The 144,179-nt window shown below is 36.6% G+C and overlaps 5 protein-coding genes and 1 long non-coding RNA gene across 17 annotated transcripts; 1 reads left to right on the top strand and 5 right to left on the bottom strand.

Moving 5' to 3' along the window:
* Positions 1 to 32,442: 32,442 nt before the first annotated feature.
* Positions 32,443 to 36,036, bottom strand: LOC134805266 (E3 ubiquitin-protein ligase LRSAM1-like). Its single transcript, XM_063778581.1, has 2 exons — positions 33,707 to 36,036; positions 32,443 to 32,730 (listed from the first exon to the last, which is right to left on the bottom strand). The coding sequence occupies exon 1, from the start codon at positions 35,847 to 35,849 to the stop codon at positions 33,714 to 33,716; it is 2,136 nt and encodes a 711-aa protein (XP_063634651.1). The 5' UTR covers positions 35,850 to 36,036; the 3' UTR covers positions 32,443 to 32,730; positions 33,707 to 33,713.
* A 6,752-nt stretch (positions 36,037 to 42,788) lies between these two features.
* LOC134805321 (seminal metalloprotease 1-like) lies at positions 42,789 to 49,045 on the bottom strand. 2 transcript variants are annotated; one of them, XM_063778642.1, is made up of 7 exons: positions 48,870 to 49,045; positions 48,539 to 48,754; positions 47,848 to 47,957; positions 46,933 to 47,140; positions 45,309 to 45,445; positions 44,189 to 44,375; positions 43,897 to 44,103 (listed from the first exon to the last, which is right to left on the bottom strand). In XM_063778642.1, exons 1-7 carry the CDS (start codon positions 49,000 to 49,002, stop codon positions 44,042 to 44,044), a joined length of 1,053 nt encoding a protein of 350 aa, XP_063634712.1. In that variant the 5' UTR covers positions 49,003 to 49,045; the 3' UTR covers positions 43,897 to 44,041. The 2 variants fall into 2 exon arrangements, with proteins under 2 accessions (XP_063634711.1, XP_063634712.1); XM_063778641.1 differs by having other exon boundaries at positions 42,789 to 44,375.
* A 1,494-nt stretch (positions 49,046 to 50,539) lies between these two features.
* LOC134804258 (seminal metalloprotease 1-like) lies at positions 50,540 to 54,390 on the bottom strand. The gene is made up of 6 exons (XM_063777230.1): positions 53,977 to 54,390; positions 52,990 to 53,145; positions 52,559 to 52,668; positions 52,236 to 52,443; positions 51,319 to 51,455; positions 50,540 to 50,753 (listed from the first exon to the last, which is right to left on the bottom strand). Exons 1-6 carry the CDS (start codon positions 54,053 to 54,055, stop codon positions 50,640 to 50,642), a joined length of 804 nt encoding a protein of 267 aa, XP_063633300.1. The 5' UTR covers positions 54,056 to 54,390; the 3' UTR covers positions 50,540 to 50,639.
* A 1,044-nt stretch (positions 54,391 to 55,434) lies between these two features.
* On the bottom strand, positions 55,435 to 55,988 carry LOC134805254 (uncharacterized). Its single transcript, XR_010146259.1, has 2 exons — positions 55,804 to 55,988; positions 55,435 to 55,554 (listed from the first exon to the last, which is right to left on the bottom strand). It is a non-coding gene; the product is annotated as an uncharacterized LOC134805254 (long non-coding RNA).
* Positions 55,989 to 66,384: 10,396 nt separating this feature from the next.
* Positions 66,385 to 120,698, bottom strand: LOC134804505 (guanine nucleotide-releasing factor 2). 11 transcript variants are annotated; one of them, XM_063777576.1, is made up of 27 exons: positions 120,504 to 120,698; positions 96,759 to 96,927; positions 92,800 to 92,908; positions 92,115 to 92,223; positions 91,273 to 91,581; positions 90,853 to 90,994; positions 88,640 to 88,720; positions 88,125 to 88,258; positions 84,873 to 84,987; positions 84,011 to 84,118; positions 83,778 to 83,891; positions 83,325 to 83,435; positions 82,015 to 82,115; positions 78,911 to 78,934; positions 77,840 to 77,945; positions 77,249 to 77,356; positions 75,501 to 75,588; positions 74,010 to 74,111; positions 73,446 to 73,553; positions 73,017 to 73,215; positions 71,919 to 71,930; positions 69,118 to 69,277; positions 68,779 to 68,920; positions 68,305 to 68,562; positions 67,872 to 68,125; positions 66,987 to 67,118; positions 66,385 to 66,592 (listed from the first exon to the last, which is right to left on the bottom strand). In XM_063777576.1, the coding sequence occupies exons 1-27, from the start codon at positions 120,538 to 120,540 to the stop codon at positions 66,424 to 66,426; spliced, it is 3,501 nt and encodes a 1,166-aa protein (XP_063633646.1). In that variant the 5' UTR covers positions 120,541 to 120,698; the 3' UTR covers positions 66,385 to 66,423. The 11 variants fall into 11 exon arrangements, with proteins under 11 accessions (XP_063633646.1, XP_063633638.1, XP_063633639.1 ...); XM_063777568.1 differs by lacking the exon at positions 120,504 to 120,698 and adding an exon at positions 106,053 to 106,898; XM_063777569.1 differs by lacking the exon at positions 120,504 to 120,698 and adding an exon at positions 106,053 to 106,898 and having other exon boundaries at positions 66,385 to 66,589.
* A 477-nt stretch (positions 120,699 to 121,175) lies between these two features.
* On the top strand, positions 121,176 to 132,697 carry LOC134804515 (parafibromin). Its single transcript, XM_063777598.1, has 13 exons — positions 121,176 to 121,294; positions 121,515 to 121,662; positions 121,756 to 121,861; positions 121,939 to 122,058; positions 122,374 to 122,519; positions 122,692 to 122,908; positions 123,654 to 123,825; positions 124,138 to 124,269; positions 127,312 to 127,486; positions 128,291 to 128,402; positions 129,119 to 129,260; positions 131,162 to 131,303; positions 131,522 to 132,697. The coding sequence occupies exons 2-13, from the start codon at positions 121,532 to 121,534 to the stop codon at positions 131,556 to 131,558; spliced, it is 1,632 nt and encodes a 543-aa protein (XP_063633668.1). The 5' UTR covers positions 121,176 to 121,294; positions 121,515 to 121,531; the 3' UTR covers positions 131,559 to 132,697.
* The last annotated feature ends 11,482 nt before the right edge of the window (positions 132,698 to 144,179 follow it).

Below are 144,179 nucleotides of genomic sequence, written 5' to 3'. Positions count from 1 at the left end.
ACAGAACTCTTCAACGACGCAAAGTTCACGTTTGGCGATTTTTCCTCTTCGTTGTTTGTTAAGCAAGTTAAGTTTTTAAGCCACATTTTTGTCAAGCTCGAGTTCTGATGATGGGATCCATAAGGAATAGAGGGAACTCCTCAAATCTTAAAGGCATACATATAGTGATTTTTGTGTTTTTAATAACAAATCAAACATATACATTCAAAAAAGTGACATTTGAGGAAGTGGAACTGCTGATGATGACCAGAACGGAACTCTTTAACGACGCATAGTTCGCGTTTGGCGATTTTTCCTCTTCGTTATGTTTGTTAAGCAAGTTAGGTTTATAAGCCACATTTATGTCAAGCTCAAGTTCTGAACATGGGATCCATAAGGAAGCGAGGGAACTCCTCAAATCTTAAAGGCATACGTATAGATTTTTTTGTATTTTCATCATAAAATCAAGCATTTACATTAAAAACTGTCGCATTTGATGAAGTGCAACTGCTGATGATGATCAGAACAGAACTCTTCAACGACGCATAGTACACGTTTGGTGATTCCGAATTTCGATTTTGACTTGGACTGGGACCCGGAGTCGAACCCAGAACCGGACTCATACCCGGATCCGGTTCGGACTCGGACCCGGATTTGGACCCGGACTCGGACTCGGACTCTGACCCGGACCTTCACCCGGAAAACCACTATGATACCTAAACTAAATAAACCACTATGATTACCTACCATAAAATGTAGGATGATGCTAATATTACTAGCCCCTCCCGCTCAAACCCCGTACACCGCACCGCATGAGCCGTTAAGTGGGTTAGGTTAGGTTTGAACTGCGATCCTCACAGAACCGAACAAAAGTGGGTTAGGTTAGATTAGAACTGCGATCCTCACAGAACCGAACTGCTATCAGAGAAGTGGGTTAGGTTAGGTTAGAACTACGACCCTTACAGAAACGAAATGCTACTAGAAAAGTGGGTGGTTTTACCTCCTTTTCTACATAGTGCACCATCTACAATAATCTTTCACCGGCCCCCATAGAAATCGTTTTTTTTTCTTAAAAATTATATTATACATAGTGAGTCCTTAGAACCCTTAGATCATTTTAGGAAGGAGAGCCACCTTGATTTTTGGTACGGTCGAGATGAAAGGTGGGGTGATTTGTCCCATACAATCATAAATTTATGCAAGCACCTGTTTAGGTTTGTGCAATAAGTTTGGTGACATTTTCGAGTAAATCAAAAGAAAGAAATCATTTAGGTAATTAAATCTTCAAAATACTAATTAATAATGTACATATTGACTAATATTTAAATTATTTTCCTTCGTATAGCTACGTCCCTTACATCGGATTACGTTGTGCACCGAGCATAAGCAATGTTAAAGAGTGTTTACAAATATATAGGTAATAAAATCTTTAAAATACGAAATAATGTAATTATTAGTCCATTTTCCTTTTTTTTTTTTAATTTACTCGATAATGACACCAAATTTAATGCAGAAACCTAAACAGATGCTTTCATAAATTTATGATTGTATGGGACAAATCATCCCCACCCTTTCATCCACACCGCACCAAAAGTCAAGGTGGCTCCCGTTCCTAAAATGATCTAAGGGTTCTAAGGACTCACTATGCTAAAGGGTATCTCATCATCATCAAACGCCGTAATTCTCATAGCTGTAACTCATATCTTTGTATAGGTACTATTCAGTGAGCTGGCGGTCGAAAGTAGGTCTGCATTTCATTTTTTTCTCTCTACACTTTTAGAGATAAATATGCCATGTGTATACTTTTTGTAACGAGAAATAGTAGAGCTTTTTCATGAATTTTTTATTTTTCGTGTATATATAAAAATAAGAAAAATTTTGGCATTTATTCGGAAAAATATAAAATGGCAAATTTTAATTTTTAAATTTTTTTAATTATTTATATGAAACCGTATAAATTAAATATCAGAAATGAATTTAGCATCCTTGATTTACCCGAAAATGATACCAATCTTGAGCACATAGCAAAACTTATTTTTTTACAAATTTTTGCATCAAAAATTCGGTTGGCTCCCCTTCCTAAATCAATCTGTGAGTCAAAAGGAGCGACTATGCAAAAGGAAATTCCATCATCATCAATTACCGTATACCTCATTTTTTTGTCGTGAGCGCCACGGATGTATGTTTATACTTTAACCCAGGGACCGTATAACCGGTTTTATTAAATACCTGTATAAAAACTGTCAAACGAATACCGGTTAAAATGTTATACCTATATTCGCATTAGAGGTATTGCTGTCATTCCGTTTTTGTCTTTATCGCTATTTGTACACTAATTGACATAATGAAATACCGGTATTCATTAATACCTCAATAATAACAGGTATTCAGTATACCGGTAATGGTTTTCGTATTTAATACCGGTATTCATTGCACTTGATCAAAGAGTAACCAAAAACTTTGCGACAAGAGGTTAAAGTTGTTGTTAAGTCCTCATAATAAATCTATTTATTCTTTTTGCTCATGCTTATAAATTGATCGCTGTACAAGCGAAAGATTTCATGATTTAACCACGAGCGTAGCCAGTAACCACTTCTACTCTGTAAAATTGAGCGTTGCGACCGTTTCAAGGCACGAGGTTAATGAATGAATTAATGAAAATAATTAATCCCAGACAACATTTCCATATGAAATATGAGCGCCGCGCCGCCAAAATTTTCGCGCCGCCGCCGCCGCCAAAATTCTGCGCTATCGGTGTGGCATCGGCGTGACCTTGTTAGATACTAGAGTCTGTCTAAGCTAACTTTGCACCGATTTGAACAGAACAAAGTGAGGGAGTGTTATTATAATATAAACGTCATATTTTCATAGAACTTTGACATTAACGATGATATTTACACACGTTGTCGTTGCAAATGCTATGCAGATTAGTTTGATCGGGAATTTATTGCTTTTATATAACGTGCTAACAAATTAGGTACCGATATTTTAAGAGATGGTACTTTATATAAAAACAATTAACTTTAAATAGAAATCAAGAAAACTTTTCTTATCATATGTTTGTTTTATTTACCGAACAAAAATATAAATTAAAATTATATCTAAAAATAATCATTACGTGCATTTAACCACATAAAGAAAAAATACATAGAGTGCTCACTCAGAAAAGTCTAATGCTCAACAACTTTCAGCGAATATTAAACAAGGATTAACTGGAACTTTATTTTCAACTCCTTCTGCTTTAATATAGTAGTAGTAGTAGTAAAACACTTTATTGTACAAAAATCAAAACAAAACAGGAAAAATAACATTCGTCATTAGTACAAAGGCGAACTTATGCCTTTAAGGGATCTCTTCCAGTTAACCTTTGAGCAATATTAGTTGTAAATAGTTGTTCAATACAATTTTTGAGACATTTTTGAAATTAATATTCTTTTTAGGGTTCCGTATTTCGTACCAATATCAAGTTGATATCAACTGCAAAAAAGTTTCTTGAAGGGGTTTTTATAGGCTTTTAATATCGTACATTTAAGTCACATTCACTCATTGATTCATTCATACTATTTTTGCGATTAGTAGGTGGTCTGTGCGAGCAGTGTGTGTAATCATTCACCTCTCCTGGCGATACGTACATATAATAACTATTATATTTGACTATAGCTACCCGCACTGACTTCGCACGGATTACACAAAACCTTAACAAATTGTACACCTAAACTAAAGCTTCCTCAAAAATCTTTCTATTGATAGCTGAAATCCGCATGAAAATCAGTTGAGTAGGTTTTGATTTGAGTTCATCGTGAACATACATTCATATAGTTACAGACAGACGCGGCGGGGGACTTTGTTTTATAAAGTGTAGTGAATTAGTGATAGATTCAATTAACAGTAACCTCACAATATAAAGAGATGTTCATTATGCTGCTTATCTACAGTTAATGCCATGAAAAACTTTTTTCCTACCATAATTCAATAAATTAAATGAAATGAAATGAAATTAATTAAGGTTTGAATTCTCTTCGCATAAACCAAGTTTTCAAGGCTACCAATTTTGACCGGCGAACCGCCGCCGGCTAAATGCCTATTGGGCGGCGCTAGACGTGCGCGCCGGTCGAAAAAAATTGGGTGGCGGCGCGCCACAAAAAAATCCACGGCGGCGGCGTGGAATTTTTCAACTTTTCAATATTAAGACGTATAATGAAAAGCCATGCTTAACCCTTAAATCGACAAGGGAAAAAAATCTCAAAAAACTGTGTTAGTATCATTTTTTTGGTGTTATTATCTTATTATGTGGTTGTTTATTGTAGAAAAATCATGAAAAAAATATATTTATAATAGTTTCGAAAAAAACATAGGTATGTCAAATATGTTGGATGTTCCCAGGTTTGGTGTAAATAAAAAGATACGCCGCATAATGAAAAGACGTCTAGTATTTTGGACGTTGCCTAGTTAGTATACAGTACTTTATATGCATAAGGTTTTTTTTGTCAAATTCATGTTTTTTTTTTTAATAAATATAGAATAATTGCATTTTTAATTACAAATACACTTACTGATAATGTCAACTTATGTTATGAACTAAAGTAAAACCTATTATTTTTATATTTTTCCAAAAGCTTTATAGCTCGTAGGTGGTAAAATTTTACCAGTCATTGGCGTCATTTTATTAACATTAAATCAAACTTAGCGGGGTATCGTAGGATGCAGCAACATCTGAGCAATGGTATACAACAATGCATGCATTTTATCAATATTTTCGTAAGAAATTTCTCAAATGAAATCGGGTCTGTCTCTTGATGTCTTGATGAACGCACAGGAAAAAAAAACCGTAATAATATTTTTTTATCTATTTGGTTCACGTTGCAATACGACAAGTAATGACTTTTTAAAAGGTTTTGAAACACCTAAAATCCCTCTGTTTAATTCATATTCATATTCATAAAAACTACCAGAAAACGTGATAATTTTACTCTTCGCATACTTGGCACAAGTGCCCTGTAATCGACAACGGTTAAAACACTGGACATTATACTTTGTAAATTTGTTTTACCCATAGGTACATGGTACATACAACACATTTTTATGTAAATCGTACTCCCACATAATAAATAGTTAGTATGGTGTTGGTGCGACATAAAATAGTAGAAATTAAATTATATGACCAAATAATTTCCGTAAGTAAGTACGTAATTATTGCCATGTTTAAGTAAGTATTTTACGTCAAAAATGTGAGAGTTACGTAGGAAGTGGCGCCTATTTCAACTATTTCTTATCGGACTATAACCTATTACATATTTTAACGCTGCATAATACTGTCTTATAAAAAATATTCGGCGCGAATTTTAATCTACCGGCGGCGGCGGCGGCGCGCGGACTCCTTATAGCGGCGGCGCGCACGTCTAATCGGCGCTCATATATTTGAGATTATAAACTACATACATAATAAAATACAATTAAATCAACAAAAAAAACAATGAAATGAATCAAATGAACGCTATTAAATATTTATCATTCAAAATCATCACCTAACAGCTAATTTTACCAGCCAACATGAAAACGGGCATTCTAAGATCCGGATCTTAAGTATTTACAACTTTACAAGCGGGCCGGACAACGTCCTTGACGAGTAGCGAAGGAACGAATCGTGGTACTACTACAACCGGTATTGGCACTTACTTATTACCGGTAATAGCTTTAGGAGTAAACTATCAAATAGTGGTATTTGTTGTCAATTGGCTAAACCGATAACACTATTGAATACCGGTATTCGAATACCTCTATTCGGAGCTTAAGTGATATAAATACCCAAATTCAAATTACACCGGTTATACCTCAATAGTAACCTGTAGTCAGAATACCGGTAACGGTCCCTGCTTTAACCTTTTGAACGCCACAGACGGCAATTGACGTCAACGCAAAATCGTGACAACACGCCAAAGACGGCATTTGACGTCGATCGTTTTTTGATGAAAATCTACCGGAAAGCACCCCACTTTTAGGTTGGCATTATTTATTCACAAAACTAAATTTTACCCCCGTGGCGTCAGTGGTACGGCAAATGGATGCGCCGTAAGTTAGAACGGTGTCATTTCTAAAAAAAAGGAATTAAGAGAGCTCTGCCATTTTGTAATGAGGAATTTTCAATTCTGAGATTTAGTGAAAATTTGGGTGATTTATAAAATTTTCCATCAGCTTCATTAAATAATAGATTGTGGAATTTTCGTCTTACTAGTATTTTTAAGGTAAGTATTAAAAACTACATTGACATCATACGCCAGAAAAATCAAGCAGATAAATCTTGCTGGCAGTTAGTGTCCAAAATATTGAATTTTTCGAGGAAAGATATCGCCTAAATACGCAAATTAATGTTTGTTGGCACTAAATCGGTATTCGCAAAACCGCAATGGCGTAGTTTGTTCTAGTAATAATAATAAAAACACTGAGCATTCCCAATATTGTCAGTAATAGTAGATTGTTAACCCAAGGGATGAAAGGCACTCATTTTTGGCGACTATTGCGGAGGTAAACGCAGTGAGAGCGCCAATAGTCCGAGGCTGAAATGATGACTTTCACCCGAGTTAAACACTCTACTTTTCATTTCGAATAACTATGAGGAAAGTAAAATACCTACATGTGTATTTGAAAACATGACTAAGTATATTTTTATAGCATTTCTTGATTTATTTATGGAATGGGGAGTTAAATGTCAGATCGGAAATTGTTTAAGAAATCCGTTTCAATCCAAATTTCAATTGCTTATCTTAAAAAAATGAAAAAAATCCTGCTTGGAAAGTAAAATGCTCTAGTGCAGAAATTGCGTATCACTTTCTGCACACATTTATAGGGTTCCGTCCCCCAAAGGTACCCTACGGTACGGGACCCTATTACTAAGACTTCGCTGTCCGTCTGTCCGTCCGTCTGTCTGTCACCAGGCTATAACTCATGAACCGTGATAGCTAGACAGTTGAAATTTTCTGAGAAGATGTATTTCTGTTGCCGCTATAACAACAAACACTAAAAAGTCTAAAAACAAAATAAAATAAATATTTAAGTGGGGCTCCCATACCACAAACGTGATTATTTTGCCGTTTTTTGCGTAACGGTACGGAACACTTCGTGCTCGTTTCCGACTCGTACTTGGCCGGTGTTTTAGGACAACAATGACCCTCTTTCAGAGCATGAGAAATTAAAAGTAATAGACTAATAACAGTAATAACCTAGGTATACGATACTTTGTTATTTCATGGGCAGTGCCAATTATTTATTCCATTCGGTCAATTCCCAGAATGGTTCTGAATTAAATAACTATGTTTCAACTATAGGAACCCGAATGCTAAAAGGATTAGAACATTTACGTTCTACGTAATCCTTTTCAACCTCCGGGACCGGATGTGTCGGAATGTTGTAGAATATTCTGCAACGGAAATCCGAATAGATATCTAGATCCTGAATTCCCGATCTCTGAAAGTATTCGTGAGAAGAAGAAAAGTACGGGAAGTTTTGTGTTTATTACATGCTTTTATTTAACTTGCAATGTATGTACCTAACTATGACTATAACTTGAACGGGTCAAATCTTGCAAGTTAAATTTGACCCACTTCCCGGTTTGCGATGAAGCTGAAAATTTGCATACATATGTAAATGGGATGACAATGCAATATTATGGTACCATTGAGCTGCTCTGATGATGGAGACGGGGCTGGCCATAGGAACTCTGTGATAAAACAACGCAACCTAATTGTGCTTTGGTTTGATAGAATTGTCTCGATCAGTAGGTACTAGTTGCCTGTTTAAAGGAAAGTACAGTCAGCAATAAAAGCTTGTATCGAAAATGAATTGAATCACGAGCGCAGCGAGTGGTTCAACACAGTGGAATCTTGAGCGTTAAGAGAGTTTCAAGGCACGATAGGTGAACAAACATTGCTGTCCTGGTGAAACACGCAAATTTTCACCACGTCAACCAGAGGTAAAACTGTAAAACATTACAAATCTAAATAACTTCTAAATGCTGCTAAACATTTATTTTTAAACTGTAAAACTCCATTAAACCGGTTAACATAGGGAAACAACTCAAAATGTGCACTCTAGAGGACTGATTGATACACTGTTTCCAAAGAATAAGGACAGCCCTTCCATCTCTGAAATTATGAGTAGTACCTTAAGTATAAGTAGTATACTTTTTATCGCAAAGTATTTGATTGTAACCTCTATCTACGTTACCTACTAAAAAGGACTTTGTATTTTGAAAACAATTTCAAATAAAATAAATAATGGTTTTCTTAAAAAGGTATTTAAATACAAAATACGTAAGTATTTAGTATTTTCTATTTCCATTTTAAATACAAGTATTTCAAATAAGTCACATTTCTGACTGTATCCACCGAAAGCTACTTAACTATTGCCAGTAAGCCGCATTTGCGAGGAGCTAGAATACAGGGCCTTAAGCCGTGGCCATGGCGCTCATTTGATTAGGCTCGCTGCTCGCGTTGCTAGCTATGGGTATGGTCTGACTGGAATTTGGAAACTCTCCGATGTTTTTTTGAATCAGTAGTGATTAATTACCTATTCAGTTTTAATTGAATTTATTTCTGTTTAGTGTGGTGTTACCACCAATAAAATAAAAATAAAACACAATATGAACTGAAGGTAAAAAAAATAGATAAGTACTATTCGAGATTTTTATTTGATAACTGGAATACTTATAGATGTTCCTCCTACATATTGTAGGTATCTACCTGTTTCTTGCCTTTCTTGGGCAGTTAATAACTTTCAAATGCTGACTCTGAAGCATAACTTACCTTCAGTCCTTCATCGTCAAACATTATAATTAAGTATGCCAATATCAGAAGCGATTAGTATTCCCCGCTAAACGGCGTATGTGAGTCCACACAAATCACAGCGCCAGCCGCGCCCCTGGGAAATGTAAAAGAGGAATGCTGTGAATCAGGCCCGTAGCTAACTCTTCCACATTGCATGTTGCAAACCCAATTGTACCACCAATTGAACAAGTGAACGATCTGCAATGAGCAAGCGAAGTATTCCTATTCGGATTTGTAGTTATTGTCCTTTATTTTATACTAGCCTTTGCCCGCGATTTCGTCTGCGTGGAATTAGTAATTTGGGTACCATAATTTTTAAACTAATCTGCTTTTTATTACACCCTTCTTTTCACCCCCAAAATGTCACTAATTAGTCAAAAATGCGAACTTTCTTTATTTGTAACGAAAGGTCTTTTGACCTCTTTTTAATTTAAGATATATTATTATTTTCTTTTATTTATTTATTTATTTTGTATCTTAACTTCACTTCCACCTCCACTCCAACTTGGAGGTTCGAGAAGTTGAGGTTGAAGAAGTTGTAGAAGTTGGAGAAGTTGAAAAAGTTGGAGAAGTTGAAGTTGGAGAAGTTAAAGTTGGAGAAGTTGAAGAAGTTGGAGAAGTTGAAAAAGTTGAAGAAGTTCGAGTTGGAGAAGTTGAAGTTGAATTTGAAGAAGTTGAAGTTGAAGAAGTTGAAAAGGTTGGAGAAGTTGAATTTGAAGAAGTTGGAGAAGTTGAAGTTGAAGAAGTTGAAAAGGTTGGAGAAGTTAAAGTTGAAGAAGTAGAAGGTGAAGTTAGAGAAGTAGAAGTTGAAGAAGTTGGAGAAGTTGAAGTTGAAGAATTAGGAAAAGTTGAAGAAGTAGGAGAAGTTGAAGTTGAAGTTGAAGAAGTAGGAGAAGTTGAAGTTAGAGAAGTAGAAGTTGAAGAAGTAGGAGAAGTTGAAAAAGTTAGAGTAGATGAAGTTGGATTAGATGAAGTTGAAGAAGTAGGAGAAGTTGATGTTGAAGAAGTAGGAGAAGTTGAAGAAGTAGGAGAAGGTGAAGAAGTAGGAGAAGTTGAAGTTAGAGAGGTTGAAGTTGAAGAAGTTGGAGATGTTGAAGTTGAACCTTAACTTAATAGACGAAAGTTCAGCATAGATCGTGAAATATATTACTTACTTTTCTTATTGCACCATTTTTATTACATCTCTGTTTAGCCCTATGGTTGACTGGTAGAGAATGCCTTTAGTCATTAAGTCCGCCATTTGTACATTTTATTTGTATTTTGTGCAATAATGTTTAAATAAATATATACCTACATAAATTTGTAGGTACCTGGTGAGGTGTCAGGTCTCGGTGGCTAGACATTTCTAGAACAGCCCAGACCATTCGAGAGTATTCGAGAGCATTCCAGAGCATTTCAGAACGTTCTGGATGTTGTCGAATATTTGAGAACATTCTAGATCATTGTGGAACATTCCAGAATACTTTAGAATGTTCTTGAATATTCTGGTACATACGAAGCTTCTCTTGTCTTCTCTTATCTTCTACCCCCTTACGGGGTGATAAATAATATTCTATATCCTTCCCCGGGACTCAAACTATCTGTATACCAAATTTGAACCAAATCGGTTCAGCAGTTATTGATTCCCCATACAAATTTCCATCCCCTTTTTCACCCTCTTAAAGAGGGATTTCTGGGATAAAAACTACCCTATGTCCTTCCCCGGGACTCAAACTATCTCTATACCAAATTTCATCAAAATCGGTTCAGCGGTTTAAGCGTGAAGAGGTAACGGACAGACAGACAGACACACTTTCGCATTTATAATATACTAACTTTTGCCCGCGACTTCGTCTGCGTGGAATTAGTACCAGCAGCTAGAGTAAGTACAGCGCCTGGATAAAATCTAATAGCAATTCGAACATAATATGCTTAATTGTTTACACCAATTATCAGGCACTTCATTAATTTTCTCATTTCCACCCCCCTTTTCGCCCTCTTTAGGGATGACTTCTGACATAAAACTATCCTATGTCCTTCCCCGGGACTTAAACTATTTCTATGCCAAATTTAAACTAAACCCGTTCAGCGGTTTAAGCGTGAAGCGGTAACAGACAGACAGACAGACAGACAGACAGACACAATTTCGCATTTATAATATTAGTATGGATTCTGGGATCGATATCGGATATTTCGGGGATCTTGGAAACGACTCTAACGATTTCGATGAAATTTGCTATATGTGAGTTTTCGGGGGCGAAAAATCGATCTAGCTAGGTCTTATCTCTGGGAAAAGGCGACATTTTGAGTTTTTATGTTTTCCGAGCAAAGCACGGTCGACAGGTACTTACTGTTTATTTAATTATTTAAGTAACAAGTTCTGACATTTTGGTACAATTGTCATCAGTAGTAGGTGTGTCACCTACCTATCTATAATTTTGAGTACGTCAGTTTCGCTGAAACGTAAATTATCTCATAATCATAAATATTTTAAAAGCTCTTTTAGCTGTTCATCAATTAGTAACAAGTAATAATGACTGAAACAGTAAGTAAGTACCTACCATTATTCCTACAAGTATGAATAAGTAAGGTAGCGTTGAGTTCGCCCAAGGCAGCACGGCCCGGCCACAGGAACCCTTACCCTGCGAGCCAGTGCTAATTAAGAAGTTTCTGCCCGATCGAAGTAAATTTCGTTACGTCAGACTTGTCACTAAAAGTTCAACCTGTAAAATTACGCAACTTTGGAGGTAAATTTCATTTACAAATTTATACACTGGAATGAAACAGGCGTCGCGATGCCTGATTCCTGACGGGCTGAAGTCTCCTTTTTAAGCAAGTAAATTTAAATTCCTGACACGTGCAAACTGATTCTGTAGGTACCGTAAAACACTACCCTTGCCCTTTCAACATAACTTTGCCCACCGCGTCTCAATTCAGTAAAAGATATAGATACACTTTCTTAAGAAAGTGTGTCTGTAACTAGAGTGGCTAGCCAAAAATTGTTGACAGATATTTCGTTGTTGTATCACCAATAGGCCTGTTGCAAGTAACAAAGAATCATGGAAATAATGGTTTCAACGAAACATATATGTTAATATGATTCTAAAAAATGGCCCAATCTCAGTATAAACTGAAGGATTATTAATATATTCAATAAAATAAAAGTGCAAAATTCTCCAATCGGCCATTTTTACTGAAACGCCAATCAGAAACGTTCCAAACAGTGACGTCATCAATCCATAACATATTTCTTAGAGCAACATAGACAACCTAATTGACCGAAATCTATATGTGGGCACCAAAGAGTTCGAAAGGTGCAAAAAAATGTTATTTCGCCACTAAACATTTATTACGTCCAAAAAATATTATTACACGATATAAAGTAGATATCTATTTGTTATTATTTAAATAAAATGCTAAATAATACGATATTTCAACAACAAACTTTTTTAATTATTTGGCTGAATGGAACTATCATTGCCATGTTGGCTGTCGTAACTAGAAAACATGAAAAATTAAAAAGTAAAAGCGGCGTTCGGTGATTTTCACTCAAAATTTACATGTATCTAAATAATTCATCTTAAACTGCAACCGTGTGAGAGTTTTTGTGTAAAATGAGTTATTGTGATAAATTTTTGTAATGTATTTATCATCCCTAATCGTAATATATGGTGCTGAATTAACAATATCATTCGGATTCAAGGGAAATTCGTAACTGTAAGTATGTAAACAATATCTACCACCCTACCACCAACTAAATGATGACGTCACAAATGGCATGCGAGGCGTTTTCGCGCGAAGTTTAAACTAGCTATAATAAAATGCAATTATCTATGTTAAATCTTATGAGTATAACTGAAATATAGTGTTTTTCGGAACTAATACAAGTGTACCGACGATATTAAAAGGGTTTTCAAAATTTGTCATCAGGCCTATTGTCTATGATTAAAAAAAAAGCTAAAAGTCAGTTGTCAATTTATGTCATTCATTCAAATTGTTTGCGGTTTTTAAGGGGTTTATTTTAAATAATATAAATAATATGTATTTTTTTTGGTGATGGATTAATGTGATATTACGGTATTATCGAGCTAGGTCTTATTTACACTACATTTCATTTTTCGCCTTGTTACAATGGTATATGGTGATGAGAAAGTGTTAACATATGTGTTTATCGTTGACTGTACTTTGCATAGTAGTAGAAATTATGTGAGCTGACTTTGAGTGCACGTCAACGTATGTATATTTAACTTATATCCTTAGGTACCTTACGTGTGCACAGAAAATCAAAAATATTTTCTAGTATCAAAGCTATAATTCCTACTACACAAAGTGTGACCTGCCCGAGATTTTTTGAATTTCCTGCCAAACATTTGTGTAATATTTCAGTAGCCAGACTCTACTTTTAAGTTACAGTTTTGTACTGAACTGTGACGCGCTAAGTTATGTCGAAAGGGCAATGATATAGATGGTTATAAAAATAGTGTTTCACGGTACCGGTACGTAATATTTGTCGAATTGCATACTACATGAAACGACAAGGTAAACGCAGCGATGCATAATCAAAAGTTGTAGTTACTATTTAGTAATATTCATACAAGAAATATTCTGACTATTATTTTATTGTAGTTATTTGTAGTATACTTAGGGGAATGCCCTATAGAAATGTTGGTTGATCTGTTAAGGTTGCCTAGAATCGTCCAAAGCGAAGAAAAATTGTTAACTTGTTCGTTTACAAGCATCAAATTCAACAGTGCCTAACCTAGTTTGTTAGTTAAGTTTACTTTTGCATTTGTAGTTTTACGTAAAAAGGCAATTGTTTCTCTCCAATGACCGATGTACAGTCACCTGCAAGAATATATTACTCTTTGAAGGCCGCAAAAATATGTGACACACTCTTATGCCTCTACAAATGAGTTCTTGTCAGATATTTTTGCGGCCTTTGTTGTGTAACATATTATTGCAGGTGACTGTACGATATTTATCGCCGGGTACTGTACTGCTATTATTAAAAGCGACTCATTTCAGAACTTCTCAATTCACACACAAAAATGAAAACAAAATCTCGTAAATTCAAATTAATATATATCCGACACGGATGAGTAAGTTACAAGCACCGAGCAAGCACTGCTTTCCAAGCTACCTGTTAATTCGGCTTGATTGATTGAGTGGTTCATTTATCAACGTCCTCTGCCGATTCAACAAAATAAATCCGGCGGTGCCTTCTCCAGTTCTCCCTTTGTTTCGTAGCCCACTTCGTTTGAGATTTACTTCATAAATTTACAAAATTTTCCAAACATCATTTAATTTTAGGTAACTCCTTTGACGCTACCACGATACTTTCAACGTTATTCGTTACACTTAATATGCTTACTGAAAGAGAAAACAGATTAAATAGAACAAGTCAGTAGCTGAGGAAGTTTGATATTCGTTTGAACGCCTTGCAGGTAGCAGGTAGTAAGGATTAAGGTAAATTTTTCTTATAACTGGAACACCGCGAGCGCAGGCGATTGTACCTATCTCAATTAAGATATATTATCAACAATAGGGAAAGTGATAAAGACATTGAAACTGGAAAGCAAATCCGTTATTTAGATACTGACAGACAACGAACAACCTAAACCGTTGAAGATAGGATATTGAAATTATGTACCTACAGTCTTCAAATGTAGAGCTCCACAAAGCTTTTTTGTTAATTAAGTACAAATTGAAAATGGTGTTGATTATTAGGGTTCCGTATCGAAATGGCAAAAAACTGAACCCTTATGGATTCGTCATGTCCGTCCGTATGTCACAGCCACTTTTTTCCGAAACTATAAGAACTATATACTGTTGAAACTTGGTAAGTAGATGTATTCTGTGAACTGCATTAAGATTTTCACACAAAAATAGAAAAAAAACGATAAATTTTGGGGGTTCCCCATACTTAGAACTGAAACTCAAAATTTTTTTGAATAGAGGTTTCTAATATCATTTTTGTTTCTGAACTGAATTTTTTTTTTTAATACGTCATAAATAGTAAACCGCAATTTTATTATGTTACTTGCTGCTACGGAACCCTTCATGGGCGAATCCGACTCGCACTTGGCCGCTTTTTTTTATGATCGGACCAAGGCCCTCGCTAACTCTGATTGGCATTTGCAATGACAAAGTGTAACAAAATATGACGGTTTTAATGACACCACCTCACTTTGTTCTATCCAAATCCTTGCAAAGTTAGCTTAGACTTAGAGGGACTCTACCTACATACTCGTATAAAGCAAATCTGCCACACTAAACACTTTATGTATGTGCATTTATAAAACTAGTGTCTACGCTAATTCTTGGGATTAATTGCCAAGCGGACCCCAGGCTCTCATGAGCCGTGGCAAAATGCCGGGACAACGCGAGGAAGATGTGCATTTATAAAAATTCGTGATGACAAGTTTACTTTGAAGGGTTACTCCCACTAGTTACCACCAAGTTATTACCAGTGATAACTACTGGGAATTTTTTTCCCACCTTTTACCACTGGTAACTACTCGGAAAAGGTGGGAATTTTTTTCCCAGTAGTTACCACCAACATTTTGTTAAATTTCAATACTAATAAAAACAGAATAAATAGTATAGTATAAATATAGACTATAGAGTGCTTTAGTAAATAATTATATCTCGATTAGTGTTTCAGTAAACTGCCTTAAAAGTGATCAAAAATATTAAAACTTAACCGGTACAAGTGCAAAAACCAAAATGTGAATGTAAGGATAAATTTCACCATCAATTTAAATTATTTTTCAAGTGATTTTATTAGGTAATTAAACAGTTTATGCTTTAGTATTTTTGATCATTTTCAAGGCAGTTTACTGAAATGAAACACTAATCAATTTATAATAATTTATTAAAAAGAAAATGACTGAGTCATACATTTTGCCTGGCCTGATGTTGATATTTGTATGGAAGAGTCAAATTTTTTTTCGCCGTCTCGATATTGGTTCCATAGTAAGAGTTTTTCAGTATGACCTACATATTTACCCCGTAAATTATTGCAGGTGACTATAAAGAACAACCTGTATTTATACTGTTTTATAAGTATTGAACCCTAACAAAATTTTGGTGGTAACTACTGGGAAAAAAATTCCCACCTTTTACCAGTGGTAACTATTTACTGGGAAAAGATAATTCCCAGTATAACTACTCGGTTTGGTGTCTTCTCACAAATATTTGTTCTTGAGTTATGGATGTTTTTATATATCACTATTTATAAATTACATACAGGATGTCCCAGATCCGTTTACGGCTTGACGTCGATTTCTTGGACACCCTGTATATATCGTCGTCTAGTACACACAACACAAACCTAATTGAGCTCATTGTGGGCCTGGGTCGACGTGTGTAAAATTGTACTAAGTATAAGTACCTGATAAGTACTTACAATATAAGGGTAAAAAACGCTCTTAATAAAACTAGATATTAACCTCAGAATCATTGTAGCAAAATTCAAATAGCTGCCCACTTCGGACAAGTTCCGTTGAGGCTGGCTTGCATTAGTTGCATTTCGTTCCGCTATCTGCTCATTCAAGTTGCCCGTCTATAATGAAAACTCTTTCATAAATTCCAGCGCGCCGGGCTACATGAAATTAATGTGGTTAAGCGCCAACACAACAAAAATAAGTACCTACTCAATTACGGTTATTATTTACTGACTACTAGGTAGGTACTTATTCTATTTTCGGTAGGTATGCAGGTTCCATGTTATTAACACATGCATGCGTTGACGAACTCGCACTTTATAAGGTGGTGGTACTAGTGCTCGACATGCTAATGCCCAATAGATGACACCCTGCTGTCACCTCTATTGACAATGACTTAAGTTTCAAGATGACATGTGGGACCGCGTCGAGCACCAGTACCACCACCTTAAATGAACTTTGTAATGAATTATGTAAATGGGTTTATAGTTTTCCAAACGCTTTCCACTATTGTACTTCATGTAAATCTTAGATGTTGAAGCAGCGTGGCGGTGTGTGCACTGTGCATGCGCCGAGGGTGCTAGAGACAAGTCTACGCCAGTTGAAGTACGTCCCGGTAGTTTCCGAGCGAGGAAGTCGTGCAACTCGGGCACTTACCACTGCCTACTCGCGTTTTCAAGATCTCACTTCAATTCGTTGCATCCATTGCATTGACTTTAAATTTATTATGAACTTAAGTTTCGTTTCGTAAAATTTTGAATTCTTTTTTCTAATTCAAATTAATAAGTTTTTGAGTAGGTAAATTAAAACACTAATCTAATCTAATTAATGCCTATGAATCAAAGGCCCAGGCTCCAATTTCACCACGGTGACAGGTGCGACAATTGTAAAACATCACTGTTGCTGACGTCACAGGCATCCATGGGCTACGGTTACCGCTTACCATCAGGCGGGCCGTATTCCTGTTTGCCACCATCATTGTTTTATTAAAAAAAACTTTATTATATCGGAAAAAAACAGATATTTCTCTTGCTAAGTTTATGACAATTGTCACAAAAACACTACAATTGTCACGAAATTCCGACATATAACTCATTACCTGTCAAGAATTACCTACAATTCTTCTAAATCTTGACAATTGTCAGAAACTTCGCAAAAGAAATATCTGTTTTTTTCCGATATAATAAAGTTTTTTTTAATAAAACAATGATGGTGGCAAACAGGAATACGGCCCGCCCGATGGTAAGTAGTAACCGTAGCCCATGGATGCCTGTGACGTCAGCAACAGTGATTTTACAATTGTCGCACCTGTCACCGTGGTGAAATTGGGGCCTGCTAACCTTGCCATGATATCTGTAGGGTTTGTTGTTAAGTATGTAGGTAGAGTCAGACCAAGAATAGTCTGCAGCGGATTTGATAGCCCACCAGTGCAACTGTTATTTTAAACGTCAAACTTCTATGAAATTATGACGTATGAATGACACTTGCACTGCGTGGGCTATCAAATCTGCTGCAGACTTTTTTTGGTCCGACTTTAGCTATGTGCATAATGCGATAAGTTTCGATCTCGGAACACTATCTGAGGGCTCGGAGGCATTATCAAGAAATAGGGTATTTTCCTACTAGTCAAATCAGTTACTTTTTTAGAACTGTCAAAACGATTTGCCAATATGGAATTTATATGAAACATTACATCGTGACGTCACGGTCAACTCACCTACTTTTTAGTCCTCCTATCTGTGTTTTTCTAGTAATTATCTGGTGCTTTATTTCATGCATGGTGTAAAATAATTTCTTTTAAATACAGTATAATACCCTATTATGCACTATCGGTCGAAATTAGTTAGGTACAGTAAATTGGTAATAGGTATGTATGTTCTTCCTTCCAAAAAGTCTTTCGTAAATATACTAGTGGAAAAATGTCACTTAACAGGAATACCTGACCATAATTGAGGTGTGATCTGTAAAATAGCGAAATCTGCTGTAAAACTTGGGCCGGCTGCCAATTTTAAAAGATGGTGTCACCTAGTGGGATGGGGCCGATCCGTGCAATGATATTAAATTTTACCTGGGAGTTGATTTATGAAACGCGGGGGAGTAGCAATTTCCTCTTCGGTTCGTCGTCATGACTACGCGGCAGCTCGCCCGCAGGATCTCGAAAATACCTAATGCTGATATTATTATTACAAGTAATCAAATTGGTGAGATGGGTTTTATGTCGCAAGCAATCGCGCGTTTATTAATATTACCTACTATAAGTACCTACATACTACGCAGTTACGAAGGCGACTGTGCTTTCTGAGAAACACGTTAATACACTTTATTTTATGGAGCCGTTCGACCCAATTACCCTCTCTTTTGTAACCACAGATGGCTAGGGATCAGCGACAAAGCAGGGAAAAAATATCCTCGCCGGCCACACAGAATACTTTCTGATTTACATAGGTATTGATTGACGGCATTGTATAGGAAACGTGCCATTTGAACATATTTCACTGATCATCGGTTGCCCTTTTTAGCTTGTTGCAATAACCAGAGGCTACGTGTCTCATCGTTGTTCTTATTTACAACATGCGCTGCCTATTTGATTCGGTCAAATTGTGTTTTTTGAAAAACAAATTATAGCCAGCATTCAATGAATGCCTTTGGGTATGATGCTTTACGCACACTAGTGTCCCATCCCGTCCCCCTGACGCAACCCCCCCTTTTAGCATGAAATGTGTCCCGGTTGACAGTTTATTTTTATTTTTGGGGAAAGTATACAATATAGGAAAAAAGTGTCATTGAAAGAAATAATCCCTATTAAATTCTTAACAAAAAAGGTAATATTCATTTTATTGATATGACGCACCATATTCATTTTATGGCTAGATGAACGTCGACAAAATTTTACCGTTGAATAACTTGTTGAAGTTCAATATAACATAATCAGGTACTATGTTATATTTTAGTTCAGTACTATCACGTGCTAGTCTGGCTAGCCAAAAATTGTTGACAGATATTTCGTTGTTGTATCACCAATTGTCTATGATTAAAAAAAAAAGCTAAAGTTTATTGTCAATTTATGTCATTCATTCAAATTGTTTGCGGTTTATAAGGGGTTTATTTTAAATAATATTAATAATGTCTATACTGAGTGAGGTTCGCAAACTATTATTTAAGCTCGTAAATAATTACGACAATGTGCGAAGTCGACGTGTAGCGTTGTATAACGAAAAACTGCAATGTTTACAACTCCTAAAGAAATGTAAACAAATTAGGAGGTTGGTGCTCTATAAATATTTTGATACTTAGCATTTAGCATATTTGGCATAGTACATATGTATTTTTTTGGTGATGGATTAATATTACGGTATTATCGAGCTAGGTCTTATTGACACTACATTTGATTTTTCGCCTTGTTACAATGGTATATGGTGAGAAAGTGTTAACATATGTGTTTATCGTTGACTGTACTTTACATAGTGGTAGAAATTATGTGAGCTGACTTTGAGTGCACGTCAACGTATATTTAACTTATATCCTTAGGTACCTTACGTGTGCACAGAAAATCAAATATATTTTCTAGTGTCAAAACTATAATTCCTACTACACAAAGTGTGACCAGCCCAAGATTTTTTGAATTTCCCGCCAAACATTTGTGTAATATAATAATATTTCAGTAGCCAGACTCTATGTTATATTGAACTTCAACAAGTTAATACATGAATATGGTGAGTCTTATCAAAAAGTTGCATATAACCTTTTTTGTTTAAAATTTATTAAGGATTATTTCTTACCTGGACACTTTATTCCTAAGTCTAATACTTTTCTCAAAAATTAAAAAAAACCCTCAACCGGGACATATTTCATGCTAAAAGGGGGGGTTGCGTCAGGGGAAGGGGATGGGACACTAGTCTGCGTAAAGCACCATACCCACAGGTATCATACTACATTCATTGAATGCTGGCTATAATTTGTTTGTCTTCCCCATTCATTAGAACACAACTTGACCGAATCGGTAAGGTAGGTACTTGTCTGGTCGCTGTCACAGGCACAAGGAACAAATATATAATGAAAGCATAATATAATACTTATTTAACAGCACCTAACCTACCTATATAAGGTCCACCTTAATACAAACTGAAATATTTTCTGATATGAGAATATTATGAAAATCTCAGACTTTTCATTTATTTAACTTTCGTCACATAACACAATAATTATAAAATATATCTGTACTCTTGACAAATTCAAGTCCGTTCAGTGAGGAGTTGTTTTATAAGATGTACCTACTGATTTATCGTTTTACCCTAGATTTGCGGATGCTAGGTGAAGTAACAGTCGTGCACGGTCCCAATCTTCATTCTGAGGACTACTAACGCCATCTACTCCACAGATAAGTTAAGATTACCTTCCACACTCGTCCAGCAACGAACTCTTGACTGGTTTGTAACTATCGATGGCGCTGTTGTGTAAACGTTGAAACTGGGAAAGCGTGGGGAAAGCTCTGTAATTCTAGTCCCTACAGATAGAGTGCGCCAGCCTTGCTGTACGTGTGCGTGTTAGACTAAAAACTAGAGACAAAAATCGCCAGGATGACGTCATACGGCTCGATTCGGAAAATGAATTAGATTTCTACTAGACTTCAACAAGTTACGATACGGATAATTTAAAGATATTTGTAAGATAGATATGTCAAATTTGACGTTTCCGCGATTCTGGAGGTCCTCTTGAACGATTTCGACAAGTTATGACTTAGATATCCAAGTCACATCTAGTCGATATCTAATGTAGATCTAGTTGATCTCTAAATCGTCTCAAGATCTTGTGATTATCTCGAAATCCGAATAGGCCTGTGAGTCACGTTCAGAGCGATGCAGGGTGCAGATGAATGTCACTGATCTGATTCTGAGAAAACCAAATTTATGGTGGCAAATATCATAATTGAATTTAATTGAAATATGTCTGTCCCATCTATTTTTCATGAAGAATGCATTGAATTAAATGCATTAAAGCCAACATACCAAAAACCTCAATTTATTTTCAGTCCGAAAAAGATAGTTTGGGAAACTAATTATACTTACCTCACTCGAATTTTAGCTAAGGTCAATGGTGCCAGCTAACTCTGACTGCGGAAATGACGTACACGAGCGCATTTTCCAACAACAGTAGTATTTGGGGAGCCGACAATGCTAAATGTGTACTTACTCGAGCGTCGTACAGACCTATTGGAATCGAAATTTTAGATGATAAGAAGAAAAAAAGTTATATAAAGTTTTTTTTCAGCGAGCCGGAAACGTCTACAATTTTTTTTAATTTCGGGAGGTTGGTGGAGGGTTAAAAATCGTTAAGCAGTTTGTGTGTTTGGTCGTTTTTGTCCACGTTAATGCTATATCTTAATATAACACTTATTTGTAGGCATTTTCTTAATCTGACGAACACAAGTTAGACGCCTAATTTTTACATTGTAACCGTCAGATTAAGGAAATGCGTGCAAATAATTATCAGATTTAGTAATAGCACAATTATAGCGTTAATTTGGACTAATATGACCAAATCCACATCTGCTTAACAATTTGTTGAACCCCCCACCAACCCCCCACAAACCAAGAGCTCAACATAGATGGCTAAAAGGGGTAAAGGTAGACTACACGGGGTAGCAAGATATCACTCATATATTAATCTGACGCGCTCGTGTAAACACAAAAATCCCCTCTTGGGCTCCCCTACTATAGGTACCTTCATCGATAAAACAAGATAAGATTTCCAAGACCGAAATGATACCATAAGTGCTTCGTGAACAAAGTTTTGTACGGAGCACTTAAAATACGCTCCTGTGCGGGTTTTTTGCAGACGTATTAGGTCGCATTGGTCTTACTTATTTTGGTAAGGTAAACGTACTGGTGTTCGACGCGGTCCCAGTACATGTCATCTTGAAACTTAAGTCATTGTCAATAGACGTGACAGCAAGGTGTCATCTATTGGGCATTAGCATGTCGAGCACTAGTACGTTTACCTTATTAGTAGGTAGGTACACGAATTATTCGAATCTCAGCTAGTTATTTTAGTACTAGTAAAGTCGGGTGTATACGATTACGTGAGTTTTAAGTTAGCCAATATACAAATAAAACGACAATATTGCACGTTTTTGACAGTATAATTATATATGTAATTAGAACACTTTGGTAAGATACATATTCAAGCAGAACAATGTTTTAAAAATTAACAATAATTAGTACATCATAGGCAAATAAATAAATAAATATTGCAGATTCAAGTAACATATTATTTTCTGCTTTTTTGCATAAATTCATTATAATACATACATTATATAAGTAGATAAACTTTCTTATCACATACCTACAGACTACGGTAAATGTACTTACTCTACTTACATCAATTTTAGAATTTTTGGTTTGTTCTATAAATAATTATTTATGATTTAGTTACACTATATTTCCTTAAAAAATATACTTGACAATTTATATACAACTGTTATTGGGTAGATGCACAGATTGCACAGACATTTATTGTATACCGCAGCGCCTTGTATGGGCTGTATAACCAGACATCAGTAAATTTTGCGCCTATTGTATTTGTTACAGTCAAAGAGAATAGATAGTATAGAGGGGTCCTGTCATAGTAAATTTTGTAGTCACAGTAAATTTACTGCCATCTATCGACATACGACTAAAACTCAAAATGAAAACGTATAAAACTATCGAAAAAAATTATATATATGGATAAATGATTTTATTATTTTTATATCATTTTGACCCATGGTTCATTCACTGATACTTATGTGTTAAAATTGTTAAATATGAAACGGTGTCGTCAACGCCATCTAGCCGACCATAGGCCAAAGGTGTGTGCGCCATCTATCCGAGAATGACTTTTTCTTGATTTCCCAGGCACGGATTTTTCTTAGACTTTATTCATCTTATACGGAGTTACATATATGTCTTTGGTTACAGTGTATAAGTAGACATATTTCTAATATTCTTGCTTATAAAATTGTGTTGATTGCATGCTGTTTGAGGACAATAACAAACGTGAACATCTGTAACTGTAGGTACCTACCCTTTTCAAGCAAATAAATGATTTATGTTATGATTTACACCATAATAGAGTTATCGAACGAAAAGCAAATAACTACACTAAAACTTCCTAAACTGATGCCGTTTCTTTATAGTGGAATTATGCTAAGATCACATATTTAACAAACGACAGCACCCTTATGACGTAAAATGTGCATGATCCATTGAAATTATTTAATAAACACAAAGTAATGCCCTATAGTAGAAGAGCCGGCCGCATATTTTCTAACCGACTTGATACCACGATGAAATGCACAATGGTTTCCCATAAAAGTGATGCTAAGTCCGAATTCGATAGTCTGCCACGGCGGAACTTGCCGAAAGTACGAAAAAGAAGGCCACTTCCGGTGCGAAAAAAGGGGGCTGATTTAACCCATCTGATACCGAAATAATAGTTATGGCAGCAGTTAGAAATTTACATGTAGACACAGAAAAGCGAAGTCTGCCAGTATTTTTTTTGCCGGAAGTGCTTGGCAGACGCTCTTAACGGTGGCCACCGGGACCCCTAATTTAACCCATCTGATACCACCATGAAACCAATTCCAGTCGGTAGGTATGAACTCTCATGTGAGGAATATATAAATATGTCTGCCAAGGCTTTTCCTGCCGAAACACCTTGGCAGACGAGATTATGTGAGCAAGGTAACCGTCGGTTACCCTACACTAACCCATCTGATACCACCATGAAACCAATTCCAGTCGGTAGGTATGAACCCCCATTTTAGGAATATATAAGTCTGCCAAGGTTTTTCCTGCCGAAACACCTTGGCAGACGAGATTATAAGCAAGATGACCACCGGTTACCGTACACTAACCCATCTGATACCACGATGAAACCAATTCCAGTCGGTAGGTATGAACCCTCATTTCAGGAATATATAAGTCTGCCAGGGCTTTTCCTGCCGAAACACCTTGGCAGACGAGATTATGTTAGCAAGGTGTACATCAGTTACCCTACATCAACCCATCTGATACCACCATGAAACCAATTCCAGTCGGTAGGTATGAACCCCCATCTCAGGAATATATAAGTCTGCCAAGGCTTTTCCTGCCGAAACACCTTGGCAGACGAGATTATAAGCAAGATGACCATCGGTTACCGTACACTAACCCATCTGATACCACCATGAAACCAATTCCAGTCGGTAGGTATGAACCCTCATTTCAGGAATATAATAAGTCTGCCAAGACCTTTCCTGCCGAAACACCTTGGCAGACGAGATTATGTTAGCAAGATGTACATCAAACTTACATATTCCTGAAATGGGGGTGCATACCTACCGACTGGAATTGGTTTCATGGTGGTATCAGATGGGTTGATGTAGGGTAACTGATGTACACCTTGCTAACATAATCTCGTCTGCCAAGGTGGTTCGGCAGGAAAAGCCCTGGCAGACTTATATATTCCTGAAATGAGGGTTCATACCTACCGACTGGAATTGGTTTCATCGTGGTATCAGATGGGTTAGTGTACGGTAACCGATGGTCATCTTGCTTATAATCTCGTCTGCCAAGGTGTTTCGGCAGGAAAAACCTTGGCAGACATATATTCCTAAAATGGGGGTTCATACCTACCGACTGGAATTGGTTTCATGGTGGTATCAGATGGGTTAGTGTAGGGTAACCGATGGTTACCTTGCTCACATAATCTCGTCTGCCAAGGTGTTTCGGCAGGAAAAGCCTTGGCAGATTTATATATTCCTGACATGAGGGTTCATACCTACCGACTGGAATTGGTTTCATGGTGGTATCAGATGGGTTAAATTAGGGGTCCCAGTGGCCACCTTTGAGAGCGTCTGCCAAGCACTTCCGGCAAAAAAAATACTAGCAGACTTCGCTTTTCTGTGTCTACATGTAAATTTCTAACTGCTGCCATAACTATTATTTCGGTATCAGATGGGTTAAATCAGCCCCCTTTTTTCGCACCGGAAGTAGCCTTCTTTTTCGTACTTTCGGCAAGTTCCGCGCTGGCAGACTATCGAATTCGGACTTAGCATCTTTTTTATGGGAAACCATTGTGCATTTCATCGTGGTATCAAGTCGGTTAGAAAATTTGCGGCCGGCTCTTCTACTACTATGCTTACATAGGGGCTGCCTAATCTCAAATAGGGTACAGGGTTCCTTGGTCAAAGTTAACCTTTAGTTTCGCCATATCCGTCTGTCTGTCCGTTCTCCGCTTTTGCAGAAAACTGCAATTTGGTATGGCTACATAATTAATTAACGCCGGCAAAGTGGTAAAATAAAACCTACAAAAAAATGTTCAAGTTATTCAATATATTGAAGAATCAATTTACCCGAAATATATGAAACAGCTCGTTCAATATGAACCTATACACGATTATTTATTCCCTCATTCAGTTTAACTACATACTTCTTTACTTCGAAGAGACGCCAGACGATGAAAAAACGCCTATACAAATATAAAATATTACTATACAAATAGTAAATAGGTATTTATATTATATTTAGTTACATACCTAGTTTTAAACGAAATAACTAAAGTTTATTCATTAATTAAAATTACATGCGATGCGATGCATTTTGCTTAGCTTGCAGATTCAAAGAATAATAATTATTATTTCCCGTTGTATTTCTTTAAATAGTCAAGTGGGGTAAAAATGAGACGTGGGTAAAAATAAAACGTAACCGAAAACCCTAGTTATATATGTTTATAAGCCATATCATTACGAATTACATATGTATACATATTAAGGATTTTGGAAAGTTTATATATTTTTGTAAGAAATATATTTGTCTTATTTTTACCTACATTCAATTTTTACCCCACGTAATCCTACTGTTTCATCATCAACTTTTTATATACAGCCACATTTACGAGGGGAGATCCAATAGTTCTTAGAACGGAATTTAAAATCACTTAAGTAAATAATTCAATTAAAATCGGATTCTCTTGTTTCATGAGCGATATTAATATAAATTAGGTGTACTAGGTGTAGGTATTATGTTATCAGGCGGTAATATTAGTCCATGCTAATAAATCTCCAAATACAACTATATAGTTGAGTGTGCTCAGAGCATAAAAAGGTCAACCACGGCGTTGCATGAACAACAGATTTCCTTTGGCAGGATTGGTCCTTAGGACCCAATGATGGATTTAAGAAGTGGAGCCACCCAGATTTTTGATGAAGGTGGGGGGTGAGGGGGTTTTAAGCGTCGGCGACGTCTGATGTTAATAATTGTTTAAGTTTAGGTTCTATGTCAAGTTTAGTATCATTTTCAAGTAAATCAAAGATGTAGACATAGATTTCATCTAAATCTGTTCAGCCGTTATTGATTACCCATACAATCTTACACCTTCCTTTTCACTTTTAAGAGATTTTTTTTTAATAAAAACTATCCTATGTTCTTCCCCGGGACTCAAAATATCTCTATACCAAATTTTATCTAAATCGGTTCAGCGGTTATTGAATCCCCATACAAATTTCCACCTCCCTTTTCACATCCTTAAAGGATGATTTTTGAGATTTAAAGTAGGCTATGTTATTCCCTGGAATTCAAACTATCTCTGTACCAAATTTTAACTAAATTGGTTTAGCGGTTTAAGCGTGAAGAGGAATTAAAAAAATCTCGGTGGCTCCACTTCTTAAATCCATCCTTGGGTCCTAAGGACCAATCCTGCCAAAGGAATCTCTTGTTCACGCAACGCCGTATTTTAGGCCCAGCAACATCCGCTAATACCAAACATATTTTAAAATACACCTTCTTCTCATATAAAAAAAAAAAACATTTTGGACGTCGTTGAATTTTCCCTATTTAGTTTAATCGCGGTACCATCGTCCACACTGTTAACTGTACATCGGTGGACCTTATATCATTTGTAATAAGGTCCACTGATGTACAGTCCGGAGAGTTGCTGTTTGTACTTCTCTATGTGATATAGGTACCTACATACATACTTCTTTGTTTGATAGTTGTCACTCCAAGCAAAGTTCCCTATATACTCGTAATCAATGTACAAACATCAATGATTACTATAGTCGATAATTTATACATACAGACATATAAACATGGATTTTATGTACGAGTAAACGTGGTGTAACTTTTCACTATGGGTGAAAATTTTTCACTAATCTGTACAATATGAAGGTACAGTCACCTGCAATAATATGTTACTCTTCGAAGGCCGCAAAAATATGTGACACGCTCTTATGGCTCTACAAATAAGATCGTGTCAGATATTTTTGCGGCCTTCGTTGTGTAACATACTATTGCAGGTGACTGTACGTGACGTAGGTACGTGTAAGCATGTTAAAATATTATAGTGATTACCTTACTTGCTTTTTTTTATTCTATAGTAAAAGTGAGAACACTTGTAACTGGTGATTTATTGATCATTATACCATATACTTAAAATGTATGATATAGTAATAAGTAGTAGCAAAGAGTAATATAAGAGAGAGTACAACTCCATACATCAGTCAAGTCGTCAAGTAGCGGAAATTATCAGTACTGCTAGTTAACAATAGATGTCGCATCGAAATAACAACTCTAATGCTCAACAATTTTCAGCTAATAGTATAACCGGATTAACTGGAAGTCTATTTTAAAATCCTTCAGCTTATAATATTAGTTGTAAATTGATTTAGTAGTACATTTTTCGTCAGTACCGACACTTGTGACATCTGGTGTCAATTAAGTAGCGGTACTGACAGTTCCACTACTTGACGTTAGATGTCGACTACAAAATAACTCGCGTTTTGGTAAGAAAACTGATGTATGGAGTTACCACTCTTTCTTTACTTAGGTAAGCACTTTGGATATACTTACCAATTAACATTAGGTGCATCCCTGCTTATAGTATTTCAAAAAAGGAGTGTACTTACAGGCCTTTAAACGGTAAGCAACGCGCATGTAACACCTCTGGAGTTGCAGGCGTCTATAGGGTACGTTGACTGCTTACCATCAGGCGGGCCGTATGCTTGTTTGATTTTGATAGTCCAGACTGTGCAAGTGTTATTTTAAACGTCAAACATCTATGAAATAGTGACGTATTAAACACTCGCACAGTCTGTACTGACAAAATCGTTGCAGAGTTATCTTAATCTAACTCTCAACTAATATTGTGTTTGTAATTTAACATAATTTAAATCTAATAGGTATAATTACATCTGTCCACACTGCTAAAAAATCATACATGCGCTCTAAACACATAATTCATCTGCGGCAGTTCAATAATACCAACGTAGGTACAGTCACCTGCAATAATATATTACTCTTCGAAGGCCCCAAAAATATGTGACACACTCTTATGGCTATACATATAAGATCGTGTCAGATATTTTTGCAGCCTTCGTTGTGTAACATTATTGCAAATGACTGTACCTATTCGTTTTCTACGAGAGTGGCGTGCTATTTGGTTTAGTATTATCAAGCAATCTGTGGCATTCGTTTTTGTAGCACGTGACACAAATTTATAAACAAACAATAAGAATACAAATTCACAGCCATATAATACAATTATATGCTAGATATAAAACTCAGTGTAGGTATATAAAGCAATGTCGAATAATTTAACCAACAACACCTAGAAGGCACAGTCGTTTAGAACGTATCTAGACGTTAAAACCTTATTGTAGTTATTATGTATAACCTTAACGTTAAACCCTTAAGACCTAACTGGACTAATTTTTAAGACTGATTGTTTTAAAATCTAACGTCTTTATTTAATTAATTTAAACGTGTATTTAGCCTTGCACACAAATTATAGCAAACGAATGTATTTTATATCTAATAGGTCAATATTGCACGTATCAATTGAAAATAAGACAGACAATTGAGATAATCAAATGCTTAACGAATGATACCAATCCACTTAAATACATGTAATGCGATACGAGATACCTATTTAGAGAGATATATATCAAACAAATACCATCTACGTTATTTACGTCCTTCTTCCCAGTAGTAAGTATAAAACGTTATAAATCACTGTTCAACAAGTTTATACCTTCCTAACACTATGATGTTACAATTTATTTATTATTGACAGTTCCGAACAACTGACAGGCCGATACCGTCCGGCGGACTGTTAATCAGTGGGCCCCCTAAGACTTAAGTAGAAAAAAAAATACCTTTACTAAGTTATATAGATGTTCTTCCAGAACAAGCTCTTTTTGTAAAAGTAAAAATACATTTACAAAAAGATTTTAAGTCGTACACCACCGGCACCACCGCTTGTACATGTATGATCAATGATCATGTAGTGCAATGTACTTACTCGAAATAAGATTTTGTCAAAAAACTCATTTTTGATACAAGCTTTTATCACTGACTGTACTTTTTCAACAGGCAACTAATACTCATCGAAACAATTCTAACAAACCCCAACACAAATAGGTTGCGTTGTTTTATCACAGAGTTCCAATGGCCACCTCTTGTGTCCATCATCAGTTCAGCTCGGTGGTACCATAATATTGCATTGTCGCCCAACGTAAATATGTAAGTTGATATGATGACAATGCAATTATTAAGTATGTGAAGTTTCAATTCAATTGAATAATGGGATATGGATCAAATTTAGCTTGCAAGATTTGACCCATTGCAAGTTAAATAAAAGGTTGTAAAATTAGTGAAGCTAGAGGAGGCCGGGTATGGTTGTCTTAGGGGTTGGTTGTCACATCGGCCATAATTAACCACTAAACGAAGGAAAAAGTTCAACGACTTATTCATTAGAAGGCCTCTTGCGATCTTCGACACCGGTCGATGAACTTATTCGTTAGATTAGTTGTTTATCATGGCTGGTGTGACAACCAACCTCTGAGACAACCATACCCGGCCTACTATGAGTCATCTCTTAAATTATACCAATTTATTTAAGAATTAAGGAATGTTTAATCATAAAAAGACTAATTAATTAATAAATAAGACACGTACGCTAAAAGCAGAAGCCTTATAAAACCATGGTATGAGTGGCAACTTGGCAAGACATAATAAAGCATAATCGTTATTTTCAGTAATCAAATACAAACTATCTAAAGTAACTTTTAGACCTTCACGACATGTATCGCCATAGCCCTTGGATGGGTGCAAAACTTTAAAAAACCTTTTATGTATACATATATAAATATTATTGCTACAGTTACTAAAGTTCAGAGTATTTCCAATGTGGCTATTTTAATAGGGGATATTACTGCAATGTTCTACCGCCAGAGTGCAGTACTACCGACTCCAGTAAATTCATAGACTAACTTATACATACTGTGCCTTAAACTGTTTTTTGACATGTTTTCACAGACAATAAAATATGACATTGATGCATCAAGGCGGTTTGTTAACAAGGGCCTACCGGTAAACGCGAAAATCGAAATTTAGTTATCTGCCTCTTTATCGCTCGAATATGCAAGAGTGATAGAGAGGCAGAAACCGAACTTTCGATTGTCGTGTTTCACTGTAGGCCATGTGATTCACGTAGTGACGCATGATGTGTCATTGATGTTTGTTTACTGTATGTGCTAGTTGTGCCACCTATGCAGAGCTTGCCTAATATTCCCTATTCACTGGGAATTCGATCAGAGAACACCTCAGAGGCTCATATTATACGAAGGGGACTATAAACAACATTTTTTGATAAAGTGAATCATTTCGGAAAGAATCATTTAGAAAGAAAAAAAAAGTGTTTTTCCTTCTAACTTTTAAAACATCGGTCCAAAAACATATGAAAAGAATCATGAAAATTGTGCTTAAAAATCTCCTTCAAAATAAAATTAAAACAAACTAGATCAGATAAGCCGTTTATGAGTTATCGCTAAAATTCTTCCCTTCTTATTTTATTTAAAAGCCTGGCAACCCTTATTTGTGACCGGATTTTCGCAGGCAACCCTATACCACTGTATTCGCAATAAAATTACCATCATTTTCATATATAATTCAAGCGTCAGACAGATGAATGCAATTATCAATATAAACTCACCTGTTTAAACACGGCAACCACATAATAGTGACCGGAAAAATATAGGCAACCTAGTTTATTCATGTTATATAAGTTGTATACTTTCCATTGGAACTTATTTCATTCGTCAGACAAGTCGGTGAAATTTGAAGAAAAAGAAATTTTCTTTTCAAAATTAATTAAAAAATAGCCTTGACCATATTTCTTTATGCAACCCTATTTACTTATTTATGTTCTGGAACATATTTTCTTTCATAAAATATAAGTTTCATCCGTCAGGCGTATCGGTGAAGGTCGACCATATATACCGGATCTCCTACTATAAAATGAGAGCGTAACTTCGATTCTATGGAAGCGGCTTTTTGGCGGCGGGTTCGTGTGATACGCGGGCGGTTTTAGGAGTTTACTGTCGACTATGTAACTGTAGGGCAGAGGAATAAACAGTTGTACGATGGCCATGTAAGTCTCGTTGCGTGCGTTTGGTGTACAGTCGACGTCAAAGATATGTTTACACTTTTGCACCTTATTCCTTTGTAATAAGGCGAAAAATGTAAACATATCTTTGACGTCGACTGTACATACAATAGCTTGGGTTATAGTACTTATACAGATACACTCTGGTTGGACCACGAATAATGGTTTTTAGAAAAATCATGAAATAATATACTTATGCAGATGTAGAACATAGGTATATATGTAAAGTCAGGCGTGGCTCACTCCGCGATTTCGTCGCTTTGCTACAGGTAGCTAAAAGTACATCCGATCCACGCCAATTTTGGGGTTTGCCATAAGCCGCGCGTGGCGCTGTCGCCACCTAGCGGCCATATCTGTCCTGATCGTAACAGACGCGTTTTGTTAGAGAGTGAGTCTTCTGTACCTAGTACTATTATTTATTCTGTGGTAAAGTGGAACTTAGAATTAACCGGACATTTTAGTACCCGAACAAAATAAGGCAAAAGATGTATAATATTAGTCAATCATAAATGCAAGAATATACTGGTACTACTACAAATAAGCGTACAATCAGCAGCAGAAGTTGCTAAGCGGGCGAGGTGTTCACATGATCTTGACGCGACTTTATTGTTAAGAGAATAAGAGCATGTCAAGGTAATTTTGAACATCTCGCCCGCTTAGCAACTTCTACTGCTGACTGTATGTAATGTAATTTTTATACATATTATAAAGCAATACAAAAAATTACTTTTATAATTGAATGCCTGTAGCATGTATACAAAACGTATTACTAGATAATTTAATGTTTACAAGTAGTTCAATTTTAGAATATCATTTTATTAAATTAATTTTTACACTTTTACTGTATTTACAGTTACCTATTCAAAGGTACCTATCGTAATTTTTCCATGGCATATCTTAATATATATGTGCAAAACATCCAAAAACGGTTAACAATGCTGTTATTATATAACGCTATACTATGTACTTACATGGAATTATTATAGACACCAGTAGGTAATCTTCAAAGCCACATTGATTGGTCGCTTTTGTAATTGACATGTCACCTGAAAGGATAAATTAAACACAAGTTAGATAAATTAGTAATAGCTTCAATAACAGACAATTATTTATATGTATTGACGATATACGATTGGAATGATCTCAATAATGGCTCAACCTACCATGTTCAAAATACGAGTAATTGTAATACAAGTGGAAGTCGCTTTTTGACAGCTTTTGTTAGAAAGGGACTTCCACGTTACAAGTTACAAGCTTTTGATAAACAGGGCACAGTTCTAAAGTTTGAGGAGGGGGAATTACTTTGGATTTTTGGAACTATTATTTCCAAAAGCATTCGCTTTATGCAATCTAAATATTATTGTGACCCGAATGATTTGTCACACGTTTTTTACAAAAATTAATCTTTTTTAATAATATATATGGAGTGCCCTTGTCCCCCTATAAATATATTTTTTTTACTTTTCATTTAATAGAGAGTTACAAAATATACTTAATCCAAATGTTATTAAAATACACCTTATACATTTCGAATAAACTGGCTGTGACATAAGGACAGACAGACATGCTGAAACTATAAGGGCTTTGTTTTTTTATATTGTGGCTATGGAACCCTAAACATACCTATATCATATTCTACTTTTTATTTTACCACTTTGTCTGTGCTCAGCTTTCTAGTACTAATAATCACTAGGCTAAGCTGTGGATGGACAGACAAACAGACAGAGATGGCAAAACTATAAGGATTGTAATGTTTGTAAGTTGACTATGGAACCATAAGTATGTATTTTAAATATGTAAATGCAGGTACTGGTGTTTTTATTAAGCGAAAGATATTATGGAGCATTATTATTTATTACAAAGCAATACTATTTGGTATGAGTAGGTAATGAATAATGATGTACAATATGATGATGATATCCTGTTATCCCTCATCAGGGACATAGGGCTCTCAGATGGCATTTCAGATGTACAATATAAGCAAGAAAATTTAAAGTATTTCATAAAATGATTGTTGCTTACTTTAATATTAATGTGATGTTGCAACCATGACTTTGATTTTCCTTTCTATATTGCCTCTGCACATGGGGCAAGAAACCATCTCCTCGTCGGCACATCGGTGGCAGCAGCACATGTGCCCGCATGGTACAAACACCACTTCACATTTTGAATCCATACACACCACACATTCCGACTCTACTGTCGCATTCTCTGTTTCTGTTGTGCTCACAACCCCAGTGCAATTTTGATCTTCTATTACTGATTTTGATGGTGCACTTGGCTCAACTGCAGATACACCACTGCTGTAGAATGAACTGTTGGTTTTAGTAGCAACATAATAATTTATGGCTCTAATAATGCCATCTCTATCTGAAGATTGTGATATGCCACACTGAATTAATTTCTCTGATGTTATGTCTGTTATATTATTATCAGAAAATAAAAACTTTACCAAGAATGGCAGACAATGTATTACACCTTCTTGTAATAAATAATTAGCCAACACGGGATCTAAATTCTTACTAACATCTAATAATGTCTTAGGAGCAAAATCAATCAATTTTTGATAATTTTTAAGCCAGAAATCAGTAGTCTTGTCTGTCTCATTTTCCATTTCTTTTAAGGTCTCTATCAATTCTATCCGTCTTTTATTTTTCTGATGCAAAACATCATCTAACAGAGTGACAAGCTGCATTCTTTGAGCCAGTAGATCATTGTAGTTGCATGCCACATGCAGCTTCTTTTTTTCTTGTTCAATGACACTTAGCCGAGCTAAATGGCGAGAAATTAAAGATATTTCTTGATTTAAGCTCCAACTCTTAGCATCAACTCTCTCAACTAGAGATGCCACCACAGCTTTCTGCACATCCTGATCCTCGAGAAGTTGCTGGACTAAATTTGTGCGAGATTGATCTTTAGCTTTTAATAAATCTTCCAATTTCTCAACACTTTGTAATTCATGTGAGAGCATACTTTTCTTTGTATTATGAATGCATTCATCATATTCTTTTCGTGCATATTGAATAAAGTAGTCTTCTTTTATGAGATTCTCCATGGCCGTTAAGATGTCAGCTTTTTTGATATTGTCATAATTCTGCCGAGTTATTTCTAAGAGTCTATCATGCTCGGCAATATCATAGGCAAGCTGTTGCTGGATGACCTCAGGCCTAAGTTGATCAGTCTGAATGAAGTTCTTCACCAAACATTCAATTTCTTTCTCTTCCTCTTGAATAGCTTTAATCAGTCTTTGTCGCTCAGTCTCTTTTGCTTCATGAACTTTTGCTATCTCAGTGTCTAATTCAAGACGATCCTGCAACACTTGTGACAGAAACCGCTCCCTCTGCTGTTTAGCAGCTTCGTGGAATTTATTTTCTTGCTCGGTGATTGCTGCTTCTTGCTCCTCCCATGACATAGTCTTGCCAGTATCAAAAGAATCCTTAACACTGTCTATTACAGCAACAGGTGAAAACTCATGTTCCAAAGGTAAAGGTGGGGTGTAATCTATTTTCATTTCATGGCACAGAAATTTCATTATCTCTGTGGTACCCTTGGAAGCAATGTCTGCTGGAGGAAAAGTAAAAAGTTCTCCGTCTAACTCTAATAGACTGATATTAGTTGCAAAACACAACTCTGGACATAGATGATGTAAATCCTTGTTATCTATTATTGACAATTTCTTCAAATTTTTCAACTTTCCTAAAGATGGAGTTAAGCTTTTAAGTTTATTATTTGATACATCCAGTATATTCAAATTTTTCAAGAAATGTATACTTTCAGGCAAGTATGTAATATAGTTGTTTTGGATATATAACTCAGTCAGGTTGATGAGATATCGGATTGTATTGGGTAAGCTTACAAACTTGTTGCTGCTGATATTGAGATATTGAATGAGGTGCAAGTCTGATAGCTGACCACCCTCTTCCAAGGACTGTAAATTATTTGACTGCAGGTGGAGATGAGTTTTTCTATACACTTTACATATTGAGTAGATACCGGACGGCACTTGTCGTAGTTCACAGCCGGAGACATCGTAATCTGGTTCGGGAGACTCCCTGGCGAGGTACAGCTTTCTCTCCAATATGACTCTGGCATCGCTAGAGGTGCTGGGGTGCCTACCAAACAACGACATCGTCGCTCGGTGGACACATGACACAGAACAGCCCATAAAAATAGACAGCCAATTATGTTATTTCCTCGTTATTTATCGAACTCTCCAACGGATTATATCCAGTTTTAACATCTAAAATAAACACTTCACCAAAAAATAACTGAACTAAACCACAATATGTAGGACAAATAGAACAAAGGAGAGTTAATGAAATAACGACATTGTTTCTTTCGATGCAGTTCGATTCGATGAAATGAATTTTGTCATAGTTGTCATTGTCAAACTTGTCAATGTATTTTTTTCCTCTATCTATCTGGACAGGCTAAAGTATTAAGCCATACTGCCTTGTCATGAGTAGGTAGGTCTAATTTCATAGAAGTTTGACATTTAAAACAAAACTTGCACTGCGTGTGGTATCAAACTCGTTGCAGACTTATCTTGGTCCAACTCTAGGAATTTTTCTTTCCATTTCCAGTCAATGTCATAATTTATGTTTTCACACATTTTTATTTTATTTTATGGCCTGGCTACGAGAGCTTACATATTATATATAGCCGGTCAAACAAGTTTGTCAGTAGAAAAAGGCTCGAAATTCAAATATACAAATTTTAAAAATTAGGTACGAAGGGTTATTAGTAGGGGAGCCCACGATGCTAAATCGGGATTTACTCGAGCGTCATACAGACCTATTGGAATCGAAATATTAGATGATAAGAAGAAAAAAAAGTTATATAAAGTTTTTTTTTCAGCAAGCCGGAAAGCGTCTACAATTTTTTTTTAATTTCGGGAGGTTGGTGGAGGGTTAAAAAATCGTTAAGCAGTTTGTGGGTTTGGTCGTTTTGTCCACTTTAATGCTATATTTTGTATATAACTTAATATAACACTTATTTGTAGGCATTTTCTTAATCTGATGAACACAAGTTTGACGCCTAATTTTTACATTGTAACCGTCAGATTAAGGAAATGCGTGCAAATAATTATCAGATTTAGGCACTTGTCTCACCAAGAGCGAGTAAGCGATTAACTATTGGCGATTTTCTCGCCCAAGAAACGAACAAAAGATGTGGATTCTGTGTTAGTAAAAGAGACACATATATTAATAGTTCATCGCTGGCTGATCACACTGCCGGCGAGAACACTCGCTCTACTAGTTTGTCGTCTCGATAAGATAAAACTAGCTCAGCGGTACTCGGTCGGCGATGCTCGCTTCGTAGTTAGAACTCAAGCTGCGAGACCAATCAGTCTGCGTGTTCGGCTACGCTGCACCGCCCGAGCGAGGGACGCGAGTAATAGCCCGTCGCACTCGAACACTCGCCTATAGCCGAGCGACAAAACTATTGGAGCTAACACTCGCTTCTCGCCGCTCGCCCACTCGTTTCTAGTTTATCGTTCTACTCGCTTATCGCTTATCGTCGGCGGTGGGACAAGTGCCTTAGTAATAGCACAATTATAGCGTTAATTTGGACTAATATGACCAAATCCACAATCTGCTTAACAATTTGTTGAACCGGACCAACCCCCCCACCAACCAAGGGCTCAACATAGATGGCTAAAAGGGTTAAAGGTAGACTACACGGGGTAGCAAGATATCATTCATATCTTAATCTGACGCGCTCGAGTAAACACAAAAATCCCCTCTTGGGCTCCCCTACCACATCGTCCAATAAAAAAAATAATTTCGCGCCTTTTTCTACTGACAAAGTTGTTAGACCGGCTTTATATATTCATCCCTTTTTATGGGTTTTTGTACTGACAAAGTGGGTGTGCCAGAGTAAGTTTGACATGGCATTTCCACTTCCCATTTCAAAGTGGGATCGCCAGAGGACATAGGTCCTCTAACTATACCTACCTACAGAGGTATCCTGGTTTTCTATTCTACCCATTACCACGCTCAAAATAGCAATATAAATGGATCACCTACCATAGAAATTTCCATAGGTATAAAGAGACCAGTGTATATAGTATAGGTATCTGGAATCATTTAAAATCTCATTATTTTGGTTTAGTAAGTGGTAACTACTGGGAATAATTTTTTCCAGTAGTTACCACTGGTAAAAGGTGGTACTTAAATAAATTCCCAGTAGTTAATATAACACTTGGTGGTAACTAGTGGGAATAACCCCTTGGGAGGTTCCGCTTCCTGATTATTCCTTCTCCATTTCGCACAGTCTATGTACTTTAACATAGGCTTTTTCTTTTTTCTACAACACTGTTTCTATTCTTTAGTCTACTTACCTACTTGAAGCCCCGAAATTTTTCAGAGTGAGTGCAAGTGACTGGTCATTGCTTTTATTTCCTCTAGAGAAATTCCTCTAAAGCTGAGGTCACCAAATGGCGGCCCGCGGTCCGGATCCGGACCGCCGACCTATATTATTTTAATAGTTATTTAATAAACTTAAGCGGACCGTGATGGTCATAAGGTAACGGGCCCCAAGTTCGTGTTAGTACGTTAGTTTTGTTTCTAGCGCAAATAATAAGGAATTCAAATATTTTTTATTCAAATTATACATATGAAAAAAATCAGTATTATTTAATCTCTTCAATAAAATAATAACCAATATTTTAGTAATTAAACTGAGAGTAATACGACGGTCGAAACTGTCAGACGGCCGCGAACAGCTGTGTTGTATGCGTGCACTTTTTTTAGGCGTAAGGTGCGCGCTCTCACTTGTTAAGCTTATAGGAAGGAAAAGCTAAACCCATTCGAATAAAAGTTTTTGGGAGTGTTTCTGTGGGTTCCTTAGCAATTGATTTGATAAGAAAAAAGATTGAATATATGCATAGAAATACCTTAAAATTGCAATAAATCGACTCACGAAATAGCGGTCATTTTATTTTACGTGTGTCTCCTATTTCGTGCCACTAACGAATCAAGGATTTTCTAGATACATTTTGAGTGCTTGTTTTTAAATATAACAACGAAGATATTAAAAAAATAAATAAGAAAACACTTAATGTATTTCATGAAGTTTCGTATGAGCGAAATTCGGTATAGGTTATTTTCACTAGAATTCTCATAAAACGAGTTTGAATGTGACCCGAGTTAAAAATTTTAAGGTATATTCCACGTATATTCTCATATTAACTACTAGCACAATTTTATTTATAATTCATCATCATCATCATCTCAGCCATAAGACGTCCACTGCTGAACATAGGCCTCCCCCTTGGACCTCCATACGTGCCGGTTGGAAGCGACCCGCATCCAGCGTCTTCCGGCGACCTTAACAAGATCGTCTGTCCATCTTGTGGGTGGACGTCCTACGCTGCGCTTGCTAGTCCGTGGTCTCCACTCGAGCACTTTTCGACCCCATCGGCCATCTTCTCTGCGTGCAATGTGGCCTTTTCATTGCCACTTCAGCTTGCTAATCCGATGGGCTATGTCGGTGACTTTAGTTCGTCTACGGATCTCCTCATTTCTGATTCGATCACGTAGAGAAACTCCGAGCATAGCCCTCTCCATAGCTCGTTGAGCTACTTTGAGTTTTGAGATGAGGCCGATAGTGAAAGACCACGTTTCGGAGCCGTAAGTCATCAGGTCATCACTGGTAACACACATTGATTAAAGACTTTCGTCTTGAGGCACTGAGGTATGTCGGACGAAAAGACATTACGTAGTTTCCCGAACGCTGCCCAACCGAGTTGGATTCGGCGGTTGACCTCTTTCTCGAAGTTGGACCTACCTAATTGGACTACTTGTCCTAGGTAGATGTACGAGTCAACAACTTCGAGTACCGAGTTCCCAACAGAGACTGGGATGGGCACAACATTGGCATTTGACATAAGTTTCGTCTTGTCCATGTTCATTTTCAAGCCCACCCGTTGTGAAACTCGGTTGAGGTCATCGAGCAGCATGCTGAGTTCCTCCATCGATTTTGCCATGACTACGATATCGTCGGCAAACCGAAGGTGAGTGATGTATTCGCCGTTGATGTTGATGCCAAGTCCTTCCCATTCCAGGAGCTTGAAGGCGTCTTCCATTACGGCAGTAAACAGTTTCGGAGAGATAACGTCTCCCTGCCTTACGCCTCTTCGCAATGGAATCGCCCTCGTGCTCTGCTCCTGTACTCGGACCGACATGGTGGCGTTACTATACAAACACTTCAACACTTCGATATTTATAATTCAATTTATTTGATTTATTTTTGTGTACGTTTATATTTAACTTATAAGATAGTTAATTTTTTTTATAAATATGTTTTTATTTTTTTTAGGGTTCCGTACCCAAAGGGTAAAACGGGACCCTATTACTAAGACTTCGCTGTCCGTCCGTCCGTCCGTCCGTCCGTCCGTCCGTCCGTCCGTCCGTCCGTCCGTCCGTCCGTCTGTCACCAGGCTGTATCTCATGAACCGTGATAGCTAGACAGTTGAAATTTTCACAGATGATGTATTTCTGTTGCCGCTATAACAACAAATACTAAAAACAGAATAAAATAAAGATTTAAATGGGGCTCCCATACAACAAACGTGATTTTTGACCAAAGTTAAGCAACGTCGGGAGTGGTCAGTATTTGGATGGGTGACCGTTTTTTTTTTGCTTTTTTTTTTGTTTTTTTTTTTTGCATTAAGGTACGGAACCCTTCGTGCGCGAGTCCGACTCGCACTTGCCCGGTTTTTTATTTATATAGTTCGGCTTTTAATCAAGTATTAAAGTACCCATATGGTTTACAAAGTCTTCAACCATTAAAGTCGACGAGTACAAAAAACCGGGCAAGTGCGAGTCGGACTCGCGCACGAAGGGTTCCGTACCATAATGCAAAAAAAAAACAAAAAAAAGCAAAAAAAAAACGGCCCCCTTTCCAAATACTGACCACTCCCGACGTTGCTTAACTTTGGTCAAAAATCACGTTTGTTGTATGGGAGCCCCATTTAAATCTTTATTTTATTCTGTTTTTAGTATTTGTTGTTATAGCGGCAACAGAAATACATCATCTGTGAAAATTTCAACTGTCTAGCTATCACGGTTCGTGAGATACAGCCTGGTGACAGACGGACGGACGGACGGACGGACGGACGGACGGACACCGAAGTCTTAGTAATAGGGTCCCGTTTTACCCTTTGGGTACGGAACCCTAAAAACATTAAGCTATACCTGGTCAAGCAGATCTTGTCAGTAGAAAAAGGCGGCAAATTTGAAAAATGTAGGCGCGAAGGGATATCGTCTCATAGAAAATTTGAATTTCGCGCCTATTTAACATTTATAGCTCTCAATTTAACATTTTTTTTAAATATTATTTTTAATTTGACCTTATAATTACTCGTAAGTATACTTGGTCAAGCAGATCTTGTCAGTAGAAAAAGGCGCGAAATTCAAGTTTTCTATGGGACGATATCCCTTCGCGCCTACATTTTTCAACTTTGCCGCCTTTTTCCACTGCCAAGATCTGCTTGACCCGGTATAGGTAAGACCGTTAAATATTTAAAATGATTATCAGCAAATTATCACCAATTACTCTAAGAAAATTTATTCCGAAACAGGGGACACGAATTCACGAACTTAGGACCTGAGCTAAATTTGTATCACGAAATGGGAGCCAAATAAGAGGTTCACGAAAAAAATCATATAAAAAAAAGTTTCAACTAAAACCCTATAGTTTATACATTAAATTATTAACAAAGAACTAATATAACTTGCTCAAACGCTTTCAAGGTATTGATATGCTTAGTAATATTTAAAAAAAATATACAAACTCTCAAGAGCCTTAACCTGCCGAAACAGGGGCCCTTTACCTTACATATTATTTTTAAAAAATCTGACCCCTGAAGAAACTTATTGGTGACCCCTGCTCTACGAGATATAGAGTCTGTTCGGAAAGAGAAGAGTCGTGGAAAGTAGGTTTATGTATGGCCCCATGCATACATTCCACGACTATTCTCTTTCCGCACAGACTCTCGCACTTAGAACACGCATCTCAGCATGGCGTAGTTGGGTAAAATAACGAGGAAAAAATATCATTAGTAATAAAACAATTTAAATTATTAACATATTTGTATTTAATTACAAATGGAGTAGATGCATCTGATAAGTACCTATAGCTATATTTGGCGATGGCGCAACAAACTATAAAATGAATAGTTGGCATGAAATGCGTAAAATCCTGTTTTTATCTATTTAAACGCAAAGTAATTTACAGATAACTATACCCACATCTGAAGATCCGAACCCCGGAAGCCCTTCATAACATTACTGACTACTTAAAATATATTTATGTTCTATTATATTATAATGTTAGCTATTAGATACGTATGTACATATTTGTACACTAAATAGGCACTGTTGATATTAAAAGTAGGTGAACCATAATTTAAATATTATACAAAATCATGCGACAGTGTGCATTGATTTACATTACCTAACTAAATGCTACAGCAAGTCTTACGTCTTGCTGCGACTTCATACCTGTGATGTATGATGTCGATATGTAGTATACAGTGTGTAATTAAATACGAGCAATAAATTAAACCAGAAATGTATCCGAGTAACAATCATTAAGAAGTTTTTTTAGTTACGCTTAATTATGACGACCCCGTAATTAATTTTTAAAATTTTATCGATCAGCAATGTACATATGTACCTGCTGCAAACATCGAATGACATGACATTAGGAGATTATGCGCTTTTTATAATAACTGCCAACTAGCGTTGCCAGTTATACCTACTTTAATAAGCTCGTATTTCATAACTTTTGTGTTGTTTGCGTGCCGAATTATTTTGTACGTTTAAATTTTCATTGTATTTCTTAGCAAAATGTATCTCAATAGATATACTTCTTAGGTCCTATGCTAACCACTGTTTAAATATTCGCCCGTATTGGATTTACACACTGTATGTGAAACCGCGCGAGTTGCGGCAAGATGTGCTTACGTGTAGGTCTAATCTAATACACAACACACTCGTGGTTGTTCTCTATGCGTGAGTGACGTGAGTATACATTTACACGAAATGATGTTCTTTGTGTTCTTTGAATTACACAATCACATGGTATCAAACCTCGTTACTTATATTTGTGTATATTAGGTTTATCTATAATATTCGTCAGCGTCGTAAAACGGAGCAGTTATATCGTAATTATCATAATTCACATACTTTTCCAGAATGGCAGGTAGACGCTTTTCTAAGCTTGTTTCATCATTGTGTGATCTATAATAGACATTCGAGTTCTCTGTGACTAATTCTACCTGTTCCGAAAGTTTCTCAGTCACTTCATAAGATTTTGACGAGTTTTCTTCGTTAGATATTGGTTGCGGGTAGTCAGTAATTTTTGTCGTCTCATGAGGTTCGTAATCTTCATAACTATATTGTTCGTCAGAATTATCGTCGGTCTCGTAGTTTAACATCGGCTTTTTGGTTGGATGTTTCACATCCTCATTTATTCTTTCATCGTCATCTGCGTTAGTGTGAACATTTAGTGTTTCCCCGTGGATAAATGGACTATTTTGTTTGAATGTATAGTTTATTGTTAAAGGAACAATTTCGCCGAACATTTTATACTGCGCATTTCTGGCTGCAGCGTCTTTGTTTTTATTATCATTGGGAAAGTAGAGGCTACTAAAATCATGCTTGTTTTCCAAATATTTTTTGGAAGTGTACTCTGGGTTGATAACATAAATATTTTTTACCTCTTTTAATTTACTGCTAGGGATCACATAACCAAACGATGAATCATCTCCTGGAGTATTTTCTTCGTTCATGACTGGTTTTGATTTATCTATAATTTCACGTTTATTGTTAAATTCATTCTGATACAACTGTTCTGGTTCTTTATTATTATGATTACGGAAATGCATTGATTTCGGTTCCCTGAGTTTTTCTATAAACTGCCTGGTTAATTTAAAATTTGATATTTCTTTTGTACCCTGTTCATCATTTTCTTGAGATTTTGGCGAATTATTAAGATAATAATCAGTGTTGGCCCCGATTCTTTGCTTGTTGACTGGATTATAAAATTTTGAATAATCAATGCTTGGCTGGTATACACTGGTATAATCATTTTCACTGCCTGTGTCTGTATTTTTGGTTGATTGTACTTTAATCACTTTCTCGTCAAAATCCTCTATCGTCTCCTTATTTTTATTCCCAATATCAGCATTAGTAGAAGGCTTCATGTCTTCATTATTATTTTGTACATTATGTTGTCTAAATAAAGGTTCTGCTGCAGTATTCGTTCTATTTAACAGTGTTGGATATCGGTACGTTGGGATTTTATGTTCAGCTATATGGTACCCAGCAGGCAATTTGTACGAATATGTTATTTCCTGTCCAACTCCAAATCCTTCAATAAGCGTCGGTGGCATGGCTTGCGGCGCTTTACTGAAATAATCAAACAGGACATTTGACGGCTGTTCTGGTAATCGATAAGTTTCAGCTGCAGGCAGTTTAAATACCACAGTTTTACCTTGGTGATATCCTATACCATGCCCATCAAAAGGCTTGTTCTTAGGAGTCTTTTTCTTTTTAATGACAGTATGTGACACGTCGTCCGCAGCTTCGAAGTTATTCGAGTCCGCGTCACAATACATCTTGTTCAACTTGGCACTGTCTTTCTCTGACAGACCTATCCTCTGTCCAATCTCAACGCCACTCTGTAATAAATAAATTAAAAAATACTTAGGTAGTACAAATCCATTTAACGAAATGAAATATTTACATGCCTACATATGTACGGAGTACTCATTTCGACGACTAGTCCTGGTCCCACAACAACGTGAATAAATAAATCGTATATTCTAAACTACTTTTCGATGAACACATGAAAATACACGGCCGACAGACAGTCTGAATGGAACATCAAATGCTTCGTTAGCGATTTGAATGTTACCATTGTGGGTTGTATCATGCCCATTACTTATTCACCCCGAGAAGTAGGTATGACTAGACTCTAAATGTTGAAAAAAAAAACGTTTAGTATTTTAATGTAATTTTCACCACACCAGCAGGCAAAAACTCTCTTGATTGTTCAAAAACTAATGAGAAAGTTGCATTTTATCCAATTTGTGTGGCAAAGTATTCAGATGCAAATTTTGAGTTATTTCCTTATGTTGGCTGGTAGAATTGATTTTTAAATGATTCATTTGGATTTGATTTTGTTTGATATTTTACAGTCAGTATTTTATTCGCGTCGGTGTGGTGAACAATTTTGTATGTTAATTTTGTAAACTCGCTACGCTCGTGGTTGTAAAAATGGAATCTTGAGCGTTGCGAGGGTTTAAAAAGGCACGTGGGTTAAACAAATTTTGCCACCAAGTGAAACATAAATATTTTCACCACACCAACACAAGGAAAATTAACTAACTGTAAAATATCAAATAAAATCAAAGCATATCGCTTCAAAATTAATGTTATTAAATATTTATCATTCAAAATCATAATTTAAAAGTCAATCCTACCAACAAACATAAAAAAACAACTCAAATTTTGCCTTTGCCTCACATGTGGATAAAATGCAACTTTCTTATCAGTTTTTGAACAATGAAGGGAACCTTTACCAGCTGGTGTGGTGAAAATGACTATTGTACCTTCTTAGGCACCAACGTGTCGCCGCCGTTCGAGGAGAACGCTTTGCGGCTGTAGTGCAGCACGCTGTCGTAGTCGTATCCAACGCCGAAGTCCGACACGGAGAATAGATTGTACTTTCGGAAATTATGTCTGGCCGCTGTAAAAAAAAGAGTTGCGAGTAGCCTAGCGCCGGGTAGGAGTTAGTCTGTAGTGTAACTTAGTAATGGTTCAAAATATTCAAATTGTATACCAAACAGGAGGAAGAAATAAAAGTGTAGGAATATAATTTGGCAATGAACAGGCTTTGAAACAAGCTCCCACATCTTCACATTTTTTCTAAAAATCACGTACCTACCTAAATACATTGCCTTACCTACATAAATAGGGGCAAGTGCGGACGTACGAGAGCTTTTAAGGAAGTAAATGTTTTTTTTTCTAGTTAATTTCTTTGATTTTCGAGAATATGCTCTCATGACAGCTTTCATACTTACCACATGGGATGGGATTCAAATTCCCATAAATCATGCGTCTACAGTGAACGTGGTAGATTCTGGAACATAGTTCGTACATAGAACGTCCGCACTTTTCCCCCTGCCAAAAAAGCGTCAACACTGATTTGGAGTGAAATATAAAGTAAAAAAACCGGACAAGTGCGAGTCGGACTCATCCAACGAGGGTTCCGTACTTTTTAGTATTTATTGTTATAGCGGCAACAGAAATACATCATTACGGTTCATGAGATACAGCCTGGTGACAGACAGACAGACAGACGGACAGACCGACATAAGGACAGTGGAGTCTTTTAGTAATAGGGTCCCGTTTTTACCCTTTGGGTACGGAACCCTAAAAACGGCAATATATGTAAATTATGTACCTATATGCAAAGTAGTAGTCATACTTGATAACAAGCATTATTTATGAATAATCCAACATGTTGAAAAATACTCCATTCTTACCCCAACATACATTACCTATCCATCTAAAAAAAATGCTCTTAAAATATGGCGGTTTCAATACATTTCTAAACCTCCTCATTCTAGAAACTAGCAAGTAAGCATGATACGTATAGTTAGTTAATTTGTATTCAGGGTAGTGTGTTGCGTTAGGTGGGTCGGTGACACCATGACACCACGAGCTCAGCAGCATGTTACTTTTCCCACGATGTTTTCTACTACATATCTGTGAATCGCAGTATACACTACAAATTATTATTCGTTGTGTCTATGAATCAGACTAAACCAACAACACTTTTCACTACTTTAAGCATCCTTTCTTCTCTCTAATTTTATTTTAGAGGGGGTAGCGAACAGGAAGTAGTTACTTCAAAGAAAATGTGGTGATGAACACGACTAGACATCAACGGGAAGAGCTAGGGAGCGTAAAACCAGAAAATTAGAAGGGCACGAAAAAAAATACTAATGAAGAAATTGATTTTTACCTTATTATCTAAATAACTTTTTTGTTTCTTTTTACAAGCCAACTTTATGCTTTTAATGTTTATGGAAAACGTGTAAAAATTCAATATAAAACAACAGTTTTGCGTAAGCCCCCTATTAATTTCGAATAATCGCAAAGTTTGGTTTTATTATTTTGACTTTCACGATTGCCCTGCCAAATACAATGTCTGTGCTTCTGGATACTCACGTTGCACGATGTTCTCCCAGACGACGTTGATATAGTCGTCCCTGTCGGGGCTGCTCTGCATGTGGTAGAAGCCCAGCGTGTGCAGGAACTCGTGCACGACCGTGCCGTGCCGGAAGCAGCCGCGGCCGACCGGGTGCCGGCCCGACAGGTTCAGCACCTGGTAGCCTCCTTGGTAGCCCACTTGCGAGAAACAACCGCGGCGGCTACCCTGGAATGCGTTTGCAGAAGATGATCGCATCCGATTATTGAATCGTTAATGTTACGTTAACGTGTTACATGGTAAGAGTACCTAATATTGCCTCACAATCCATAATAGATAACTTCCTATTAGCTGAAGTAAATTGGCAGCTATAGGTAAATTTACTTTACCACTAAAACTAGAATAGATACCTATCTACGTTACTACGTAATCTATTAAGTATTGGTTGCAAGTTGGCGTATCTCGGATAGTTTTTTTTTTTCTAGTAGTATCATTTGTGTGAGTCAATCGGTTCTCGCTAGAAATAAGGGCGCCCGGTTGCTCTTTGCGGATAGTAGCTATTATTTGGGATGTGTCTAGTAGGTGCATATTACTTTGGTTTCCAGGTCTTCGCCGGGATTGGCGGTTTCATGGTGTGAGTCAGGTAAGCAATTTTATTCATGAAAATGGTGATGAACCTCAGCACGACGAAGCCTTAAACAAGCTACTGAAGTGTCATTTAAGTATTTATTTATCTTAGTTTTAGTGGCATCAGATGTGATGATAAATCTTTAAGCTGTATGTTGGCCATTGTTCGACTAACTTACTCGTATATACATAGTTATATTGGCCGGTATTTTCCTTTTAAGTAGGTACTTATTCTCCAGTTTTGGTAACACAAATGTGTTTATGAATTAAACAGCGAGGTTTATAATCAAACATTAATTGATACCTACTTGTACCACAACGGCATCGCGATCCCCTTTCTTATACGGCCTGAATTTAACGCAAGACGCTTGGCTAAGCTCTTCCATGCCCCGCAATATTGCTTGAACTTGATCGCCGGCTGAAATCCGATCAAATCGTACGTTTATGAGAAATTGTTAATAGTACAGTCGTCATCAGATATAGGTACTATAGGTAGGTACCCATCGAAGCGGCCGAGGTGGTCAAAAATATCCGGTATCACCCTCAAAAGTAAGGTGAAGTAATATTTGTTACATGACAATAAAACTTCCCAAGGCCTACGCAAACCGGCGGAGCGCAGCGCAGATCACTGTGGAGGATTTACTCCGCGCAGCGCACACCGACGAGGTAAAATCCCCCGCGATGCCGCGAGCGCCTCTGTGATGCTCCGAGGTCGGTCTCAGAGATTTAAATTTATACCTAGATGTAATTGATATAGGGAAGACATTAATAAATTTAAAGTGATCTGCGCTGCGCTCCGCCGGTTTACGCAGGCCTTAGGGAGACATTTCTTGACATCTTAATTAATGAGGATTGACATTTACTACGTACCAATTCGAAAACAGTAGCTTTAAAACGTTTAAAACAAAACTGGCATAAAGAATACTATAGACTACACATACCAAAGAATTGTTTTCCATAAATTGCTCTCTACCTCTCTCTACTACAAAATATACTTACTAAAATGCTCTCTTTGAATATAAACAATAACTTCATTGTCTGGCCATCGTTTAGTGCTATCTTTCAGACCGTTCCTGGAGAGCCCCTCCGCGATATCTTGCACGATAAGTTGCCTCTGTCGGTCGTTGAGGATCAAGTCACCCTCGAATCGGCCACTCTCTTCCCAGGCGTGGTCAGAAATTGGCGCGTCGTCGTCACTATCGTCTGATGGATACTCTACAAAGAATATATTCCAGGTGTATAAGAAAATTCGCGTTGCATTGAAAATTAAATAAAAAGAACACTTAGGTAGCACTTAGTTATGTTTAAAAATTGCTGAAGAAAAGCTTACTTTTCAGTGGTTGATCCAAAAGAGATGTTTCCTTTAGATAATTAGTAAAATCTTCCAGTTCATCAATAGACATTGCTAAAGACATCGCTATGCTAATCACAAACACCAACACTTGAATATTTATGCACTTCATATTTGAAGTTCAATATTTTTTTTGTTTAAATAAAGGTAAAACATTTATGCCCTTCAGGACTTCAGACGCACACTATATCTAAGCACCAATCATTAAGTGTGTTATTAAATTAGTGTCTATTCAATAAATTTGAGTCCCGTACGTATCGCGCGATTTTTTGTTTACAACGAAACCCATCGGGGTAGGAAAGGGTTTATAATAGTTTAAGATACGACCATTTCACAAGTGGCGCTCGCGCGTAACTGCGAGGAGGTTTGCGACAGCGCGCCCGCGCAACCGCCGCGGCACCGGCGCCGTGCCGTGTACCTCCTGTGCCGCACTGCAACACCCAGTTGCCAAACTTAAACGCCCCAGATACTTTACCACTTCATCGGACCACGATATTTTTTCATGCAACAATAACTACAATTCACTTTTCTATAATGGGATGAATGTTATTTTATTACGAAAGAAAAGCAATAGTTTTTCGACACGGTTCTAGAGCGACAGTGACATTGAAATACCACAATTGCTCGGAAATATATTGTTTTCTGTTCCAAAGTTGGCAAACCGAGCATTTCTGGAATCACGTGGCTGTAGGTCTGTTTCTCAGACGCGTTAAAAAAATGCATCTTACATTAGAAAGCTGGAATAAGAATACGAGTAGGTAAGTAGTAGGTCCATTATTAATGGAAATTTCTAATGTTTCGTGAACTTATCCAATAACTAAAAATAGTAAAAGCCTGAGCTACGAGTTTACCTTCAAATCCTTCAATAACTATGTACCTATGTATTAGTATGTATGTATGTACTATGTATGTGTATGTATGTATTTATCAAAAATTTCAATTGATATAGGTAAGGTACCCAAGGTTTTATCTATCTCCGAGTGTACCTAAGTACTTTTCTTTCAGCAGTCACTTCATCGAGACGATTCTTACGAACCCAAAATAATAATGTAATTGGGTTCTCTTATCACCAATTTCTATTGTCACCATTGTTATCCATTCGATAATTCGTGTCGTACAGTCACCTGCAATAATATGTTACTCTTTGAAGGTCGCAAAAATATGTGACACGCTCTTATAGCTCTACAAATAAGATCGTGTCAGATATTTTTGCGGCCTTCGTTGTGTAACATATTATTGCAGGTGACTGTACCAACTTTGAGTCGAGTCAAACGTCAGGAATTATATTTTATCTTCCAAAATTCTGTATCTTTAGGTATTTAAATAAAAATAAACAAAATCTACCCTCAAATGGCTCCTTAAGCCAGTTGAGGGTAAATGAAAACATTATATGATCAAATAATGTAGGCTAAAGTCAAGTCGTTCAGTGACTGATCCAGGCGGTTTTGTATTTGGTTGGTTAACCAATAAATGTTATAACTACCCGAAAATGTACAAATTGTTTGTTTACTTTTATTTAAATACCTAAAGATACAGACGAAAGAAAAGGACATTGCAGTAAATCCTCAAAAAGTTTATATTATTACATTTTTTACATTAGGTAACCATTATAGGTATGAAGATAAATGATCCCTAATGAAATAGGGAAATTACTTTTATATTAATTATGCTTAAATACAAAAGACGCATTCAGATTTCTACTTCATTCAAGGTGTAGGTATACACTCGTATTTGTTTCTAAAAAGCTTTTCATTTGGAACGATGTGTAATTTTTAGCGTATTTGATTCGTCGCAGTACATTTTATTCAACTTCAGGATATCACTTTCAGACAATCCATCCCGTTGTCCAATTTTGACGTTCTCCTAAAATAAGTCAATAATTATACAGAATGATCGGTAGGTAATATTTAAAATAGATTCGGGTCAAAAACTTTTTTAGTAAGTATGAGGTAAGGTATGGTTATGCGACTTTCCTATGGGCATCATAAAATAAACGGACTTCAAAACATAATTTACGTACTTTATCCTTATCGGCATATTAAAATCTTTTACTTCTTTAACTTTAAATTGTATCTAGAAAAATATATCGAGATAACTTGTGTAATGTAATGTTCATATAGAGAAGACGCCGGTTTTTTACCCATTCCTTTTTTTAATTCAAGTTAAAGTCATTTTATAATTTAAATTTATAAAGGTGCAATGTACTTATCAGGTACTACGAAAGTAAGTATGTTACAAATATCTACCACAGTAGTTTGTCCATTCTTAAAAATAAACATTTACAGACTGGGTCAAAATTATAGCTATTTTCACAAAATTAAATAAGCACTGTCACCGTGTATGCCACAAACAGAATCCATTGGAAACTGATTGACCCTCGACTTAAGTAAGTAAACCAAATTTCGAGTATTTTATTTAAATTCATTACCTGTAGCGGTATAATTGTCTTGTTTCCATTTTTGGAGAATGCTGTCTCCGGATAATGCATTACACTATCAAAGTCGTATGGAACACCAAAATCAGTTACCGTATCATTCGTGTATTTTGCAAAATTATGCTCTGTACCTGGAGAAATAAAGACTACACATTAATATTATGTCACTACCCGGCCACAGGGCCGTAGCCAGAGTTGAATTAAGGATCTTAGGCATAGATAAAAAATACATAGAGTGCTCACTCCATACATCAGTTTTAGCACCAAAACGACTATTGTTTTCGTAGTCGACATCTAGCATCGAGTAGCGTAATTATCAGTAGGTACTGCTACTTGATAATAGATGCAACGACGAAAACTCTAATGCTCAAGAATTTTCAGCTAATATTATAACCGAATTAACCGGAACTCTATTTTCAACTCCTTATGCTTTTAATATTAGTTGTAAATTGTTGTAAAATACAATTTTCGTGAGTCGCGACACTAGAGAATTCAGTATCAAGTAGCGGTACCACAGAATAAATAATAGTACTAGGTACTGAAGACTCAATCTCTAATAAAACGCGTATGTTACGATCAGGACAGATATGGTCGCTAGGTGGTGACAGCGCCACGCACGGCTTATGGCTAGCCACCAAAATTGGTGTGGAACGGATGTACTTTTAGCTACCTGTAGCAAAGCGACGAAATCGCGGAGTGAGCCACGCCTGGCGGTACTGATAATTCCGCTACTCGATGCTAGATGTTGACTGCGAAAATTATAGTCGTTTTGGTACCAAAACGGATGTATGGAGTGAGCATTGTATTCTTACTATATTTCTCTATGGGATAGGGCAGCCGTAATTAACTACAGGTAGGGCGCGCTTCTTACTCGGACGGAATTACAATTAGGTATTAGGTACGAGTATTACCTGCCCTGATGTTTTCCCAAACGATATTGACAAATTCGTCCCTGTCGTAGGTACTCTGCATGTGATAAAAGCCTAACGTGTGAAGCATCTCATGTACCACGGTTCCGTGCCTGAAGCATCCGTTAGAAAGGTTAAGAACTTGGCTGGCATCGCCTTCGTCGTCCTGGCTGCTAAAGCCTACATTAGAGAAACATCCATTCGCTGATCCCTATGAAAAACAATTTAAGTTGGGTAAAGTGCCCTATAAAAATTATACAATTAAATACCTATGCAATTTTGGTAAGCACAACAATATGTTTGTAGGTAATACGAATAATACCTACCTGTATAACAACTGAGTGTTCATCGTCTTTTTTTCTGGGTCGGAACTTAATGCAAGACTTGCTTGCTATGTCAGCCATGCCTTCTTCGATCAGTTTGACTTGGTCTTCATCTGAGTTTAATGAAAGTAATAAACACCGTAAGTTAACCAACTCACATTTCTAAGAAGAAATCACGCGTCACTTAATCTGATGATAATGCATTAAAATAGATAATAGGTACCTATCCTAAGTAGTGAAAATCTTATACATCGATTGGATCCAGAATTGTGTGCCAAACACGTGTGTGTACACACACAAGCTGGCTATAGGTAGATCCATACTCGTATACTTAGAACCATGTTTACTTATACTAAATATTGCGTCAGTCAATTTAGTTTTGCAAACAAATTTAAAAAAAACCTTTCTACAGAATACAGATAGAGTTTACACACCAAAATCATCCTCCTCTATATGGTAGACGACGGTGCGATCCGGCCACCGTTTGGCGGCGCCCCTCAATCCGTTGCGGGCGTCGATAGCCGTTGACACTGCCCGCTGCTGCCAAGGCAGCAGCACCATGTCACCTTCGAAGTGCTCGCCGAATTCCTCTGTCAATTCAAATAGTGTTCGTTGTAATAATCCCGTACCTACCGTGTTTGTGTCGGCCTATTACTGAATACTTACAAATGAGCTCATAGTAGGAGGCGCAGTTAATAATTGGAAGTTAGGTTGTAATTTTAGAGTTTCTTCTAAAAAAATATATAATCGTGATATAAGAGTGGAGTAAGTTAAAAATCCTATAATAGTTAAGGTACCTAAAGGTGTACATTTCATGTTTTCTGTTGGATGGCCCATATATTTGAAGCAAGAATTGAGGTGTTCCATTCTGCCCGGGTTTGCGGATATCATGTTTTTGAACATTATATTTGTGAGTTTAAAAAAAAAAGTAAGCGGTGAGTTTATTAATTTAAGTATTTAAAAGTCAGAAAATCGGGTTTCGAATCGATAAAGTCACTAGAAAAAGTCTTCAAGATTGCTATATGCATATTTGGCAACAGTAAAAAATTGCAACGGTATCGGTATTATAGGCTGAACCTAATACCTACTGCACCTTAATATAGGTCCCATTTCGTTATTCCGTAGGTACCTACATACTCATTTTGTTAAATTGATGTTACTCACGTTATTTATGTCAAAAGCATTACCCTTCTTCTGACGCAGTCGGGTAAAAATTGCTCAACTCCTTCACGCCACTTATATGTCTAATGTGGGGTACATACCACCTCGTTAGTGAAACATATATGTAGAGCAATTTTCGAAAAAACGATAGTGACTCCATATTAATATGTTCATATAATGTAATATGTTCAACATGTTCGAGTCTCACGAGTTTTTGATTAATATTTTATCGTTATTATTTAAATAGCAATGACACTCACCGCCCTTATTGATATTCTCATGTATAGGTGCAGCATTTGCTACGACTGTTAGTAAGCCTGCAAAGATGAACAGTTTCATTTTCAGTCGGTACAAATTCAACAAGAAACAAGTTACTAACGTAACGCTATCAACCAAACTGCGCGGCGCATCTTTTCTCTAAGGGTTTTTAAAGACGTAGGTGCTCCTTGTAATGGGATAAGACTGTCGATCGCCTAATTAGATATAAACAGCCGTTAAGTATGTCTAGTTTCGAAATCAAGTGGGTTTATTTCGACACTTGAGTTATCTAGTACTACACCCAACAACGTGCGCCGCGGGGATTCGGAAAACCGATTAACCCCCGCTGAAGGGCCTTTGTTTCACAAATTGCCGATAAGCCGTCCTTTCGCATTTGTTTAAAATGCCAATGACATCCAGACACTTGTCCTCCAAAATGACATAAATCCGATAAGAGGACAAGCGATATCCTTGAGTGTTTAAGTGCTTAATCATTTACAAATAGGTACATGTGAGACGTAGGCACATTTTATCTGATACCCAAACTAGGTACCTTGCTATTTATAGGGTTTACAAACATAATATTTTTTTAAGCACGGTTCAAGTTAAACCTTTTTAACCCGCGTAAATGATAATACCTAGTTAAAAATATATTTTACTAAATATAGTGAGATTGTCTACCTTTTTACTATTTTACTAGCTCATACCTTGTATCTCGGTGTTGTGTATTTTTAAACTTTTGATATCATATAAGTACCTAATCGGTTTCATTTCGCGCCGATTTCTTCATAAATGTTTAGTTATTAATAAAATAATAATGGAAGACGTATAAATTCTAAGAGAAAACCGCACTCGTTTTCGGATTTCACAATTAATGTAGATGGCGTTGTACGACTCAGTAGGTACGTTTAACAATTAATTACCACAAAATATTATGGAGCGCCATTTAGTTCGGCTGTCAAACTTTTTTTCTTAGACTTTATTTTATACTTTTATAAATAATTCTGATTAAATCTGGATATAAGTAAAGCCTTCCCAGAACTTAGTTATGAATATATTAGGCACCTATAGTACCTACATGCATAGGCAATCGTCATGTGTTCCATTCCTTAATAGCGGATGTGGATCCTGATATAAATATCAAAATTATCATTTTCATGGAGTGAAGCTAGATAGGGATTTAACAAGGGTGATTTACTTTTATGTAGGACTCCGTATCCACATGATTTTATAAATAGGGAATATTACGCAAAACTCTGCGTAGAGGGCGTCACCAGCATACTAATCGAAGCACGAAAATCGAAAATTCGGTTTCTACCTCTCTATCACTCTTGCTTATTCGATCGATAGAGAGGCAGATAACGAAAGGCTTATTATTAACCGGGCAACTAATATATTAAACAGGAACTTTCACTGGGCATATAATAATATATTTTGGCCGTGCATTAATATTTAAGCGCCAATAAAGGACCATGGGCAAATTTGTATGGGCACTGTCCCCACCCACCAACAGAAATGAAACATGTCTCATTTAATAGATCTTGGCAAACTGATGATTTTTTACTATGACGAGAATCGCCCTATGTATGGGGTTTTTTTCTGTCCCTAAGTAGATGTTTTCATGGCGGTGTTCCGGTTTGAAGGGTGAGACATGGCAGTGCAATTACTGGATATTGTGGCATAAGATCTTTACGTCACATGGTCGGTAACGCGTATTACGTGATAACCATGAGTTGTTACATCCGTCTATAGGCTGCGGTGACTGTTTACCATCACGCAGCCCCGCATGCTTGTTTATCAATCAACTAGTATAATAAAAAAACAAAAACTTTCAATGAAATGAGCAAAAAATATGTAAAAACAAAACACGGTTTTCCAAGAAAACCCCATACATATGGCGATCCTCGTCATAGTAAAAAATCATCAGGGTGCTAAGATCTATTAAATGAGACATGTTTCATTTCTGTTGGTGGGTGGGGACATTTCTGCCCATGGTCCTTTATATTAGCCTCAAATTTAAGCATCATATTATTTAAAAACTAGCAGCAAAATCAAGCCACCCAAATAAAATTATAGGGAACTTGAATTGATAGGTTGGCGTCTAAAATAGGTAATAAGTTGGCAACTAATATTGTAAAGCGATCATAACATTTGATTGTTTATATATGTACATATACAGAATACCTAAGATACATATATACATAAGCTTTAAAAACTCCATTTTTAAATATTTTAAACATATTATTTTAAACTGTCAAAATTCGTAATCCACTAAACACCATAAATTTATTTACCAATGGTCATGCAGTACCTATAACTTATAGTCGAAATTCCTAATCATGAAACACCTAATGGCCATTATACCTTTAAGACTTTAAATTTTCTATTACTAATTTCAATAGTTATCACAGTGTTCTGCAAGAGTCAAAAGATAGGTGCGACGACGAGCGAAGCGAGGAAGAGCGTGTTAGGTTGACCGTGTAGTGATCATTATGAACAAACAAAATATTTATAAAAAAGAAGTTAATTTTTTAAGTTAATAGATAGTCATTTTCTTTTTAAAATGTGCTTCATAAATGGTCTCCAGTATAATAATTCAGTTGCCAAATAAATATTTGGTACCTGCCTAAAAATAAACAAAAGCTGTACGGCATTAAAATGTTGTCTCATCTTGATATATTTTAAGGCTCTGTTTTTGTTGCCAATCTATTAATTTTAGTACCCATTTCTATTTTTTTAAACTACTCAAATTCGATTAATTAGTTAACCGGTTAAATACGTGCCATAACGAAATTACGATTTTCGCGTTTCGCGGTAGACCACCAGTAAACAAACCGCCTTGATCTTGATGCATCAATGTCAAAGTCAAAAAACTGTTTAAGGCCTAGTATGTACCTATAGGTAAGTTACTCTATGGTTTACTGGGTGCGCCAGCGCTGCACTCTGGCGGCAGAACATTGCAGTAATACTCCCTATTGTCACCTACTTTAAAGTAGGTAAAAATAACTAGGGGTTGAATTCCACCTGTCCAATATTAGATCAAATTTGTATTTGCGTCTCACTTTTTGCTGAGAGTCGCAACGCACATATTTTGATCAAATATTGACAAGGTTGGAATACAACCCTAAGTAACTTCAAAACATGAATTTTTAAACTTAACATAGGGTTGTGTTGTCAGGTTACCGCGAAAATCAACTCAAAATCAATGACATGAACTTACTATATAGCCGGTCAAACAACTTTGTCAGTAGAAAAAGTCGCAAAATTCAATTTTTTATGGTAAGATTACCCTTCGCTCCTACATTTTTAGAATTTGCCGCTTTTGTTCTACTGTCGGAAATGACTTGACAGACTATATTAAATACTTACATGATAATTATAGGCCAATAGCATTGATACCAATCCTGGCTAAAGTCTTTGAAAAGGTTTTATATAATAGAACAATTTCTTTTTTGGCTTTAGCAAAAGTAAATCGACTGTTATGGCAATTTACGAGGTATTAAAAATCATCATGGCCTGTAGAGATAAAAATATTCCAGTGATGACAGTTTCAGTAGATCGAATTTCAGTAACGTTAGATATGGAGTACCACAGGGAAGCATCTTAGGACCTCTTCTTTTCCTAGTCTATATTAATGATTTGCCTGATGTTACAAAGCATAAAATTGTACTGTTTGCTGATGACTGTTCTCTGGTTGTAAGAGGCGATGACCCTATGTCCTATGAGTCTGAAGCAAATCTAGCATTCAACAATATAATTACATGGTTGGAAAAGAACAACCTTAAAATGAATGTTACAAAAACAAAATTTATAGAGTTTTATGCGCCCCAAGGTAAACCTAAATGCGTTTGACTACTGTGCAATGAAAACTGTAATCAACAGATCGAACAAGTCTCCTCTATTCGTTCCTTAGGAATTACTGTGGATTGTCATAATGATTGGAAACAGCACACTGAAAATCTTATTGATAAGTTGAGCCGATTTGTTTTTGCACTTAAGCGACTCAGATACATCACATCGCAAAAAACCGCCCTTCTGGCTTTTCATGGTTACGTAATGTCTAATCTTAGATATGGTATAATACTATGGGGTAACAGTACAAACGTTTAAAGTATTTCTACTTCAAAAAAAATGCCTGCGCGCAATTTACGGGGCTCAACAAACTGACTCGTGTCGACCAATTTTTAAAAAATTGAACATATTAACACTTCATTCGCTCTACATTTATGAAGCGAGTCTATTTGTTAAAAATAACATAAGCTCATTCTGTAGCTTTGCTTCAACCTCAAGATATAATACTAGACATGGTTTAGACCTACATTATCCGGGAACAACATCTGCCCTTGTTAATAAAAATATAGTATTTATGTGCACTAAAATTTATAACTATCTCCCTAAAGAACTGAAGGAATTGGACCTACCGGAATTTAAATCAAAACTATTTAGATGGTGTTTAGAAAAAATGTATTACGCCAACTCGGAACACTTTGCACTCGGAACGACGCAATAATGTAAATATAGATATAAGTCCTGTAAATATAGTTGTAATATAGTTGTAAGGTTATTTAATTTGTATGTCTGTAATAGGCCGAAAATGGAGACACTGTCTATAGAATAAGATCATTTATGTATACCCATTTTTATACAAATAAATAATTTCATTTCATTTCAAAGCAGATATTAAGAATTTATATCTACTTACCGAAAGCATTAGGTACTCGTGCAATCCATTTCTTCCCTTTTTACTGGCAAAGTCAGCACTTCAGCAGCATACATTGTGTTGTGTAATATTGTCTCATAACGATCAAAAACTAGTACTTTAGGGTTATAATCGCCCAAATCTAAAAAAAAATCCGGTTTATTCGATTTTTGACAAGGTTGCGTTCGGCGCTCGAGGTCACAAACTTGGATTATTCATTGGGCCAACATCATAAACAAGTCTGCAAAAAATCAGAACTACCGGATTTGACGCAAACGCAAAATGTATAATTTTACTGTATTAGTACACAATGGACCAGCGCCGGACACTCCAAGGGACGCATTTATGCGTTAGAGGGAGCATGTAATATTGCTATCTCATTCTACCGCATGGCTGCGTCCCTTGGGAGTGGCCGGCGCTGGCCCATTGTGTACAGCAGTGTTGGCCGAAAGTTAGTGCGAATTGAAAATGTTGGCCATTAACCATTGTAAATTGAACCTTAAACCGTAACGGACGATTACAGTTTACGATTCAATTTATAATGGTTAATGGCCAGCATTTTCAATTTGCATTAACTTTCGGCCAACACTGGTGTACAGTGCAGGGGCCTTAACACATATTCGTTCCTCGAATTAGACAGCTAGATCATGACTAGTTAATGTTTTTAATTTTCCGTATGGTAATTTTCACATAGTAGGTAGTTTGTGTGTGGCCACAGCTGCCATCTCCATACCAAAATATGTACGCAGCTGAAATTACATTTGTCCTATTTATACTTTAGTGTGAATTTAAAGTTTACCACGAATAAAATATATGATTTCTGATTTCGGCTGTCACCGTACCCAAGCTATGTGAAAAATACTACATACCTAAGTATAAAACTTTTTAATATGAACTGTCGGTTGAATTATTTGCAGAGCCTTAACAGACGCATTTATTCAATTAAAAACAATCTTCTGAAAAGGTTAAAAAATATTTTTTTAGTTAAATAGCTACAAGTACATTACATACATCAAGCTGGTTCCTAACTATCCTCCTGAGGCCGGCCAGCCATACAAGGAAAACATCCAAAAAATTTCAGTGAACTTTGATTCTACAGTGTAAGAGAAACAGGGTTGATTTTGTTGTTTGAAAATTGAACGTGACAAAACAAATGCAACTCTTTCTCAAAAAAAAAATATACGAAGGGGCATAGCTGTAGATTGCCTAAAAATATTTTCTGAAATCCAGAGAGGAAAATGGGGACATTTGTATGGGGAATTAAGCAGTCGTCCACTATCCTCTTAAGCCGTAAGCGGCGATGGCAACCAACTGAACTGAGAGGTAATAAATAGCTTCGCATATGATAACATATTTTTGTATTAACGATAATTGGACTGACTAAATATACAATTAGCAAATTATAGGTAGTAAAACGTTTTTAATTTAATCTGTCTAATGTTCGTAACATTATAATTACGGTGCAAATAATCTAATTACTAAGCATAAGCAATACAAATGCACAATACGCAACTGGCAAACACAATAGTTATACTAATAATGTCTAATATTGGCTAAATAAGTTGAAACTACGGCAGATCCTCTGATAATTTATTTAAAGTACCTATTTCACCTCTACTATTAATAAAGTATACAATTTTACGCTCTATAACTTAATATTAAAGAAAAACATGTTTGTCTTGTAAATATGGTGTTATTTTATTTTACAAATAATAAAAACTTGACACGCAGATTTAGACTGTACATACATGCAAATCACATATACTTAGTACGTCTTTATGGTTAACTCAGTAAAAAAGTAATTTACAATAAAAAGTATATTTATAATATGTATAATATAATATAAAAAAAACTTTACTTAAAGTAAGGTTTAACATGAATATGATAAGATAAGGTGTAAAAAAATCGTTTTATGAATAGACACTAATAATATAATCCATTTCGTACATTATGGCATTTCTTTTAAACATAATACTGAACTCGCTAATACAACACAATTATATGTATGCCGTTCATTCCGATGTAATCTATCTACGATCGTAACCGCTATGTTTAAACATCGACTTGTAAACAAATCACCGTACAAACGAGTAGATGCAAGTCGAACTATACTCTACCTCTACTTACATCATCCGCTACCTCTGTTTGCGTTAAACTCTAACGCTGCCTATTCACCTCACCGTATTTGCCCCGTATATTCATGTAACATCTCATTCCTTAAAATAGAAAACAAAAGAGATTCAGAGCTGTATTAGCCTAAATACGGCGACGTGAATAGACAACTTGAGAAGCGGAATATTCGCCCACACCTGTGAGCTCGCCGTCCCGGGCTTTAAAACGAACCCGACAGGTTGCTAACCCTTTCATTGCTAATATTGCAATATATTGGAGCCGTTCGGTACTTGGTCACTGCCAGACCAGTCTTACAAAATACCTTATATATTTCCAATGAAGTAATGGGATATCCTAACATTGTCAAATATAATGAACAATTAATTAATGCAGTCTTTAAATATATTTCCCGTCACTAAATTTTACAATTACATAAACATTCTTACACTAAATAAATAATATCAAACAAAAATCATGATCTTAGGAACATAGCTAGCAAACGAGTCATATTTTTCAATGCATTGAATGTAAGGTGGTCCTCAGCAGTTCTTAACTGCCTGAAAGAGTATTTTCACAGTGCGACTTCTACTTTACCGATGTTTTATGTGGGTATAGAAATATTGGTAACGGGATCGGGGTGGAAAGCTTGAATGCCACATGGACTCCGAATATCTTAAATTTCAATAACCAAACAAAAGTAGGTACTTATCTACATTAATAATTATTTTTTTTTAGTCGGGTCTTTCACTAATATTTTAAGGATCTTCCCAATATGATAAGAAAAACTTCCCAAAAATGTTTCGAATGCTAGGTAGTATTCGAAACATTTTTGGGAAGTTATTATGTGTGTAATTGAGTAAGTAATTACTGGTTATGTATTTGGTGCCAGCTAAGGTAAAGTAATATTCCAAAGAAATCTATCAAAAAGTCATGTGGCATATTAACAGTCCCATTTCCTCCTTTAAGCTTGTGCCTGGCATGTACATTTTAACGGTACTGAAATAAAACCTTTTATATACATATATATATATATCGAGTAAGATATTCTTTTTGTATAATATAATGCATACGCAGAATCATAATGTTCAATCTTAATAACAATTCTCTTACCGAAAAAAAAACATTGAAAAATTATAAGTTATAAAATATGTTATAAATAATATACAATTTGAAACCTCGCTCTAGCTACATTTTAAACAAAGAAGTCGCCAACAGGTTTCCTATGCTGCACTTACAACACAAACTACTACTACTTCGCCTCTCAATAATACATCAGCGTAAAATCAGTAAAGCATTGTAGAATGTCCTAAATATTGGTCTAGTTATTGCACGGAACATTATGTTCCTCCAAATAATGCACTACCTGATATATTACATTAACTTAGCGACAGATAAATATTGGGGTTTGTTTTTTAACGCTTACAGCTAACATTCTCTAATATAATTGCCTACATAACGAGGGCGTCAATACGACAGAGTAGCAAGCAGCGCTACATGAGTAGTATCACAATTGTGCAACGATTCTACAACACCATCAAAATTTATTGCTATTTCTTTTAATTCGAACTCGATCGTCTTAAGGCAAAACAAACACCGATTATGAATTCTTGCTAAAAATTACCTAGGCCCTCGGCTGTCGAGAACAGCGAATAAAATCCGTGCGCTAGGCTACGATATAAGCCTCGTCTGACACTAAAATTCTTAGAGTAAAATGACACAATCCGTGACCATAGAATAGACAAGTAAACATCTCAAAAGTATGTTATATTCAAATATGGTTGCTGCCTTTAGGTAGCAACTTATAAGAAAAATATAATTTTCTGAATATCAAAAATAAAAAGTAACTTCGACTTTAATATTTTAAAGAACACGCACAAAAATATCGCATTAAATATTTCTACTAAATGGATGATTGATTAACTTATCCTTATGGCATTTTTACATTCGTTTAAAACATTGGATGGTTAATGTAATGTCTATGCGTACTTTAAAACTGGAAGATGTACCTAGCCTAATAACTGTCACATTAGTTGGAAGATTCGTTTATCCTAGTACAATTTTAAAGATACTTGGTTGTAAAAGAGGTTTTAGATGATGATGATACCTATAACTTCAATGCTAGTGAAAAGTCAAATGCTAAATCTCACTTTGACGTACAATTTTGTACTATATGTCCTTCGATTTACAATGACGTCGCCTCAATTGTACTATGCCATCATCAAACGTTGCCGCGATCCCTTTAAAATTACTCTAGTAAACATATGAAAGTAGGACACTTGTTTTGTGTTTAAAATTTGGCACGCAGTTGATTGATTTATTACGGGAATAGATTGAATAGACGGCGGGGATTTTGCCTTGAGAAGTAAGGGTCCATTAAGTTCCGTTTTAGCAAAATTACTTCTACGATGTTTTCATAACATGGAAGCCCTATTACACAATTTTAATAAATAATTATTATCTCCACAAACCAAATAGTTACACTTCCAAGATAGATCCAAGACACAGTTGATGACCAACCGCGCGAAACGTAGTGTAATGGTAGATGGGCGGGATATGTAGTATGTCGACGAGTATATCTACTTGGGCCAGTTAGTGTCATTCGACAACAGTCAGTTCAAAGAAATTGATCACCGTATCGCAAACGCCTGGAAGAGCTTCTGGTCCATGAAGACGCTAATGAAGGGCAACCTTCCACTCTCTTTAAAGCGCAAACTCCTCGACATGTGTATCCTGCCTATCCTTACCTACGGCGCCCAAACATGTCTCAAACTGAAACTGAAAAGTCCAGACTCAAGGTTTGCCAGAGAGCAATGGAACGCAGCATACTGGGTGTTCGTAGAACCGACCGTATTAGAAACGCCGAACTGCGTTCCAAAACTGGCATTGTGGATGTGGGCATGAAGGCCGCAAAGCTGAAATGGGACTGGGCAGGGCACATCTGCCGAATGCACCCAGAACGCTGGGCCAAAGTATCCACGGACTGGATCCCAATGGATGGATCTCGGGGCAGAGGAAGACCCAAACGGAGATGGTGGGACAACCTAGATACATTCTGTGTGGAATGGCGGGAGTGTGCTTTAGACAGAGACAAAGTGGCGGGAGAGAGGGGAGGCCTTTGCCCAGCAGTGGGACACACTAAAGAAAAAAAATATTATCTCAACTTTAAAAACAAAACAATCCGTCCTGTTTCATATAATAATATAAATTATATAAGGCAAATGTTGTCAAACCCCGCCGATAGAATAACATTATTATTATACTATTATACTGATACATGACAATGGGAACACGTTTATTGGTCAGTGGCGTTGCTTATTACATTTTAAATGTAATCATAATAAATCGTTAGGAGATGCCAAAACGACGTTTTACTTAATATTCTAATGTCACTTTTATATTTGATGATCGTATAAATTGTAGCTATATAAAAGAATAATAAATAAACCTCCGTTTATAGGATACATTTTGCCAGCATTTACAACGACACAGTAAAATAAAAGAAAAACTATTTATTGTAGAATAAACATTAAATACATTTTTGCTGTTTTAAAGACGGTTTACATTTTTTTAAACATACCTAGTGATAATGATAACAATGATTCGCGCGACGCCACTGACCTACCTACTGTTTATTTATTTTTTAATATTATGAAACTTGATTAGAATGACCAATCTTAAAAAGTGATATTGGAAACCTCTAAATAGTTGCTACTGGGAATAAAAGTTTGTATGGAATATAGCTAATTACGAGGCAGATTAAGTTGCTAGTCTATGACTCCTGTAATAACAGTCACAACTCTATTATTGCATTTTAGACACAGTACAACATGGAATGTACTACATTTCTATGTAGTAAAATCCATATTATACAATTTAGTGCGCAGCTTCTGTTAAATTACAATTTAATTTTAGTAATACTATAATAGTGACATGCAAGTTAACTATGATTTATCATTTTGTACAGTAACCAATTTACTAGGATCAGTAATTTACATAGTCTAACTATGTTCCTTATATTTAAACACCATTGCAACATGCAAGATAAGTAATTGGATTGGCAATGTCTAATATAAATCGTTACCTACGCAGAGTCACACAATATGTTAAATGTTGAATGTAATGGCATTGACATTCTAATCAAGCTACATGTCGGGTATAATAAACAAAGCTCACATTGCACATATAGCGATGAGCGCATTTTTAAGATCGACGTTTAATTACCCGCAATGATTTGACACACGGCACAATTTACGCTTAGCCTAGTCGAACACTACAGTGCCAATTACTTTTATTAAATAGGCTTTCTCTATACCAAAAATAAACATTATTAAAAAAACTCACTATTTGGCGGTTTTGGGACTATTTTATCATTTCTACTATATGTCTGGTTCCTACTTTAAGATTAATGGAAAAAGTAATTGGCACTGTATTCTAATTTACTACACTGTATTCAAAATTCCTACTTCAAAAGGTTCTCTAATTCGATGTATGTAATGTTTAAATTTTCGAAGCAAATTTACTTAGATATCGACACCAATGGCAAATACAACAACGAGAAGAATATCAAGGACATTATTCTAAACACCACGGCATCACTCGTTTATTTAGTTCACTACACAAGTCACATGCTGATATGTATAAGACGATAGTATATCCGACTCAAATACTGATAGTGAATATTTGGCTTCAAACTTTACTATGATTTAATTTATTCGTTCCACACGAAAAGCTTTGAGATTTGAAGCGAGGTAAACGCCGGCCGGCGCGCTTCGACGTTCCTCCCGGTTCCATCACAGTTGAAAATCGCACACTTACTATTAATACACTAAAATAATTAGGCCTTTTTAGGACAGATAATCACATTTCATCTTAACTTACACAATTCCTCATCGATATAAGCCAGCTCTTCTCGTCCATAAGATTTCTTGGTCTTTTCTATTCTTTGGATTCTAATTTTATCTGCAACAAATGTATTTACATTAAAACTTCCATGGATTAGTTTTGATAGTATACTATGGCAACCCAACTTTATCTGTAGAAAAATCCGGCAAATCTGAAAAATGTAGGCACGCAAGATCGATCTCCCATACAAATTTTGAATTTCGCGCCTTTTTCTACTAACAAAGACTTAGGGTCGTATTCGACCTGTCCAATTTCTTTGTCCAATGTGTATTTGCGTCTCACATTGCACATTGGACCAAGAAATTAGACAGGTGAAATACCAAACTTACCAGAGTATGGGCAGATTTAGACGGCGCGCGAACTTGCAAGCGATTTTAGTTACATTGCGGACTGTTGGTTGCGTCCAATTCAACGGACCGATCAAAAACCGCAATGTAATGAAACTCGCATGCGAGTTCATGCATCGTCTAAATGAGCCCTATATAGATAGAAGGTATTGAAACAAAGGCAAGTACTCGTAAGTTAATGGGGGCTAGGCTAAGGGCCAGTTGCACCAACCACAATCAACAGACTGATCAACGTCAAGCAGCAGAGAACTATGAAACTTTTCATACAATAAGATTTAGCGAACGCTAAAACGGTAACAGACGGTTTGGTGCAACCGACCCTAAGTATTGTATCGGATGTGCGTACTGACCGCCATGGTCAGCCGGGCGCAGTTGAGCAGCGACGCTAGCTAGGCAGTGGGCGGCGCGGGCGGCGCGGGCGCGGCGGCGGCGCGCGGTCGCCCGCTGCGCGGCTTTAGGCTCTCCGATATCTGCCACATCGCCTCCTCACTTAACACGTCGTCGAACTCGTTGAACATGGCTTGGATACGTTCGTTCTTCTTAAACTTGTACTGTCTGCTGCGAAAATAAATCAATCCTGAATAAACAGGCCAGTTATAACTTATATTTATTGCTGTTTTTTAGTTAGTTCATTTATGGTAAATTTATGGCTAGGGTAAATGTTTATTGTAGTTTTTATATCCACCCTCCATATTAACCCTTTGAATGCCACGCTTATCATGTGCGGCGCCACGATCATAATATCGACGAAGGAGGACAACTCGTCTCGCTACTGGCGCGCAAAATCACCGTATACATGCAATAACCCAAAGGGCTTTGCTTTAAAACTACTCTCCTTCTTCTTCTTCCTCAGCGAGTATGCGCCCACTGTTGGGCATACGCCTCTCCAAAACTCCTCCTAGCAAACTACTGATAACATAAAAATATAAGTACGACAAACTAAAATACACACTCTTTGTGGAATCTCTTCATATTTTCCATGATGTGGTACTGTTGCCATCGCTTTGTGAAGTTGATGCTTCCGTCGGGCAATAGGTCTGGGTTGCCGATGTGGACGAAAGTCAGATCTTGGAGTACTAGACCACTGTCAAAAGAAAAATAATGTCAACGACAAATGTATCCAGGTCATGCTCTAGAATAAAAGAACAGTATAAACTCGTAGTTGACTATATACAAACGAACCATGACATTCGTTAGGTACGGTCAGCCAAGAAAGTGGTCTACCACTTTTCGACTCTATCAATCAATCCTAGACCACTTTCTTGCCTGACTGTACTCTCCTGAATTTCGGTGATGGGGTATGCCATATTAAACATGCAAATCCATACACTGAATACATATACATAATAGGGCAAATGGTAACGTGTATATCAAGTAAAACAAATTAGTGGCTTGATATTCGTTTCGATAAAAGAGTGAATCAAATTTATTTTTTTGTAATTTTTCTGCCCTATCAGCCAGTTATTCAATTTGTAATGTTAGGTAAATAAACAATTTGTATTTTGTATTAGTATACAAATAAGCCAAGTACTAACAAAATGTATTTAAGGTAAATTAAAATTGACCTCTAATGCGGTTCTTTACATAGTGGCTCTCAGGAGAATGTGACCAACTCAACAAGTGACAAAAAGTTAATTTATTTATTTATTTATTTATTTAGAATTTTAATTCAGGCAACAAGGCCCATATTACAAATACCTTACAGACTAACATACATATGTATGTTATAAACTTAAAACTAAACACTATTTGCTTTTTATTTATTTTTTAATACACCCAAATAATTGAACTCCTCTAATGGTTGCGTACGCAGGGTAATAAGGAGAGTGATAGTTACATGTAGGGTATGCAGGGCGGCTGCGTCTCCGCCAGGGCATTCCTGTAGGCGCGGAAAGAGGAAGACGAGTCGATGATGGCGCAGTGGTCGTGCAGCGCCTCGACGATGGCGCGCGGCCAGCCCAGCCGCTGCACGGGCGGCGAGTCTAGCGCCGACACCAGCGCTAGGTACGAGTTGAAGTTGTGGATTTTACGCAACGCCTTCATAACTTTTAGAAAGCACCGGGCGTAGCGTTCCCGTTTTTGCACTTCGTCCTGGAACAGAAGTATTTTTAGGTTGCTTAAGAAGGTTTTTGGTGTTGTTTTACAGATTATGGTGACTGATTAAAGTGATACGATCTCAGTAGCAAGTTTTAAAAGTAGGTATTTTAAAACCGATTCATCAGGTTTAATAAGATGTAACGAAGTATCATTTATATGTAAAAAGTACACACCTGTTCTAAAATTCGCGAGCGTGCCCAGTAGCTCATCTTATTGAAGTGCTCCGTGAACCTTGTGAGGTTCGGAGAGCTCTCCTCGGACTGGTCGCGCGGCCACGACAGCACCTCGGCCGTGGTGATGCGCGCGAACAGCGCGGCGTCCAGCAACGTCATCTGCTCCGCGAGCTCGGACGGCTTGAAGTCGAGCAGCGTGTCGCGCCGGAGAGATACGCTCGAGTAGCACGGAGACTCGTATTCGTATCTAGTGTTGGCCTGAGATAATATACTCAATTACTATTAGAAGGTACACAGGTTTATTAATTTATGTGACTTTCACATGTTACATGATGATATTTATTAGGTCGACCTGGGTATAAATGTATTTATTTATTTTACCTCGACAATATAGACGTGTAACGTCCATAATTCAGAATAAATATAAAATGCAGTGCCATACTGGCGTGCGTAAATGATAGTGAAAAAAGTTACCTGTTGTTGGTTATGCAACTGCTTTTGCTTGTCAACCAAAATTTGCCTTAGTGCTTTAGCGATTGGCAACTCTTCGACTTCAATAAGCCAATAAATAAATTCCATAATTTTCTGCATTAGAGATTCTTCAAGGTCCGTCATCCTGAAATAAATAAAATAAAATCAACATCCCTGTCCGTGTCTTCATTTGAATAACAAAATATGCGTTTCTACAGGGATGTAGACAATATAACTGTTTAACTACACTAAATGCTATAACCCATCTCTAATTAAAATCGCTCGTGTAGGCTCCTATTTAATCAGCGTTATAAATGCAAAGTACAATAATGTGTAACTTACGTAAGATCATTTACAACCCTAGTGAGCAGACTGAGCGTGGAGCGCAGCTCGTGGGGACGCGACTTGAAGTGGTGCGCGCGGCGCGTCAGCCGCGCCACGAGCTCGCGCGGCGCCACCCACGTGCGGTACGTGGCCAGGAACGCCTCCTGGTACGCGAAGTCTGTGCACACATATCAAACTTAACACACCTCTGGCCAAACTTCCTTACCTTATATAGAATACAAGAGATAACATCATACCAATCAGACCATACCAGACCAAAATAGATAAAATCTCTATAATATCTAGACGATGCCAAATTTAAAGCGTGCATAGAGATTTTAATAATAAAGAGACGAATCTATTTTGTGGACTAATTATTGACTCAGGTGTTTAGCGACGCATCAGTTGTAGTGTTTTGAATTGTTTGCAAAGTCGTACGATAAACACGTATACAAAATCAGGTGAATTCAGTTGGCCAATAATCAGTCATACTGCACGTTTTGGATCAGTAAAGAAACACTTCTCTTGTATTCTCGTATCTATGCTTCACAGTAAAAAGTTCAGTTATATTTTACTGAACCTATCTTGCCGATTTTTAATCTTTATGAATAATATTATAGTTACTACATTACTGATTGATTATTCAGTTGGTGAAGAACTATCTTAAATAGTCCTTTACTAATAATGCAAAAATATAATGCCTACAATTATTTTAGCACAAACTTGAAAAAAGTTAGTAGATAACAAAAAAGAGGAGCTTCCCCAAAGCGCATCCTTTCAATAGTATGTCAAAAATATTAAAAACGAACGATTTGATTTGATTAAATATTCATGATTGTTTTAATGGCTTCCTCGTGTACGTACATCAACATGTAAGATAACTTAGATAACTATCACAAGGTTTCACTTTGGGAAAAATTGTCTAGAGCAAAGCGAAAACGTTTGATTCGCAAATATATGTATGTGCCCTGAAGCATCTCTTGAAATTTAGAACCAGTTACACCAACCACATGTGATGGCTTGAGTTCGTCAACTTCACCAACAACGCCACTTTTCCATAAAAAGAGTCACCTTAATGGTGGTTTTCGTGGTGTTGCTATATTACACCACAAGATTTAACGAAGACGTACTCTATTACATTCACAAACATTTTATTGCACGAGTAAGGATGATGGTAAGGATGATGGTAAGGAGGTCCTATAATATTATGAATTCTATAATTACTTTATTTCAATTTTTTGTCGATAAGAATGGGGTTGGTGCAACCGGCCCTAATTCGTACTTGAAAGTCCGGCTTTGAAAACAGAAAAACCAAATTACACTATTTAAATACTTATACATTAAACTTGCTTTATTTATTGTATTAATAGTGTCTTATTGATAGGTCGAAATATCAAGTGACAAGAGCTTATATGGAAAGACATCAGGGTCAACAAAGTATGTATGTAGTGTATTTAAATATTTCTTACTGTGCTCATGCTCACTTTGTGACTAGGTAAGTCAGAATTTAAATGAAAATCTTTACAACATGCGCGATAAGCAGCTACATTTTTAAAACCTTACAGCAAGATAGTAACTGCTGCCAGATATACAGGTCAAACTTCTTAGATATTCATTTGAGGGTTTAAAATAGTAGACGAGGGTAAAAATTGACATTTATGCCCTTGTTGTACACTCTGCTTTTCACTTCGATTGAGAGGAAAATAAAACACATTTTCACGGCAATTTACACCACGAAATTGTCGTAAAGCGAAAGAACATAATACATAACCAATTCCCGCCAACTAACTTTTTAATTATTTTTTTAAATTTGCAACATGTGATCAGAGTTTCAGACGCTTGGTTTTCTGCCAAGTCAAACATTTCGGAGCAATTTTGAACGATAATCGACTCCTATTTTATGTGATTTACTTACTAAATTTAATGACAGAAAATACGGATTTCTAATAAATTGTAGCAAAAATAAAATAATATAACAAGTTTTGTCATCTACACAATTTTATTGCTCAGTAAAATTGTACAATATGTTTTAACTGTTTGGCTGTTGAGACCGATTACCTTAGTCTTAGAAGAAAATTTTACTTTTATGCTCTAGAGCATAATATGCTCTAGAGCATAAAATGCGATTTTATGTCGTCTACGCACGACATAAAGGTGCACTTTTTGAGCATGAGAAGTGAAAATGGATTTGTTACACAATTACTATTCTGATATTTGACTCCCCATTCCATAAATAACGATACTTTTGCCTAAATTGTTAATTGAAAGTACCCTCAAAAATACTATAAAATGTATACTTAGTCATGTTTTTAAAAAAACATATGCATTTTACTTTCCTTGTATTAGAAATGAAAAGTAGAGTGTGAAGAACTCGGGTGAAAGGCATCATTTCAGCCTCGGACTATTGGCGCTCTCACTGTGTTCGAGCGCCAAACTAACTCGGCAGAAATGAGTGACTTTCATCCCTTGGTTAACAATCTACTATTGTACGAGTATGTACATTTCTATTCACAAGTGTATATCTAAGCTTAATGCTTATGTCATTTACGTAATAGATGTTTATGTTGTAATTTATGTGTATTTATGTTAATTTCCTCAAAAGAATACACTGTTTAATAGTCAACTTTTCTGTTTTCTGACATTATTAAATAAACTTGTGCAATGAAGCTATAACTAGAATTATTTACAAATTATCATTAGCATGGCACTAGTTTCGATTTGGCGGCATTATCATTCAAAGCAAAAGCACTAGTAGAAAAAGAACGTATACATCCATGTATTGTCTCAGCCCCAAACCATACACTGAATCGACCACTTACACTCGTCCGTCTCTGTAAAGTGAAAGCATGAAAGTTATAAGATTAAAAGCCATGGGATGTGTACCTAACTTTTAGAGAAACGTCAATTCATTCGTGACAACTAACACGCTTAATTTTAATGATAGGTCACTCCCAAAATCATGCACAAGATAAACCAATTGGGAACCCATTTATTGACCAACGTGACTGCCGCTCCAGAATCATGCAGTGTGCAAATATTCTCAATGGATTCTTTAACCACATATAATCTTGTTATTGTCTCAGGAAAACATGTTATCGTGCTTACACTCTTGGAATTACTGACTAGCACTTTTCAATCTTTTCATGGCTTGATAGTGTAAATTTCGCCGCAAAGTTAACAGAGTAAGTATACAGTTTACCATGCAAGTTATGATTATGATTACCATGATGATCTTGTTGTTTATTCACCAAAGCTAGCCGAGAATAAGTTTAATGAGTGAGCGTGAGTAAGTTTACCTCAATACATATATTTACAACTCAACTAAATTCACACAATAGGAATATTGAATGTATTTAAAATAAATTATTTCATACCATGCATGCAATAAAGCACCAAAACATTATTAGAGAAACGTAGAGAGCAGTTATTTTTAGACACAATTTCAATTTTATAAATCGTAGAGAACTATAAAGAGTAGCTAACTTGACTATAAGTATAAGGTAGGTAGAGTTATCCCAAGAAAAGTCTGCAACGATTTTGATAGTGACTTGACACATGCAGTGCAAGTGTTATTTTAAACGTCAAACTTATATGAAATTATGACCTATAAATAGCACTTGCACTGCGTGTGCTATCAAAATCGTTCCAGACTTATCTTGGTCAACTCTAGTTCATATAAATTCCATAGTGAAATATTACAGATATCTTTCTTTATTTAGTTCATTTCATGCACGCCAGCTTTGGTGAATCGATCAGTAAAACGGATAGATAAGACAGATAAAAAGTTAATTGCCTAAATCTTTCCTCATTTGTCTTATCTCATGTTACAACATTTGTCACGTTACTATTCACTAGTTCTTATTTAATTTTGACAACGGTAAGTTTTTTTTACTTGATATGCAATACTACATATATACCTTTGGTAGCCTTAGTGGCGAGGACGATGAGGGCGTCCGGATGTCCGCCCCGCACCTCAGGCCCATCTTTGCTGGGCGCCTTCAGAAGTAGGTTCGAGCTAATGTCGGTCTGCAGTATGATGTCTTCAGGATCGGCGTCCGGAGGAGCGGTGTCAGAGTCTTTTGTGGCCGCAATAGGCTCAGTACTGCTTTCGCTCTTCTACACAAATTTATAACATTAGTCATGTTGAGTAAGAAAGCTAGCTGGTGGTTATTTCATAAAACTTGTAACTTATAACTGTAATACAACTGAGGTCTCGTTTTATTAAGGTACGTCAACATCTGAAAAATGTGCCACTTGCCCGCTATTCCTAAATCCGTTACAATATATTCGTTAGATATGACTATTTTTATTACCCAATATTATTGCAAACATATAATTTGACCAACCTGCGACGGCACAGGTGACGGTGTTGGCTCAGGCACCAGCAACTCGTGCTCGTCCTCGACGGGGAACTTGGCCGGAGTGGAAGTACTAATGTAAGATTCATCAGAGTTCTGAAATAAAATCATCGTGTAACTACTTCACGTGTACTTAAAGCTATCCTTTTTGTTTTGACGCATGTTGAGTATGGTTTTTGTAGTGTCTATGTGGTAGTAATGACTCATGATTTATAGCAATAAATTATATAGTACTACCATAGAGAAATAAGTAAGCATAGAGCGCTCACGTCATACAATTGGCTATTAGCCCGGAAGCTTGAAATAATGAAGGCAGACGAGTAAGGGAACCGAGGGAGGAGCGGTGGCGTCCGTTTTAAAACTTGGTATTCACCCATTCGCCCTCTGCCTCAGTCCCCTTACTCGTCATCAAGATGGTAATCCACCTATCGACACGCACGAGAGCGGCACGCACTAACATTGGACAAAGAAATTATGGAGTCTATGGTACTATTATAGCTTAGTTATTTCCACAGGTGGTCACCTCTCTACCTGCGAGTGTAAAATAAATACCAGATTGTTGTGCGTGGTGTCTTCAACGGACGTAGAGCTATTGTGTGATGAAGGTCGAGGCGAGGGAGGCGGTAGAAGTTCATTACTCGAATTGATTTGAATCTGAAAATATAATACGCTGTAAATACTGGCCATACGGTGTACATAAGAATAAGAATGATTTATTGCAGTACTGTGTACATTTGTTGATGGTAATTATGATACAATTTGTTTCAACAATTACCCATTTCTGGTTGCATACCACTTAATTAACTTATGAACTAAACTTAAACTAGTGGCTCTGTGAGCTGTAGACCTCGCGAGCAGAGCTTTAAATAACATGGTGCTAAGAGCTTTAAATATAGTAAATTAAAAAAAAACAATACGAAATTTATGTGTAAAAAAATACAAAAAGTTATAATATCCCAGCATACAATTACTGGGGATCGAACCCAGACCCTCTGTGCAAACAGAAAAAGCGAACGTTTACAAACTGAGCCAGATAGTTCTTAGATGGGTTGACGAAAGTTAGCTACTCCTTCTCAAATTAAAATTAGTTAAAATTAAATATCTCAATACCTCCAAAACCAGCGAAATAAATTTTCTAAATTTTTGGCCATTTAATCTATAAACATATCTCCGTACCGATACCACTATTTGTTTAGGCGTGAGCTATCACGACTCCGCCATTTAAAAAAAATTAAAAAAACCGGACGGACAAAAAAAAATTATTTAGACAGAATCCAGTCACAAAATTTCACGAGATTCGGTTAAGAATTGCGACCTGTAGAGGAGAACATCCGGACATACAAAAGCAAAATGCTCCAGTCGAAACGTAGACCTTCGCTACGCTCCGGTCAATAACATGCAAAGATTATTAAATACCAATTAATGTTCAAAATATTCTTTCAGACTATAAAATGTTTTATCTAGTAGCCAGTTTTTCAACCTTACCCTTAATCGGTTACCTTCAAGTGCCTTAATATCATATCTTATCTCCAAGAGTAAATAGGCTACCTAGACCTGAACTAGAAGTAAACTACATTTTCCGATCAGGTGAGACTAGGGCTTATCGCTGGCCAAATAAGACCAGAGGTTTGGTGTCCCATTCCTTAGGTTAGTATAAATACTGCTTTCTATACAGAGTAATTAAATCAGCATTCCACATGTTATTGCACTAATGAGCGACTGACGGGTGCAAATTACATTAAAATTATATCAAACTTTGGCATTATTATAACGTAATTTGCACTCGGCAGTCCCATTCACCATTGCCAGGCGTGGCTCACTCCGCGATTTCGTCGCTTTGCTACAGGTAGCTAAAACTACGGATGTACCGTTCCACACCAATTTTGGTGGCTAGCCATAAGCCGCGCGTGGCGCTGTCGCCACCTAGCGGCCATACCTGTCCTAATCGTAACAGACGCGTTTTGTTAGAGAGTGAGTCTTCTGTACCTAGTACTATTATTTATTCTGCACCATTGCTCAATACTAATGTAGTGTATACGGTACCTTAGTTTTATTCATCTTTGGCGGTAGCTCGGGAGGCACGGGGCTGGTCCCGCCAGACGTGGTCAAACTGACGCTGTCCTCGGACCCACTGCGGGCAGAACAGAGATCTAAATAACTATCAGGAACTGGCTACAATTATTCTAAAATATTCACCGCCGCAACGCGCAACGCGCGAAATAAATGCGCATATTTACTCAAGTCGAAAAATAGATCTTAATACGGTCAGTTGTTTAATACATATGTACAGTCAGCAGCAGGAGCGATGCATTGCATAATATCTTGTATACCTGTGACAAGTTCAAAGACCTCTTCCAAGGGCTCTATTTTAGGAAAGTTGTAACTGATAAAGCAAACGGAAGCCTCATTTTAACTCATTGACTAATTGCATTAGAAATAATATTTCCCTCTTATTACAAGCTACAAACCTTCACTAAACCAAACGGGCCCCTGGGTCCTATTTTAGGAAATCATTTATTGTAACGTTGGGGATTCAATCATTTTTCATGAATCACATTATAGGGTAGTAAATGAAGCAAGTTGTTGTATGGAGACCCATGCATTAATTTCTCAGTCGATGAAATTTAGCTTGGTTATTGTATAGTATGAGCCGAGACTAACATTATAAATATCCAAAAAAAAAAACTCCTAAGTTAGGTAAAAACACAAATCTGATTATATATTGAACCGAGTAATTCCTCAGTCCAAAATTATTTTACAAAATAAGTTATTTGTATCAGTATGTGATACTAGAAAAAAATCTAAAAGTTTTGTCAAACATGAGAATATTTTTTTATGATACTTCCTTTTTTTGACGCTCATTTTCATGGGAAAATTGCTCTGTCATTTTTTTCTTCTTATATGATCTTAGAATATAATTTGGCGTAGTGGGTAAAAAAATCCAAAAAACTTGCGTATCGAAATGTATGTATGTATAGAACTATTAAAAACTGAGAGTGGAAATTTTTTAGATTTTCATTTTGTAGGTATAAAACGGCAATAAAATGGCATTCCAGTGAAAAAATTAGACTGAGCAATTTTCCGGTCCAAGACACGCCAAAAAATTTTATTTTATTAATACTGGTATTTCTGCTGGGATATTTTTTTGATATTTCATATATTGTTGCAATAAGTTACATGAATATGTCTGGCGAAGAATGTTTGAACGGAGCATTTTTCCGTAAAAAGATATTAACGATTTAAGACTTTAGGTATTTACTTTAATTCTATTATTATTATTCTTTGGAAATTTATACAATACTTTTTATTTATTGATACTTTATCATACTGTAAAGTTTTTTCAGGCTGAGGAATTACTGCGGGGTCCACTACCTTTATTTACTACACTATTATGTAGCTACAAATCTGAGTGTTAAGTTAATGGATAACAAATACAAAATTTTAGACAAAAAAGAGTGATTGTGTTTCACAAAAGTTATGCTCTACTCCTGTGATTCATTATAAGTTAAAACTTTCTGTGATATCGCATGCTCGTAAACTGGTTAGGGGGGATGATTAACGAAGCCTTGCCTGGTCAGCTCCCACTACGTTCGTAGGTTAAGATGGCGCCACATTGTGTCAGCCGGTGGTGGTGAGATATTATTACTAGCACCTAATGATTGATTTTCTGCACAGTTGTCAAATATTCATACGTTAAAAAAGCCACCAGGATTCACATTGGCGAAAAGGCATTTGTCGACATGTCAATGTTTAATACAGTTCTATAAATTATAGTGTCCAGGATCTCTTACCTCAATACCGGTGGACTACTAAAGTGCTGCACAGTAAAGGACTGCGCTATGGACCGTTGGACGTGCTGGTGGCGCTGCACCATAGTGCTCCCGCTCGTGTGTTGGGCACTGTAATTTTACACTAGGTAAATGCTATGCCATGCCTGATAGATGAACTGTTTATATGCTTGCTAGAAGACGATGACGTCAATCAACTACACTGTTTGAGGAATAATGGATGAAATAAATGTTTAATTTATGAGATACGCTTAAAATTCTTTGACATGAAACGGAACCTCAAGTGAGTAAACTGAAATGCACCCTAGCGGGTTAAGCCAGAGCGGGTCCCATCAGCTTTGGAGCGTCTATGGGACTCGGTTCCCCATCAGCTTTTTGAAACAGCTGACAAATTATTCTACAGGTCGAAAATAAACGCAAACTAAATAAAAGGCTTGCCTAATGATGCCATAGAAATGATAAAAATCGGTTAAATGGCATGCCGCTTGAGGTTGTTTGTTGCGCCCTAAGCCATTACTAGTCTTGGCGTGTAAATAATAAAACATGAAAATTAGGAATGTTATAAAAGCTCTTCAGCTGAATATTGAAACTTACCTTGCCAGATTGTATGTATGAATAGAGTGCCGGAACATGTCTGGCGGCGCGGCCGCGTTGTTGGGCGGGTGACTGCAGTTGCCGAACATCTCCATATACGCCATAACTAAAGAAACGATGCACATTGTATTACATGACGAGTGATATAGAATCGTTAGAACCGAAAGCGTTATCCGCACACTGATCGCTTTTAATTAGCAGCTCGTGGAAAGCCTTGGAAACATATCTACATAACCATCGATTACCGCGGGTCATACCGATATAGGGTGTGTCAGGATAGCTTACATAAAGGGGCCCCAAAGTTGTTCTCTGTCCCACTACGCCACACACGACACAAAGGCCACTGTCTAGAAAACTAGTACAATCGTGTGATGCAATCAAACGAGTTCTAAAATGCAATTAGTAATTGTTATGCATAGTGACGAGTTTTCCATATGCGGCTATCCTGGGACACCCTTGAGCACAAATTTCAACATAAAACCAAGTTGTTTTGCAAACAAACAAACTTTAAACAACTGCAATACCAGTTAATAACACCAAAAATAATATAAAGACAAAATTTTATGTAAAAACTATAGAACATGACGAAGGTGTTTTGGACACATTTATGCTATGAAGCGCCCTAAGACGTCATCACCTCTATAGTGCAGATTAAATTCCAAAGTCGTTAGAAGTAAGCCTTAGTTCATAGTACTATCTTTCACAAGAACAAGAAAGCAAACTAAGTGAGGCTGTGTCTTAGATCTATATGTCAGTGGTAAAAGCTGTGAAAACCGCTAAAAGCACGCAGATGAACCTCCAGGTAGTCTGCATTTGGAGTGTGACTGTGATAACTATGTGAAAACAATGTGTCGACGTCGGACTAATAGAACCCAGGCCGTTTATAACGGGAATACTGGTTATATTAACTATACATACACAGTTATAAACGCAGATATCGATCCTGAAATGGTGCAAAATGCTGCTAAATGGATTGGAGTACTAGAATCGAAGGAGTAAAAGCTCCGACAACCGAGCCAATGGAAGCGAGATGAGTTGGAGCTGTGTAGCGCTTGCATGCATTCCACTCACCGCTGTATGCGACGCTTTGAAACACTGCGGCACCGCACCGGCACAACAGACAAACATGCCGTTATATATAACCCCCTTATTGTATACGATTTGACCCTCTGAACTTTTTTGACGTGTTCACAAGACAAATGTGCATAGTTCGTTAGTGTTTTTCAAATAACCTTTTAATCGCCGTTATCTTATAGACAATAAGACAAACTAAGTAACACCTGCCTTTTGTAAATTATGAGAAGAGTTAAAATAGCGAGTCAAAAATATATGTCGTCTGGACGGTTAAAAGGTTGAATTGAAATTTGTTTTAGTGGTCTACCAAACACGGACAACTGAACTAAGAGAGATGAAAAAATGAACAATAGTTCGTACCGCCATTATAGCAGCTTAAAAAGTTCGTACTGGCATAGAGCGACATATCGCTGGCCCAATATTACAGGGTTCTATGTCTCACTTTTATCGAACTGAAATTTGAACATTGTCATAGTGACATTAAGTCGAATTTCAACTATCTTGAAAATGTAACATAGAACCCTGTAATATTGGGCCACCGATATTTTACGGTGATCCATTTAGAACCAGTAATTGTGACAACAAAAATCAAATCAATGTAACACAATAAACATGGCATCGCTAACCACTTCATCTGACAATATTAAAGGTACGAATTCATGTTTATTTTCGCAGACTCAATCGCTCAGCCTCCAATAAACGCGACAGTTAAAACAAGTTATCTGAGTAAGTTTCGCTTTTAAATCCAAAAGTTATGCAAAAGCTTTTGGAATACTTTATTACTTATGATGAATGCTATTATGCAAGTGTACACGGCATAATGGTCAAATGGTCAATATTTATATTTAAGTGAAATAGGTTAATAATATGTAAAGGCCCAAAACATACTCATTATGATTATTATGAATAGACGAGAGCTAGTGGCAGCAATATTAGGTGCGATTAGTTAGACAATCCAGTTGGAAAATAACAATGATTGATCATGTTATTAGTTATAAACGCCTGACTTTATTCGCAAATAACAAAATCCAGTTGGTGACAGTGATGTGCGTACTTGTCTGCCAAAAAACATGTTTGATAAAATGGTTTCTGAGATATTAAATGAACAAAATTTGATATTGCGCTTTAAGTCATTACAATTATTACAATCATTACTATCATTAGTCATGAAAACAAGAAAGTTAAAGATATAAATAAATATAAAATATCCACGACCTTGCCGGATTTTGGCAACAACTACCTATTTGTTAACATTACATCCAGCTTTCATTAGGTATAAACTTGCGTTTATCATATTTTAAGAGCTTGTTACACCTTCCTGAATTTAGTAACTGACAAGACTGCGAAATAGGAAATATCTCCTATACCTGTACCCCGGCGTAACATGCGTTGGTTAGAAAGGTGTAACCTCCATTCAGTATATTTATAAATAAGTATACCTATAAAAAAGTTGCTTCTTTTTATGGCTTGAAAAGTTAGTTGAGTGTATGCATTCCATGCACTTGAGCGACTGATTTTAATTCTAATATTCAATATAACACACCCCAACCGCTTCACAAAACTACCCATCATTATTAGAATTTTAAACAAAACAACTTTCGCAAAATGTACATCATTTTAGGGTGGTATTCCAATATCCCATTTCTTTGCCCAATGCGTATTGCGTCTCACATTTTGCTTTAATGAGAGAGTGAGACACACTAACTTTGGATAAAGAAATTTGACAGGTGGAATACCACCCTTAGAAGAACGTATTGGATCACGAAACAGTCGTTTGACTTACACGGAGATATTCTTTTAAGTATAGATACTCCAAAAGAGACACTTCGCATAAATGTAGTTTCATGTACATTGGTTGAGCTTATCCTAAAGGTGATAATCGGACATCGTCATCATCACCATCGTTCGCGCAGTAACGCTGCTACAATAATGCTGCAGCAGTCGCCGTCCGAATATCACATTTATACCATTACAGAAACCTTCAATGGGCTTAGCACAGGAGAGCCGCGGCAGTCTCTTACGCGCGAGATAGATTACCCGTCTTTTTCTAATTATGTTAATTAGAGAGGGAAGTGTAGTCTATCTCGCGGGGAAGAAACTGTCGCAGCCCTCCTGTGCTATGCCTACAAGCGTAATAGTAGTTATTTTCGGCCTAAGCCGGATTAGTCTGCCGGAACGCTATGCTCTCTGACTCATGCATGTCGTTTGTGATGGGTAGTGTTAACATCTATCTTTTTCAAGATGTTTTCGTATATGGACACAATAGTAATAATAAGTGGGTTCCATTTTTTTGTATTATCTATTGTATGTACATCGTATCAACAAGTACACACCTATATTGCATCAAGGTTAAAATGGGAGATAAACGTTAACTCAATTTAGCTTATACATCTTGCAGATACCAATCATTCACTTTAAGATGTTGCAAGTTAGATACATATGAAGATATAGACTAGCTCATTCATTTAACTTTCAAAATGTTATTTTATTTTGTATTTAGGTACTCAGTCCCAATCCGATCAAGGTTAGTAAGTTCCACACCATCTGTATTATTTAAAATGTAAGTATTATTTTAACCGTCAGGATTACTTAATATAATCTGGCTAGATGTGCATAACAATACAAGATTATGATAACTCTAAAAGTCTGTGGGACAACCAAATGTTTATTTATTTATTATAATATTTAGAATAAGTTTTTCCTCTTTCTCTGGACATCTGATCAAATTATAATAATCATTATGAATTTATAATGTTCAAGTAGAGCAAGAGGATTTATGGACATATAATAATACTAGACGAAAATCGTTAAAACAGTATACAGATACTTACTAATAAAAATAAGTTCATTTGGTATTTTGCTGATGACAGACTAGCCAAACTATATTTTATATTGAGTAATTCGCAGCTAAAAATATTCAAGCCTAGAAATGTAGTTCCATTGAGTCGGTTTATTAAAAATGTGGTCATAATATGGCTATACCCGGCTCCTTATCTTAGGGCTTAGTTTTAACGGTTCGGACACATTTTCTAGGCTTAATTAGGTAGGGAAGGTGAGGATGGCGCGGCCACTGGCCGACCGGTAAACGCGTGAATACTGACTGTGTTTCTTCTTGAGCGGCAGCGGGGGCGGCCGCGTGGGGTGGTGCTCGGCCAGCGTGTGCGGCCGCGCCTCGCCGTGCAGCGAGCACACTGGGCTTTGTCTGAAACATCAAATTAACTACGTTTAGTACCTACTTATTCGCAACCAATCGATTGAAAAACTAATTTCAATGCACATTAATATGATTTATCATAGCGAAACTAAGTATGTATTAATATGATTTATCATAGCGAAACTAAGTATTAATTGTCTTTTCGCTAAAAATCTTAAGCGCTAATTAATTCCTTTTTATTTTCATGCCCTGACCAAATCTCATGCTCAAAGCCACGGGCACAGCTAGTAGCTTTAACACACATGCCTGTTGCCTGCAAGTACACATGTTACTCTTCCTACTAGCCTAGCAGAAATGTAGTAAGAAGACTAAGAACTTTAACGAACCGAAATAACCTTCAAATACATACATTATTTTTCTATTAATTAAAGTTATATCCTACTTCCAAATAATGCCTTAAATATTATCTTGTTATCAGTGACACCTGTTATTTAAACTAGGTAATTTACAAAAGTGTAAAACCACAACGTACATAATTATAATTCATCTATTATATCGCAAGTAGATGAGTGCGAGAGCGCGGAAAGCTAATTTAAATAATTGCCTTGAACGAGTAGCAAATAATAGTTCACCGAACGTTCATGAGCCTACGTAACCGAAACGATGGCTAATTTGTATTCAATGTTAGCGTAATTAAAGTACGTACGATAACAAGATATTAATTATGTTTTGTTATTGTTCATGCGTGTATTAGTCGTATAACGTAAAGAACGTTATACAACGATGTTTTTTTACACATTTATAACATACTAAACTTTAACCTAACACCTTTTTTGTATATGATAGAATCATTTATGGAAAGCAGAATCTCGTATTTTCTTTGCTTTCTAATCTCAATCATTTTAATACGAAGTGTGGTTGTTCAATCAGATCATACAAATATGACTAAAATTGACATCGACATCACATTATAAAACTCGACGCGACAAAATGTATTTGACAACCTGTCAGTGCCGTCGTCATTACAAAGATACTTAATACTTATATAGGTGTGAATGGGTTAAATTTTTGCGTTAATTTATGCTAGAACAATAGACGAAATCGCAAGTTCATATTAAACATAAGCAAAATTATTACGATGGGCTTTATTTGACGCAGATAACTTACGTAGTAAGTTGGTTTGACTTGTACCATTCCGGATGATGGCAGTGCAGATTGTAGATTCAAAACCAAAAGCATACATGTGGTAAAGATCACCTGATTTCAACGTTAGGGAAGCTATTTTGGACGTCCGCGCGGTTGTTGCGCCGCGTCTTCACCGGCAGCTCGGGCGGCGCCTCGCTCTCGTCTGACGTGATGCTCGGCAACCTGAGTCACGAAACACTAGTTTAAACTTGCGTAAAAATCACCTTGAATGCATCAAGCTATTAACCCTCATTTTGCAAGCCAACAATTTTATTATATTGCGAACCTTACTTATAACCGATGAAATCCACAATGCTTAATAGGATTAAATTAGTAAAAATGTCTTGCACGTTATAGTCGGGCTAGCCAAGCGTGACACTAGAACTAAACGAGGGAATTCAACTTATTTTCTGATACTATTCTTGATTATTCAGTCTCTGACACGGTTGGCAGGCCCAACAATGTTAACAAATCGCCGCCACAGCAATTAACAACCAATTGCGAGATTGAAGAGTGGTAACTCACATTGTGCTTACAGACTGATGAGTGGTTGCATTTGTCATATGTACATTCATGAAGCTCTCAATACTTTGACGGGTGCCCATCATTTCGTTCACATACAGTGTACTTTCAAAATTACTGCAAAAACAATAACACAAAGCGTGAAAGGGGTACAAACGAAGAAAGAACTCTTAAAACAGTCAAGAAAAAAACAATCACAAAAATAAACATAACACATAAATGTGACAAAGAATAACCTGTCCGCGTGACTCGAGTAGTGGTGAGCAGCGAAAGTCGACGAGAAACTATGTTCCGTAGACATTTCGGCTTGGCCCTGCGATGCGAAACCTGACTCATTGGAGAAACTGTTGAATCAAAAATAAACATCTAAGAATCGAAGGAAATGTACAAGGCAAATAGTAATGGCGGTGACAGTTTATGCTAGAATGCCCAAACGGTACTTGGGTTTGATCATCCATTACATAACGGTAATCTAATAGGAAGAGATAATAAAATAAAATGAAAAGAGAAAAAGTAATATTGGGGGCATTGGAATCGTGTACCAAAAAAGTGAGACAAACCTATCCTATGAAATCATTGAAATTTAATTTGATTTTTAGTAGATACGAACGATAAAAACTGTATTTACAATTGTTTATATTATAACTGTTCCTAGATATTATTGTTTGTATTATACTATAATAATGAATTTATTCAAAGGGGTTATAAGGGCGATCGCACCCTTCAAATGGGCCACTAAGAGTTGCAACACACTGGGCCGCCAGTGGCGCCGAAAGCTAAGCCGCTATACTGGCCGCCAAGTCGTTAGTCGTTACCGATATTTTTGTTGGATATAAGTTTATTAACAGCAGCACAAAATAAGCCTTCGATGATGTTGTGTCGGTTTTGGACAGCTTTTTGTTTCTTTCTAAGTCTATTGTGTACATACGTGTGCTAGATCGGAGCAAGAATACTAAAGTGACAAGGGGCAAGAGTGAAGTACTGCCTATAGGAAATAGTATGGAACGCTCATTTGTTTCAACATTCCTGCTAGGTATTTTAGGTTATCAACGGATTATACGTTAAATTATTAAAAACAACAAAGCACAATATACATACTGGTCGACGTACCGATTGTGGTTCGAGTGCGAGTGGACGTGAATACTGTTGGCGTGAGATTCCTGCGACTCGAGCGAGGAGCGCATCTCGCTGCCGCTGTGGCAGCTGCATATGCCTGTAAGGGTAACAACACTTTATACAATCTGTTAGTAACACAGGTGTGAAATTTCCTTATTTGTTAAACTTAAGAAACTTCTGTTAATGTTTGTTTCTTTCTCGTTTCTCGATGAGATTATGAAATGGGCTTAACCACCAGGGACTTTAAGGGGCCAAGTGACCCGATTTCGTGCCCTTCTTTATAAAAATCTAGAAATATTTTCAGAAATGTTTAGCAAAAAGTTTTTGAAAGGAATCCCGTTACCTAAATTATTTTGCAACTTTATAACATCTCGTGAACTACACTTTTTTGTATTTTGGGAATTATTATTTTATTAAACCTGTTAAAATCGCGTTTATTAAATAATTTATAAGTTTATATGCTAATAAGTAACATGTAAATGCGATGAACTTTTACAAATGCAGGGGTGCCAGGCTAATAGCTTTGCTAACTGTACCAAAGGTTTGATCTTATCATACATTCGCCAGATAGGTATGCAATAGTTTTTTCCTTATAATTAATAGCAATATAATACAAAAAAACACTGTGTAATAACTTGACAGACCGATCCAGGCAACAACATGAGTGAAATCACCACTGCTGACTATAGGCAAATACATGATTCACTGTGGGAGCTACCCAAATTTACACTTATAATATTCCTTAAGATGGCTTGAATCAATATGGAGTACGAGTACCTATTAAAAAAAAACTGACTAGTGCGAGTCGGGCTCGCCCACCGAGGATTCCGTGCTTTTTAGTATTTGTTGTTATAGCGGCAACAGAAATACATCATCTGTGAAAATTTCAACTGTAGCTATCACGGTTCATTAGATACAGCCTGTTAACAGACAGACGGACAGTGGAGCCTTAGTAATAGGGTCCCGTTTTTTATCCTTTGGTTACGGAACCCTAAAAACTATCTATAAACACAACCCACTTATGAAGTGCTCATATTTCAGCGGAAATGAGACTATTCAAATTTTTTAACAGTATTTATGTGACAACGTAATGAAAAAAAATACTAATAGAATATACATATACATACGTATGTTGGTTAATACACGAGCTGATCATTTAATAACATCATCCAGATCAAGTGTCCCTAATTCTTTTTTCTTGAAATTGGATTGATTGGAAATTTAGTAAATGCTGTATAACAATTTGAAAACTTGTACATATAATAAAAGTTTTGCAAAAACTTGCGGGATTACAGGTACATAATTTAATTGTAGACTGGGAATTCGATCGAAAAAGAATTCAATTGTATTTTATACAATCGTGATATAATAGAGAGTTTTTCAGTCGAGTACCGTGTTTAGGCAACGAAGCTTGCTGAGTACGAGATTGAAAAACTTGATTATATCACTATTGTATACAATACTTTTTCTACGAGTTAACTAAAATAACTAAAATAAATAATACGAGTACCATACTTTCTACTTCTACTACCTGACTTATTTTACTCAAGTTAACAGAAATAGTAAAACAGTTAATATGAAAAACTACTACGTACATTTTTTAAGGTGCATTGGGGTAGTTACGGGAAAAAAAAATCAAAAATATAGTGTTACCAAAATTAACCCAATGCAATACTTAGTTCTACTACCGAATAATGAATAATGCAAGACTCAATCTAATCACGTTTCCTAAGTAGTAGTGGGCAACATATTTTCATCGCTGTCACTCATTTTCATTTAGTATTTTTCACAGTTTCACTCACTAAACAAAAACTTTAACACTTTTACAAGTTTTACAAGTTTTCAAATTTCAATACAGTGAAAACCTCGTGGGCGTCCATTGTGAAAAAAGTTTGAGTTGGCCAACCAATCACAAAGCAGACGCGACGCAGCAGCGAGTTTAAGTAGACGGAAGTATGACAGATGCCGCGACGGTATTAGTTCCGAAACGCCATCGTTGGCTAATTTGTATTGAGTCGAGTCTCCTTAAACAAGCAATATTTTATCGAAATGTATGAAGTTCTCATTTCGATACAATTACGAGTATATTAGTTGAGTCGGAAGTGCCATAGACTATCCAACGTTAAAAAGAGTGAGGTTATAGAGTTGTTTATGAAGTTGTAATACACAGATTATAGTCGATGAGTAGAAAAAATTAACATAGTATAGTTATGCGTAAATAAAATAAACAGAATAAACATTTAATGGAATACCGAATATAATAAAATAAAAATTCGCATAGCGCACATGAAGGTAAAGAAATTCGCCTCAAGCATAACTTTTGGCAAGGCGAGCGAGCGAGCAAGAAGAAGAGATGTCATGCAGATGCGTAATTTTTGAGTATCCTAGATTTTACACGTATAATAGGGTTCATATGAAAGGCTCATATTGTTAACGCATTAAGAACTGCATAGCTTTCTATATCCACTTTAATGTACTGTAAAAAAATAGAACAGGTTGATTTTACAAAGCTGGTCATTGGTCATGAATGGGCAGAAAGTGATCGGAAGATGTAGTTGTAAATTTAACTTGTTGTGCATGTGGTGTGTATCCATATGGTTCACAATTCCTGCCAAAATCACCACGGCCGTTTATGCTCCCGGTACTGACTACTAAGATTATGGTAAGGGTATATGTATATACGTGAAACTCCAGCCAGCAGCAGCAGACTAATAAAAGATAATTAATTCATAGATAAATCTATTCATGCACAATTTCGCAAGGCTATGATTAAAGGCAGACTGGCACATAACTACGCAGTTCAGTCAAAAGCAAGTCTCGACGACCGTTCTGGCCGCTAGGCCAAAATAATCGTCCCCACCCACCAAGGTAGGGACCCTGACTATGAAGCCGATGGTTCTGGGTTCGAATCCTGGTAAGGGCATTTATTTGTGTGATGAGCACGGATATTTGTTCCCGAGTCTTGGGTGTTTTCTATGTATTTAAGTATTTATAGTTATTATATTATATGTCGTTGTCTAAGTACCCACAACACAAGCTTACTGTGGGGCTTAGTAAATTTGTGTAATAATGTTCTATATTAATAATTTAAAAAAGTACTATGATGCACGAGCTTTGTCATAGTAAATTACTAAATTAGTATGGAAGTGTAAATACATGGTGACTGGCAGTGGCAGACACTATACGCCATCTGATAAGAGATGTGATGTAGAGAAGTGTACGAGTAATACTGACCGACTATTTCGGAAGATGGTGGCGTGACGAAGACGCGGTCGTGGCTGTTGGACTCGTGCGCGTGACGGTCCTCCTCATTGGACACGTTGAGCATAGAGTCCAGCGAGCCGCTGCTGTGAGACTGCAGGGACAATCTGAAATGAAATATATCATGACTGTATGTATATACATATATACTGATCGCTCAAAGTATTGTCATTTGTTTAGGACGGGTCGAGAAGATCGACCAAGTGACATATTTATTTATTTAATCTTTATTGCACAATACATTATATGTAGTGTAGTACAAATGGAGGCGTTAATGCCTTAAGGCCTTCTCTACCAGACAACCAATGGGCTAAGCCAGAAAGATTAAGTAAAGACATTAAATTAATATTAAGCTAAATTAATAAACTTATGTACACATATCTAGCTTTGAGAGTTTTCCCAATCACCGTTGGAGAATCCATGCGCTTATTGGTGTAAGTAAGATGTCATAAAATGACATTGACGACATTAAGTTATGAACGACTCACCTGTCAATGGATTGTGCTATGAGGGAGTTTTCATTTGCCGAGCGTCGCTTGGGCGGCAGAGGTGGGGCCAACTCCATTTTCCTGTAACACATTATTCTGTCAGTAAAAGCTTTCACCCACTTGAGACTCGGGGTAGTCCTATAGCGTATGCTCACATGCTTAATATCCTTGCTAGGGGGTGGGGAAACAAACATGACTCATGAGGTTTATGTTTTTTTCTTCAAGGAAGCCAACGAATCGAGCCACCCGCAACCTAACTTAAGTTGTTTGTGCGGAAGCGCATCGCGACAAAAGCATCGCGTAACGATGCGTTTATCGCATAAAACAACCGCGCGCTTTAGTCTAAACACGAAGTGTGATCTTCCTGTTGTAGTCTTAGCGGTACCGTAGACCGGGGTGACTTTGGAAAATTCGGGGTTACTTTGATAGATTTAAAACGGCCATAGAATTACCATTATTCATTATTTACTGAAAATGTTCCTGTAACTAGTTAGATTACTATATATTCATATTCACCTACTGTAAAAAATCTCGCATAAATATATATTATGGCTTAAAAACTAGAATTTTAACGTCGCCCCTGCATTTGAAAGTCACCCCGGTCAATGGTATTCAAAATTATGTACAATACCTATTTGTATAGAGAATTTTCGACACGAAAACCATAACAACGGATGTGAACATCCGACTAAAATGAAATTTTAACATAAGGGTTTCTCTTCTTTCTAACAATTTGACTCTGGCATTTCTGTCAGTTTCAGTTCCTTGGGGGCATACAACTACCTCAAAAATATGTCCCCTATTGGCTGACATAAGAGCTATGGGACATATTTTTGAGTATGATGAGTGCACCCATATATTACACTTTACTGTATGTACAACTGTACATCTTATACTCGTAGTTCTTTATTATGAATTAAAGTTGCTTTTATTTTGTTTTTCATCACTGTCAAACCGGACAATCCCGAAAGATATTTCTTTTCTTTCAATTGTAAGTTTATATTATTAGAAAATATTTATACATATTAGCCTTTCCTTTCATAGTCTCCAAAACAGCCGGCCACCAGTAAACGTGGGCCCTAAGTTTTCGCTTCCGAGAGAGTTGTTTACCAATACGCGAATGTTAGCGCGAGACTCGTCAGTCAGGCTTTCTACTAATTTAATCAGTTGGCTTAAGGCGTCGTAAACTCAATGGTTAATGACCTTGCTCAAGTACTAAGAGCTATTTGCGGAATAACAGGACTTTACATGTTACGTACGGAGAAAAGTGTCATATATCCATGTTAACCAAGCGAATAAGATGAATTTTACATCTATTTGCAATGTTTTGAACATATTCCCTGCAGCGACATTTAAGTAGGTTCTGTGTTCGAAGACGTTTTTGTTATATAGCATATAATAATGGTATCGGCTACATGCGTGGCGCGTATAGCTCCCTCTTACAGTGAATGCGTTAATGTTCTCATGACATTGAGATTTAGAATTTTTGTGAAATAGATTCAAAATCGTCTCGTTTATAAGTACTATGTTTTATATGCATAAGATTATGTCACATTGTAAAACCTAAATAATAGTACATTATTGTCGAGGCTCGGAAGTAGCTACTTGCAGGCTGAGGATTCGTTTTAAACGGACGACCTTGGGAGTCCGTTTAATTGAATCCGAAGCCAGCAAGTAGCCTTCCAGCAGAGTCATATATAGTGCTTTTCTCAATAATGGTGCAAGAAATATAAATATAATAGGAATATTTTACAGAAGCAACGTTCTTACGTATATATTTTCACAGAAAAAAGTAGAAACAATAGAAAAAGTTTGCTTTGCCGCCTTTTTATTTTTTAAATTTTAAAATAGAAGTGTATTTTTCTGCCGAAAATACGCCAAGCTTGAGGCAGCTAAATAGTCGCGGTACCAACATTATAATAATTATTACTAATCATCTGTTTGGCTGTTTAATGGGCCTGTGCCTTCATTTGATATCCTGGCCATTTAATCTTTTAAAAAGTTTGGAACTCGACAAATAATGGAATTTGTATGCAACATTTCAGTCCCAAAATCGAGACTGCAATGTTTTTAACTTTTTAATTTTTGACTGACCATAAACTCCGCACTTCGCGACCTATTTTTTATACGGCAAAGTCGACTTTACTTTACCGTCCATTTTTGAGAAAAGTAACATACGAGCGTGAGAATGAAGTATTAGATGGATGACGAACCTGTTGGGGCGAGCCGGCTTAGGCGGTGGCGAGTCGGGCGCGTCGAGCACAGACTCGGACGAATGCGACGCGCGCACCACTGCCGACTCCGGGCCCGCGTCGCCGGTCAGCAGCGACCGCTCCTTCGGCGTTAACGGAATGTCTGAAACGTTACAACACCAATTAATCGGCTGTGTGAATAGAAGTGAAAATAAACGCTATAAATGCTAAACCCCACTCAGATGGGCAAAATTAGCCAACGCCGCTACTTACACCGTTATTAGGATGCGCGTGGGAAAACTAGAGCGAACCTCGGCGATTAGTGTTGCAGCGCCAGCTTCGCTATCTCCTCCCCGGCCGCTGTCACGCTCTTTTCACCACAGTGTATAAAACCCTAGAGCTAGCTCGTCCAATTAGTACCCTTGGCAGGAGCATACATACCGGGTAAAGAGTTCCGTTGCGTGGAAGCACGCGGTGAAACGAGCGCGGGGCGCGGAGACAGCGCCGGGCGCGCCATGTGCTGCTGCGCTAGGGCGGCCACCTCCTCCACGGCCGCCGTCACGCCCTTCACCACCGTGGACACGTGCTCGGCCGACAGCGCCGACGCGTCCATCTCCTCGTTGCCCGCGTCGGCGCGCAGACTCACGGCCGCTATCTCGTCGCACAGACGGATCAGCGTCGCTAGCGCGTTGCAGAGCCGCTTCACGGCGCTCAGCAGCGACGGCGACCGACCGCTATATGGCTTTATTGCTGAAACAGATGATCCATTCGGTTATCGAATCATCAAATATTTCGTAAATGAAAAGTGTGAATAGCAAGAATTTTCGCATATGTATCGTACAACGTTTTACAGTACATTTATGGCCCTTTAAATTTTCGGCATAGGCACGTAAAATGTTAATTACCGCACTAGTGAGGTAAAGTAACACCATAATCACTATATGTACTGTAAAATTATAATAATTCTTATTTTACACACCTCTTCACTTATTCTAAATCATTAGCATTCACGATCAGACTTCCGAAAAATTAAGTAAGAATGGTTAAATAAATGATAAATCGTTATAAATGGTGAATTAGTAAATCAAAATGAAAAACTATCAAAGAAACCCATGTATTTTTTACAATTCCCTATAAAAGATATCCTACTTAGCATGAATGATACATACTTGGACAATTAAGACAAATCGATTGCATTAAGAATCACCAAAACAAGGTCTAATTCCACCATTAGCATCGTAAGGAATTTTAATTTTCACGACAATTACGTTTATAAAGCTTACCTTTATGAATATTAGCGATAGATTCGAAAACGATAGTGCCGTTGTCGGGGAGCATTTCCAGCTTTCTCTTGGTAATGACATCGGAAAAATGTTTCAAACCGAAGGTTACCTGTGGAGGACGACATTCATACATTAAATGATTTGACTGGAAAACAGAACGGGACACAAGTGTGATTATACTGATTTTGAAATCAGTATCCTTTTATTGCTCCGATAGCACTTTTGACAGCAAACAGGAGGATTGTCTAAAAAGTTTCATCTAGGTATTTCGCATAAATAGCTTGATGACTAAATTCATAAATAAGTGTAAAGGATTCCTTTAAATTTCATAAGTAATTAAGGAATTACCCTTTTGATGCCTCATTTGATTTTTCTGCCCTGTAATTATACAAATGTGACATCGGCGAAGTGATCAGAAATCACACGACATTGTTAACCGAATAATAAAAAGACAAACTCTAGTTTATACTAAGCTTTAAAATCGTTAAGATAATTTGTACGCCTAATATATTGTTTTCAAAATTATAATTTTTGAGTTTGGAATAAATATTTTACAAACAATATTATATTTTATTGAAATAGTATCATTCCTGATCATTTATTTTCCGAAAAGGTATTTTCTTATTATGTATGATTTCACCAGGTGTGTTTAGTATAATAAGCAAAAGAGTAGGTAATAACGCACTTCTTTGACTAGCCCCTCCAGTTCTTTGGCCGGTGTTAACTCCCCTTCCTCAGCCGTAGATGCCTTGGACGCCATGTTGCGTATCTTGGGACTAAGCGGCGAGTGCGACCTGGAACAACAACATTTAATAACGTAGGAACGCCGATATTGCAAACAATTTAGAGAACACTGATTTCCTCCGGGAAATCATATGGAACATAGCTCATAGCTAAACTAAACACATGGGAATCTTTGAACTTAGGGATGTGTACTTCCTCTGTACTTCTCAATTCTTCAAAAGGATTGTTAGGATCAACATGGTCTTGATGTATATTTTGTTTTGCAATGTTTTCAATCATTAATATACAATAAAGGTTGCTATAGGCACTTTAGCTATTAAAAATTGCATACATAGATATTACTTGTATATTGCGAGGCCAACGTAACGAAATACTATTAACGTAAATTAAAAATGCTTAAGTAATGTCACAGCATGGAATGTATTACGAAAAACGTCAGTTTGTTTGCACCGCGGTACGCGACAAATTTAACTGATTACACATTCTAATGTGCAAGAGTCCTCATTTGCCTTATAGCTACTCCGCAAACGTTGTTAAAATAAAACAAATGGCCAATCCAAGTGCATATCGGACTATGCTGAGAGCTGCGAGTATAAACAATTAAATTTAAATGGGAAGCCTCGGCCAGCGGGCATTGGGACTTGGGAGGGCTTGGCCACTTTTTCTTTACTGCCTGTTTTATGAACTCATAAATCTCATAATTTACATATAGTTTAAAGTTTAGGAAGAATCCCTAAATAGGGAGGTTGACTGACTGACACTTGTTAAATTTTATATCATAACCTGGTCCAATGAACATAAAATGAGCAATTTGTCATAATAATGTAAAACATTTTAAGTTTACCTTCCAAAATGAAATTAAATGTTGTTAAAATTACTTCGTGTAACAACTAATGCAACGCAATATTTAACAGTCATAAAAACCAAATGGCTGTACATGAATATGTGCCATCACGCTCCGCGATGGTTGAGCCATTTAGGGTTCTAGGTAAATTGGCTGTTCAATACTTAGGTACGCTATGGAAATTTCAATTTAGCTAGAACCCTAAATGTCTTAACATTCTTGGAGCGTGACTGTACTTGGTTTATATATAATGTAATTAATGTAACATTAGCTGTAAATAGTGTACATTTGTAAAAAAGTACAATATTAATATATAAGCTATAGCTCTTTAAAGTGATAATACATATTGTTTTTTTTTTACTACAAATTCAATAATATGTATCTCTTTTAGGAATGCTCTGTGTGTTGTTTCGAGCGCGATCTAAAAATGTACTATTATCGATTTCCGAACCCCATCTCTTTGATGCATTTTGTGTTTCTTTTACGATATACTTAACATCATATTCATAATTTTATTGGCATGATTATGTGTAATTCGAGCTTTCTAGTACCAAGAGTCTGAGCTAAGCCTCATACGTAAAGACGCACGGACACCATAGATAAGGGTCCCTTGTTAACTACAGAACCCTAAAAATAAGTGTTTCGATAGGGACATCAATTCATATCACACACACTTCATACACCAGTAACAAAACAATAACGTGTCATCAACAAATAAATATAATGTATATGTTAATGAGAAATATACCGTTTGTCATTGTTAACGAGCCTCCGATGAAACTTGTTTGTACGTTTGTTGAACCAACCACCGACCGGCGAGCGCACGGACTGAGACATTGTCAAATTCTGATCTCAGTTATCTGTTACAAAACAGTTCACTCGATCACACTTGCCACAATGTTGAAATGTTTACACCGAAACTAGGTCCGGCGAACGATTATTGTAAGAAACCGTGACCGACCACTAAATAACTAAACAAAAACATTTTAGTAATGGTCTCCGCGCGAGTGCATTAAAACATAATCAGAATAATCACTTTATAGAAGGTTCACTAAAGTAATGAGATTTCAGCGGACGACGTCGCTAATGAGTGGTAATGAGAGTTGCACTCGTGACTCACTGTCGTTTTGTCTACTCTACACTATCGACGCGCCGCGATAGCGACCCGAGCGACAATGCGTAATGCTACTTTACGCAATTCCGCACAACATTACCAGCTGTTACACATATAATTTTTAAACCATTTACATCAATCTACATTATCATAACGCCCACGCGCCTCGCTATTGTACTCTACGGCGGCCGAGATAAAACTGTTAAAATGAAGGACACTTTCTTATAAAGTTGTCAGCATAAGATAGCAAAGTTATGTACGTAAATTATCAATTCAGATAAGAAATAATATTGTTTGTAGATATCATCCCCGTGTCTACAACTCATTAAATAATGATTCTGCGCTGTGTTCCTTAAGAAATTATGGTACAAAATATAAAAATGGAATAAGGATAAACACAATCGCGTGGTATTACTATTTAGTCACAAGTAACAATTTTCCTGTTTTTTAGGCTCTTGATTTTATTTTTATATTTTATTATGTGTTTTCCTTAGTGAACAGCTAATACTGTTTATTTGATATTTAATTAATGAAATATAATATACTTAATAAGAAAATGTATCATACTAGTCATATTAATACTATCTTCCTTATTTTCTTATTGTCGTAGTGTGATTGTAAAAGTTATAAAAGAACTTGTTATAAATTAAGACATTCAATGCACTTCCAAAAGTATTAATAAAATCACTTGAATCTTCAACGCGAGCGGTACTGCTACCTCGCGTGTGTCTCGCAGACTAGACTTAAGAAAACTACTGACATAATAAAAGTTAAGAAAACCCATCCCTTTCATACCTGACGTCAACTCGCCGGAGAACTACCTCAGGATATCCGTCGCGGACCTGTTGTCATATGAATGTAGACCTTATCCTCTTCTATCAGTGCTCATTTTCCAGACAGCGTATCTTTTATCATTTGCTAGAGATGCGAAATGAACTGCATAGCACTAACTTTACTCCGAATACCACCGCAACTTCTTTTAGATGTTAATTTTCCGTAGTTTTAATCAAAACAATATAAACTCAAGCGTCCTAATCCCACCAATTTAAACGCAAAACTGACCCGAATCGAAACGAGCTCGGATATGGTTAAAATTATACGTTAATAAGTCCTAATGAGTCATGCCCAAGATGAGGTAAACGCTGTTGATGGTCATATTGACATGTTGGTCTTGTTTTGTTTAATGACAAATAAACTAAAGTGAGAAGTAGAAATATGTAGTGGTGCCGTATGCCGTCCCGAGTGGAGCGCAGAGAGGACGGATGTTGCGAAAGTTTTTTGCTACCTTGTCTAAGTACTTAGGGCCACCCCACATCTGGCGTCTTTCGGGCGTCGGCGTCGGTCAGCGCTATGGAAAATGACGTCGCTGCGCAGTTGCGTCGACGTTGCGTCGAGCAGGGCCATAGAGTTGTAGACGCCGACGAGACGCCGACGCTCGAAAGACGCTAGATGTGGGGTGGCCCTTAGTGTGACGTAAATGTATGAATTAAATTAATTAACAAAATTGAATTGAAATGTTTTATACTTACTCGATAAACGACTGCGTCTGAGTTAGCGTTTAGTTGTTTACTGTTGTTATTTTGCGCATGGTGCATTAACTGCATTAATTTAATTATTTTCAGACTAAGTCGAGTCTACTCTGAGAAGTGATAGATAAAAAAGCAATTGCATTGTATTGATAGGATTTCATACAGGACACAGGAATGAATGTTCGAGTTAGCTACGTGAGCGATCTTGCGGTTAGATAGTTACCTATAGCAACATCACATGAATGTTCCTACCCTCTTTATTAATGAATAGATCCGACAAAAATTAGGGAATGAAACGCGAAAAATATGAAGAATATTCGCCGTCCTCAATAAAGGTAGACCAGGCATCATACTGGATCGATAGGCGGAAACAGTTGGACGGTATTGCGATAACAATAGTATTGTTCACGTACCGGATAGCTGAAGACAGATGCGGCGGATGGTGCTGCTGCGCCGGCGATCGCATGTTGGAGATGCGCTCGAGCAGGTCGTCCTTGAAGGAGCGCGCGCGCCGCGCGAGCTTGTTGGCGCCGCGCAGCGAGCCGCGGTGCCCCGAGCCTGGCTCGCCGGACCCGTCGCCCTCTGCAATCACAACCAACAAACTCATTTAGGGACCCACTATTCCCCCCTAACGCTAATTCGCAATTACTAGATTGATGTGAGCAACTACCAATGCCATTTAACCAATTTTCCCATTCTAATATGTAGGTACGTAAATGCTATACAGCAATAAGTACATTTAATAGACAACATAATCTGTATCTGAATGCTTAATTATGAATTTTGATACAAGGCAATCTGTTTAGAATATTATCTATTCGTTTTCTAAAAGATTATACCTACTAAAAAACTAGGCAATTGTGTTTTCAAATACTTTGATACAATTGAGTTATGCTAATTAGATATTTTTTGTTGAAACCAATTGAATACAATTATATTAAAAGAAACGTCGAATTAAATAAAGCTATAAAAAGTCAACATCATAACAAGGACAAGAACAAATATGGACAGTGATGATCTCAGGTAGGTACGAAATTACGCATGATTATTGTCATTATACCCATGTAATACAAAGATATTAAGAATACATTTTTCTAAACTAATAATAACAGGAAAATTAAATAAATGTAATAAAATAATGTATATCCTAGGCACACCCTAACTTTAAAAATTAGTAATATGATTAATCAATACGCCTACATATATACTTACAAAAATGATTCAAGGGCAATGACGTAAGTTAATAATTATGTCACAGTCACAAGTGTGATTCTCCGAGGTCCGTAATCCGTATCCAGTTGGCTGCACAGCAGGAATAGTAATCAAAGCTATGCAGTTTGTAGTAAACATAGGTTTATCAGTGGCGGTGACGCGCGGGTTTATAAATACACTGGCAGGCGACTGCAGGATGAGCGCGAAGACGCGGCGAGCGGCGACTGGCACTGTGGCCGCGAAAACATGAGCGCGACGAGCACCGATCCTTACTCACGAATCATTATATTAATATTGCCTCTACAGTGAGCTCGTTCCTGGTATGACTAGACCTCGACATACGTAACATCAAGGCGTCATCGGTCATCAAACTTATAGTGGTTCGTCGGAAACAATGCGCACGGTAAGTATTGTAAGTTGTTGCGTCCGCCCGCGGGCGGGGCACGTCCTAGCACTATAATATTTAACTTTTTAATATTCAGGCTCCACTCGGACACGATTGTCGCAACTGGCAATACTCGTGCACTTGGTTAACATACGGTATGTTGCACATTTAGTAACTTTACTTGATAATGTCAATTTGACCACTCAGCTAGCTGATCGCAGCTAGATGAGGGTTTTTTTATTTGTTTAGCGACCAGTGTTGTAGAATACAAATTTTTGGAAGTCACTTAGACTTTTACCTTTTACCGAATCGATATACCGATGACAATGCCATCAACGCAGCGGTGGATAGCAGCTAAATATTTTTTTTTGAAGACCTAGGTTTTAATTAATCGTACACAACACTCGATGATAACTATTATTTAGTGTCCTTAACTATAAAATTATTTTATTTCAATGTATGGTCAAGGACGTTAAGGCCTCTAGATAGTGCTAACTATTTACCTAAGTGCTTCTAGTATCTAAACATTAGAATAAACAGCGTTTTAGATACAATAGTAAATTTACTTTCTTTTTTACTAAGCTAGGAAAGTATTACAAATACATATACTCAACTCAGAAAATAAAAACAAAATTAAAATAACTCCAAAATTAAAATAGAGACTCGCAAAATACACCTACATTCCTTAAAATGTATCTTATAGTAAAGTATCCGAGAAATATAGATGGCTGTGATATACCGTTAGCAGCTCTTATTCTCTTAACAATAAAGTCGCGTCAAGATCATTGTGAACACCTGGGCCACTGAGCAACTTCTGCTGCTGACTGTACAGGCAGACAGACATACATGAAACTATAAGGGTTTTTGCCATTTTGCCTACGGAACCGGAAAAACGGAATATCTTGAAAACCCGCGCGACGTGTTTCGGTGAGCCTATTAGGTCTCTTTTATCAAGCACCAACAGTGCATGAGCACATAATAAATAATAGTGCATGAGCGAGTAACGCGCGTTCACGACGGGCGCGAGTCGCGTACACACTAGGGCTCGCGGTCGGGTCCGGGTTTCGGGTACCCGTTGCCGGGGCCCCGTTCTCGTGCTACACGAAACCGGATTTGTGGCCCGTTCGGAACGGGTAATTAGGATCCATGTAATTAAGATCCGTGTACCCGTGTTACCCGTGTGTCCGGATCCACGGATATTAATTACACACGGGTCCGGCTCGTTCTCGACGTATAGTGACGATCAGACGTGTTCTTTAGGTATAAGAACAAAAAATAAATATTTAATATAGTAGGCGGGATGGACCACGGGCCAGGAGCAAATATCGTCAGTCATCGCCTCCCGCTTGATACTTTGTCAGATGATAGTTTAAATGCTATCATGAATTAAAAAAAATTAAAATAGATAGATGTAAAATGTCTGCCGTGCACTTTGACATAAAAGTCGTCATGGGTGTCGTTTTATCGTTTCAGGGAGTGCAGATTTTGGAATCCAAAATGTCTGCCGTGCACTTTGACATAAAAGTCGTCATGGATGTCATTTTATAGTTTTCAGGGAGTGCAGAATTCGAAAATGATGACCATTTTGGAATCCAAAATGTCTGCCGTGCACTTTGAGATAAAAGTCGTCATGGGTGTCGTTTTATAGGTTTCAGGGAGTGCAGAATCCGAAAATGATGACCATTTTGGAATCCAAAATGTCTGCCGTGCACTTTGACATAAAAGTCGTCATGGGTGTCGTTTTATAGGTTTCAGGGAGTGCCGGTTTCGAATCGTGAATTTAATATCGTGTGGAAATCCCTAGCTAAATTTTATTCGTGCCACCAAAACGTCTATGTCTGCTAATGAGTACTTGTGAGTTCAAAAACTGCCCCCTCCGATATAACTGGAAAAAATACCACTCTTGTTTGTAAAAAAGCACGGCTACTTCTTTTACTTTACAAACAAAAGGTATGCCTGGTAAAATACCAATGTCAAAGGGAATCAGGGTGTCAGTGTCAATATTATCAGTAAAAATTGCCATGGCTATTTTATTGCACGTGCCGCCCGCAAACCATTATTATCTTAATGTACACGTGCATTTCTATGAACTTCGTACGAAATAAAAAGTATCTAAGTAATAAGTGGGAATGTGAGAAAAAACTAGTATAGATGGTCAAACAAATCTTGTCAGTAGAAAAAGGCGCGAAATTCAAATTTTCTATGAGACGATATCCCTTCGCCCCTACATTTTTCAAATTTGCCGCCTTTTTCTACTGACAAGATCTGCTTGACCAAGATATCTTAATATTCATTATATACCTACATGCTCATTATTGAATCATTTTTACAAGCAGTAACATTAATAGGTGTCTCATTTAATATAATCCGACTAAATTACATTTCAGCAACACCTCCATATTTCACAAAATAAATCAAGACATTATCCAACCTATATAATCTTGACGTATATTATATCAAAGACGCTTGTACCTAATATAAACCGACCAAGTAACGAATTAGCTATACCATCATATTTAACAAACAAATTTATGACGTTTTGCAAACTTCTTATTTTGGCAAATATATCCGACACAGCCGGGTGGTATTCCATCTGTCCAATCTCGGTCCAATGTGTATTTGCGTCTTACATTTTGCTTAATGAGAGAGTGAGACGCAATGCATATTGGACAAAGATCTTAAACAAGTAGAATACCAACTCTTAAATATTTGTTTAAACTCGAACCGGCCGGGGGAGTCGGTCCGCCGGCGCCGTGTATTCAATACCCGAACGGTGCCGAAGTCCGCGGATCCGGAGCCGAGCGTAGATCCGGAGCCGAACGCACTACACGGGCACGGATCTTGACGGGTTCGTGTAATTCGGAGGCTTAGCACCGCCGGGGCTAAGAACACGGATGCACGGGTTGGCGTGTAGCGCGGATATCGGGAGCCCTAGTACACACGCGAGTACACGTGAGTCAAACCGTAACATTACCTTAACGTTACTATGTATCACGACAGTTTAAATTCTATCTTGGAGACCATTAATTTTTGACCTCCCTTTGACGTGACTTATTTGTTGCAAATATTCTTTAGTATTAACGCTTTCAACGAATGCGCCAATTTCAATGTACCCTACATAGGCAGTATAGGCACCTAATTGCCTTATAAAGGTTAAGTAAGTTAAATTATCGACCTTGCTCCTAGGCTACTGAATAGAAAGCTCACTTCTGAGTTTAATAGATTTTATATAGCGAGGCGAACGGTAACTAAGAGCGGTACCAATATAAATAGGAAAGGGCACGAAGATATACTCCGATCCGACTGTCACTTACTACAAATAAGACGGGAAAACGGAAGCGTGCACACTGCACATCACATAGGCTAAGAATAAGAATTTGCTGTTTTGTTTCTTTACTATAACTATGTAGGGCTTTCTTAAACGGGGGTATCTACGCGAACTGCTATAGGGGTTTCCCAGCGATATTGAAAGAGTTCGCCAAAAGACAGCATTTGATTCAATTAAAAACATTGTGAAAAATCTGGCACATTACTTGAAAACGAACGATGTGGCAGTAAGGGCCGACTGTAGTTTGTCTCTGAATAAAACAAAATACTACTGAGTGACATGTGTGAAATAGTAGATTGTACAACAAGGGCATAAAGGGACCCAATTTTGGACATTAATGCCCTTGTTGTACACTCTGCTTTTCACTTCGATTGCGAGGAAAATAATTATATTTTTCACGGCAATTTACACCACGAAATTGTCGTAAAGCGAAAGAACATAATACATAACCAATTCCCGCCAACTTACTTTTTAATTTTTTTTTTTTTTTAATTTTCTACATATGATCAGAGTTTCAGACGCTTCGTTTTCTGCCAAGTCAAACATTTCGGAGCATTTTTGTGAACGATAATCGACTCCTATTTTATGTGATTTACTAAATTTAATGACAGAAAATACGGATTTCTAATAAATTGTAGCAAAAATAAAATAATATAACAAGTTTTGTCATCTACACAATTTTATTGCTCAGTAAAATTGTGCAATATGTCTTAGAAGAAAATTTTACTTTTATGCTCTAGAGCATAAAATGCGATTTTATGTCGTCTACGCACGACATAAAGGTGCACTTTTTGAGCATGAGAAGTGAAAAAGTTATCATTTACCGCCATTAAATTTTAAGTTTATTTTTTAATTAGTGTGAGGGGTAAGATTAGTTTGTTTTGTTATTTATAAACTGACTATAGCACCACTGACCTAGATATTCGAAGACGCCACCTGACCACCAGATATCCGCGACAGAGCAACGATGCCGCAATGCCGATTCTGAACACATCACAGCACAGAGGATTCATAATACGTGTGTAGATTAAACAGTGTTTGTAAGTGTACATAATAAACTATAATAAGGCATTAAAATACTCGTATGATCCTATTATTAAACCTACTTAGTTCATTTCATCAACCCACACTCGTTTTTTTATGCCTTTTATTATGTAAAACCACTATTATCGAACCAGTATTGACAGGAGTTATCATAATTATGACTGTAAACATTTACTTTTTTTTTTTTGACGGCAGTTTTTAATTTAATAAAACCATAAACATAATTAATAACAAACTTACAATAAAAAATAACCTAAAATTAAAACTACCTACAAAACTAAAACTAATACCTAAAAAAATAAATAAAACATAATGTGGGTGACCTATTAGCCCAATATGTATATATTAGGCTAGATCACCCAGGTCCGAACCCTGTGGAAGGGTTCCCATAAGGCTGGCTGCGTTCCCCCTTTGGATGGCTATGCCGATCCGCTGGGCGAGGAACGAGCCAGCCCTACGGTCCCCGGTGACCTCGAATATTTTTTTTGATATTTGCCGAACTAGTTTATGGGCCCCTGGGCACCACGGTCCCAGAGTTTCGACTGCAAATGCCGCAAATATATGCCGGTCAGTGAGAGCTATATATTTGCGGCATTTTGCCCCCTCAGCAGCTGCAGCCGCCGCGCCCGCTCTCAATGATGTTGAACCGAGGTGGGACGGTGCCAGGGTGTCCACACACGTTGCGTCCCAAATAAGGGTCCGTCCCACACTCCAGGGCACAAGGGTCATTCCGTCGGGCCTCTTGCCATCGTCACGCGCGAGGCCAGGTGGCTCTAGGATGGCTGGAACGTTGGCGCTGACGAAGGCCCGACGGAGGATGTCATTGAGGCAGGCATGACGTGACAGGCGGCCGGCACTCTTAGGACATGATAGACCGTGGTGTCCAAGGCTGTCCACAAAAGTTCCGCAGGGGCAGCGATGGGGTGAGACAATGTGGGATCCCAGGCGAAGACCGACAGCCAGCCTGAGGGTATTATTGTCGAGCAATGTACCAAAGTTGGAGGAGGGGAGAGCATGCAACCAGGAGCCGGATTCTCTTTCCGAAACAGCCAGAATGCGTGCTTTTTCCTGGCTGGTGGGGCAAGAGTTTAGGATGTGGGAATGTACTTGTGTGCAGATAGGTTGATCCCAGATTCTCTGAACTGATTTATCTATGGGTAGATCTCTTCCAGGGCAGGCCATCTTCCAGGCGTCTTCTGCCTCAGACAAGTACGCTACCTCGAAACCACGGAGTGATGGCGTAAGGATTTTGCCTACGAGGGTGAGCGTACTATGTATTGAGGACAGAAATGCGGGTAAGCCGACACCTGAAATTTGACGGATACCGAGTCCTCCGAATCTAATTGGTAGGGTGGCATGGAGGAATTGGCGATCGTTAATTTTGACATTTAAAATTTTTTCCAGCTGAGTGTGCAGTATTAAGTCTATGGATGCGGTTATGTTTGGAAACTTCCATAAGGGACTGCAGCGTAGGGAATACGTCAATTTGGGAACGAAAAGGCAGGAACGAAGAATACATAGTGCCATGTGGGAATTAATTTCGAGGAGTCGGCCCGAGAATTCTGAAAAAATTTCAACTTTTGACTTTATGAAATCAGGAAATGATTCCTCGAAAACAGGTGCACCCAGCAGGCAGAGCGAGTCTTTTTGCAGGATTTTAATACCTGGGCAGATGTTTTCAAAATTTTGTTTGATTTGTAGCTTGTCTGAAATGTCTGGGTTGATATAAAGTTCGCACTTGTTTGTGTTCAGTTCTAGTCCTATTGATTTGAATTGGTTGATGATGGATAAAAGATCATTAAGAACGAAATTCGCTTCGCCTCCTAGGCTACCATCGTCGAGGTACCAAACGTTGAATTTGGAATTTAGTGCCGAAATAATAGGATGAATAGCAAGACTGAAGATGGCCGGCCCTAGAGGGTCACCCTGTTGACAGCCAACGCAGGACAGGATATTGTTTTTTTTGTAGGACAGTTTTGTGGGGGAGCTATAGCACTGCCACATGTATGAATAGATACTAGGACTATGTTTTTGGATTTCTGTCAACAGGGCGCCTCTGTCTACTGAATTGAAAGCATTTTTGACGTCGACTTTGAGCAGTACCTGGCATTCGGGGCTATGCAGAAAAGTTCGACAGGCGTGAACGGCTGCTTCGCAACCACCTTTGCTTCCGAAACATTTACTTATTCGATTACCTCCTACTTCCAGCGAAAAATTTGTGATCCGTTTTTTTATAATACAGTCCTCACCATTCGTTTTTTGCTTAACCACAAGATTATCGCAACAATTAGGGCTTGTAATTCGATTATTCGAATATTCGAATATGTCGAATATTCGACCTGTTTTGATATTCGAATATTCGGCCGCTCAGGTTTCGAATATTCGAATATTTTTTATTACTAGAAAAAAATCTATTTTCATCCGCTATAGTTACAGTTTCTGTGTGTTTTGCCAGGTATTAACAGTGAATGAGGAACCCAAGGTTTCCCCTCGATAGGCTTCGTGAATACAGTTAAACCTAACTCAATTTCAAAGAAACCAAATCAAAAATTATGTTTTATTACGATGCGGCTAGTGCTTTTTCTAGGGATAAGCAACGTTACGTCAGTTTTAGGATAAAGGGTCATTCTGTTTATTGAGTACAAGCGTACCTTAAGCGAATATTCGAAGTCTAAACCTTGCCCTTTATCGCAATTCGCAAATTTGATTATACCAAACCTGCTGAAGTAGGTAATCTAACCATGCACCAGCTAAGGAATAATCCACCCAGTAGTCAGCCAACCTTTTCCCTTAAATATTCCAATACCTATTAAATAATTTATATAATAGCCGACCTAATATTAGGAATCAAACTAAACGTGCTAAGACAAATAAAGTCAATAAAGATTTAAAATACAATGGAATGAAAGGCCATTTTACAGACCTCTTAACGAGTACAAGTTAATTAAAATCAGAAAATAATTACCTACTAAAATGTTTTTTCTCGTACGTACGTGTTTGGATGGTTAAAATTATATTAATTCACGGAACGACACATTTATAAATATTTCTTATAAACCTTTTATTATAAATAATAAAAGTTTTATCTTCCTACTCTGAGGAGTAGGATGATAAAACCTAGTCAATCAAGTGGATTTCTGCAAAATATCATTAAGTAGTTTTAGCAGTATGTGAAAAAAGCTTTTGAATAAAACGATAATAAACCGATTTCTCGTTCCTTTTCTTATTTTTTTTAAATATTCGAATAATTATTCGAATATTCGAATATCTCGTCAGAAAAAGTCGAATATTCGAATATCTGAAAGTTTCGAATATTTGCAATCCCTAGCAACAATGTTGCGATTCCTATAGCAAAACAGATTCCCGCGTCTGGCTGGGCATAAAATAGAAGAAGATATCTAACATGTATACAGAGATGCTTTGTGTTGATTTTAATGACAAAATGCGGACGTAGGAAGAGAGGTGCAAATCGTTCTTGCATTAGCTTCCGCCTAGAACTGGGCGTTCGATTACAATATCACTACAAGCGATATGTACGTATCTATAAAATATATGCAACAATGAAATATGCTATCATGTTACGAGTCTCCACAGTAGTCACGTAAAAACAGGTTATTGTGTCAGTTTTGATGAAATCGTGTCATCTAGACATTGCTGGAAAGCCATAAAGCGTGAAAGCGACTTATATTCGTTTGAAATAATATATAATGATTATATTAAATAGGTCAATCATCATACCCCGTGTTAATTTTCGAGCTGCTCCTTCAACGTTTATTTGCCGATAGATGCCGACACCTGGTGCCGCAGTTCCGCGGGAAACTCTTCGATGCGTGGGATACCGTCGTCCGTCAACGACAGAGTATGAATTTCTTGTCTCGCCCCTTTTTGTATCTGAGAAGGGCTCTTCTCTCGGTGAAACATAATGCTGTATATTTTCTTCGTCCACCAAATTTTGCAGACTAATCCCGTTTCTGATGTTCTTTTCCTTATCGCCATTCCTTCTAACTTGGGTCAATGTTAAATTATCAAAACTTTTGCAAGTAGTGAGTGCTAAGATGTTGTTGTTTTGAAAGTCGTAGTATCTTTTTTCGTCATAGCAAGTGAAACGTGGGCATGGATCTATTAATATTTTGACATTTCCCGTACGTTTGCTCTGATGGATATTTTCACTCGCAAGCGAATCAGGTTTAAAGCGGTGGCCACGCTGCTTAATATTTCTGATATTTCGTTTTATAACTGACGATCCTCTTTCTTCTAGGACATGTAGTACTTCGCTGGGCTCCAAAAAGGGATTTACTCCGTTTTTGTAAACTCTGTAACTCCTTTTATTTCTCCGCTGATTTTGATTATCATCGTAAATAAAACTTTCATCGTAATGAGGCATGTTAACTTATTCAGTAACCGATCTTCATTATTATTCAAGTTCAGCCAGTAAACAACTGCTGCCAATGTCAGATTATTGAAGACTTGATTAACTTTCAAATATATATTGATGTGAAAATTATGTATTTTACTCTCGCGCCTGGTTCAAATCCAGTTATTCTTCGCAAAGTGTGCGCATATTTCCATAGAAACGAACGATTTCTTTCACCTGTTCGATGTATAGAAATCGAAAGTATTACTTCTTTCTAAGTTTTTTCTTAATTTCTAGAAGTAAATCTGTCTCAATCATTTCATTTACGTATTGCCAGCGAAAATCATGTGAGACTGTTTACATGACAGTAGGTACAAATCGGTATCTTGGACGTATCAGTCAGAGCCAGAAATAGCATATATGTACAATTAGATCATTATTTATTTACAGAGAGCTGCGAGCAGAGCACCTCGTGCGCATCGCGTCGTCTCGCCGACAGCTCTGTCCAGCAACACCAACCTTGACACTACAATGAGACGTCCGTAAATCAACCCTGGCCGAATTTAGACTAACAAATATTAATACTAGTCTAGTAACTGATGTATGAAGGCCTGATTGTTATTATGGCGGAAATTGGGTTATCGTACACGCACTACACAACAAACAAGAGTACTTCTGGCAGCATTCGTTAAAACATTCAAACGATATTACCAAAATCCGTTCTCAGTCAATATTTTCACTTAAATATAGGAATTTACGATTTTCTCTATGAGACAACCGTCTGTTTTTGGACATCGCTTTGAATTCTCAGTCATACGCCGCTTACACAACAACACCTTATATGATTAAATGTATACTATATTTGTTGAGTCCATAAGAGGCCGGGTCGACAATTAACAGTTCGCAGTTTCACTCGTACTAGCGATCATATGTTTTGAAGGAAGTGATATGAACACGATTACGATTAATCACTGATAAATTTTGACTAGAGATGATCAGGATAATTGGTGCACTATTCTCATAACGTCATCGATATCGAATAGACCAACTAGACAGATAGTTGATGATACGCGAAGCACAGAAATGACACCGATATCAAACGTGGTCGGAAGTTAGGTGCCGCGCAGTAATGATGTTGCGCGAGAGTCGATCGGTGCGGCCAGCAGCGGCGAAGGCGCGGTAGCACTGCGCCGTCCGCGCGGCCAGCGTTGTCGCACCGCGCGAGAGTGAAAGTGTTGCGTCCGCCGCGCGTCTCCCAACCGACTCCCAGCCGCTGCGGCTGGCTACCCAGATGCTGTCCGACGTCGACCAGGCCGACGACACATGCTCGCGGAAATTGACAATTCTCATTTCAATAGTAGTTTGACATAAGATAACAAACACTATTCGGTCAAGCTGAGTAGAAAAGCTTGTTATGAGGAAACGTTAAATTTTGGCTCCAGTGTTTAGTACCTGCGCTCGTCCTTTTGATAATTTAATGTTACTGTTATTTCAATAACTACTATAATTATCTAGAAATATTTAAATATGTATAGGAAACTTTTATCGCCTTGGACCATAATTTACCTAATACGTAACTATGTATCATGATACTTAGCAGGTATATCAGACAATTTCTGAAACTTTAGTAATCGTTGACGAGTCACCGTATTAATATCATCATACAATACTTATAATATATATAAGTATATCCTGTTTCCCCGAACGATAGGCAGAGCTTACGGACTTGCTACCACCCTGACACGCTTTTCACCTATCCGATATGTAATATTAAGTAATAAACCAGTAATAGCCCCCGACTTCGTCTGCGTATAATAACTACGTCTATAGGAAATACCTCCCCCCTTTACATACCTTTAAGGGATAATTTCCTGGATAGAACTATCCTATGTCCGTTCCAGGACTCAAACTCTCGAAAGTATCTTCATGCCAAATTTCATATAAATCGATTCAGCTGTTTAAGCGCGAGGAGGTAACAGACAGAGAGTTACTATCGCACTTATATTATTAGTAGGGATTAGAGTAATCTCCGAGAAGTGAATTTAGGTAAGGACTCAGAATTCCCGATTCCGGTATTGATTTTGTATAAAAAACGGCACGGCATTATTAAAAATAATATTAAACATCTTTATTTGAAATGTCACGACTTGTAGAGAATACAGGCAATGGGAAGTAAGAACATCCGAGACGTAAGTCCCACATACCTACATTTACATCGGTATATAGACAGTCGAAGTGACAGCACAGCAGAAGTGTGCTGAAAATCTGTGTCATTTGCCCATTAGCGGATAGTGCCAGTAGGTACAGGGCTACATAGCTACTTGGACTGAATTCTGTTCGATCAATAACAACAATTTAATCAGAGAAAATAGTTCTTCATAATTTATTTTTACCTAGTCGACTATTATTGAGTAAAAACTACATTTCTATAAACAACTTGAGTTATTCAACTTAATAAGTGATGTGTACGAAATACAATAACGAAGGTAGAATTAGCTGTAAAGCAAAGATCAATTGATGAATCACATTCCTTCAAATACCTACCTAAAGTCGATCTAAGACAGTTAAATGTCTGATTGACAGAGACTCTGCTTCGCATCGACCGACAAAATCGAAACTCATCCACAAATTGCTATTTCCCGGGATCTGCAAAAATGTACTATTAAACAAAAAAATTCCGTACACAATCAATGATTCTTTGGTGTAAAGTAATAATTGTAATTTGTAAAGTGATTATAAATATAATATTTCTCAAATAGGTACTAAAGTTAAATGTTCGACCGACCTACTTACAACGGTTACTTCGTGGCTACAGCGATGAAAGACTAAATAAAGAAAAGTATTGCAAGTCACGACAACTTTACTTACTTAAAGTTTCAATATTGGTAAGACCAGGTTATTACGTATATTTTATCTTACATTGCCGTAGAAATATCTAAGCGATAAGTAATTTGAATGCCCCTTCTAATTCCATTTTTAATTCGTTTTTTTTATAGTTGGCGTCATGTAGTGTCAAACCCGGCTCAAAATCTGCTGAAATTTGACTGACGTACTATTTCACTATATTAGTGCCTATATCAGTGCTTAATTGCTTATATCTTTACTAATAACGTGGGCAAATGCCACTAAAGGGCCCCACTGATTTACAGTCCGCCGGACGGTATCGGCCTGTCAGTTAGAACAAAATTTTCACATTTCCGAACAACTGACAGGCCGATACCGTCCGGCGGACTGTTAATCAGTGGGCCCCTTAACATTTAAATCCCAACAAACTTTCAACAAGTATTATTACCTACATTCTAGCGACCCGCCCCGGCTTTTCGCACGGGTTAACAAATTATACACCTAAACGTTCCTCAAGAATTTTTTCACCTATCAATAGAGTAAATTGATAAATGATAAGTGAAAACCGCATGAAAATCCGTTCAGTAGTTTTTGAGTTTTTTTGGGCATGGTGCAAACTGTTTGGTCTGGGAATGGCTTTGAAAGAGGTATTTCCTGAGTAATGACGTCATCAAATGCTTGGCGCCTTAAATATTACAAAAAGTGCAAATTGGGCACTTACACGTTACATTCTTATAAAATTAATTATACATTTTATATTTATTTCATGAATACGACGTAAACTAATACAAAGTAAAATTATGTATTATTTTAGTAATTCAATTACATATTTGAGTTTACATTCATCCCAAAACTCATGAACCCGCTTGAGTATAGGTAGATATTTACAAATTACCTTCGATTATTTAACTACCTATCTAGTGATTGCTTTTACGTTCTCTGAGCTCACATCTAAGCATAGTTGCGCAACAGTATAGTAAACAACAAGTGTGCACTGGCCTCAACCTTTCTAGAGATTTTCTTATTGATTACAATCGAACCTATCGCAGTTTTACAAATAATATATTACAAGAAATATAAGCTTGTCACCTTATCAGAATCATGCTGCCGCTGCCTTTTTAAAGTGTAGCAATAAAAGTATGTATTTTAATTTACGCCATTTATTTTAAGTTGAGACCCTGAATTAGAATTAGTTACGTGAGAACACGTGAGTACGAATTGCTATACGGCGATTACGGCCAATTACATGAGCCAAATTATTGCTATTGAGAGGTTTTCGACCTTCATTCGAACGGAACGAAACACTTCTATGAGAAGATCCAAAGGGCCTTCAGTGAGTCGTTTCCTTTCCTACGACAGACAGTAAACCATTGCGAGCAGACTTCTATTATTTTTTCGTTATTATTAATTATTAAGGTCTCATGTACTGTAGCCCGCATGCCCGATTAATTTTATTATAGTTATGTGCAAAATATGATCCCACCACTACTCGTCTATCAACAGTTACTTGTTGCATAGATAGTCGGTAGTGGCACAGTGTAAACATTTACAGTGGACCGACGCCTTTGAGTTTGCGTAAATGCGGACACCGCTTAAGAACACAGTAGGGTTGTCACAGACTTTTACACAACTGCCCAAGACTTACACTCGACTTACTATAAGACGCGCTAACAATGGCGCAATATGCAGCTCGGGTGCGGGCGATCCACCCGACACTCCTCGCACCCCGCACCATTGCCCTGTCTAGACGGCTTCGTCGAATGACTGTATTGTTTTATAGACTGTGGTAGTGGTGATGATGTTTGCCATAGCCGCAATATTGAGTAAACTCCAGCGTGGTTTTGGTAATATTCCAACGGCAAAGAAAGTTTAGAAAACGCACAACGTGTTAAATAAATAAAGAAGCTCTGTAGTTACGCCTGCGTACACTTACTCTTATGACTGTATTTGCCATATTTAGTACTAGCGATCCGTCCCGGCTTCACACGGGTTAGCAAATAATACACCTTAACCTTCCTCAAGTATCACTTTATTGATAGGTGAAAACCGCATGAAAATCCGTTCAGTCGTTTTTGAGTTTATCGCAAACAAACAGACAGACGCGGCGAGAGACTGTGTTTTATAAGGTGTAGTGATATTTTCCCCGCTATTAAAACCTTCGCTCAATACATATAGAACATCCACTGGCTGAAGAGAAATGTCCACCAAGTGGTTACCGTACCGTTTACGAAAATTTTATTGTTTAAACAAAAAAAAACACTAGTATACAAGCAAGGACTACAAGTCAGTTGCGAATATAGCTAGCGGATTGAATTTACAAACAAACATTAAAAATGTGAAAACAAAATTAATGTTAATATGAAAAGAAGAAAGCTAGCTCGAATAAAGGGTTTCATGCCCAGACAAATACATCTATGTGGATCCCGTTAGTCTAGGTATCAAGATCGGGTCTAGTTATTGGAAAGTGAGTTGCCTGGAGCGTGGAGGCGGGCGGCGCGCGGAGTGGCGGGGCGCGTGTACTGGCGTGACCCTTTGCTAGCGCAGGCGGGAGGAAAGCCTCTGTCGGCTGTTAAGGGAAACTTGATTAGGATAAAGGAAGCTCACTTGACTTTCCACATTGGTATCTAAAATGACGTCTAAAACTTGCTGAACCTTGTATAATACTATTATATATAATTGCACATTCATAGGCAAGTTGATAAAAGTGCAGTGCAGGTCTTCCTCGGGTTATTTTCCCGATTTTCAGAACCTGTGGGATGATAGATATCGAATAAAATCTAAGGATAATTAATATTACGATGACTTTTTAACGTGGTAACTATACAATTAGTATCACTACACCTTATAAACACAGTCCCTCGCCGCGTCTATCTGTTTGTGTGTTTGCATGTTCGCGATAAACTCAAAAACTACTGAACGGATTTTCATGCGGTTTTCACTTATCATTTATCAATTTACTCTATTGATAGGTGAAAAAATATGTAAGTTAAGTACCTAGTAAAGGTACTTTTTTGCGGGATTGTTGTTAAAATTTAAATGACAGCGAAACCCGAAATTATGCACGTCTCAACACGCACTTAGCCGGTTTTTATTCCGTACCTTTCACTTTCGTCAGCCATGCGAGACGATCGACAGATATGCCCTGAATCGACTGTGATGCGGGCCCAAGGTAATCTACCTGATGCTACGACAGAAGTCATCAAGATACATCACGATTCTCTAATGAAAAGATTGGAGCGCTCAAACATACATTTGCATGGCCAACATTAGGCGACCAGCCCACCGTAGGTAATAGAGGAAACATGCGACAGCACTGATCGTCGGTAACGGTTTTTGCTGCTGTTGTTGTATTATTCAACCCATCAAAAACATTTCATGAAAAGTGTTGCCAAGACTACGGGTAGGCGTAATATAAAGCTAGATTTTACACTAAAAAGTTATCAGATCCCGTAGTAGCTACTAAGACTTTTACTCCGTAAGTCCTAACTTTATAAGCTGTAACTGTATAAAGCCAACATCTTGGTTAAACAGTACGGCTTGGCCGTTTCGTAGTCTGTATTTTCTATGACACGAATTTCATATGGTTCGGACAGTGAAAATTAAGGTATCTATAAAATTTAAAGTATAATAGGTAGCCTAATAAAACTCGGTGTTTTTGATAAGTTTACTAACGACATGGTATACTAAAAATTTCAGCTCTCTAGCATTATCCAAGCCGAAACTACAAGGGTTCGAAACTACGACGAAACGTGCCGAGAACTATGCACTGCCTTTTGCCCTTTGTCTCGTCTTGGCGGGTGCACGGCCGTACCCCCAGGTGTAGTCATGTGGTCACTCGGTTTTACTACCTTATGATACATTTTATCTCAATTCAACAGACGGGGAGAGGATACTAGTAACTGACAGAATGACATTACATATCTGTATATGCATTCCCTTGTGGTGGAACTTTATGAAACTATAGAAATGTGTTGAGAATGTATATAATATCGAATTGGATTAGTCTAGATTCGTTTTCGTCATTCGCTAAACTCCAAAGGTTAAGTTACATTTGGAGTAATAACTTGGGGTAGGATAATTCTGTCTGTTACCTCTTCACGCTTAAACCGCTGAACCGATTTATTTATTTTTATTGTATTTATGTAAGGATCACCAACAGATAATTCATCTACACAATTAAATAGGAAAAAGGATATTTAACATTAACAGTTGCTTAGCCACATAGGTGACCACAGCTCACACGTGTACATATCAAAGAGAGTATATAAACAACTGATATTATTGATATCAATTCGGTCGTTATTTAGTTGTGGTATGGAGGTCTAGGCATAGGATAGGTTTTATCCCTTTCATAAGTCTGCGTTCATCATCTCTCGGTTGTTATTCTCTACAGGTCGCATTAAATTTCTCAACCGATTCTCGTGTAAATTCGTGAGCAGATTCGATAATAATATCGATTTGTTCTATCCATTCGTTTTTGGATTTTTAAAATGGCGTAGCCTCCTAGCCTCCTCCATAGTTGGCGAGATCTACAGTAACCCCTAGTGTAAATTTCATTCGATAGCGTGACGTGCCGTACGCATTTGTGTTAAGTGTCAATTTGTATGTGATTTTGAGTTTCCAAAACGTCCGGTTGGCGCACTGTTCAAAACCCCATACAAAAATAGACATAACCCAAACGTGAACGCACTAGGGGTTCAGCTCTCAGAGTTACTATTACTGAAGCGTCGGTAGTTAAAGAGAGTCAAACAACAACTCAACACTTGGGCTGATTATTAAATTCATCTGGGAAAGCTATGGAATTAGATTATATCGAGAAAGTTGCCTACATTACGTTTTTACGGAACGCATAATTTTACCGACAACGGTTTATAACAACCCGCCCTTAGAAAAGCAAACGCAACCGGTGCCAAGCCCATTCTGTCAAGTAGCGGGCGACCGAGCGACACAGCCAGTGCATATACGATATAGGTATTTTTCACTGGAATGGAAGCTGGGCCGCGGGCAGCACGTACCAAACTACCAACTAGCCGAGCGAGCGCGGTCCCGTTACAGCCTCGCTCGGTCTGAGCTGTATCTAAATAAACTAGCACTATGAATCGATGTAACCATCTCGCCCATTATCCAACATCGCAGTCTCGACCAACAGTACTGTGTTTGTACTTTATAATATACGTAGGTAATTGAATTCATACGGTATATTAAAGTTCAAACCAATTGCATTTAATACTTAAAGGCCTGGTGCAGTTAAAACCTCCATACCTTGATTAAGAAATGTTGAACCCTGAGTGTGATTGTTCTGAATCTCAAGGACAAATATACCTACAAAATTGTACTTCGTATGTAGTACTTTTTTGTCTTTATATCATATTTAAATAATACACTAACGCCCAAAATATATAGTTCCCTCCAAATTTTTACCTAACCGATCTCAATAGAAACCTTAATCAATAAAAACGAACGAAGACAGACTCTTATCATAATAATATCCATCAAAACTTACAATTGCACGTAAAAATTTATTTGTAAGAAACGGTTACCGTTGTACCTCACTTAGTTATCGCAAGGAATTGCTGCAAGCATATTCGAAATAGTTTTGTATGTTGACACCATTGATACAACGCGATAGACGAGATCATTATCATTATCAACCTGTGGTCGCGTTCTCATAGGTACCTAATATTATTTAGAATGTTACCTAAATCATTGAAGAAACAACAAATAGTAGGGTCGATTGCGCCGCACGGGCGAGTGAAGCGAGAGAACGTTGGCCGCAATCACGTTCAGGGCGTCATCCGTGACTGCTGCGCTGCCTGTGGTTGGCCCTGGTTGCACACCGCACACCGATCATTTTAGTCCCGTAACTTTATATATTTTTGCATAGCTAATAAGTTAATAACCAAAGTTCATCAATTTATTAACTGCAAACTATAATATATTACGGCACATATTTAACCGGGCAGTTAAGTATTTCGAATTATGGCTCAGTAAGTCTTAAGGTCGATTGCACCAAATGGTCTGTCACCGTTAAAGCGTTCGCAAAAAAATGTTTGTATGTGACTTTTTATAGTACTCTGTTGATAGTGTAGTAAATAAAGGTAGTGGACCCCGCAGTAATTCCTCAGCCAGAAAAAACTTTACAGTATGATAAAGTATCAATAAATAAAAAGTATTGTATAAATTTCCAAAGAATAATAATAATAGAATTAAAGTAAATACCTAAAGTCTTAAATCGTTAATATCTTTTTACGGAAAAATGCTCCGTTCAAACTTTCTTCACCAGACATATTCATGTAACGTATTGCAACAATATATGAAATATCAAAAAAATATCCCAGCAGAAATACCAGTATTAATAAAATATTTTTTTTTGGCGTGTCTTGGACCGGAAAATTGCTCAGTCTAATTTTTTCACTGGAATGCCAATTTTATTGCCGTTTTATACCTACAAAATGAAAATCTAAAAATTTTCCACTCTCAGTTTTTAATAGTTCTATAATACATACATTTCAATACGCATTTTTTTTGGATATTTTTACCCACTGCGCCAAATTATATTCTAAGATCATATAAGAAGAAAAAAATGACAGAGCAATTTTCCGATGAAAATGAGCGTCAAAAAAAGGAAGTATCATAAAAAAATATTCTCAAGTTTGACAAAACTTTTAGATTTTTTTCTAGTATCACATACTGATACAAATAACTTATTTTGTAAAATAATTTTGGACTGAGGAATTACTCGGTTCAATATATAATCAGATTTGTGTTTTTACCTAACTTAGGAGTGTTTTTTTTTTGGATATTTATAATGTTAGTCTCAGCTCATACTATACAATAACCAAGCTAAATTTCATCAACTGAGAAATTAATGCATGGGTCTCCATACAACAACTTGCTTCATTTACTACACTATGAGTGATGTTGATCAGTCTGTTAAGTGTGATTGGTGCAACTAGCCCTTTAAGAATTACCAATTCTTCATATAAAGTGACGGACCACAAGCTCCTTTAGGATGCAACATGCAACTGCGAAAACGATGTATGTAATAACTCTAAAAGGGTGGCCACAATAAATAATGTCAAGAAGACTGACAGAACAGAGCAACAGATACAGTCAACAATACCTACAAATATAATAAAGAGTCTCCGTCTATCTATCAAAACCAGCAGTCTTACAGACACTGCTTATGCTGAGCGGCATCCTATTTAGTGTATGTTTCTTTACTTATTTAATTTGCTGTACCATGGCTGTACCTAATGTATGTTTTTACGCCAAATAAATATGTTCTATTTCTATTTATATATGTTACCTCTTGACTTTAAACTGCTTAAACGATTAATAAGGAGCGTGCATGAACTATAGTGGGTAGGAAGGAACCGTCAGATTTTTGGCGCAAGGCGTAAATGTGAAGTTTATGCTTCCGATGTAGCGTACAAGATGGCAGAACCTTCTATGCACAAGAAAACGTACGAGAACGGTAGATGGTAGCACTTGCTTTGGCAATGTACATGTATATGTTTCCGATTCAGGCCACAAGATGGCAGACCCTCCAACGCGCACGGTCCGTATAGGCATGAATTTAAAATGGAGGTGTCAGGTATCGGTATTTGAGTGTTGGAGCTTGTAATTATCATAAGCACGAAATCATTTGTTCTAAAATTATAAATATATTAGCATATCGAATGTAAATGATGATGCGTGCACAACGTCGCATACGTAATAACTTCGCGTCTCTGCGGCACCGCCGCAGGAATTTCTAATTCGAATAGCCCAATCGACGTGACAACTCTGTACATAACTATTATAAATGTTATTAGTAACCCCTTGTATAAACAAGGGGTTAGGAAATATGAAGATAGGGCGGTATGAGAAAATGATTAAGTAAGTAAATCTTAACTAAAGATATTGATTTTGTTCACATCAAGAAGGCCTTAAATTTATGATCAATCTGAAAGGAATGGTCCTGGCCCAGTGACGAGCTGGAGTAGGCACCGACGCCCGCGAAACGCGCTGCCCTTAAATGTCGAATGCATTGTTTGACTGACGTACCTCCTACCGCGTTTGGCGGGAAATAGAATAATGCATTTTATTTCCTAGTCTATCTTATGAAACCAAGTGCGTCACTCCGGTACTTACGTCGGTAAAGCTCATTCGAGTGGAAAACTTATCAGGTCGAATTAAGCTTCATTTTACATTCAAATATGTTTACCTACCCAAGATATGATGGCGTATCTGAACAAGCATACTTAATTCATGTCATGTGAAAATTATGTTAATACTATAGGAAAAGTAACGTCAAACACATGTTTCATCTACAAGGTGTCGACACTTCGACAGATTGCCGATTGTAAAAATAAATTAAAAAAAAAAACATAATATTATGTTAATTCCAAATGACTTGACTAGACATATGTATATGGAAACAAGAAAGCGATTTTATGGAACTAAATTTTTCTAAAAAATGTCCTTTCGCCATAAGTTCATGTACCAATACCAATTTGTTTTGCATAATTTGCAATATCTGGGAGACCGAGCTTTGCTCGGAAAACATATAAAAACTAAAAAATGCGCGTTTTCCCAGAGATAAGAACTATCTAGATCGATTTTTCACCCCCGAAAACCCCCATATAGCAAATTTCATCGAAATCGTTAGCGCCGTTTCCGAGATCCCCGAAATATATATATATATATATATATTATACTTTATAAATAAATATGTACTTAAACAAGAATTGCTCGTTTAAAGGTATAAGATTACTTAATTAACTTAAACGAAAGAGGATACTTACTCTCTTTTGGATATAGGTACATAATTTAACTGCGCAATGTTGGTCGACAGGACGTTATTTGACTACTTTTTTGAGTTAGCCTTATAGAAAGTTCAAGAACTGAAATCTCGTAGAAGCATTGTTGTAAAATCTGTAGATCATTTTTCCTGTCACAGAAACAGTGACACCCGTTAAAGAAATGTAGTATTTCCTAGCAATATGGTCTCCAGATTTATTGATATTATATAGTGTCTGTAAACGTTGATTATAAAAACTAAGCATTGGCCAAAACAATCCAATTTTCCCGCTTTGTACAGGACAGCTACAAATAGAGAAGTGAGTAAGTGCCACTTGATTCTAACCTAAACTATCTTTAACAGAACTCATGATTAAAATTGAATAGTAGGGTGTTGCTTATTTCATCGAAATTGAAATTTTCTATGTCTCACCCCCTTAAATTGTTCTCTTTCACTAAAAAACAAATGTGGAATTATTTCAGTATTTTTAATTTCGTTTTAGGGGTCGCTACCGAATTTAGAAAATTTTGATCCTTCATACATGTTTTTTTTTTTTTATTGAAACAGTGAGTCAAAGTGTATGGAAGCTATTTATATGTAATTCAATACTAGGTATAGTTAATATATATTTTAAAAAAATTTTTATTCCTGTTTTAGGAGTGTGCACTGCAGAATCAATATTTAGAACGCCTAAAACACGCATAATAAGCTTTAAAAAAATAGTAGTATTATTTTATGTTAAACTGCACATCCCTCTCCCCACCCTGAGACGTTGTCTTATAAAAAAAACCGAGAAAAAAAAACTAAAAAAAATCAATCTTGTATGGAGGGTCCAAATTTTCAAAATTCGGTAGCAACCCCTAAAACGTAATTGAAAATTCTGAAAAAATCAACATTTGTTTTTTAGTCAAATAGAACAATTTAAGGGGGTGAGACATAGAAATTTTCAATTTCGACGAAATAAGCAACACCCTATTGAATAGTTCCCACTTTTGATATAGAAGAGTCCAGTAAGCTTGATGTAGGGAAGACCGGCATATTAAATTTTTGGTTGGAAGACTGTCATAGGGCAAGAACTCTATTTTGTACTTCACTCATATTCAAATTCGTACTGCAATATTCAAATTGCATTAAATATTTTTCAAGTTAGATGAAAGTCTCACTTTGGGTTGTTGCATCACCATAGTAAGTAAGATGAATGTCTGATTTTGATTACCATAGGCTTGTGTGAAACAAGACAGTTCAAAATTAAAAGTAAATAAGGGGAGGTCCCATGGTAAGAGTATTAAGAAACGGGGGGTAAGTTTGTATTTTAAAATGAGCCAGTGTCAGTTAAATTGGAACAAACAATAAGTTTTAACTTCAGTAAAAGGCACCGTTTTAATTAGTCTTTAAGCAGCCTAAGAAAATTAACTTCCTAAAAAAATCTTATTATTTATAAAACTGCTGCAGAGTTCCATTTTTCCACTACCTAAATGTTGTCTGGAAGAGAACACTCTTTAGCAATAAGGCCGCCTGTTGTTTACCTCTGTCTTCATGTATTATTTGTGTTTCCATGTACATTTATTCTGAGGTTGTGCAATAAAGAGGATTTGTATTGTGTTGTATTGTTTTTTTTTAAATGTCTGATAATGATAACAGTAGTTAGATTTCAATGCATTTGGATATCTAGTATGTTATGTTTATTTACTTTTGCAAGCAAAACTAAAAAGCGCAAACATGTTATTGGGGATTGAGGCCTTCTGTAATTAACTAGCATCCAATTCCCGTATGTTTTCCGAATACTCTAAACATAGCCGAATCATACGAGGCGAAACACTTCCGTCCACACCCCCTTTACACTGATAGCGTAAAAAGAATTTCATAAAGATTAATTAAAAATCAGCATAAACCAGGAACCCTTTATTTCTTAACAGACTTAGTCATTCTATATTCGTTTATAAACTATACTTTAAGGTTAATATTGATATTTAACATAGGAAGTATACGGTTTTCTTTCCCATCGCAAGTGCATATTAAAACGAAAATAACAAAGGAATTACAAATTGACATGGTTCTTCATCGTAAATTAAAGAGATATATAACGCATTACAAACACAAAAGAAAGTTAATCAAAGTAAAATAAAGTTTTAATACAAATTAATTCGATTTCCAAAGAACAAATGTAGAAAAGTATAACTAGACTAGAATGTCACGCATAACTTACCTTGTCCGCATTTCTCAGTCTTTGGAGTCGAAGTCATTTTAATTCGCCGTTTGCACCACTATGGCATGTTATCACTTATTCCAAGTCTCTTACAAAGGGTTGAATATATAATAAATCACAAATATATCAATAAACTAAGAGGACCGACCGGCGGCCATGTTTAGAAACAATTTGCATATTTTGTTAAATTTAGCGCATCGGACGCCATCTATTGGGCCGTTTTGTAACTTTTGTTTAACTTTTTGTCATAGATCTAGTATATTTTCTATAAAATATGTGCTATACGCATGCGCCTATGAGGGACAGAACATACGCAATGCGACAAAATTAAAAACACGTTCTAACATTCCTGACAAACATACCAAAAGCAACCCACCTAATATGGTTGGGTTATTTTTTACCAACCATAAACAATACTAAATTTAAAGCCGTAACACACTACCGTACCGCACCGCAACCTTGGTAGAAATAGCTCGTACAGGTCGCATACGTAATACGTAACGAAAAGTGCGTTTGTGTGTTAATATTATTAAGTAAACATTTTATGTGTACTGTTTCGTGGTATTTTTCTATATAAAATCACACGTTCAAATTATTTTAACTATCCTTGTAAACGAAATAGAAGCTGACGTTTAATTAAATTTTGTCATTATCTGTGTAAATTTTCTGAGGCAGGCAAGCAAAGCAAGGCAATGAGGTAGTGTAAACTTGTGCAACAAGAATTCTTTTACTTTTGGAAAGTAAAATACTGAAATAATTTGGTGGATCACATTATTGTTTACAAGGTATGTGTACACAGTTTATTGACCATATATTCTAAAAGTTGTGCGTGGTGATATTCAATGAATTCGTATTTTATGTCTGTGATTAAAGACTACGTCACAAGACGCGAAAACCTTAATATGTTGGCTAAATAAGAAGCTATCAGTGAAAAGAATGGTTTTAAATTTTGTATGCTATCGTAGTTGATCGCATAGACCATGTTAATTGTAAAAATGCTGTGAATTTCAGAACGAAGTAAAGCAATCATGGCGGACCCGCTCAGTTTACTCCGGCAATATAATGTAAATAAAAAAGAAATAGTGGAACGCGATAATCAAATAATTTTTGGAGAGTTTTCTTGGCCGAAGAATGTTAAAACTAACTACCTTATGTGGGGGTAAGCATCCATGTGTTATTTAATTAATATTCTTTAAAACGTATGCACCTGATAGTGTTCCAGATGGTTATATGCAATTTTTATTATTTTTAGACCTGGCAAGGAGGGCAGTATAAAAGAATATTACACATTAGAATGTCTTCTGTTTATCCTCAAGAATATACACTTAACTCATCCAGTGTATGTCAGACAAGCAGCGGTAAGTTTTGTACCTAAACATATATTTTAGACCAAAGCATGTTGTTGTTTTAACTACTTTTTTATCTGTGTTTTTAGGCTGCTAATATACCTGCAGTGCGCCGTCCAGATCGTAAAGAAATATTGGCATACTTGAATGGTGAAACTGCGACTTGTGCTTCAATAGATAAAAGTGCCCCTCTGGAAATTCCAACACAGGTACCAATTTAGGAAACTTTAATTTCATCTTTGTACTTAATGTAGTAGACAATGACAGATTCATATATTTGTTTATTTCCTTATTTTTTTTTATTAATTTCTCTTTAATACTTATGATGACTTTAATAAAAGTCAGTCAAGATAACCCTCTTAATAATAGAGACACCACACCTATACAAACCAGGCTTTAGTAGCTTTTATGACCTGGGCCTAAAATTTGACACTTGCAGTGACACTGCTAATCTATAAGCTCAAAAATGTAAGTCTTATTTCATAGTAATTGTAAACTAAACTCCTTTGTGTTTGTTGATGTAGGTTAAGCGTACCCATGACAATGAGGTCGGTGAATCAGTGGCGAAAAAGCCTCGTATTGAAGAGACCCACGTACAGAAAGTTCGTGAGCAGCTTGCTGCCCGGCTTGAAGTTACTAAAGAAGCCTCTGTCACTGTTGACAATATTAAGTAAGTTAATTATATTATTCATAACCCCCCCCCCCCCCCCAAACCCCAGGCTCCCATGAGCTGTGGCAAAATGGCAGGATAACATGAGGAAGAAGAAGAATTATATTATTCATAATTCTCTATATTTGTGATGTAACTATGCAATTTCTAATATCATATGTTTTATTTGTAGATCATTGTCAGAGGCTATGTCAGTGGAGAAGATTGCTGCAATTAAAGCAAAACGTTTAGCCAAAAAGAGGACTACAATCAAAAGTAATGACTACTCTGACACCCTTGGTGTTGTTGGTTCAGATCTAAGAGCTATCCTAGATTATGATGTGAATCACATTATAAGTCGGGAGAGGCAATGGAGGACAAGGACTACAGTATTACAAAGTCATGGAAAAGTAAGTGATATTTATTATTTTTAAACAAAAACACCAAAGGAATTTCTCTAAAGCCTGTCTAGATTTTATTTGGCCTTTATAATTTTGCGGATTTTCAATAGTACTAACTTATTTAATTGGCAGTAATTACTCTTTGATAACAGACTATATGACATACTCATATTATTGCCATTTGTAATTGTAAACTGTTTGTAGGGTTAATCTCAGAGCTAAATAAAATTTTGTTTGATTTTAAATATATATTATATCAATTGTGAATGGTAAATAGCAAAGTACTTGAAAGTCGGGTATATAATGTCCATATACCAGATACCATTATTATCAAAAGCTGTGTGAGTAGGTAATTATTAGAGATGCCACGAATATTGGGCAACTATTCGGTATTCGGCCGAATAGTTGCCGAATATTGCCAATCTGTTGCACCTACCTAAAAAGAAAATTTACACAATAAAAATAACCAAAAACCAGGTGTATATAATATGTATTCTTGGAAAGTTGAATACGAAGACTCTTTTTTAAGCATTTGTTGATTACAAAATGTTTTATTTTTATCATGGGTCTGATTTTATTGACTGTAACTACATTAATTAATTCTGTTCAACAAAAAATATATCTTAGCAACCGTTTGCAACTTGCAAATTGCAACTTTTACTAGCCAGATTATCAAGCCTTTTATTACAATATAACATAAGAATGTTAATCCAAGTGGCATTAAAAGGTGGTTAACCATTTGTGGTATGGACAGGTATTTGCCAGGAGTATTATGGCACTGCTGCAAGGCATCCGAGCGCGTGAAGAAGGCAGGCCGGGGGTGCCGCGGCCGCAGCCGGTGGTACTGCCACAGCCTACTGCATTACCGGCACAGCAGGCACAGTACAACAGATACGATCAGGAAAGATTTATAACGAGGAAAGAAGGTTAGTATCACATATCTAACAACTTGTAATACAAGCGTCATTCCCTACCTAATGAAATAAATTAAAAAGGGGCTTCCACTTGTATTATAAGTTGTAAATTGTATTGAAACTGGCCCCTGGCATAAAGTTTAAAGAACCAGTGGATGCTAAATTAGAGTCTCAATTTACTGTTTCATGGAGAGTTTTTTGAAATCTAAGACACTATATTCTTCTACCATTATATTATGCCTTATTCGCATTCATATGCCTACATCCGTTTGCATTATCATTATTAAACTAATATGTGATCCAACGAATACTTTGTATCCTCAGAAACGGAGGGTTTCAAAATCGACACTATGGGAACGTATCACGGCATGACGTTGAAGTCGGTGACGGAAGGGCCGAGTGCTCCCCTCGCAGCGCGCACCCCACAGAATCCTAGTCAGCAGCGGCCAATGCCACGTAAGTTATTTACTATGTAATCCAGGTTACATCCCAAGTAACACAAAAGTAGCTGAATATTGTTTGAATAATAGAGCATTCCGTACTGTATGCTGAATAAGGTAGCTGTATAACGTCTGTATAAGCGCTATACATTATACAGAAGGTTTGGGCGCAAAGTGGGCTAGCCCACGCCGCTTATTACTGAATAACAGTAATGTAATAGCTGTATAAGTGTGTGCCCACACATTGAATCGCTGAATAACACTTGTATAGAGGCTGTCAAAAGCTTCTATACCGCTTTTAAACCAAAGTTATCCAGCTTTGTATAGAATGACTCAGTTAGTCACACGTTATGCAGCTTTTGGTTCAAAAGTGCATTGTCACAGAAAATATATTCAGCTATTTGTGTATGATTTGTCTTCCATTTTAATTTGTGAACTCGTTTCAAAGTGTAGTGTCTGAAGTGAATACAAAATAAGGAGGACATTACCCATATATTGATTTGATGTTTACATAACATCAATTTCATTGCGCATGCGACTTTACTGTTAATATATATATACATTTTATTTAAAATTTTAAAGCGCCGCGTAAATAATGCACTGTTTAGAAAGTAAATATAGAAAATATAGTACTCCACTTTTAAATTTGTAATTTTTTTGCGGTGTTTAGATGTTTTAGTGATAGAAAATGTACTTTAACAAGTTATGCTACGATAAAACTATATTTATAAATGAATATAAATGGGTTTTTCAGTTCATTTTATATTCCTATTTCATTTTAGAGGTTAGAATATGAGCAACCGTAATGGCGTCCGACTGTGCTGAATATAAGCTGCTGCCACAGCTATTATGTGCTAAATTTCTGAATAGGCATTCACATTATTCGCGTTACTAAGCTACATGTTAGATAATAATGGTTTTAGAACAACAAGTTTTGAATAACATCAGTATAATAGTAATTGTTTTCGCAATCTTAAAGCATATTAGGGTTCTATACACAAATGGTAAAAACCACATAGATCCTCACTAGTTTGATGAGAAACATTATAGGTATGTAACACGGGCAATATTCAATCCTACTTCCTACTAATATTATAAACGCGATATAATATTTAAGTTATATGATAAATCTGGGGGCACGGCAGACTACACAGTTATTTTTTCCGTTATCAGTTCCGACAAATATGTAGTAGGTAAAGGTATACGCAAAGATGTACGAAGTGAGTACGAAGATGTGTATAGTATGAGTATGGTGTGGTTACGAGTATGGTATGAATATGGTATAGGTGCGAAGGTACGGGTATATTAGTAGCGGGTATCACGGGTATGAGTACAAGTATAGTTTGGTATGGGCAGTATTGTTTAGGTATGAGTACGAGTATAGTGTGGGATGGGTATGAGTAGACCCACTTGAAACCTAAAAACAGTCTGTTCAAAATCGATTGATCGATTGTGGAGAATCGATTTCGCTATATTTTAATGGGGGTGATTATTTAATTTTTCTCATACCCAGTCGAGTCTACAAGTTTTTAATGCAACGATATCAATAACTAGCATTTGCCACCTTGTTTGCAAACTAGCAACAACCTTAAATGGCCATTGGCAAACTTTATCTCGTTGCAGTAAGGTATGCAAATGGTCAGTTAACAGTGTTTACGATGGTAGCTAGCAATTGTTTTACGTCATTAAAACGACAATGCATCTTGTGTAAAATAACCAATCGAAGAGAATTGTTAAGAAAACTAATCCTCGATTTTTTAAATAATGGTTGGATTAAGGAATAAATACGCAAGATGCGTTCAAAATAAAATAAAAACACGCTCAAGCTCAAAGCAAACAGGCTCAAGTAGCACTGTTGACCGTGTATAAACTTATAAAGCTACGGAACCCTCTCCACCGCGCATTTGTTGATACTAAGCAGTAGTTTGAATAGCGCTGCTCATTGCGTTCATTTTGCAGCTTTTAGCAAGAAAAGATAGTATATGTGTACTAAAATCGCTATAACTTAAGTATAAGTGTTGTTTTAGTATTTATTATTCAGACGTTATGTCTATAAAAGCCATAATTAACCCATATATGCAGCTACTGAATAACAAATAATATGTGGATTTCATTACAGCTTCCAGTAATAGCGTCCACCTTTATTCAAAAACTAGCATTAAAACAGAAACTGCAACCGCTTTTATACAGTTGAAAGTCTTCACCAACGCTTCTTTTCAGCATTTAGTAGCCACTATCACATTTTTCTTAATATTGTCTGCTTAATATCTCACGACACAAAATATATACAGCTAATTGCTGCTAATGCTGCTATTATGCAGCTTTTAGTAACCACAAATGCTTTAAGCTGAACTAACTGTGTAAGAAATAAGTATTATTCAGCTTTAATATGCAAAGCCGATACTATGCAAAATTTATTCAGCATTTATTGGTATATAGGCCCCACTAGGCCCACATATTTTCTTATTCCGAATTTAGTAATTTCCACCGCTTATACACAAAATTTATGCAATCTTAATTTGAATAAGATGATAATTTTACTCTATTATCCTGCTTGTGTGTTACTTGGGATAGCTCATCGGTCAATCATGTTATAGTGGCTATAGTGCTTTTTTATTAGATAGCTTAGGTTATTTACTTGAACTAAACTGCAAAGGAATTTCGGTATTGTCTGTGGCAGTTATGATAGTTAGACCACGCTTAGCGTCCATGCCAAGTATTACGTCCAGTATGGCGCTCCTATGGGATATGAATGCATTATGTCACTTGTCACTGCACAGTAGTTGGTGTCGATGTTTGTGCAAACATAGCGTGATCTATATCTAGGGAGTCTATCTGCCTGTTTTCTACTAGTCAAATCTGTACTAGACTGTATAGGTCATTGACTTGAATGTTGATAATTACAATTCAAACAACTTGCAATGTGTTCTTACTGAAACAATCCGCTTAGAGATTTCTTATCGCTTTGTATGTAAGCGGAACTTTCGTTCGTCGTATTAAGCACAAAATGTCGAACCAAATGCTGTGTTCCTGGCATAAAAAGTGGTGTCGTTGACAGAAATGCCAGTGTCGGCGGGAACGCCGGGCCGGCGCGAGTTACTGCCCGTGGCCGCGGCGCGCCCGCCCGCCGGCGGCGGCAAGCGGCCTTCACGCACACCCATCATCATCATACCGGCCGCCGCCACGTCACTCATATCCATGTACAATGTCAAGGACATGCTGCAAGACCACAAGTAAGTACTGAGTAGGTAGAGTTAGACCAAGAAAAGTCTGCAGCGATTTTGATAGCCCACGCAGTGCAAGTGTTATTTATACGTCATAATTTCATAGAAGTTTGACGTTTAAAATAACACTTGCACTGCGTGGGCTATCAAAATCGCTGCAGACTTTTCATGGTCTAACTCTAGACACATTCCTTACCCGACGCCAAACCCGGAAACAGTCGTATGTTTGTATCGAGTGTGACAGTTTCATCATAGCGTCAAAGGTGCTGAGGCAATTTATTAGAATGGTGTCAACTTACGCTTATAAAAATGTAAGTGAGATGTGTAAGCAAAGCAAACACATATCAGTGAAGTTGTAGATTGTAGACAAGCAAGTCTACAACTTCATTGAGATCTGTTCCTAATTATGCCTAAATCTACTACGATCACTAAAAATATTTACTGTTCGAAAACTGCTATTAGCAAACACCACATTTCTGTAACATCAGGTTGGGTAAGAGAAACATAATAGAAGAATTCTTTTTTTTAACAACTATAATTAACCTATAATTAAAACTACCTGCAAAACTAAAACTAATACTTAAAAAACTAAAAATATATGTCTAGAGAGGGCCCCTGGGGCATAGTGCCAAGGATACTGGCAGCATTTCCTCGCTGGCAGCATTCTTAAATCAAATGTTTCTCTTACCCAATATATCCTTAAGCAAAATACATCTTGCTTTTATATTGTCTGTCGACTGCAGACTATATTTAGTCATCAGCTGTACAGTTTCTTGTATTGTCATATTTTAAAAACTTGCTTTATTTCACCAGATTCGTCCCAGTAGAGCAAAAGAAAGCCGAAGGTTCAGTCCGCGAAAACGAAGTGCTCCTTCAAAGAAGAAAGGGTGGTGAAAATATGCCCGCAAACAACTTCGCTATTACGGTAAATACATACCATAGTTTTCTGATATGTAAAATATATCAGTTAACAAAGTGGCAAATATTTAACCTACCAAATGTAAAGGCTACTAGTACTTACAAGGTAATTTTTGTTCCTAGGGCAGTCATATAGTTGTTATTTAATTATGCTTGTATTTTTCAGTCAGTTGACGAATTGGTATGTGTTGTTGTGTTCATAATGTTGTTTTTATTATTATTTTACAATCGTATTATTTAATATTGCTTTTTTACTCTTTTGGACACCAAGAATACTTGAGTTAAGGCATACACTTATGTATTTGCACTATCAAAGTCACCGTCATACTTTCAAGGTTTATTATTAGCAACTCACTTGCAAGCGTGATCCTGGCGTGTGAGTTACGTTTTGCAACTGATTGCGTGTATGGCATTCAAAGTGTTACCACCTTATTCATAAACATTAGCAAACCTTTGTTAAATTTTGTTACTTTCTAACAAACACAAATTAATCTTACATTTGACAGGCCATTAAATAATGCGAGGTTTAGTTTGACTTCGTATAGTTCCCGCGTGCATATTTTTGTGCACGGCTGCTCCGATATATCTGATGGCGACTGTACCTGTATAACTACAAACTCGAACTCAAACTTTTGAACTCATGTAGAAATGAAGAACTTCCAAATTCAAAAACATAGAAATAGCTTTGTGTGTTACGAGGTTAACATATTGTCTGTGGTGCAGGTGCCGTACCGCGTGGTGGACAACCCGAGCCGCCTGTCAGCCGCCGAATGGGACCGCGTCGTGGCGGTGTTCGTGCAGGGGCCCGCCTGGCAGTTCAAGGGGTGGCCGTGGGACGGGAATCCAGTGCAAATCTTTGCCAATAGTGAGTATTTAGCTGAGCCTATCTTATGAGTCTTCATTTTGTAAAACACGACTTAGTTTTACGTAACGCTGCCTAAAATACTTAAAGAATATTTTTCAGTGATTTTTGGAGTATAACTAAAAACAACCTAAATAAGAGTACCTATAGAAATTTGTCGCCATTGAAATATTTATCTAAACTAAACAATTATATGTGAAGAAAACATGTAAAAATTTGGAGACTTCTCTAGAAAGGATCCCAGTTTCTATTGGAAACCAAAACCGCCGTTACTTTAAAATAAAAATATTAATCGAATATACCAAGGGTCATTCCACCGTTTCGGGTGTTACACTTGAACTCATAAAATAAGGTTTTATTCGATATTGTAACAGGAACTAGGAGGTTATAACTATTGATTCATCTACTACTTTGATAATATTTTCTTTTCCTGTACACATACAATTAAAGTATAAGAGCAATAACGAGAGAATCATTAAAAAGTAGCTGTTTCGGGCGTTACGGGAATTGGCCTATACCTTCTGACCATCAGTACCAAAATGCATAATTTAGCGAATTTTGTCAAGTAACCTCCAGTTTTATTTATGTCAAGTAATAATAGTTAGTATAGTCTACTGAAACACTGAAGTAACACTTAGTATCACTTTTCAATTAATTTTAATAAAATAAATTACCTGTTTCGGGTGTTACTCATGGTTCGTTTCGGGTGTTACGAGTACGAAATTAAGACAGATTTATACGAAATGATGGCTCATTTTATTGAAATTATTGTCTTTTTAATAAATTCGATTAAAAACATAAGTAATAAATGCTGAATTATTATAAAATACATTAATCTTAACAATAAAAACTGTTTCTCGAAGATATGATAATTATTTTTCTTTCGATGCGAATATTTCCGAAAATATTCACTTAATCAAAAAATGGTTGATGGTGAAACCTATTCATTTTGAAAGATCTATCTAACGACACCCCACATCACAGGATTAAAGTCGAAAAAAATAAAATATTTTTTGTACAGGAGCTTACCTAAAAAAAATTTTTTTTTTGTAGTTTTTGTGTTATTACTTTGTCGCCATTATTGATTTATGTATCCATGCCAAATTGCAGCTTTCTAGCACTAACCATCACGGAGAAAAGCCGGGGACGGACAGGCGGACGATCAACACGTTTCGGGTGTTACACAACTTCAAACTTTAAAACATACCACTAAAGCAGACGCTAAAACAATAATTATTACTCATTTGCATAGGTTCACATCATAGCCTTTCTTTGGCAAAATATGTTTGGTTATAGTTAATTACCTGAAAAGTTACACATACTTTTATCTCTTTTTCGTTTCGGGTGTTACTTTGACACCACAGTCTAGAATACTCTTCTAAAAACCGATTAATCCATGCTTTTTAATATTTTTAAAGACAAATTATATAATTACGATATTTTACCTGAAATAACTGCGGGAAATTTGTAACAGTTTACAGTTACTTTCTTTTTAATTAGTCTTGCCAATATCGCTGTAAAAAATTAGTTTTACGCCTATCATTTAAACGTTGCGATCAAGTACATGAAAAACATGTAAAAATTGTTATTTTTTTCGGTTTTTTTTTCTGACATGAAGGTTTGGTATGTTTTGTATGGAAATAGGTTAGTGTTGACTTCTTAAACTAATTTTCATTTTTGAACCCTTGGTAGCGTTTATTATGGAATGACCCCCAACATATTAATTACAATAAAAAAATATGATAATTGTTTTCTTAAAATAATCGACGTAATGTCTAAAATCTAAAAAAAAACTGAGTTGGATGTGAACAATTGAATATGTAGACTCCAAAGACTTGTAGTCTTTACCAAGAAAATCTCTCACATCGAATGATTCTCCGGTTAACTTTGCGTACGTATTACAGTTTGTGCGTTCCACTTGAAGTTCGACGAGATGAAGCTGGACGCGAACGTGTCGCGGTGGGCGGTCACAGTGCTCAACCTGAGCCGCACCAAGCGGCATCTCGACCGCGCCGTGCTGCTCGGCTTCTGGGAGACACTGGACAAGTAAGTCGGTCACTACACCCACGTGCCACCTCAAAGTCATATAACAAATACATATAATGCATGTTTCCTGTATGTAAATACATTTTGTCAGTGAATTTTGGTTAAAGAGTAAAGGTAATATTTATTTCATGTTATTTCCCTGACGTAAATGTCATAAAACACACGGCATTTAATATACCTTTAAAAATTAAATATTAACAATCCCTCTCTTGTTACAGGCACATGATGAAGAATAAACCTCATCTTAGATTCTAGTTTCTAATATTAAGCTTTATAGAGCTATAAAATTATTGATGATACCGTGTGGATAATATTATTATGATTGCCTTCGGAGCGAAGCGTTTTTATAGTTTTTAAGTCGAATGTCCTATTATATGCATCTAGATTATCTAGAAAAATTACCTACTGTGTACAATACAAATAGTTTCATTGAAATCACTTATTAATATTATTATGTAATGTTGCTCCTCGAATCTTATTAGCTTAGTCCACACTTGTAGCAAATAATTTACCCTTAGGTATATTGCATATCTCGTATACACTATAAAATACAAATGTGGACTCAGTTCAGGCAGAGGGCAACCTATGTCAGCCTATCTCAAATCTTTGTTGTGGCAGGGGCGGCCTGTCAGGACACGTACAGTAAGCATTTCTAAAAAAGTTACTAAAATTATGACACTTTCTGTTAATTCTACTCAGAATCACGAGCTCTTTTGAATCTAATATTTTATTACCATAATTCCTTAATAATAAAAGGAATTTTTGGAGCTCTTTTCGGTTTGGGATGAAAAGAGCTGTTGATTCTGAGTAGATATATCACAAATAAGAAAAGTAGCATTTTTTGTGAAATGCTTAGGTAATTGATGTCGATAAGTAAAAATGCCCAATGCTTTCATCCTAAAAGAAGGCAAGATACTTAATAATTGCGCGGTACAATGTTTCATAAACGCATTTATGTTTCTTGGATAACGGAGGTCCGTAAATTGATCATGGTACATCGTGTCATAAGTAAACCTAAAAGTTTTACTGGCAAAAACGAGTGCTTGTTAAAATGAAACATCAATGTATCTATTGGTAAGAATCAACTTATTGATAAATAAACAATAGTTACAAAAACGCAAACCGACATATATTTTCCTTGCTATGTTTAGTTTACGAATACATAAATACTAGTATCTTCCTTAGTTCTTTTCGCTGCCACCGGTCTTTCTCACTAGTTACGTCTGTATGTACATTTATTTATTAATATGCATCGACGTATATGTACATAGACTAAGCTCTGAGTACAAACATGGTTTCCAAAACAGTTAAAACTCTCACAGTTATCTCTTCTCCTTAAATGTACATTCCCGTCCCCAACTGCGATAAAGTCCTGACGTCGTATAATGTTTTTTTACAAATAAATTAAAATATAAAACTTCCAATCACTACGTCTTATAAAACAACGTCCCCCGCCGCGTCTGTCTGTTTGTGTGTTTGTATGTTCGCCATAAACTCAAAAACTACTGAACGGATTTTCATGCGGTTTTCACCTAATGAATAAGAGTATTCTTGAGGACGGTTTAGGGGTATTTGTTTATCCATGCGAAGCCGGGGCGGGTCGCTAGTATATTAATAAGATAGCCAACGTCATGTCTTCGCAGTTGGTATTGTGTAACATCGATGGTAGGTATCATGAATATTCATTTAGTCAATCACTCGTTAATCTCGTTATTGCTAGAAAAACGTGGAGGTGTATAGCCATAAGGATTAATCTCACTTAAATAAATAAATATTATAGGACAATTTTTACACAGACCGACCTAGTCCCACAGTAAGCTCAATAAGGCTTGTGATGTGGGTACTAGACGAGGATATACAGGGTGTTTGGTCCATCGTTTGCCAAATTAAAATGGCGGATAAGTGGGGTAGTTTTCTGTCTTACCACGCCCTTTAAAAATGTTTTGGGCCCACGAGTATTTTTTTTTTGCTTTTTTTATTGTTTTTGAAAAATATTCAGGGCCGACTCGTTTAAACTTAAATTAAAAAAAAAGTAAGTGGTAGAGAGATGCAACGTTTATTGCGTCGTGATTTCTAACGTTAAACGGTTTTACCAAAGTCAAAATTACTGACATTTAACCTCTAGTTTTTTTTTATTAATCCTCAAATGTTTTACAACATGTAAAAATTTACACCAAGGTCAACTTTGATTTTCAATAAAAAAAAAAAACAAAAAGAGACCAGAAACCTATTAGAAATGTGCAGTCAAGCGTGAGTCGGACTTATTTACGGAACCCTAGAAACGCGAGTCCGACTCGCACTTGGCCGGTTTTTTATTTTTATTTAAGTTTAAACGAGTCGGCCCTGAAGATTTTTCAAAAACAACAAAAAAAGCAAAAAACAAAATACTCGTGGGACCAAAAATTTTTTTAAAGGGCGTGAAAAGATAGAAAACTACCCCACTTATCCGCCATTTTTATTTGGCAAACGATGGACCAGACACCCTGTATATAATATACACATATATACATAAGAAAACATCCATAACTCAGGAACAAATATTTGTGATGAACACACAAATAAATGCCCTTACCAGGATTCGAACCCGGGACCTCCTGCTTCGTAGGGAGGGTCACTACCGACGAGGCTAGGAGGCCGTTAATCGTAAAGTATACAAATGTCCCTTATCCAATGAGACACATTTAGCATTATGAATAAGAATTTACGAAGTACATTATAGACCTTTAGTTTTACGTATGTCTCGTAACACATCTATATGTACATCTGTATAGTCTGTTAACCAGTAGGGAAATGCTGGTGTAGACTAAAACAAAATTGTGCGTTTTTATGCACTTTAATGGAAATGGTGTCCCTGTTCGAATATATCCGTTAAGTTGAAGCGTTACCTTTAGATTGATAATTCGAATCGTATTGATATTTTTAAGCGCTACTTCATTGAGATGTTCAGTTGGTATACATTAATACTGCACCATAAAGCCTTACTATGTGTGGGACAGACTGACAGTTTTTGGAATAGAGTAAACTGAAGTAATTAGACAGTCAATATTTTTTAATGTTTAACTAAAGGCTCCGTCACACAGGCGCGTTTCGCGGGCGACCCATGAGCGGGGCGCGCCGCTTTTACATATAAAACGCTCACGCCGTGCTCACGCCCCGCCCGGAAAATGCACCTGTGTGACGGAACCTCAAACCTCTCCTACAACTCTAAAATGAAGGGCTAAACTCTTTCTGGCCACTAATATATTTTCTGCTTGAAGGTGGAACCATCCTAATGTTAGTTATTTCGGGCCGTCCTTGTTGAATAGGTACCATGCTTGTGATGAGATCCTTGTCATTCTTAAGGCGAAAGGGGACGAAGTTTTTGTTTCCAAATCAATCACTGTAAATTAGATACAAATAAGTCCAACATTTCAGTAAGTGTAAATTATGCCCGTAATACCTCACTGCTTAAAATTGTAACTTCAAATTGATCACATTATAAATAGGGTAAATCGTCAATCGCCACCGGCTAATAACTGACCACCCTAAACTAAAAATGAATTATATTCACCTATAAACAGAATTCATTTTAGTGTAAGATTTATAACTAGCCACCTTATACTAAAATGAATTCTGTTTATAGGTGAATAGAATTCATTTTTAGTTTAGGGTGGCCAGTTACTTAACAGTGGCTAGTAATTGACGAATTACCCTACAAATGTCACAAAGAATACTTGTTATTAGTTCTGTTCTGACACGGTCATAAACATTTTTATACCTACACATTTTTACCTTAAGCAATAGGAATAAAAGCCTGACAAGATTATATTTGGCACTGAGATACTGTCACTACAAACAGCTTACATACTAATGTGTGTACGTCATGTGTAACGTCGCCTCCGGAATCTCGCGAACTAAATTGACATGAGTTTGACAAATAAAATGATACCAGGAATAGCAAAGAAAAAATAGTCACGAGTATATGTCGATAAAATGATATCGATAAGTGAGATATTGCACGTACTACCCATGTGATAATTGTTTAGGGGTCACAAACGATTTCGATTTATGTGAATGTGACTGTGACGAGAAAAGTGGTTGATTCGATTATCTTGTAAGATTGTCATATTATCGACCAAATCAGGAGGTGCGGATGCGAAATTGACAAATTTCAATGTTAGTATGCAGGTTTGGGGACAAGTTGTTTATTTCAAGAGCATGGTTGTCGACATAAATCTAAAATTGGTAATTTAATTTTATACGTGGCCGGTAGATGAGATTGATCCATAATTATTTAAATTCTGACTTAATTGTCAACTTGAATGTCCAGTTTAGGGACTGGTCTTTACAATCAAAGCAATAGGGATCACCGAGACGATTTAATTTTTGCGTCCACACCACACACATATTAAATGAGAAATTAATCACATTGTACGAAATTTTTCCCCGTCTGGGCTGACCTTATTTGTATTTTGACCCAAAATCACTGTTTCTATGTTATCACCATCACCTAACTTGTTACTCTAGCTGTAAGTTTTCCAAACAGATAAAATAAAATACTTATTGAATTAAAATATGTTTATCCAATATCCTTGTCTCTATTACTATAAAATTGCACAATTTTCGAAAAACCAAGTAACATTTGTGAAAATTACTTAAAAGATACATTTTAACTGACCGCGCAACAGTAGCGTCCCTAGCGGTGAATTCTCGCGATATTCTCTAATTCAAACTTTTTTGAAAATATCGATATGAACAGCACTGGCCAAACTGTGGTATCATTTGCGCACATTGACCTGTCAATTTAGTTCGCGAGATTCTGGAGGCAACTTAAATATCTTCTTGCGCTAGTGTTTTAATTACTATGTGCATTATGTGTCATGTACCTATTGTACATATGAAAAAACAAAACCTTGTTATTTTATGTTTGTGTTAAGTAGTACATACCTACCGAGAGAATTATCAACGAAAGGCATTCGATTTGTTATATAATAAGAACACCGAATAGCGTAAACTACCCTATAGACGGCACCCAACCAATGGTTGGCACCTTCAACCATATTTTAAAACAGCAGTGCTGACTCGTTAAAAAATAGGTGCCAATAACTGGTCTATGCAGTGGCGTAGCTAGCATGGGTGGCACCCGGGGCGGAAATTGTGGGTGTCACCCCAAAATTCAATCAAAATTGTAAATAAAATATGTTTAATATTTTACAATTATAAAATTACGTTTAATATTCCATAGCTCACAATTTACTCCATCGCTTTCATTTTAGATTCCATGAACTCTCAATAGTCCACACCCTGGCGGGTGTTGCCTCTGCGCGCGTTCTATGACACGGGCAAGGACAGCATCCGCTTGGTGTAACCCACATTTCATAAGTGTCATAAAGGCATCTACATGTTGGCTTGGGCTCCGCGCACGCCTCCCAAAGGTCCGAGTCATCATTGTCCCGTGAAAGATATACAAATAATTTACGTTAAAAAAAAAAAAACTTTTTTTGCCAAGTGCGCGATTTGAAAGAGATTCTGTAAAATCCCAATTCACAATGAATTTCAAATAGTCCAGAGTCACCCAATTAGAAACAGTGACATAGCTTCTCAATTACAGAAATAATCACATAATAAAAAAATCCTTTCTGAATAAAAAAACCTACGAGGCGCCAACATATTATTGTTACATACCAGGAACCCAGAGAGATTTTAACCATGCATTTCTGAGGCCAAAATAAGGAAAATATACTAAAAGAGTTTACGTCAATTTCGCCAAAATAAAATTGTTTTCGATTTTTTGTACATAAAATGTAAATGTATGTAAATTTGTAAAACTGTCACCCAAAAATAATTTTAACTTTTTTTTTTGTCAATTACAGAAATAATCACATAATTAAAAAAAAAACTTTCCAAAGTTTCGAAACTTTCCACATGAGAATTTCTTGGTAATTTCTGAGAATGTTCTCAAGAACGAGAATTTATTTATTTATCGTAGTTTATACCATGAATATTCACGATAGTTTAGGTGTAGTATCCTTACCCTCAGAAAATTCCGACTTTTGGTCTACCGCTTCCGGTCAGAAAAATGTATGACGACCCGGCCAAACGGTCAGACCTAGGTGGGGGGTGCTCGACCAAATGTCATAGAGGGACCCTGGCAGTTTTTGACGCCGCCATGTTTTTTCAATATGGCCGACTTTATTTTTATTTTTTCAAGTTTGTCCTAGCGCGCTGAAATTTTGGTCACGGAATCTCGGGGTCCCCTAAATACCTATGAAATTTTTTTTTTGGAAAAATGCTACAATTGCGGGAAAACTGGCCACTTTTATTTTGTATGGCAACTTTTTAGACGAAACAGGAGCTGAGTTTTAAATATTTTAAGTAAATATACCCGTCTCGCTAACAAAAGCGGCACCTAAAAGTAGTGCGATAAGGACAAGGCGAAAAATCCTGCGTAAAAATCTCAAAAATCGAGGTTTCGTACTCCTCTGTTTCCTCCTCCAAAACTTAACCAATCGTAACCAAATTTGGAAATCTAAATGATTATGAAAGTATCAGTGTCGAACCGTTTTGCTTTTTTGGCTAATTGATATCAGTTTTGAATGCCACGCCTCTCATAGCGGCATAGTCAATTAGGCCATTTTGGCCATTTTTGAAGGGCTCTAGCGCCTTAAAAAACAAAAATATCAAAAAAAGCAAAACGGTCCGACACAGATATTGACAATTTTAATCTGTGTTGAAAATCTAATAAAATCTAAAATCATTGCTCTAGCTTCAAAAACCACGGAGGAAAACGAGGAGTACGTTTGTATGGAGAAATGACCACTCCTGTTGGCTCTTAAACGGTGCGTGATAGGTGGGGGGGGTGCTCGACCAAATGTCATAGAGGGCCCCGAGACAAAACAAACTGCATTAAAAAAAAAAAAAACAAAATGGCCGACTTTTTTTTTAATTTTTTCAAGTTGGTCCGAGCGCGCTGAGATTTAGCATGGCGGGAGATAGAGGCCTCTAGATTCCTATGACAAAAAATTTTTTTTGGAAAAAATCCAAGATGGCGGAAAAATAATTTCCATGTTGCAGGAATGTTCTGAGAACATTCTCGAGAACGTTTCCGCTTTTTGGGAATATTCTGCAATTTGTACATTGCTATGCTGGTGGTACTGGAGTATGAAACTAGGCGAATTCCAAAACAGTTTATAGGACATTTTAGTCTTTAAATATGATCAGGAATATTCTGTCAAAATCTCAATTTTTATACATGGCACTACTGATGTTCACGGTCGGGTGTCACCCCCCAAATGGGTGACACCCGGGGCGGGCCGCCCCCGCCGCCCCCCCCTAGCTACGCCACTGGGTCTATGTCAGTAGTCTGTTCGAGATCCTGAAAACGGTGAAAAATAAAGATACTACTCCTAAAAATACGTGTGATACCTCATTAGATTCGTCATGATGTCTAGAAAAATGTATTCGAAGCGTGTATTAGCACAAAAAAAAAATATCAAAAATTATAAACAAAAAAAGGGGGGAAAAAGTAGTTATTTTTTATTTCCCCAATATCTCAAAAAGTATTAATATTTAAGAAACCAAAATTAATATTATAAAAGAGGAGGATATTTCCAATCAAACATTCCATACTTGCATACGATCTTGTGGCTACCGGGCCAAATCAGCTTTGATTGACCTTAGAAACAATTGTGCCAACCGGCATCGCCTGAGACAAAAGTGTATACTCACTGCACTTACTTAGCCTACGATTACAAGTTCGAAAAAATTATACATTTTGAAAGGCTTTATCTCAGAAAATATTAGATGTACAGAGACAATTCTAGTGTCTTATTGTAGCAAATTTAGTCTACTTTAAAGACGCCCTAGGAAGTTACTATCAAAAACTAGTACTTTAGGGTTATAATCGCCCAAATCTAAAATAATTGCGGTTTATTCGATTTTTGACAAAGTTGCGTTCGGCGCTCGAGGTCACAAACTTGGATTATTCATTGGGCCAACATCATAAACAAGTCTGCAAAAAATCAGAACTACCGGATTTGACGCAAACGCAAAATGTATAATTTTACTGTATTATAAATATTCATTGAAAAATTAAAAAAAAAATGGTGTATTTAAAACATGTCAGCACATGTAATACTTGTAGAAAGGGTATAGCCGGGTAAGCATGGCCAAACTGCCCTTAGCGAAAAAATTAATTTCCTTTTACTGGATTATTAACCTATATATATGTAGTGCTTTCACCAAAAATTAAGCCTCAAATGCTTCAGGTTTAAAAAAAAATGCAAAACAAGAAAAAACATTTTTATTTTATTACAGCCAAAGTACTAATCCGATTTCTTTGTAATTTGGGTATGTTGTATACACCGTGTTTTTTTTTATTTCCGTTAATTTCAGGGGTGCATTCCTGAGCTTAAATCAAGTAACGTTGTCAAAGACACCGATATTCTAATTAACTCCATTTCGGAGATAATCAATAATTTATTTTTTTCCTATAAGGCCTCTACAAGCGTGTACACTTGCCTTAGGGCCGGTTTACATATTGATTAGTGTTTAGAATGAGTTCATGCATTTGCTACTAAACTTAAGTACAATCTCGGTCGATCGATGTTCGAAATGACATTAATATGTCACAGATTTCAATTGTTTGGTTGAGTTAAATCTAATGCCCGTGTTACAACAACGCTATATGCTACATTTAATTACTTTTTTAACTTAATTTTTTTTTTCACAAAAGCAAAAAAAAAATATTTTTTTTTAAAAATTAACTATGCCATTTAGTTCTCTTAAACGTACTTAACCATACCCCGAAGTTAACGGAATTCAATAAAAACACGGTGTATACAATTAAGGTCTCTTTCTGAAAAAAAAATATATTGAATTATCTAGTAAAAAATTGAGTTGAAAATTTTCAGAAAAATAAAAAAAATACATGCGAGCTTGCGACAGTTATCAAATTTACATATTTCATGTAGAATTTAATAATGTTTAACATATTTTTTTCAAAAATTAAAATCGGGGTTAACAGTGTGAAAAACTCGAATTTGTAACACCCCATATTATTTTCACTTCATACAAAATAACTTGTACGTTATGTTATAACAATAGAAAGTTACGAGTATATTCCCAAGTTCCCAACGCAATTTGAATTTAGAACGCGACTTATTTTACTGAGTGTGGCGGCGGACCTTAAACCCCATGGCTGTATGCGGCTAGGGCGTACGGAGTACGGAAGTTCAGAGAATTAATGACGGCTTAAATGTGACTATCCAACTATCCAATCAGATAGTGATGATGATTGAGGACTAATTTTATTTAAAGATTGTTTTATTAAAAGTTATAATTTTAATTTATACACTGTGTATTATTTAATTCAGAAACAAATTCTTGATCTTATAATAGGTATTGAGGGACCTACATACCTATTAGAAGTTAGTGTCTTCAAAGTGCTCTGACTTTATAGAACACAATTATATCCGAACGCGAAGGTATGGGTAAATATTATTTTGTTAAATGAACTAAAATTACGCCGGCTGTGATATTGCTACAATTTTAATCGCTGATACAACTACGTAATAATACGAATATAATATGCATGTAGGTATGGGCTATCAAAAAATGTGTACGCCGTAGCCATATATAGCCATAATAGTATTTTATACAATCGTGATATAATAGAGAGTTTTTCAGTCGAGTACCGTGTTTAGGCAACGAAGCTTGCTGAGTTGCTTAAGTAAGGTACGAGATTGAAAAGCTTGATTATATCACTATTGTCTACAATACTTTTTCTACTAGTCAACAAAAATAATACTTTAAACTAGTAGAATCATACAAACAAACCAAACCAAAAGTATACAGCTAAGATTCGCGAACAGCCGCGATACCTACATACTGGTACGCGACCCGGCCGCCGCGCCCCGTGCCCTACGGCGGTCTGGTCAACGACACCTTCTCGTAACTCATGAGGCCCTGGTACTTGCTCCGCGCTAAATTCAATTTTTAGACAGTTGTTTTCTCGATTTTGGCCACCGTAGCCTATGGAGACTAACGAGCAACACTAAGTGGTTTTCGTAGTCTATGGATGTTGCTATATTAAGGGTGTCACATGCGCGTTTCTGACTTATGAACCAATTGTTTCTACTATACAACCTAAAATAATTAATTTGAGCTATGGTTTTGTTTCGTCTTCTTGATCGCGGCGAGCTGTGATTGGTCAATTTCATTATAGTTGACTAAACTGTATCAATATGAATATTATAGTTGAGTTGGCAGCCCATACATTAAAAATACCCAATTGCAGTTTGGTATAAGAAATCTTAATTCAAGAATTACAGTCGACTAGTAGAAAATAGTATTTTATACAATCGTGATATAATAGAGAGTTTTTCAGTCGAGTACCGTGTTTAGGCAACGAAGCTTACTGAGTTGCCTAAGTAAAGTACGAGATTGAAAAGCTTGATTATATCACTATTGTATACAATACTTTTTCTACTAGTCAACAAAAATAATACTTTAAACTAGTAGAATCATACAAACAAACCAAACAAAAAGTATACAGCTACAGCTAAGATTCGCGAGCAGCCGTGATACCTTCATACTGGTACGCGACCCGGCCGCCGCGCCCCGCGCCCTACGGCGGGCTGGTCAACGACACCTTCTCGTAACTCATGAGGCCCTGGTACTTGCTCCGCGCTAAATTCAATTTTCAGACAGTTGTTTTCTCGATTTTGGCTACCGTAGCCTATGGAGACTAACAAGCAACACTAAGTGGTTTTCGTAGTCTACGGATGTTGCTATATTAAGGGTGTCACATGCGCGTTTCTGACTTATGAATCAATTGTTTCTACTAAACAACCTAAAATAATTAATTTGAGCTATGGTTTTGTTTCGTCCTCTTGATCGCGGCGAGCTGTGATTGGTCAATTTCATTATAGTTGAATAAACTGTATCGAAATGAATATTATAGTTGAGTTGGGAGCCCATTCATTAAAAATACCCAATTGCAGTTTGGTATAAGAAATCTTAATTCAAGAATTACAGTCGACTAGTAGAAAAAAGCATATAAATAAATAAATAAATAAATAAATATTGGGGACATCTTACACAGATCAAACCTAGCCCCAAACTAAGCAAAGCTTGTACTATGGGTACTAGGCGACGATGTACATACTTGTATAGATAAATACATACTTATATACATAGAAAACAACCATGACTCAGGAACAAATATTAGTGTTCATCACACAAATAAATGCCCTTACTGGGATTCGAACCCAGGACCATCGGCTTAGCAGACAGGGTCACTATCCACTAGACCAGACCGGTCGTCATATATAGTGCAATACGTCATTCTAAATTCAAATTCAATACTTCATTCGTTTATTGTCTACTTAGCTTTGCTTGTATGAAGAGAGAGTATTATGGGATGTTACAAATTCGAGTTTTTCACACAGTTAATCCCGATTTTAATTTCTGAAAAAAATATATGTTAAACACTATTGAATTCTACATGAAATATGTAAATTTGATAACCTGTCGCAATCTCGCATGTATTTTTTTTATTTTTCTGAAAATTTTCAACTCAATTTTTTACTATTTATTCAAGAGATAATTCAATATATATTTTTTTAGAAAGAGACCTTAATTGTATATACAACATACCCAAATTACAAAGAAATCGGATTAGTACTTTGGCTGTAATAAAATATATTTTTTTCTTTTTTTGCATTTTTTTTTAAACCTGAAGCATTTGAGGCTTAATTTTTGGTGAAAGCACTACATATATATAGGTTAATAATCCAGTAAAAGGAAATTATTTTTTTCGCTAAGGATAGTTTGGCCATGCTTACCCGGCTATACCCTTTATCTTTAAGTTATTTTTTTACCAATTTTCTCGAAATTCCTTCTTTATTGAAAACGAAAAAAAAATGTATAAATAACTATTGTAAAATTTTCTCGCTTTCTAGAACCCTTCTCATATACATGCTTAATAAGATCACATTATAAAAGTTTTCATAACGTTAATACTTTGCTTAAATTAAGTTTAAGAATAACATAGAAAATTGACGAAAAACGAAAAATCAAGGTAAAATTGTAAAATATAAAACAATATTATAACCAAACTATTAATTTTTTCATAACTTTTATAACGTGATCTTATTAGACATGTTTATGAGAAGAGCTCTAGAGAGCGACAAAATTTTACGATAGTTATTTATAAATTTTTTGTCGTTTTCAATAAAGAAGGAAGTTTGAGAAAATTTTGCTTATAAACAATTGCCTAACTTGTTGAAAAAATAATTTTAGAATTAATTTCTACAAGTACCTATTACATATGTTGACATGTTTTAAATACACCTTATTTTTTTTTTAATTTTTCAATGAATATTTAATACCTTTAAAATTATATTTAATGTTACGTAATCGCTTTTTCACGCCGCGCGCGTTTCCCGAAAATGAGGCACGGAGGGCTGTGTTCAGCGTTGAATAAAAAGTATAAATAATGGAGATACAGTTCTGCAAGTATGGAATGTTTGATTGGAAATATCCTCTTCTTTTATGATAATAATTTTGGTTTCTCAAATATTAATACTTTTTGAGATATTGGGGAAATAAAAAATATCTACTTTTTTCCCCCTTTTTTTGTTTATAACTTTTGATATTTTTTGTGTGCTAATACATTTGTACAATGTATTCGAAACATTTTTCTAGACATCATGACGAATCTAATGAGGTATCACACGTATTTTTAGGAGTAGTATCTCTATTTTTCACCGTTCTCAGGATCTCGAAAGACCACAGGAAAGACTACAGTGCCAATCATTGGGTATTTTACTCTGTTGTATCTCGACAAGAATGAAAAAGAAATTGACTGTCAAATGTAGCTTTAACAATATTTCA

This window comes from Cydia splendana, chromosome Z (assembly GCF_910591565.1).
Source record: "Cydia splendana chromosome Z, ilCydSple1.2, whole genome shotgun sequence".
Lineage (NCBI taxonomy): Eukaryota > Metazoa > Arthropoda > Insecta > Lepidoptera > Tortricidae > Cydia > Cydia splendana.
The sequence above is the reverse complement of the archived record's forward strand: the minus strand, read 5'-3'. Positions and strand labels throughout refer to the sequence as shown.

Coding starts and splice junctions, on each gene's coding strand:
- LOC134805266 (XM_063778581.1), bottom strand. CDS start 35,849: ATGGGCTGTTCTGTGTCATGTGTCCACCGAGCGACGATGTCGTTGTTT.
- LOC134805321 (XM_063778641.1), bottom strand. CDS start 49,002: ATGAAGTGCATAAATATTCAAGTGTTGGTGTTTGTGATTAGCATAGCG. Junction 47,958..48,538: donor TATTCAAAGAGAGCATTTTA/GTAAGTATATTT, acceptor ATCGGATTTCAG/CCGGCGATCAAGTTCAAGCA. Junction 45,446..46,932: donor CTGGGAGAACATCGTGCAAC/GTGAGTATCCAG, acceptor TTTTTTTTACAG/CGGCCAGACATAATTTCCGA.
- LOC134804258 (XM_063777230.1), bottom strand. CDS start 54,055: ATGAAACTGTTCATCTTTGCAGGCTTACTAACAGTCGTAGCAAATGCT. Junction 52,669..52,989: donor TATAGAGGAGGATGATTTTG/GTGTGTAAACTC, acceptor CATTAAACTCAG/ATGAAGACCAAGTCAAACTG. Junction 51,456..52,235: donor TTGGGAAAACATCAGGGCAG/GTAATACTCGTA, acceptor TTATTTCTCCAG/GTACAGAGCATAATTTTGCA.
- LOC134804505 (XM_063777568.1), bottom strand. CDS start 106,698: ATGCCTCATTACGATGAAAGTTTTATTTACGATGATAATCAAAATCAG. Junction 77,357..77,839: donor CATACATACAATCTGGCAAG/GTAAGTTTCAAT, acceptor GTAAAATTACAG/TGCCCAACACACGAGCGGGA. Junction 68,126..68,304: donor GCTCGCGAATTTTAGAACAG/GTGTGTACTTTT, acceptor CTTCTGTTCCAG/GACGAAGTGCAAAAACGGGA.
- LOC134804515 (XM_063777598.1), top strand. CDS start 121,532: ATGGCGGACCCGCTCAGTTTACTCCGGCAATATAATGTAAATAAAAAA. Junction 124,270..127,311: donor TCAGCAGCGGCCAATGCCAC/GTAAGTTATTTA, acceptor TGTCGTTGACAG/AAATGCCAGTGTCGGCGGGA. Junction 131,304..131,521: donor TTCTGGGAGACACTGGACAA/GTAAGTCGGTCA, acceptor CTCTTGTTACAG/GCACATGATGAAGAATAAAC.